The sequence below is a fragment of the Drosophila montana genome, unplaced genomic scaffold, assembly GCF_035044405.1.
Source record: "Drosophila montana isolate Dmon_TW-CO22-7 unplaced genomic scaffold, ASM3504440v1 contig_2106_1, whole genome shotgun sequence".
In the NCBI taxonomy this organism is placed as follows: domain Eukaryota; kingdom Metazoa; phylum Arthropoda; class Insecta; order Diptera; family Drosophilidae; genus Drosophila; species Drosophila montana.
In genome coordinates this window covers 82,899-224,659 of record NW_026997017.1, presented here as the reverse complement: position 1 = coordinate 224,659, position 141,761 = coordinate 82,899, and the positions used below count along the sequence as shown (strand labels likewise).

The following is a 141,761-nucleotide window of genomic DNA, read 5'->3' as shown; positions in this document are numbered from 1 at the left end:
AATACAGTCAGACAGGCAGACATATTGCGTATGCAATAATTAAATCTTTAAGCTAAAAATTAGGCGTTATTTAACTAAATGATAAAGATAATAACTTTGCATGGATTACTTCAACAATAAAAGCGAGCTTAAGGGCAAGTCGCTGGTTCAAACTGCAAGCCGAACTACCGCAAATTGTTCTTGTGTTATCAATTTAAGCTCGAGCTCTACAAATTACAAGATTATTCGAACCAAAAGTTATGAATATGTGTAGGCACGTTCACGAATCAGGCTTAAGGGCGAGTCGCTGGTTCAAATCGTAAGCCGAACTACCGCAAATTGTTCTTGTGTTATCAATTTAAGCTCGAGCTCTACAAATTACAAGATTATTCGAACCAAAAGTTATGAATATGTGTAGGCACGTTCACGAATCAGGCTTAAGGGAGAGTCGCTGGTTCAAACTGCAAGCCGAACTACCGTAAATTTAAGCTCGAGCTCTACAAATTACAAGATTATTCGAACCAAAAGTTATGAATATGTGTAGGCACGTTCACGAATCAGGCTTAAGGGAGAGTCGCTGGTTCAAACTGCAAGCCGAACTACCGCAAATTGTTCGTGTGTTATCAATTTAAGCTCGAGCTCTACAAATCACAAGATTATTCGAACCAAAAGTTATGAATATGTGTAGGCACGTTCACGAATCAGGCTTAAGGGCGAGTCGCTGGTTCAAACTGCAAGCCGAACTACCGCAAATTGTTCTTGTGTTATTAATTTAAGCTCGAGCTCTACAAATTACAAGATTATTCGAACCAAAAGTTATGAATATGTGTAGGCACGTTCACGAATCAGGCTTAAGGGCAAGTCGCTGGTTCAAACTGCAAGCCGAACTACCGCAAATTGTTGTCGGATTGGAAGCCTTGGTATCTAGTAAGAATTCAAATTTGTAAAGCTCGCGTGTGCTTAATGTGTTTCAACTAACGTGTGTTCAGCTAACAATTGAAAGCGCGAATATTAAATGGTTGGGTTCGATGAAATAGTATGAAAAACTTTCTTAAGCCGATTAGAATGCACTTATGAGACTCATTCAATATGCTTATCAAGAATATATACACACATGTATTATTATATTGTCGTTCGTTGCGTTTCGAGCTTTTTAACTAAAAAGTTGGCGAACAAAAGTTTCGATGAAAATTTAGCGAGCACTTAAATGCAGCTTTGCTGCTTTATGAATATTAATTGAACTTTGATGTGAGTGGAGCGCACATTTTGGCCGAATTGCCAAAATGTATATTCTATAATTAACTGCATTTGTTTGCACAATTTTGGCCAGCTGTCACCACATCGCCCATGTGCTAATTATGCTAATTTAATGCAATTCTTGTGGCTGCTATTGATGCGACCGCAATTTTGTCATGCATTGCGTATACGCAACGTGGCCGCAACTAAATCAACTTAACTTTTTAGGCAGACCAAAAAATATCAGGCACATACAGCAAATATGAAACAATAACAATTGGTCATGTTTTAATTTGCATTTGAATGGGCCAGTTGGCCGCTGTTTCCGCTCAGCGAGATACCCTGTAAAGTTCCAAAAATAATTATTTGACTTCAGGCGCATTTCACGAACTCATTTGATTATGTCGGAGTTTTTCATTTTACCTATTCAAGCAGAGAGTCAAACTTTTTACAACCCCTTAGGCAAATTTCGTTGTACATTGTGCGCACTGAGGAAATCGAAAACCGCAGATGCAGGCACAAAAATAATGCAGGACTCGAACTGGCTGCTGCCTGCAGTTGGATTCGGTTCAGCTGGTTTTAACACAGCCACGGGCCGAGGTTTTGTTGCGTATTTCAGCATAATAATGAGCGAGTATTGTTATCATTTATTCAATTATAATTAATCAAAATGCAATTCGGACCAGACAATTTGCACTAGACTTTTTTTTTTGTTTGGAGAGCATTTTGCTGTTTTTGGTTATTTTTGCCTATTTTCAGACAAATTGATGCTATACAAAATATATTTGTATATTTTTGCCTATTCGTTTGCCGTTCACGTCATGTGAGACGACAACAAAGTTAATTTTTTGTTGTACTTTGCTTGTTCGGGGATTAATTAAAATTCATAACAACGTCCAATAGTGTAATTGGAGGCATTCTCTTAGCTTTTGTTCCTATTGCTATGGTTGCTTTTGTTGCCTTTGTTGCTGTTGTTGTGGTTCTTGCTTTTGTTGCTGTTGTTGTTGTTGTTGTTGTTGGTGGTGGTGCTCACACGTGAAAATGTGGTTGGCTCGGTGACTGTTTTTGAAGCGGAGCATTCATTAGGAATGACGCTGTCAGCATCTAGTCAATATGTTGGAAGCGTCAGCCCTTTGTCAAGCGTTTTCTGGCATACTTGGCATATTTAGTTATACCCAGCATAGAGGTGCAAAGCGGGCATATTCGCTCGCCAGCAGCTAGCGCATATAGAGGCACAATGGGCATCTGTAGGCTGGCAACATTTTGCCCAAACAATTTTCATTTAAATTCAATGCAAATGCAATAGTGCACTGGTTGCATTCAATTAAAGTGTTGAATATGCATTGAGGCATATTAATTAGTGGCATGAATATTTTTGAATCCGTTCAAATGTTAAAATTCCCCTTTTGTGGCAGTAATTATATTTAGCCTACAACTGATTTTTGCCACATGCTGTGCGAAATATTTAAGTTGATTTCAAAGTTGCAATCGCAATATCCAAGTGCATTTTCGATTTGCATTCATGCAATCAATTTGCGCAACAAATAAAACTTTAAGAAATTGCCCAAAATAGTCAAGCATATACTTCTATTTCTAAATCTCGTAATGCCTGAAGGCGCACATTCAATCGGATATATGTACATAGTTCAGCTCACATAAGCTTATGTGGGCTATATCGAATGCAGAAGATACATTCGAATCAATATAAATATTTATAAATCACAATTTGGCTCAATTTTGTGAGGAAATGGCTTGAACGGAGCTGTGTTTAGCTCGCTTTGTTTAGGCCTTAAGCCGTTTATCGTTTATCGATAGGAAGTATAGGCTAGGCCTTTTCCAACACTGCTCGTAAGTGCATTCTTAGCTTTTATCCAGCACAGCGACTTTCATTTGTGATCAAAACTCTAAAAGGAGACACCATGACGTCATATTGTTAATCTTGCAAGGCATGGAACTGTTTTCGGCAAAGGCATTGAAGCTCTTTCTACAGCTGCTGCCTCTTTCGGCTCTAACAGCGTTCGTGTTCTTCAGTTTAGCTATAACATATGTATATTTATAGAGAGAGAGAGAGAGAGAGAGAGAGCTGAGCTGAGCTGAGCTGACTGCGTACTGTTGCTTAGTTGAAATGGGCATGCCGCCAGAGGAAGCTGCTAACAACCTGGCTGCGACCATCTATGACCCTGTGCATCTGTTCGATATTGACCATGATGAGTTGACTGATGCCCCGGTGCTTAACACTGAGGAACAAGCAACTACTGGCCAGACATTGATGTACAGCACAAACAGCCGACAAGAGCCGACAATAATCTCATGGAAGCTCTAAGGGACCAAGTGCATTTGAAGGAGCTTGGCTATTGATAATTGGAGAACACAAGAAAACAAACCCTCACAATGCAAAAAACAAAAAGTGCAGCAACTAACAAAAACTTAGGTCTAACCTATCAAAGTGAAAAGCCTTAAATGGTATGTTCTTAAAATCTTGTTAGCTTGGCACCTTTTTTTTAAATTCCGAAATATCAGTCAGTAAAAGACATTCACATTATCAATTATACTCATTCATACAGAGTATTCAGATATATATATATATATATAGCTATATCTATGCAGATTCATTAAGTAGCCCACACTTTGTATTTTAACCGAGCCACTTTTCAACTAAATATTTTCAAAGCACTTCGCAACCGCTGCACGCATAAGCCTCCGAATGTAGGCAAGGGATAGTATGTATATATATACTATATACATATATATATGCTTGCTTTTATGATTGCAGCCTCCAGTTGCAGTTGCTTTGTTCAGCTATCGACACGTCTGCCGTGCTGCCTTACCAGGCAGAGTGAAGCCCAAAAACTAACCGCAAATCATTTATATTTGTTTACTATCACAGTTAATGGCCAGCCAAACACCGCAGCAACCACCCAACCACCCAACCAACCACCCGACCAACCACTCAACCACCCAGCCGAGCAGCGCAGAGCAGAGTCTGGTTTGTCTGTGAATTTGTGCCTTGGCGCGTTTGTTTGCTTGCCACAACATCCAAGTCAGCTGCCTGCCCCTTCCGAGCGCTGGACTTTTTGGAGTTTAGTGTAAATTTATTTTGCGGCCAGGTGGTCAGGTTGTTGGCAGGTGGCGCGGGCGCCCAACGGATGCGTTGCCTAATTGATATAAATTAAATACAAAACGATTATTTAAATTATCTGCTGCTGCTGCTGCTGCTGTTCGTTGAGGCGTTGGCCACTCGCGGCCGACGGGGCGTATACGTAATTCGCCAATCTAATGGGCGTGTGCGGGTGGGCAGCAGGCTTCTCTGAGTGCGATCAAAATGCGCGCAATTTAGCAACTAACCCAAATCAAAACAAGTAAGAGTTTCTAGTCGAGAGCTCCCGACTAAGGGATACCCTGAACCCTCTTCTTCCGACAGACGATAGGTATAAAATGAAAAATACCTGATATATATACATACTATTCTAGAAGCTACTTACATGTCAAGTTTGGTGACTCTAGCTCATATTATTTGCCGAAATTGCTCAAAAAACAGGATTTCGATATCGATTTCTATCGACTACTTGGAAAGTTATCGAATATCGGAAACAAACTCGATCTGCGCGGGGACTAGGAGGACCTACATCTAAAATTGCAAGTCTCTAGCTATACATACGGACAGACGGACAGACAGACGGACGGACAGACGAATATGGCTAGATCGACTCGGCTATTGATGCTGATCAAGAATATATATATACTCTATGGGGTCAGAGATGCTTCCTTCTGCCTGTTACATACATTTGCACAAATACATTATACCCCTTTTTGCCCATTTTTAATGGGTTCAGGGTATAATTAACGCCGCTGCCCAAGCAGGAAATCATTTCGAATCCTATTGAGCCGAGTTTTTTTTTGTTTTTTTGTTTTTGTGGGAATGCCCTTAATTCAATTTGCTTTATTTGGTATAGAAATGTTGTCTGTAAAATTTTCAACAGCCTTATTCACCGTAAATCATAATTGCGAACTGTTGCAAGAGCGCCTCGGTCCAATAGCCAGGTCAGCAAGCAGCTGGCTCGGGCTGTCGGAATTTGGAATGGAATCGAGCAGGCGCACCTGCTCGAAACGATTTTGCAAGTGCCTGCAAATTGTGGCAAGACCAGAGATACAAGAGGCTGCGGCATTCGAAAATTGCATACAGCCTGAAACGAACCGCATTTGGCCAAGAATTAATATGATTAGTGCCAGCAAATTAAATTTGCAATAAATTGCATTTGAACTTAAATCAAAGCCTGAATTCACAGCTGCGGTTAATTTAATACACGAACCTAAGCGAAGAGGTGAGCCGACGAACCGAGCTCTGCTAAGTTCTTGGTAAGCCGATTTGGCATTTAAGCCCACTCACATATTTAATTTGCTGCAACTACAAACTGTTGGCCGTTGAGCTAAGCTGCTTCAATGTGCGCTGCCAGCCGTGCGCTGATAATAAGGTCAATATATTTTAATTTCAAAGTCCAGCCGACTTTGACGTTCCTCCTTCACATTGAGCGCGCCTCCTGCATTCCGAACCGTGCTAAAAGCGGCGCAAGATGAGCTTTGCCGTCATGTTTAAATAAGTACTTAGGGCAACTGGCCAAAGGTAAAAATGTATTGCTTGTTAAGGCCATGCCAATGCATTTATTAAAACCCGGCGGAAGAAGAGAAACAAAAAAAAAAAAAAACATTTTACAAAGTCCGCTAACAAACTGAAACCAACTTCAATGCAGGCGCAACAGATTTAATACTTTGTTGACTGTTCAGCCCCCGACGACTCAAGTATCACAGTTTGGCATTTAGCAACCCGGCTCTAACCCTTGGGCGGCACAGTCAGCCGCGTAATTGCAAAGTAATTAACGCTCGTATCAAGGCCGTGGCCGTGGCTATGCATCAAGGATAATGCGGCAAAATCAAAGCGGGCATCGTAATGAGCAAAAGCAAGAGCAGAGCAAGGCAAAGCAAGGCAAAGCAAAGCAAATCGAATGAATGAACGATGACAGTCGTTGGCTGCGGCAGCTAAGCGAGAGTGTCACGATGGGAATGTCAAGGACGCACTTTCTCGCAGAGGATATTCGATTTGCCAGGCGCGAAACATTGCGACCGCTGCGACTGCTCAGCAGGCGGCTATCGGAGCCATGCCGCTGATCAAATACTCTACCTGGCAGTTCCTTAGTCTTAGATCAAGATATCTTCAGGTTGGACCTTTTGCTAGCCATAGAGTAATAATCATATAGCTATCCAATCTTGTTTTGATTTGGTACTAGTATCGACTCGGCTTAACTAGACTATAGATGCTATGTATATGTAGTCGGACAAACAGACAACTGACACAGGCCATGAGAAAACCGATATATCCGAATATCTGTAAGCGTATTAAAGCGAAACGAAACGAAACGAATCGAATCGAAACAAAGAAGTCACGTTGCATGTGGAAGCAACCAGTTGGCAGTTGTCGCTGGCTGCCCGCATGGCATTAATTGCATTGCCGTGGCCGTCGTGGCTGCTGACTTGCTCCTGGCCTTGACTGTGGATGCCGCTAAGCTCTGCTCAATGCAAAGTCTAATTGATTTATCACGTATACGCAGCCAGACTCGCCCAACCAACCAACCAACCAACCAACCAACCAACCAACCACTCAGCCCAGCCCAGCCCAGTCCAGTCCAGGCTGCTTGCAATTAGCGGAAGTTAAAACCTGCACAGTGCTCTACGCACTAAAAATAATAATAACTATATATAGCTTAATGTGATGTCCTGCATTGTCCTATTAGTTGACACCAAATTAGATTTCTAATAGAATTTCAACAGCAAAGGGCCATGCCTGTGGCTTATGTCCGACTTGGTCACTTGATTTACGCAACCGCAGCGCAATCGCAACCTTGGTTTGCTTTTCAAGACAACTTGTTGAACTTAAATAAATATTGATATTTAATTAAAGTGATTTAAAATCTCCTCGTTGGTCGCATTTCTTCCAGCTCGACGAGGGTCTTTGTGTGTTTATGTTCAAATGCAATCAAATTACGAAAACCGCGAAAGTGTTGGCAATGTCCAAATGCAAACAATTTACGAAAACGGCAATCAGCAAAGAAGTGCATTTACCAACACTGGCTTTTCCAAGTCTACAGTTAGTGTAGAGTCTGAGTTGCAGAAAATTAGATTCGAGTGTGCAAATAAATGATTTTAGTTGCAACAATTTCAAATTTGTATATTAAGCCAGTTGCACAGGCTTAAAGCTCTTGTGAATATATATATGTATATATGTATATAAGGTTTGAAACCATTAGCGGCTGATAAGCCCACCCTATCTGGCAACGCCGGCAGCATCGCAGGAAATGCGGTTAAGCCTGAAAAGCGCACTTCAGCTTAAACCAAATGGCAGCAATAACGCGCCTCCTGCAACTGCCGCAGTCGGAAGTCGGCAGTCGGCAGTTGACTCATTATAATTATGTGATAATTACTTTATTTTTTATTTTTTGTTTTGCGACCACGCTTAAGCCGCAAACGCGGCCAGAAATTTGCGTGGAGAGCTGAATGTTCTGTATTCAAATTTCTGGACGCGCTTCGCTGATCTTGCGTCCATTGTTGCGTCCACGTCTTGAGGGATGAGTTCCTCAACTCGATGGTCGTTCGTGTTGCGAGTACTATCAATCTAAAGTGTCCCACCTAAGGTAGCTCCAGCTGCTCGAGGAGCTGCACATTGTTCTGCTTATGAAGCTGCACGCTAATTAGACATATTTTAGCGCGTCGCTGTCCTTGCTCTAAGCCGACTGCCTTTTCACATTTCATACGGATATATGTTGCTAGCTACTTTGTGGTATCGCATCACTTGTCATCAAGAGACTCCGCACTCGACAGAGCACGCTGAAAGGGCCCTTGAATCGTATTGACAACGAGGATTAAAGCTGAGCACAACTTTAGTTTTTGATAATATCTTAAAATGGAAATAATCTGAGCAGAGTTTTAGCTTTAGATACACTTGCTATTCATAGTTATCGATAGCTGCACTTTGAAATATTCATTCATTTATCGAAATTGTTGTTGTGCACAAAAAATCCACAGCTTATAGAGAATTATATCTTAGAGAACACGACAAGTTATAGGACAACTGACCTCGTTGCCCTAAAATCAGCTGTTATCGATAACAGGCACATATGTTATCGGTAACTCTTATATAGCTGGGCTTAGGTATTAAATAGAAGCAGATCTATGGGGTTACGCATAAATGTTTATCAAACAAGCTTAAGTAATAAATACTGTTCCATGTTAACTGTAGGCAACAGTAGACATATTATCGATAATCCGGATACATCGATAAGCATTTTTATAGACAGAATATTTGTTGTTATCGTGTTTGGATGTATAATAATCAATGTAGTGTATTGTCATATGCAGACCGCGAAATAGACCGCCTGAGTGGAAGCTCGAATCACGAGACCATTTTTTTCATTTAGCTTAATGGACAGCTCATCCCCCGTATCATAACGTGGATTCAATCAGATATTTCCATAGTTATATAGTTAATAGCAAGTTGAACGCAAATTCAAAGAAATGCGTTGATGCAAATAAAATTGATATACATAAGGCGATTGATTATTATTTTGCATAAATGCATTAACTGGTTAAATGTTAAATGTGAATGCAAATGCGTATGAATGCATAATCAGGCACTTTGATAAATGGCTTCAACTGGCCACAGCACTGTATCTATAGGTGTGTGTGTGTGCTTATTTATCAATAATTTATGCATATTAAAGACAACAAGTTGAGCACTGAACGTTGTGTTAGCAGGCGCTATGCGAAGCCTGCTTAATGACTCAATAAGTACGCGTATACATCAAGTATACGCCCTGTGGCACTCACACTTAGCCCAACAGAGCGTGCCTGTGTGTGCGTGTGTGTGTGTGTGTGTGTGTGTGTGTGTGAGCATAGCTCTAATGAATGACTACTACCTGTGTCCATTCGGCAGCTCCATTTCGGCCACAACCTGGCCCGTGCCCATGTGCAGCAACAGCTCCTCACTCTGGAAACTGGCCGACCGATAGAGACTCTCGCTGTCAGCATCGGCGGCAGCAGCGGCATCGGCATTCAGCTGAATAGTTGACTGGCTCTGCAGCGATAATGTTGATGGTTGTTGTTGTTGTTGTTGCTGTTGTTGTTGTTGTTGCTGGGGCTGTGTTGCTGCGAGACTTTTCAGGCTGACGGGCAATCGGTCCATAAAATGCGTGAGGCGGCGTAATCTGCAATTGTTGTTGCCATTGCTGTTGCTGCATATAACATTGTTGTATGTTTCGTCCAGTGGTCATAAAAATATCATCATCAATAGCAGCAGCAGCAGCAGGAGCAGCAGCAACGGCAGCGGCAGAGGCGGGTTGGGCAGGTGAATTGTAGCAGGCACACAAATTACACACAATTTCGGCTTGTGTGCGTGAGTTTGGAACAACTAAAATTGCTTTCGTCTTGAATACATATTGCTTAACATACATATGTGTATATGGAGATGCATTCATTATATATGGATATATTTATGTGGGCATGCACGTTGTTCGTATTTGTTGTTGTTGTTGTTGTCGCACGTTCTGCTTATTCGATTTCAGCGCATTTCTTTTGCTCACAACAAAATAAAGTCACTTAGTATTTTTCTTCATTTTGCGTATTTAACTGTCCAAATTTATATGTGTGTGTATATATGTATGTACATATATGAATACATATATATATACATGTTTGTTTATGTACATGAGTGTGCGATATTGCTCGAGCATTTTTATTTCATTTTGCTGAACTCTGTTGGTTTTTTTTTTTATTTTGTTTGCATTTAGTTGACAGGCAATGTAACTGTTTTTATGGTCTTTTTTAATGCGTCGTAAAATGAAAACTTTCGCGCGCTGGCTTTTGGGCTGGCTTTCATCTGGCTTTTGTTGTTGTTCGTTTTGTTTGTTTTTACGCCTCCTCGCTTTAACTACTCCTCTCTCCTCCTCTCCTGTTCACCTCATCTGCGTTGTTCGTGTACACAAATGTTGACAGTTTTTTTTTTTTTTTTTTACATATTTGCGTTGATGTTAAAAGTCGCTTTGACTCTCAGCTTTTGTTTAGATTGGAAATTTCGATATTGCATGCATATTGGGTGGGGGGTGTAGCGGGGTGTAGCGGGGTGTAGCGGGTAGTTAAATAGACTCGGAAGCGTTATATAATCATGCTGCAACATGTCCAGCCCGAAAGTAGGCAACACAAAATATCTTTTTTTGTTGTTCATATACAAGAATTACAAGTTGGGGCCAGTCAAGGCTACAATATCTGTAGTCCAGTTAATTTCAGCAGGGTTTTGTACAAGATGTTCTTTAAAAAAAAAAAACCATATCAAGCTGAGCATACGAAACCATTTCTGTCCAATTTGAGTGTAAAGGTTTGCGTACGCACAGTTGAGCTGTAAAGCTATCGATAGTGGTCCCACAGTGCACTATGGGGAATTAGTAAGTTTTTTCTGGCGAAACCCCAATTTTAAAAGTGCTTAAGATAAACAACTTTTGGCTAAAATAAAACATACAAGGTACGTCAACCTGCTATGCTGCATGCCGCAAATGTTAACATAAGCCAATCATGTTAAGGTGACAGCTGTTAAACAGAGCTGTTGAACAGTACATAGAGTCTGATTTCTTGACATTGCTTGAATATATACTTATAAATATTGCATTTTATATTTTAAATATGATTTTCAAAAATATTGTTTGCTCGAGAATCGGATCCGGAATGGCCGTTGTTCAGATGCCTTAAGGACTAGCTCACATAGACATCAACCAAGGACTTCCCTTCTTGAAAATAAAAAAAACATATGACAAAAGTAACAGAATTGTAACTATGTATTCGGAATAAAGGACTTTTGCCTCATATAAAACTATGCTACACTTTGCATATCGAAGAGAGAGAGATAATAATTCATTGACCTATTAACGCATAGTATACATGGTATGTCCTAGTCGAGCACGCTCAACGCCAGCTTCTGCTCATGTTCTGTTCATTTTTAGCATTGACCAAAGTTCCAAAAAAGTTTGAAAATTTCTCAAGGTAACTGCAAATTTAACTTTCTTCAGTTGCAATTACTTCAAAGTCGATAGTATTTGAAGTATTTCATTGTCATAGTTGTTGTTGTTGTTGCTTTTAAGAAAAATTCATAAGGAATAAAATAAGCACGCGGCGCATTCAAATAAGTGCAGCTGACAGTGGCAGCAATAAAAATGTACACACTTGAAATATATTGTCGCTCGCTTATTTAACTTTTGTTTACACACGTTGTTGTTGTTGTTGTTGCAGTTGTTGTTAAGTTTTGAGCAATATGTCATTTATTTGTGCGACGCTTTTGCATTGTTCATGTACGTTTCCTGCTAACAGAATAATGTGTAATGTCTGCGGCTGTGTGTGTGTGTGTGTGTGTGTATGAGCTGTGTGTGGGCGTGTGTACGCGGTTGTTTTTATTTTATCCTGATGTTATTAGTTTTATAATACCCTTACCATGGGTATTATACATTTCCTACAATAGTTTGTCGCATTGAAGAAAATCATCTCTACATACAGACATCGAAACTATATATACTCTTGATCCTTGTGAAACGCAGAGTCGATATAGAAATGTCCTTACAGTGAGTCAAATCTGTATGACAATGAACTACTAAATCATATAGCTGCTAATTATAACAAGAATCGACAGGTTATTGAGTTGTTGCATAAACATATATGGACATATGTTTATTTATGAATTAATTTACTTAATTATTAACAGTCGACATAACGAGTGTCAAACCGAGTGTCAAACCGAGCATTAGATATAATAAAATAGAAAAAATGAACAGCTCAAATCGAAATCCCTAATCAGAACACAAAAATTTCTAATTGGCAACAGCGACACGTCGGGGGTCATTTCATTTTATGGTTTAGGGTAGGGTATTTAATCTTTGGCAAGTTGCGTTTATTTGTGTTTTCTTGTTTTTATTGTAATTTAATGAGTTTTTTGCCCAGGGGCAGGCCAAACCCCAGCTCGCAGACAAGCAAAACAACAAAAAACTGATTAAAAGACTGATTACGGGCCGGCTACGTGTGTGTGCGTGTGTGTGCGTGTGTGTATGTGGCTGTGTGGTTGTGCGCACACGTGTGTGTGTGTGTGTGGGCGAACTCATCTGGAAGTCGGACTGAAACGGCTAGCAACAACATCCTGGCAGCTGAGCTGTCACAATTGCGCCTTAATCAGAATCCTGTCGACTGACCTGACTGCCATATCCACTCACTCAATGATTTTTATGGACGTGCTCTGGGCCTGGCCCAAAGCAAAACGGCCAACCAAGTGCAAAACTTTATTGCAGCTTGTCGTTTCATATTGAATTCTGCAGGTCTCAACAGCTACAGCAGTCCCGTAGCCCATCCCGTTTAATAATGCCCAGCCAAAGGGGCGTCTCATATGAAACCCAGACGGTGTAAGGCTAGTCGCTTTTAACGGCAGCGCCACCTGTCGGTCAATAGATAAAACTTAGCGAGCTGCGGCCCTAATTATGCGACAAAAGTTTTGTTACCAAACTGCAAATCAATATGATACCAATTACTCGCTTACATATACTACCGATGATATATATATATGTATATATATCTGATATACGTATTTATACAGTTTTATACATGTTTTTTCCTGTGTGTACGTGTGTGTGCGTGTGACACTTTGCTTATTAATAAATCAAATGGCAGCCGCACCAAAATGGAAGTTACTTGTCAGAAACGTGGCTGACATGCCAAAATTGTTAGCAATGGAGTCCCTGGCGACATGTTGCACACACCCGGACACACACACACACACGCACACCCACACACACGACCGTTAGGCCTATGCAATAGCTCATACATTTGCTGACAGTAATGTCAATTTCCAAGCAAAATTAGAAAGAAAAGTTTTACTTAATAAGCTAGAGCTCACTTCAAGCATACCTAAACACACCCACACACACACACACATAGGACCCCATCTGTGTGTAACCCTTATATCGCAAACTAAGTGCGTATGATAAATGAACCCACATATTTTCTGGTATACATATTGGCAACTGGATGAGACATATAGTATGAGTGTACATAGTATGTAAGGCCCACACACATCCAATTTTTAATTAAGTATACCAAAATTGAAGCATAGCAAATACATTTCAATATGCTGAGAACAAAGTTTGAAAGTTATTTAGCCTTTCGGAGTTTCCAACAGCCAAATATTTGTGAAAATCGAAACAATTTCAACTGAGGACAAAAAAAGGTTTCTCTTTTGATTTTGCAGTCGTCGACAATATAATAATAATCTAATAATAATTATAATAATGATAATAATTTAAATAGTATAACAAATAATAATAATTATCATAATAATAATAAAAATAAAATTAATAATAATAATGCAAATAATTATATAAATAGTAATAATTATAACAAAAACTTATTAAAAATAAAAAAAATTAAAATAATTTTAAATTTACAAATATTAAAATATAAATAACAATAATAATAAAAAATAATATTATATTAATATTAAAAATAAAAAATAGAAATTGTAACAGTTATAATTAATAATAAGAACATTAATAAAAATAATATTTAATTTAATTATTACACAATTAATAATAATATTTGGGTATTTAAACAGTTCGTTTCCCACACAAATATTGCCCAAAGAAATGTAGTTAACTATGCTATTTAATTTCTCATCGATATTGGACATTAAAACTTGGCAAAGCAAATTGCAATTTGTGTATTGATTTGCCATTAAATTTGATTGATTTGTGAATAAAACATATTTTGGGAAAGTTTCTTGTGCGGCATTGCCTTGAAATTATTTCGTGGAACTGATTGGAACCGATTTGGCGCGTGGCCTTTGACAAATATATCTGCGTCGAAACTTAGTTGAAGATTAGATGTGACAGCGTTGCGTTGCGGCTGTGTTGAGTTGGCAACATTTATGTGGCAAGTGGCAAGCAGCAAGTTCTCTGCGCTGGTTTATTTTAATTATGTAAGGCAAGCCGGAGGAAGGGCAACACGGCGGCGAAAAGGACAAGAGTGGAACGCAGTACTGAGGCTGGAGACATCTTTGATTTGCCTTTGCTTTGCTCTGCTTGTTGCCAACTTTTATGGCCACGAAAGAGAGGGAGAGGGAGAGCGAGAGGGAGGAGAGAGAGAGAGAGAGACAGCAAGAGAAACACGTACACAGGAAAAGGAAGTTGAGTCAAATTAGCAAACATTTTGGCAAATATTTGCAGGCAAAGTCTGCCACGCCCCCAACGGCAGCAACCGCCTGCCAATTGGCCGAGCGCAGCGATCAAATGAGCCGCAAATGTGTACACAAGTGTATCAAGTTGTGAGCATGTGTGTGTGTGAGCATGTGCGAGTGTGCGTCTCAAGACATTTGGAGACCAAGAGCTTGGCAATAGTTTTCTGCAGACAACATTGCTCTGGTTACATAACCACACACACACACACACACACACACACACACCCTAGCATGCATAGGGGATATGTAGGGAGTAGAGCCAGCCACAAAATGTCACAAAAATATTTAATAGAATTAACAAAGTTAACATTTATTGCCCAACATGCATGCAATTCAGCTAATTCCGTTTGGCTTATTTTGCAATTGCCGCTGATAGATAACCGCCTGTTCCCCTCGCCCACCTTCTAGGCATATGCCGTCCAGCGCCCCTTCCCCTTCCCCTTTTCTGGCCACAATGTTAACAGCTTAGCGTTCGCTTAATCAAAGCTGCAAGGGGGGGCAGGGTGGACTAGCCGGCAGGCGCAGCAGTTGAAAATAACATCAAGTAGCCGCCATGTGTGCTGTATCTCCCTGTGTCTATATGTGTCTATATCTGTGTGTGTGTGTGTGTGTGCGTGTGTGTGTTTGAGCACGTTAAGTGTGTGTGCTTTGAACTTTTCATATTTGCATACAAGTGTGTTAGCTTCGTCTCTCTCTGTTTGTGTGTGTGTGTAGCGGAAGTGTGTTTGTTTTGCGTTGTGTTATGTTTGTTTTTAACCAAAAAGCCTGAATGTCTAAAGCACTCGACTAGCAGATACCCTAAGCGCATAGCTAGTTATCCACTCCCTTCAAGCCTGGTTTTGTCATTAATCAAATCAAATATATCCTGCGCACATGCTTTTATTCTAGCAGCTAGACATTCAGCTATCATGTGCTCTATATAGTATATATCGATATTGTCTATCAAAAATGTTTGATTTGATTGATGATAAACGCGCAGCTGCATGTTCCAGCTCAGTTTTGGCAACGCGAACATTTTAAATCTAGATAACAAATATTTGATAGAATCAGCAAGATGGTCTGAATAAAATAAACAAAAAATTTTCCCTGCTATATGCAATTGTTACGCATTTCATGTTTACAGGGTATACAAATAAAAAGAGCGAGCAAGGCAGAAAGAAAGGCGATGCAAATAAAGAAACACAGTGGGCCTGCCGTTTGGCCAATTCTCTTTGGGCTTTAGACATTATTTGAATGTGTGTGTGTGTGTGTGTGTGTGTGTGTGTGTGTGTGTGTGTGTGTGTGTGTGTGTGTGTGACTGTGTTGATTTCATTTTTGGAAACGCTATGTTTTTTTCGTGTTTTTTTTATACCCTGAACCCATTAAAAATGGGTAAACAGGGTATAATGTATTTGTGCAAATGTATGTAACAGGCAGAAGGAAGCCTCTCCGACCCCATAAACTATATATATTCTTGATCAGCATCAATAGCCGACTCGATCTAGCCATGTCCGTCTGTCAGTCCGTCCGTCTGTCCGTTCGTCTGTCTGTCTATATGTATGAACGCAAGGATCTCACAACCTATAAGAACTAGATTTAGCTGTAGGTCCTTCTAGTCCCCGCACAGATTGAGTTTGTTTCCGATATTCGATAACTTGCCCCGTTTCCAAGTAATCGATAGAAATCGATATCGAAATCCTGTTTTTTGAGCAATTTCGGCAAATAATATGAGCTAGAGTTAGCAAACTTGACATGTAGCTTCTAGAATAGTATATATATATCAAGTATCTTTCATTTTATATTTATCGCCTGTCGGAAGAAGAGGGTTCAGGGTATCCCCTAGTCGGGAGCTCCCGACTAGAACCTCTTGTTTTTTTTGCCTTTGAATCCCAACGCAAACTAAATTAACTTATGCCAATGGAGACTGCGTAAAAGATGTAAATACAACGAGAGATGCCCCAAATCATTTGCTGTGAATGTGCCTGTGCGTAGCTCGGGAACTGTGGCAGAGCCGTTTATAGCTTGGGATAAACCAATTTTTTTCCACCTATTTGGGGCCCAACGGACTACACAAAACTGTCTTAAAATGCTGTAAAACTTTAAGTTCGATAGGTAAATCTTGCATATATAAGTATATGTATATATGTATATACAATACTGACAATATGGCAAAATTTTCCAAAATCGTTTTAGCACGTATTCATTAAGTTCTTGGGGCTTTGAAAAAAAAAAAGTTTGAAGCGTATCGAACGAAACTTGTGAACTTCGCCCATTAAAAAACACGGATCCAAGGATACCCTTGAATATGAGTTTGAGCCCACAAATTCGCCCACCTAATCCTTGACAACCGTTATACACCAGGAAGGCGTGGCTTGTGCATGTGAATTTTCACAACAACAAAAATCTCCGAAACTGTGCTTAACTGTCCAACTGTTTGAATTGTTAACAAAAAAGGGAGAATTATCAGCAATGGATTTAAGTAAAAGTGAAATTATCAATTAACAATTAACTGTCGATAAAAGGCTTGAAGTACATTTGACAACTGATCCGCCCGAATGTCAATCATTTTGATTAAAGCAGACAATTCGAAGACAATTCCAACATCGAATGTGACACATAGTTGCCACGTGTCTCGCAGCTGCCTCAACTTAACTCGAATTAGCGAAGCGTAGCTACCAAAGGACATGTTTTTCTGCATCAGCGGGCGTGCCCACCTGACTGTCCTGCTACCAATTAGCAATGGCCAGGGCCAGGGCCCAGATGCCAGCGATGTGGCAAACGCTGCAGCTGGGCATCTCGTCTTGCTGACCCGTCATTGCGCAATAAGTGTGCAGCTCTTGCTATTGATTTTGTAACTGTGACCCAAATTGAAGACCGACTCACACACACACACACACACACACACACACACACACACACTCGAAAGAAACCGGATTCATGCATAATTGAAGTGCGCCTTGAAGTCTGCTACAGCTCTTCAACCTTGTCTCAAGTTGCCAGCTAATCTGTATTTTATTCTTATAGCTTGGCTCGCATCTTTGATCTGAACATGAATTATTTCATTCACTGATTTGGGGCCACTTTAGTGCAGGCTCTTTGGTTTTTCAAGCGTCACGGCCTAACGAGGGCTCACGGCGCACATTATTATCATATTTATATGCATGACACACACCCGAGCACACACACACACACCCCAACACACACACACACGCACAGCAGCTCGCACACGTTCCAGTGAATACACGCTATTAAGTGTTATTAACATTTTATGTTTGCATTTGCTTGAAACGTTTCATATTGCGCATACGCAACGTGTGTGCGTCAAAAGACTGTGCTGAAATGTGGGCGTGGCAATGCTTATCAAACCATATCGTACCATGTCCAGTTTATGATGCGCTCACGCAATATTATGACACATTTGACAGCCGCTTAGCAACACTCGCCAATATTTTGGCCAACTTGTTGGGCCCAGTCACAAAACAAAAACGGATTGCGGATTGTTGCGTTAGTCGAGAAAAAAGTGAAAAGTCGACAACAATGACCACATGCTCCAATGCTGACAGTTGCCACGATGCGGTCATAAAATTAGCCCACGTAAAGGTCCATTAAATGACCGCATACTAAAACGGCAAGTGCCCTAAAAATTTGCGCAATAAATGAGCATCTAGTGTTAGGTAGCGTGAATATGAGCTTTTGTCTTTGGATTAGGCAAGACTGAGATGAGTTTATAGATAAATAACTAACACATACGTTGAAACTACAAATAACTACTAAAAGAAGTTGAATAATTTCCAAATTATATGTTAAGTACTGCAAGTCATGTTAAGAAATATGTTAAATAATCAACAGCTTAGCTGATAGATAACAGTTCTCTGTTATGTTGTTTAGTGTACTTTAAAAATGCTATAAATCTGCCGTCCCCAATACGAAGCGATGCTACCATCAATTATAAATTTCGTCATATAGAAAAAAGGTTGCCAGTTTGCGTTTGGAGTGGGCCGTCGTTTAAGGCGCTTACTCTAAATTAGCGCTTTTTACATTCGTGTAATTAAGTTAACAGCACGCTTTTTAATGTGAGAAATGTTAATGAATTTAATTAAGTTAACAGCACACACACATACTTTTTGGAAGCCACCCAAAAAATACTCAATGCTAAGCAGACTCTAACGTTAGCCAATATTCTGGTAAATCCAGTTTTCCATCTTGTCAGCTTTCGAGCTTGCCAAATTTTTCATGTAGCAATCGAAAATATATATTTAGTATTACATTCTCTCTTTTTTGGCTGTCAGTACATCAATCATGGTGGCACTCAAGCATTCGGCTTGCGCCCGTTGTGACGTGTTTGCAGCCGTCTAATTGTAAGCAGCTGATATACGAGGCTAATTCAATAAGCCATTTGATATACCAACTGCGCTGAGTAGTTTTGACAGGGATTCCAATGACAAAACATGAAGACGCTCGAGTCATATGTGGTTGACAAGGGGATACCCTGTATACAGGCAGAAGCAGACTGACTGACTGACTAAATGACTGATTGACTGACTAACGAACTGACTGACTGACTGACTGACTGACTGACTGACTGACTGACTGATTGATTGATTGACTGACTGATTGATTAATTGACTGACTGACTGATTAACTAACTAAATGATCGACTGATCGACTGACTGACTGACTGACTGACTGACTGACTGACTGACTGACTGACTGACTGCACGACTGACTGACTGACTGACTGACTGACTGATTGATTGATTGACTGACTGACTGATTGATTGATTGACTGACTGATTGATTAAATGACTGACTGACTGATTAACTAACTAAATGATCGACTGATCGACTGACTGACTGACTGACTGACTGACTGACTGATTGACTGACTAACGAACTGACTGACTGACTGACTGACTGACTGACTGACTGACTGACTGACTGACTGCACGACTGACTGACTGACTGACTGACTGACTGACTGATTGATTGATTGACTGACTGATTGATTAATTGACTGACTGACTGATTAACTAACTAAATGATCGACTGATCGACTGACTGACTGACTGACTGACTGACTGACTGACTGACTGACTGACTGATTGACTAACTAAATGATCGACTGATCGACTGACTGACTGACTGACTAACAGAATAACTGATTGATCAACCGACTGACTGGTTGAGTGACTGGCTGACGAGAGCTCAACTGGAGATGCTGGTTCAATTTAAAATTGGCTAAGAACATATATACTTAATTGGATCAAGACAATCTTATTCAGCACATCACTATAATAGCCTTTGACAATCACTTTTAATGAGGCATAAGAACTTGCACTCCCTCTTTGAGACACTCAGTTTAAGCCTTGGCTTAATGAAAAGCGCATTATTGCCACCAACACCGCCAGCCACGTTCCGCATCCGCAAGCCGCATTCTGGCCACCAAGAATAAAACATGAATGTGCCAAAGCCAATTTAAGCACGCAACTACTCTGAGCTCTGAGGATGCGAGCGTGGCTGCTGGCCGGGCTTCAGCTGGCTGGCTGACTTCACTTGTTGTTGCTGTTGGCTTTAGTGTGAAGCATTTGCGATGCCAAGAAATAAGCAACAACAACAACCGTATGCAAACACACACACACACACACACACTCACACACACACGCACACAATCAAACTGCGCCGCATGCATGCCTGCTTGAAGTGGCACTTGCCAGATGTGTTTATTTACATGCAGGCGCCAGCAGCGAGAGCAGCTACAAGACCCTACAAATACACACAGCACACACAGCCGGATACATTCAAAATGCAGCAGCTGCCATAGGCGACTCGAGCGATGCGAAAGGCAGCCGTCTTTTTGGCATCGTTGGGTGTCACTTAAGCTGTTTGCACTGTTTGGAACACACACCCCCCCCCCCCCCGTGCAGCGCCTACTCCCCCCCTTTGCCGGAACCTTTAAAAACAATTCAAGCAGGCGGCGGCTGTCAGCCTGTCATGGGCCTCGCTCCTTCAGCTGGGCCGCCTTGCTACGGCTTTTATGGGGCGCGTTTGGGCTCTGTGCTGCGTCATTGTTTGGTTTTTATTGATATGTTTAGCATATTTTAGGCTCTAGGCAACGTTTTTATGTGCAGCCATTAAGCACACACACACATACACACACACACACACACACACAAATCGCAGGCATCTGTGAGCTGTCCAGCTGTCCAACATTCCGCCCTGGAAACCCATTTGCTTATTTTTGCCCGTGTCTCGATCTCAGGCTCAGCGTGTGCCCCTTGCATGCCATTGTGGCATCGTGGCTGTAGGGCAGTGGCAGTGGCAGGGGCAAGGGTTGGGTGGGGTGAATGTCATAAATGACATTGCAAAACTTTTTCCTAACTGAATCTGTTACGCAACGTGGCAACATTTAAATATAAATTAAAAAGTTACGCATACGTCGCGTTGTACAGCCAAGTAAACGATACGCGCAAAGCGACCGGAGGTGGAGGGGGAGGGAGACGGGGGGCCGCATTATGCCTGCTGGCTGAGGGGGTTAACGCGCAGTTCACAATAGCATTTTGCCATACTGCCATTGTGACAGGCAGACGTCGAGCGTGTTTCGAGCAAGTCAAGAAAGTCGCACACAAATACAAAAATATACCAGAAAGAAAAGCACACACACACGCACACACACTCACTTATTTGCCGTGTGTGTGTGTGTGTGTGCGCACAATTTAGCGTGACAACAATGGAAAAAACGAACTCAGCCATTTTTATGCCCCCGCATAAGCCGAGTATCTCTCATTGTTTCGAGTAATTAAAATTAAAAGCCACGCACACGAAAGGTGGCTGCCCGGCTGCGCGTTGGCATTTTCATCTTCAGCTTGAGCTGGGATCAAAAAACACACGATCGCGCAAACCAGTGCAACAACAACAAAATAAAAACAAGAAAAATAATGCTACATAAGAATACAAATTAATATGAATATATAAATAAAATGGCAAATAATAAGAGACACAATTGAAAGCAAACGCAAAAAAATAAATTGACTAAAGTGCTGTTAACTACAAAAAAAAAAAAACAAATAAGAGGTTCTAGTCGGGAGCTCCCGAATAGGAGATACCCTGAACCCTCTTCTTCCGACAGGCGATAGGTATATATATATATATATATATATATATATATATAGAAGCTACATGTCAAGTTTGCTAACTCTAGCTCATATTATTTGCCGAAATTGCCCAAAAAACAGGATTTCGATATCGATTTTTATCGATTACTTGGAAACGGGGCAAGTTATCGAATATCGGAAACAAACTCGATCTGCGCGGGAACTAGAAGGACATACAGCTTCAAGACTCTAGCTCTTATAGGTTCTGAGATCCTTGCATTCATACATATAGACAGACAGACAGACGGACGGGCGGACGGACAGACAGACGGCCATGGCTTGATCGACTCGGCTATTGATGCTGATCAAGAATATATATAGTTTATGGGGTCGGAGATGCTTCCTTCTGCCTGTTACATACATTTGCACAAATACATTATACCCCTCTTTACCCATTTTCAATGGATTTAGGGTATAAAAACATGAGAAATACAACAAATTTGAAATTTAAAACAAAAAACGACTTTAAAAATAACAAAGCACGCACGTATGTGCAAAACGGACAATAAAGTCAACAATTAAAATTGAATTGAAAATTCCGGCAAAATGCATGATTTAAGGCTTGTTGTCTTTCTGTAACATTTAGTCAGATTTAATTATTTGAACCGATATGAGTACTAGAGAGTTAAGAGAGGATGAAATTGATAGAGAAATATGTTTTACCCGATTTGAGCCCCACATCACGTGATTTGCCACGCCCCAAGTGGGCGTAGCCATATTATTCGAAATCTTTGACTGCGGTTCGATTTGGGAGCTAATAGCTCACATCTATAAAATCGGGTTCGAGTTTGATTACTTCAACTTTCTCTATATACATAGACTACCAAAGTCACTTGAAAGTCAGAAGCCTGATGTTAAATATATTCACCGACAGGTTCAGCTGTTCTAAAGCCAACTTAAATCAGCTTAAAGCCTGATACACACAGAATGTATAGCGCGTATAGCTCGTCTAGCTCCTATTTGCCAGTTTCTTTGTACACTTTGTGACTCTATCGACTTTCTCTCAGATAAACTCAAAATTAGAGTCGAAAAGAGCAACCACAAGAGGCCAATGCAGAGCACAATTAAAAAGCGGATACGTCGCCAGACCAAGGACTGAACGCTGCTTCTGTGTGCGTGTGTGTGTGCTGGTTACTTATTATTTCCCTGGAGCTCTGTCACGGTGCTCATAATTAAGCGCACTTTGAATTTGATTACGATATGATTATGCGACAACAACACGAACAACAACAAGAAGACTCGACTAGTAGATAGCCCGAACAAACAATAAAGCTCGATTTTTCTTTCCTTTGGAAAATATATGCCTGATTAAGCGAAATACAGTTGAATCTTAATTGTGTGTATATAGCCAAGCGCAGTTCTCTACCTCGACCAAATCAATTTCAATTAAAAGTTTGGGCTTTTAATAAGGGAAATAATATCAATCTGTACACATATAGGACAAGCAACATGCCGAGATATGGAAATGCGAAAAGATATGTTAGAAGAAAATGGTAAACATGCTTTGCGCATAATCTACTAGAGATGTTCTTTTAAATAGAATTTATCTTTCACATTTCCAGTATCGAGATCTTATAGTCTCGAATATCTGATCATCAAGAATATATATACCTTATGCAGTCGCAAATGTCACACTCTGCCTGTTACTTACACTTGTTAGGCAAAACTATCATACCCTTTTTAAGCATTTGCATTGGATTCAGGGTATATTCAGAAAATGAACAGAAAAATCCCAGATGAAATAGCTACGGCAACCAGCCGCAAGTCCTGACCCGCGTCTCCAACTCATATTTTGCTGTTAGTGTCCCACTTGTTAGCCGTTTTCAAACATTTTGCATAATCATTTTTGGTCCTACCATGAAGTCAAAGAGAATGACCCCCCCGCCCCTCCCGCCCCACCTTACCCGAGGGCAATTACAAGCTGTTTTGTCGAGACAGCGACTGGAGATAGATAAGGTAGAGACTCGGAATGACACTGAGCCGAACCTCGACAACAACTAGGGAAATGGCGCAAATGGCTAAAATAGCGACAGGAACGTGGCTAAGAACAATTTGGGACGCTGCAAAGGATGCTACAAAATGTAGCAACTGTTCATTAGCCCAGTTAACACAGTTGACTGTTCCAGCAAGCGCCCTTGCCAAAGAAATAATTAATAGACATTTTAGTGAATTTCCCTTTTGATACCCTGTATGAAGGAAGGCAAGTGAAGAGGGTATGCCATATACATATATACTGCTGTAGAGGTCAACTCCAATAAGTTAAATTTTACCTTTCCATTCTTATTCTTATCTTTTGTTTACAAGCTACAAAGCTGATATGATATGAAATATGAAATGCGTGTAAAGGACACAGGTCGAGGGGCAAGAGATCCATTTCCAACTGGGGCGGGCAACAATTCCCCGAGCGACGCCAACGCGACAAAATTGGCCACAAGCTCAAGAGGGGCAGAAAGGGGTGGTGGAAGAGGGGGGAGGCCAAGTAAATGGAATCTAATAATAAAACAAACTGTAGTCTAAGGCGAAAGCGAAACAAAAACAAAAACAAAACGAAAATGAAAACGAAACGCAGCAAAATAAAATGAAATGAAACGAAAACGAAAACTTTTAAGTATCCTATTAATGTTTAATTCGAGTTATTTAAGTTCGGCACTTAATTTAGCAGCGGCAGCCACTTGAAATTGCCAAACCAGAGCCAAACACCCCGCCGAAACCTTTCGATAGTTGCCAACACTGGCGGAAGGCAGCTGGCATTGCTATGGATAAAGCTCTCGGCGTTCTGTGCGTGACCTTTTCTCATTAAATGTTAATAATAAAAAAACACAAGCAACTGAGCTGTGAAAATAACTAAGTGAGTGAGAAGACAAGCACGCTAGAAAGAGACAGCACGAGTGGGCATTGTGAGAGAGAGCGAGAGAGCGAGAGAGCGAGACACGTTGATGGTGCTGGGACTGTGGCCTGTGGCCTGTGGCCAATGAAGTTGCCTTAATCTGGTAATTAATTTCTGTGGTCTGCAGCAACAAACCAGTGTTGGTCAGCGTTTCGACTCAAATACGTGCCCAAAATACGTGGGGGGGCAAAAGGGCTGCAGCAGTTGTTAAATGAAACGCAATGAAAGCGAAAAGTGACAGGATAACAAATTAATAAACTTACGCGCCGATCAACTTCAGCCTAGAGTCGCTCAACAACTATTTAGGCAACAACAGGAAGCAGCAACTGGCAATAGATTCAGCCGTGGTTTGTGCCCATCATCAATTAGTTGGTAAAAGAGAGAGAGAGAGAGAGAGAGAGAGAGAGAGAGGGAGAGAGAGACGAAATGCCCTTTAACTCATACATTCAAGAAGCCGTAGGCTTAAATTTTCAATTTGTTGACATTTTGCGACTCGGCCCCAAGGTGTAATTGGCTTTAAAACTTTCGATTTATCTAATTGGCGGCGGCTAATTTTGGCATTTGAGATCAAATAAAGACCGCAATTTCTTCGTCTTGCAATTGTTTCATTTACATATTGTGTATGGTTTGAGCCCAAAGCTAAGTTCAAGGCTGTCTGTGGTCGGTTTAAGGTATCACAAATGAAATGCAAGTAAATTTCGGGCAATAATGAGCCTTCTGTGGAATTGGCACACATTTGTGGCAATTTAGGCTCAAGCAGCATTCAACAACTTTTCGAGTGGAGGTTTTTTTTTTTTTTTGGCGGCGGCCTGAGGCATTTTAAGTATTTAAGCTGGATGAAACTTGCTCTACGCAGAAATTGCTCATCAGTGCAAAGTACTTAAAATAAACTCTAAGAAATAACGAACTTCCTTATGCTCAATTGACTGTGTGTGTGTATGTGTGTGTGTGTGTGTGGATGGAAGAGGAAAGCTGCTTTAGTAAAAGTGTATTCTAAACATAATTCGTGTGTTTCGCTAGAGAAAGTTTGGCGGTAAGCCCCACAAAGTTGTCTTAGCAAACAGCTCAAATTTTGTATGGACACAGAAGAGATCGGTTCAAAATTTCAATTCTGGCACAAGCAACATTTCATCATTGTTTATAAATATCTCGATCAAACTTGACAGTGGCTGCTTTGAGCATGTTCTTTATAGATGAGCAAATCGTAATAATATAGTCTATAGATAGGATCTGCCTGTTTTGCAGGAGATTTCAATTGAACTCAGCAATTGAAACCTTCTTAATGCTCCCAAAATATCTGGAAATACATTTCAAATTGGACTACTCTATCATATGACTCAAATTAGGATCGATAGATCAAGGCTACAAAACGTTTTCAAAGTCTCACAAAATACAACTTTTATTATACCCTGAACCCATTAAAAATGGGTAAACTGGGTATAATGTGTTTGTGCAAATGTTTGTAACAGGCAGAAGGAAGCCTCTCCGAACTCATAAACTATATATATTCTTGATCAGCATCAACAGCCGAGTCGATCTAGCCATGTCCGTCTGTCCGTCCGTCCGTCTGTCTGTCTATATGTATGAGCGCAAGGATCTCACAACCTATAAGAGCTAGATTCTTGAAATTTTAGCTGTAGATCCTCCTAGTCCCCGCGCAGATCGAGTTTGTTTCCGATATTCGATAACCTGCCCCGTTTCCAAGTAATCGATAAAAATCGATATCGAAATCCTGTTTCTTGGGCTATTTTGGTATATAATAAGAGCTGGAGTCACCAAACTTGACATGTAGCTTCCAGAATAGTATATATATATATATATAGATCGAGTATCTTTCATTAAATACCTATCGCCTGTTGGAAGAAGAGGGTTCAGGGTATACCGTAGTCGGGAGCTCCCGACTAGAACCTCTTACTTGTTGAAAGTGTAGCCTTGGCATGTCTGTGCTTTTGTTTTAGAACTCGTTTTGCACAATCAATCATAGCTGTTGGATGTCTCTCGCTGTGCTGTCAATCCATATGCACACGAAAATGCATTCGCATTCACATCTTAAGCTCGACTGAGCAGCACTATGGTAATAAAGAGGGACAACAATAGCGATAGCAACATGAAATGTTTTCGACTCTTTAGCCTGAAGTTTGAATAGATTTATGGCTTTGACGAAATATTCTTGCCAGTTCACAGGGCGCATGAATGCCATTTGCCATGAGATGGAAGAGAGGATGGGCGGCAGGCGGCGAAAGAGGTGCGTAATGGAATATGGAACATAATCCGACCAGCTGTGAAATGGGAGAATGCCAGATTGGCTCAAGGAGCGGCTGGTCATCCACTGAGCTGATGGTCACATGCTAGCCAAATTCCAGAATGAAAGGTAACCAAGGGCCACAAAGAAAGCGCCACAGGAAGCTGAAGTTTATTGTGGCCAGGCGAACAATCCCTCAGCCCCATGGCCCATTTGCTTTGGAAATGGGTTAGCTGCCGTTGCTGCTGCACTTGCAACGCATTTCAGTAACAGTTCTTTGCCTCGGGCCAGCAAACAATGGCCGAGCAGCAACAATGGGCGACGGAAACGGAAATCGCTTGCACGACGGATAAGCCAACAGCTGCAGTTGACATTGAGTCAAACGGACGGGGGGGGGGGATGCGGCGAGTGTGTGTGTGGGGTGGGGCGTTCAACGGGAGGCAAATAAAAAAAACATTTGTTGCGCTTTGCTCTTCGACTGCAACTGCTGCTGCGCGTCTTTTGTGAAATGTCACTCGTCAGACATCAATTGTTGTGCGTGTGTGAGTGTGTGTGTTTTACTGGTTGCTTTAGCCATTGTTAAAGCCGTTGTTGTTGTTGTTGTTGTTGTTGTTGTTGTTTTAGCTTCTGCTTTTACGCAGTTGGCGACACGCAGCACGCAGTCCGCCTTCTCAATCGATATCAATCAATACAACTCTTATGTGCGTGTGTGTATATGCCCCTTCTTGAAGGAAAACTGTTGCACACAAAGAAATCGCTGCACATTAAACAAGAAAATTAATGGCCCCCGTTAAGCAGTCAAAAGTATTTCGCAGCTGTTTGCAAGCAGCCAACATTAAATACTGAGGCGATTTATATGAATCGCAATTTGAGACGCTTGCTAAGAAGCTGTTAAGCTGTTAAGTTATCAAATTGTAGTAGCTGTCATTGTGTGTTGCCAGTTTCAGGACTTAAGCTAGTTGTGCACACACACACACACACGCACACAAACAAACCACACATTTCTAAGACAACTGAGATTTGTCTTTGATTTAAAGCATGTACGAAGTGTGTGGCCAACGCAGGTTAGCCTAAAACCAGATACAGCTGATCATATCTTAACATAATGTGAGGCAAAGCTGCTTAACATAGCGCAAATCTTAACATTTTATAGATTGTGTTATCTTAACATAACTTTCTATAAACATCATGACTTTACATAACCTAATCAAATGTTATGTTAGCTAAACATAACCGTTTGCAACTTAACATGGCTATGTTAAGCTAAAGACAATGTTAAAAGTTGCTTTAACATAGCTTGGAATAACATCTGGCGGAGCTAAACATAACATAACGCAAGTGAACATTACATGACTTAGCATGAAAGTCAATTAAAATTTCAACATATTAATCAGAAAACAAGCCGCCAACACAGTAGAACAAAAAAGAAACGAACGATTCCATTGTGTGTGAACTCAATCAAATTCGGAAAGTATTTTGTGCTACCAAAATGGGAAACCAAAGAGGAGCCAAGAGTAAAGCAATTCCATACAAGACAGATTACACATGAGATAACAATTGTCAATTGTTTCACGTTCACGTTCAGGTTCACGTTCAATTGTAAACAATTTGTAACCTGTTAAACGTAACAGCAGCAACAATAGCAACAGCAACAAATGCGAGCTGCTCTATGCACAGATACGAATACTTAACAAAAATGATTGCCTATATTTGGATATTTGTTGTGTTTTTGGATAGTCGCCTTTAGTCCGCCTGTTGGCTCGATACTCGTGTCAATTATGCGCCTGTGTGTGTGTGTGTGTGTGTGTGTGTGTTGTCCAGCAGCAGCAAAATTCAACGTTTCGGGCATTGAGCGTTGAAATTTCAACGGCGATTTATTACCGTTACCAACGTGCGCCATATCTAAGCTGCTGTGTGCGTGTGTGTGTGCGTGTGTGTGTGCGTGTGTGTGTGCGTGTGTGTGTGCTTGACAGTGTGTAGTGGCGTGTGTTACTTTTATTTTCTGTTAGCGACACGCAAAAATCGATGATGAGACGACCAAAATAAAAGCCAACCAGCACCCACAAGTTCATGTGATAGATACTTTTTTTTGGTTTTGTTTTTGTTCTTCGTTTCGTTTACGTGTGGCCACGCTCTGTGGCAGACTCTGTGCAGCTGCCACCTGTGTCAATGTGTGTGTGTGTGTGTGAGTGCCGCCTGTGATTGATTTGTGAGTGGACCAGAGAGACAACGTTGCGCTTTGAAGTGGCCTGCGTCTCGTGCCGGGCAATTAAGCAAAGCAACGGCCAGCCGTACAGGCACTTAAACGAAATATAAAATCAAAAAAAAAAATAAAAAAAAAAACAATTTTGAAGGGAAGCAATTGAAATTGATTGGGTGCTGTGCAGCGTCAGTGCTGCTGCTGCCACGTGCCACGTGCCACAGACAAAGGCAGGAATGCAGCAACCGCTGCGTCCCCAAGCTGCCAGTTGAACGAACGTCAAAGTTGCGCCCCACAGCCAAAACAAGTGAAGGGCAACTGGGCGTGGCAGCAGCACCAGCAGCTGGCAGCTGGCAGCTGGCAGCTGCCAGCTGCTGCGTGCTTATTGTGATTGCCATTACACACAGACGCACACACACACGCGCACACACACAGACGCGCCTACACAGAAGTGTGCCGTGCGTCGAGTTCCCGGCATGCCTGCATGCTCGTATAATTATTTGCTCAAATCGCACAAAAGTATGCAATGGTTTTTTTTTTGGTTGGCGCGCACGCTGCCATTTAAGAATGCCGCAACAACAAAAGCAGCAACAAAAAGAGGAAGAAGAGACAACAACAATATTGGCAACAAAAGTGACTGCCAGCAACCTGAGGCACCGGGGGCTTAAGCTAGAGTTACAAAATAATATGTGAAAAAAATGTTGATTTCAGTTGATTTAATTTGGGCAACGCGGTTTTTGGTCGCCTTGCCACAGGCCCAACGAACAAATGGCTGTCACACACACACACACACACACACACAGACACAGGCACACTGCTGCGAGTCCATGTGTGTCAGTTGGTCGCCTTTGGTCCGTTTCAGTTTTTCGAAACATGTCACGTTCTTGGGTTTTACTTGAAATGCCATTTGGCCAATTGCTTTGGCTGCCAGCGCCTATTCAGCTCACTCTCTCTCTCTCTCTCTCGCTCTTTCTTGACCCCTCTCGCTCCAACTGTAACTTGCCACATTTGCTTAGGCCAGGCACATTTGCCACTGCCACAAAGTGCATTCCGGCTGGCAAACTCACAATTGATTACAAATTTGCCTCGACTGCGCTGGCAGGATACATCAATTCCATCCAATTCCACCCCCCCCCCTCCGCCTCCACCCCATTTACGTGTCCATTCCATGCAGCAGTTTTGGGGCAATGAATAAGCTGCGGTTTCAGCTGCACTTGTCACATGTCAACTAACTAAATTCCGGGCACAGTCGTCGAATTCGACAACTTGCATTGCATTCGCACAGCTTGTCGATTGCAATTTCGAGCATCATTTGAGGCAACTTTGTGCAAGACACGCTTAAGTATGCCACAAAAGCTTCGCATGACAACATGACGTATACGCAATGCAAACACTTCACAGCGCACAGTCCAGTCCAGGCTAAGCTCCCAGCACATAGGCATGCACAAAGCGCATACAAAGTGTTTATAACATAAGCGAGCATGCTCGACTAGCACATACGCTGTTCGCCATTTAAGTGCCTAATTTAGCCTAATGCTTCAAAGTTGGATCGCTTGTTCTTAAGTTTTCAGTAGAGAAACAGTAGAGTACGATATAATTGGTTAATTCCCATTTAGAGGATATATATATAGAGGGTATATATATATATATTTATATATTCTTGTTGAATAACAAAATTATTTTAGTCTAAAATCAAAGATCCTTGAGGGGAAGAGTCTGCCACACATCTAACCATATTTGGCCCAGAGTCTTTTTTTTTTATAGCAATCAAATCTTGCCCGCAAATTTGTATGCAAATATCTACGACCTGCAATATTTCAGCTATAAATTAATTGAATTGAGTTCTTTCATAAAAATTATGATAATATATCATATTAAAAGCCAAAGTCTAAAAACCTGAGTTCAAGGCTGTATAAGACCTGGACCTAAAAGAAAGGTAGCTGGTTCAAACTATCGACTATATCATTTAGATAAAGGCAAACAGCTGGCCACATCGATGCAGTTGCTATTTGGAAATAAAATCAGCATCATATGCCAAGTTTTGGTTGGACCGGGCTCACAAATTGAACTTAAAAGAGAGAAAGCTGGTTCAAACTATCGACTATATCATTTAGATAAAGGCAAACAGCTGGCCACATCGATGCAGTTGCTATTTGGACATAAAATCATCATCATATGCCAAGTTTTGGTTGGATCGGGCTCACAAATCAAACTTAAAAGAGAGAAAGCTGGTTCAAACTATCGACTATATCATTTAGATAAAGGCAAACAGATGGCCATATTGAGGCTGTCGCTATTTCAACCCATCGCGAATCCTCTAACTGTCTGCCAAAACCATTCGCTTGTGGCTAGGGGCAGGGGCAGGGGCAGGGGCATGAAAAAGTTGCTGGCCCAGCAAGCAACATCAGCAACTTTATAATTTGCAGCACAAGCACACACACGCGCACACCCACACATGCACACACATACACACAGAGTAACTTCGACTTTAAGTTGGGCCACTGACAGACGGCGCAAACTTTAAGAAAACATGAGATTTGCATAAATAAATAGGCATCAAAAGGGGAAAAAAAAGCGAAAAAGACACGAAAATCGCGAACAGGCGAGCACACAGCTGTGTGTGAGTGTGTATGTATGTGTGTGTGTGTGTGTGTGAGTGTGTATGTATGTGTGTGTGTGTGTGTGTGTGTGTGGTTTCTGTTTGTGTGATTTTTTTGGCAGCCATAAAGAATGCGTCGACTCACTCGCCAAATACGTGGCACAGGCCGAATCAAAGGGGACGTTAAAGATGTATCGGCTGTCGCTTAAGGCAGCCAAATCCACTGGCTCTGATTTGCAATATGCTCAATACACACATGTATTATATATACATATACATACATATATATTTATTTTATTTATTTTTTTGTGCACACAACACAACACTGGTTGCGTGCTGGCAGCCCGCTTGAAGGCCTTTGAGCAGCTGAGTTTATATCATTTCTTTTATTTCGCAGTAGCCCCGCACGGCTTTTGTTGCAAATGCCTGTTTTAGCTGGCAAAAGTAGCTGATACTTTGAGTGCCACGCCCGCCCCTAACCGACACGCCCACGCCAATTGCAGTTATATTTTGTGGCGACCCCATCTTATCTGAATGTGGTTGCGGCACATTCACAAAGCTAATTTACATGCCATTAATTGCTGCAATTGACATCAAGTTAAATGGAATTCGAATTGCCAGCTCGATTATGCGGTTTGATACACATATCCGATAACATGGCTAATCAGCGCCTGTTAACCGCAAGCCAATCTCATGCATGCACCTGGCGATACGTTTGGTTTTCGCCTCAAAAGAATTTCAACTTCTCACGCCTTACAATGCATGTCAAATTTGCACCTGCTCAAATGTCAGTCGGAATTCGAAATTGGAGCGGAGGCGGGCTGGTAGAAATGTATATATATGTATATATATAAGTATTATGGGCCGATGTGGTGGGAACTTTGACTATGGGCATGCCAAAGGACTGCCAGCATGTCCTTGAAATACAAAATATCGTGCTTTTGGGGTTTTGGGCTAGAAATCAAAAACCTAAGAATCAATGCCGTTCGTGCTCAAGGCCATTCACAATTGAGAATCGATATTGTTATCGATAATTGAGAAATGAGAAAGTCTTGAGCTTAACTCTATCGACTGAGCTGTTATTGCTGATCAATTATATAGTAGGTAAATGCTCTATTGCCAGAAAATGTCGCATGCGTCCGTTTTATATGAGAATTGGTCAGATCGAACGGCTAGCTTTATAGCTATAGGCCAAAATCATATCAACATCGAGCTACTATATCATATAGCTCTCTCTGGGCGGACTCGATGGAAAACTTATCGACCTCAACAATTGCACACTTCATTACACGAATGCCACCAATTAGATAGAGCCAAAGCCTTTGCATGAAAACCATCTTGGCCACATGTCGGCAAGGGCTTTTAATGCTCAATTGTTAACAGGTCGCCTAACTGAATTTGCTTATAATGAAAATTGCAGTTTAATTCGATACCATCTCAAGCTAACAAACTCAAAGCTTGAGATTGATGCATGTGGAGGCTGTCGCTGCACTTTGGCCCGAGTGCCGAGCAGGCTAACAAATGGCTTAACAATGACAAGTTGGCTGGCAAAAGGCGGCAGCCTTGGTCGGGGCATTCGGCTGGTCATATGTCAAATTGTCCATTGTTGACTTTTGCCACATCAATTTCGCAATACAAACAGCTGCCAATGGGAGCAGCCCAGCAGGCAAGGACCAACAATATCAGCATATACCAAATATGTCGATGTTACTCCAAGATTTGACAGCATAATTAACATGTTGCTGGCAACAGCTTTTTAGTTCGCATATATTTATTTGGTTCAGCAAAATGATGAGAAAATCCAAAACATTAACCACATCATTAGCTGGGCGTGGCCCATCGGCCCACAACAACCGTACGTGCTTTGACTGCCCAACGAGCTGCCGCCCTGTCGACCGACATCCCTCTCCCTCTCCCTCTTTCTCTCCCTCTCCCTCTGCCCATCCTCTGCCCTGTGCTGGCTATCAGAATGGATTAGTTATTAGCTTCTTTAGCATAACGCAGGCCCAGCCGCAAGGCAGTCCGCGCACCGAGCCGTGCTCGAATCTTGAAATAAAATACGCCTCATGCGTGCACAGACATATATAAGTTACCTGCACTGATTACGGCCTAATGGGGAATACGGCAGCTACAAATTTTGGCTACAGCTCGGGTGGAAACCGTAGCACGGACTAACATATTGATTTGCTTAAAGGTGAAGAAATTGAAATTCAACAGCTTATATGACACGATGCTGTTTAATTAATCTGCCTGCCAGTCGTGTTGCATTCCACATAATTGGTAAAAACAATTAATTTCGTATGGACAGGCAAAAAAAAAACACATTTACATCGATTTTTTCCTTTGTGGCAGATGCATAAAAAAAATTAATGTCAAAAATTGCCGCTGGCAATACAAATTCCATCTGCACGCGTGGAAAATCAGTGAAAAGCGACTGCATGAAACTTTTTTGTGCACAATTCGAACGCTTTTAAGTTCCTTTGCTGGATCAAAGTGTATGAAGAGTTTGGATTATAAAGAAATGAATGAGTCTATGGAAAACCGTGTCTGGCGACTTTTACTTCGACTTCAAGTTCAAATTCTCATATAAACGCAAACGGATACGCAATTTCAAAACAGAAGGGCAACAATTTACTTTAGAAGTCACTTTTGCGACGCTTTTTGGGTACTTTTTGAACCACAATTTGTATCTAAAGCTGATGACATTAACCAAAACCTTGTGAAATCTTTTCAATTGCCAGATAACATAGATTTAAATCAGTTGAGCTCGACCAGTTCATTTTTTTCCAACTGCAGGAGCAGGATGCAGGCTTCAATAAGATGAATATCTAGCTATGTGCATACATATATATATATATATATATATGTATATATACATCCGGCAGGGTTAGGGCTTAGTCGGCTCCAACGTTGAGCCAGAATGCACTTCTTGGTCCCTGCTCGGGCGCCGCTGCACTCAGGTAAAGCCTTGGCCTTAATGCAGACGACATGCTCGCAGCCGCGTACTTGGGCTTTCAAAATTGGCAAAACAAACGGTGACAAACTGTTTTGCTTGTTTGCTTGTCGCAAGTCAAATGGATAAAATCTCACGAGAGTCTTTGGTTCAGTCCAACTACGACTGAAAGAGGGCGGCGTATTTGTTTTAGAACGAACCGGTTTGAACTATCTTACATTTTTATCATGAATCGAACCGCCAAAGCCGAAGTCAAATAGTGCATGTCTTTTAATTGATTGGTAATTAAAAATTGAATTGAAATTAGCAAGGCCTAAGACAATATCTAGATTCAGAACCTGATTTAAGAACCTAACCCAAAGGCAGGTCGCTGGTTCAAACCGAAAGCCACTGCACTTCCTTTTTGTATTTGCCCTGACAATTCGTATTTGAAAAAGGCATCAGCTAAGCAAGGCCTAAGACAAAATCTATATTCAGAATGCAGTAAACCTGATTTAAGACCTAACCTTAAGGCAGGTCGCTGGTTCAAACCGAAAGCCACTGGACTTCTTTTTGTATTTGCCCTGACAGTTCTCATTTGAAAAAGGTATCAACTAAGCAAGGCCTAAGACAAAATCTAGATTCAGAATGTGGTAAACCTGATTTAGGACCTAATCCAAAGGCAGGGCGCTGGTTCAAACCGAAAGCCACTGGACTTCTTTTTGGATCTGCCCTGACAGTTCTCATTTGAAAAAGGCATCAGCTAAGCAAGGCCTAAGACAAAATCTATATTCAGAATGTGGTAAACCTGATTTAGGACCTAATCCAAAGGCAGGGCGCTGGTTCAAACCGAAAGCCACTGGACTTCTTTTTGGATCTGCCCTGACAGTTCTCATTTGAAAAAGGCATCAGCTAAGCAAGGCCTAAGACAAAATCTATATTCAGAATGCAGTAAACCTGATTTAAGACATAACCTAAAGGCAGGGCGCTGGTTCAAACCGTAAGCCACTCGATTTGCCCTAACAATTCGAATTTGAAAAATTCATTAGCTGGCCAAGTGTGGTGTTTATCAAATTGCGACACAGTCTTTTAACCTGTGTGGGCTACAAAGATTTCAGCGTTAAGCCAAGGCAACTCGCTTTCGCCTTTCGCGGAACAGTGTGTGCGAGAAGGTGCTGCCTTAAACGGCTTAAGCCCTGCGTACGATGTTGCCCCGGCGACTGGCCAAACTTTTTTTTTGTCGCGAAATGTGTAACGCATAGACGGAGACGTATCCGACCCCATATAGTATATATACTTATATATTCATGATCAGTATCAACAGCCGAGTCGATATGGCCGTGCTCGTTTCCATGCGAACTAGTCTCTCAGTTTTTGTTTTTCACGTTATCTCGACCAAATTCGGTATTTATTAGTTTTACTATATACTGCCCAAATGAATGCAAAATCTTATTTACATAGGTATAGCATATCATATAGCTGCCATAGGAACGAGCCACGCCCAACTCGAGTGCAATATAAGCTGGTTCGCTTTGTGGAAAATGTGTCTGCGCTAAAATGCGTAAAGGCAAAGGTTTATCGACAGGTATGCGACTGTGTTTGTGTGTGTGCGTATGTGTGAGTATGTGTGAGTATGTGTGTGTGTGTGTGTGTGTGTGTGTGTGTGTCTAAGCAAGCTATGTGTCGCACAAAGCTGCCTCTTTGAACAGATTTCTGCAGAAACTGGATATTAAATTTTGTTGCTGATTTGTTGAATATTGAAAATTTGTGAAAAATTTTAGTTATTGCATTGAGCTGAAGCTTTATTTGCGGGGCTCATTCGTGTGCGGCACAATACTTGAGCTTTGGGGGCAAGCCCCAAAAGTTTCAAGTTGGCAAACAAATGGAGAAATATGCAACAAATTTGCCCAAGGTTGAATTGGCTGGCATGGGAATTTCCTTTTTCTTTGTTCCTTTTTGTATAGGGTATACTGAACCCATTAAAAATGGGTAAAAAGGGGTATAATGTATTTGTGCAAATGTATGAAACGGGCTGAAGGAAGCATCTCCGACCCCATAAACTATATATATTCTTGATCAGCATCAATAGCCGAGTCGATCTAGCCATGTCCGTCCGTCCGTCCGCAAGGATCTCACAACCTTTAAGAGCTAGAGTCTTGAACTTTTAGCTGTAGGTCCTCCTAGTACCCGCGCAGATCGAGTTTGTTTTCGATATTCGATAACTTGCCCCGTTTCCAAGTAATCGATAATAATCGATATCGAAATCCTGTTTTTTGAGCAATTTCGGCAAATAATATGAGCTAGAGTCACCAAAATTGACATGTAGCTTCTAGAATAGTATATATATTTCAAGTATTTATCATTTTATACCTATAGCCTCTCGGAAGAAGACGGTTCAGGGTATCCCCTAGTCGGGAGCTCCCGACTAGAACCTCTTACTTGTTTTTTGTTAATTCCTAGCCAGCATTGAATTCCGAAAATCAAATGCCACATTCAAAGTGCGGGCGAATTTCATTCGGGGCTCAAGTTTCGAGTGCAATTTGAAATGTTGAGCAAGTAGCAAGGGATGCCCATTAAGTGCAGGATAATATTGCTTGTAAACCAAATAAGCCCCATCGTCCTTAATGCTGTCAACCATAAGTGTAATAGTCTGGGCAAAGCTTTTGCACTTCACCTGCCTGAAGTGTGTGTGTGCGGCGGGGGTCACATTTTTCTGTAGGGCTTAACACAAGCACTTCAACACAATTTCCATCAACTTCCCGAGGGTATTTTAACTTTATCACGGATTGTGTGACCCACAAAGTATATATATATATATATATATATATTCTTGATCAGCATCAACAGCCGAGTCGATGTAGTTGGCTCTATCATTATCTCTAATTAGCACCTCAGCCAAAAAAAAAGGCCATTGACAGACAACTTTGCATATGCTCTTCTATCTGATATTGAAATCGGCCAGATCGAATTGCTATATCATAAAGCTGCCAGAGCGTTGATTCTTGTGATACTGAAGCTCTTGCTTGAAAATGATTTTTTGTTCTTCAAGATAGCAAAATCTTGTCAATATCGGACTTCTATCATCTATCATCTAGCTTTATGTGTGCGAAACCGATCTGTTTCTCGAAATACCTTTCCCAGTATATCGGCCGTATCATACTTATATATTCGTGATTCCCAAAGCCAGAACCGGTCGGAACTAAAGTACTTTTCAGCCTTATATCGACCAGGGTATTTAATTTGCGGCGTGCCGAACATGGTCATTTTTTTTCAAAATTTTAAGTTTATCTGCCAGTTAATCTGGCTGGTAAATATACAAGTAGTTATGGCAGTATTGCCACCTTGCTGTGCATCGCACAACATGTAACCGAATTCACTGAAACGTTGCCACCTGAACGACAAGGCGTTGCCATATTTGAAATTGTTTTCTTTCTGTTAGCCTTGACTCGTAGTGCCCGAGTATTATTGAAAACAAAATTTAATTTTAAATGTTTAGATGTATATGCAGATGTACAGAGAAAGGTGCACAACATTTTTAAAACGTATATATATATAAATATAAATATTATTTTGTTATTATTAAAAAGGTTTTTTTTTTAATCAGTATCTTGTTTAAGTTGAAAATTTTAATACTTTTTGTCAGATAAAAGTAGTTTATTGTGTTCTTTTATGAAGGGCAATTAAATAATGAATATTAGTCACATGAAAGTCTTAGTTGTTGTGTCAAGCTATTCTGTGTAACTTTATTTGGGCATTATGTACTTGCAGGTGTAAGGCGCACACATACAGACACACATACAGACATACATTGGTGGGCATATGTTAGTTTAATGTGCCCATATATATATATATTGTATGTACATTGTGAGAAAGTTTCTCATTCGGGCCCTTTGGGCAGATGGCCCAATTAGCTAATGGATATTTAACAGAGGAACAGCAACACGCAGGGAAAGACAGCTAAGAGTATGTATTGTATATGCAGATACATAATATGTATATATATTATTATAGTTATATAGAAATAGAAATATGCATAAGTTGTGTGAATGTGGACTCACCTCTCGGTATGCGGCTCCCGCTCCCTGTCATGCTCCAGATCCGAATCGTGACCCCGGCGAATGGCATCGGGATCGCCATCAACAATGCCAGCGCTGGTGTTGCTGTTGCTGCAGCTGGGCGCATCCTGCTCCTCGGTCACTGGCGGTGCCGGCGACTCCGATTGCGTCGATCGACTCTGGCTCTGGCTCTGACTCTGGCTCTGGCTCTGGCTGCCGCTGTTTGTCTCCTGTAGCTCGGACATTCTCTTGCTTTGGTTAATGAATTTGGTATCTGATTCTGGGCTCAACAGTCGCTTTGGGTTCGATGCCGCACGCTGCTGCACGAAGCAAACTTTGCGTTAGCTCATTAAAGTGGGTGTGGCAGTGTGAGGCAGTGTGAGTCGTGAGTCGTGAGTCGTGAGACGTGAGTGTGCTGTAATTGCTATTTAATAAAGCCCTTGCCCTTGCCCTTGCCGTTGCCCTTGCCCTTGCCCTTGCCCTTGCCCTTGCCGTTGTCCTTGCCCCGGCCACGTTCCGGTCCCAATATTAGTGGAACCCAGGCGCACAAATGAACAGAAAACATAATGAAAACTAATTGGGGATACCTTGGAAATCTACTTAGCATTGTTTTCAGGTTTTTCCAGCTTGTCGTTTCTGCTTTACTTATTAAGCTGCCAATTATAAGTATAAGCCAAAAACAAAGAAAAAAAATATAAAAACAAATGAAAAAACAACGAGAAAACACAAACAAATTTTGCTTTATTTTGTAATTCAAACAGAATCGGAAAGTTGCTCTGTTGCCACGGCAACAACAATAAGTTTTCAGTTGCAAAATCACAATTAAACGACATAAGCTCAAACTGAAACTTAAAAGAACTTTATGCATTTTACAACTAATTAGACTGGGCACGCTTTGGAGACCATATTAATCAGCAGGCCGAGATAGTTTCAGCTGGCACAAAGCTCTCATAAATGTACTTCCCAACATTGGAAGCTATTTGAGTTTAATAACGCCAAGACGAGCTTTTAGCTGGATTTAAAGCACGAACTTTAAAGGGAAATCGATTTCTCCATTTTTATCTACTTTCTAACACTCAAAAGCTCTTTGAGTTTTATCAAACCAGTTCGATTTAAGTCGAGCTTTCAGCTGTGCTTATGTTCGCTTGAGCTATCAGAGAATTTTCTTCATAAGAACAACATCCTGTTCAAGTGAGCGAGAAATAGAAAAACCGTTCATCTACTTTCTAACACTTAAAGCTCTTTCACTTTTATAGCTGGCTAGAGCGAGAACGAAATAGTGTCAAGTCTAGCTTTCAGATGGGTTTAGGCACGCTTAAGCTTTCAGACACTTTCATTTAAAGGAACTACAACCTGTTCGAGTGAGCAGGAACTAAAGAAAAACTTTTATCTACTTTCTAACACTGGAAGCTGCTTAAATTCTTACTATTACAACCTTTTAGAGTGAGCAATAAATCGTTTTAGATCATTTAATCGATTTGCCAGCAGTTCCTTATTGCATTTTGCTCGCTTAAAGCTTAACTATGGTAAAGTCGAGCTGGGCTTATTAGCTGGAACAGAACTATTCAAATGCGAGTCTTGAATGATATCTCTATGCTCAGGCTCAGCAAAAGTTGTCGAATTTTGTGCGCAGCACTGTACAACACTGGTAGCTGTTATTAATTTATATAGAAAAACTGCAAGTCAGTAACAATTTTAATGCACCTTGCAAAATATTTCGCATGTTGCACTTAACAGGCTTGTTGCATAAATTCATAAAACGCTCAACTTCGAGACTCAGTTATATTTTTGTTACAAATTGTTGGGAAATTTTGTGATTTGTGCCACAATATAGCAGCTGGTGTTAAATGCCAACAAGTGCATGCCAAATGGCAAAGAAACCAAGAAGCTGCGGTCGAGCCACAGCAACCAACATTGCGGTGGGCGCAAGCAACGAATGCGAATGGACATGGCAATTGGAATGGAAATGGCAATGGAAACGAAAAAACAAAAAAAAAACAAAAACCAACAAAAGAGAAGCGCAACAATTTGACATGCGCTCAAATGTGGCAACGGCAAACGGCATTAAGCCAAGGACCAACAAGTGGTCGACTGACGGCAGCGGCAGCAAAGTGATGGCAATTTAATTGAAAAGGATACAAATGAAATGAGCAACTGGGACAGAAAGCCTAAAAACCATTCGCTGACTGTGTGAATAAAGTGTGAACGGCAAATGAATGGACGGATGAGCGTGACAAGTGCGAACAGCAGCGATTAGATTAGAAAAGCGTACGCTGTCAAATCTGTCAACAATTGAAGCCAATTGAAAGCGGCCAGCGCCGATAAGTATGCTACACTTTTGGCGCCCCAGCGGACCGAGAAGCAAATACATAAATAAAAACTGACCATGGAACGCGCACGGTCAAGCAGCTGCTTGACGGTCGACGGATTGGCAAATAGCGCATATGCTAAGCGTCAGTTTTGACCACAATTTGCATATGAATGTTTCAGCAACCGAATGCGGCATGGGATAACGAAAAGATAACGTACCAGCAGCTCGGGCTAGCTATCAATTGTGCCGCTGCGCTGCGGTGCGGTGCGGTGCCGCCGCCGGCGTGGCTGGCAGCGGGTCAGCTGCTCTGTTAGACGCTTGCCAGCAGCGACACGAACCTGGACTGTCCTTCACAGGCAGATAAAAGATAAAGGGCGCGGGAGTGGGAGTGGGAGTGGAAGTGACCCACCCACACACACACACACACACACGCTCATCAAATATGTAAAGGCACCAAAATTAACCGAAAGCAGAATATAAAGAAGAAAACGCAAAACGAAGGGAACAAATGTATAAATATATGAGGCAAAGGGCAAAAGCTGCAAATGTTTGCATTTAATGGAAACGCAGCGAGAAACGCCAAGGTAAGCATAAAAAATGGCTTTATAATAGCGGCCACTGCTGTTACCTGAGCCGGTCAGCCACAACAACAGCAGAAGTACCTCTACACACACCAATATACACACACACACTCGCACACTCGCACACTCGCACACTCGCACAGAGCCAAGCGCCAATCACCTTTGTGATTGTTATGATTGTCGCTTGCGCTCTTATAACTGTTCTTCTTCTTGCTGCTGCCGTTATTGTTATTGTTATTATCGTTCTTCTTACAAACACACACACTCGCACACTCGCACACTCACAAACTCACAACTCTTATCGCGCTGCCGCCACATAATATACATATATATACATATATTTTTTAAAAGGTTTTTCAATCACACTGCAAACACTCGAACATAAAAAAAAAAGGTTATTAGTTGTTCTCACTCACTGTTAAAAAAAAATGTGCAAGACCTTTTAGAGTTGACTTTCACTATGCTTGAGTTCCAATTGCTCCGAGTTCCAATTAATTGGCGTACTTAGTCTGATTGGATTGCTAGCTCTGGGGCGCTGCTTGCTGGATTCTGTTCTGGAATGCGATAGCGACTGCTTGGATTGGCTTTTGGCTTTTGGCTTGGAGTTAGATATTTGGCTTTGACTGTTTGGCGGTTGAATTTACTGGCTTCCACAGTTGGCTAGCTTCGGTTCGTTGCTGCTTGGCAAACGTAACCGACAAAGGCTTGACAGGAACTGAAGTCGTTTGCTAGCAGGACACGTTATTTTAAATTGTTTGCCAGCAGCAGCGGCAATAGCAGCAGCAGAGGCAGCAGCAGCAGCAGAGGCAGCAGCAGCAGCAGCAGAGGCAGCAGCAGCAGAGGCAGCAGCAGCAGAGGCAGCAGCAGAGGCAGCAGCAGCCGACACACAGCGCCTCGACTGTTGCTTCCTTAAGCTCTGTTCGCTAGCTGTTGTTTGCTTGTCTCTCTGTTAAGCGTTAACAGCGCTCTGTTAACCAGCTCCGAAAGCTTTTAACGCACTGTGCGCTGTGCTTTTCATTCGGAGTAAGCTTCGCCTGCATGTAGTATAAATTCAACACACACACACACACTCGCACACGCACACCTCCCTTACCACACTCCCCCCCCCCCCCCCCACCCCCCCAACTGACGCACAACCAACTCATAATTAGAAATCAAATATTAAAAAAAAACGTGCAAAAAACGGCTTGTAAGAAAAAAATGTCAATGTTACGTCTGCTATTCTTCATAAAAGGACAGTTTTTTTGTACTTTTTTTATTTTATTTAAAACATTGTGACTTTTATGCTTTTTATCAGATATCTCCTATATTGAGCTAAGTCTTTTCTTGACAAGCACTTTTCCCATTGCCAACCATCAAGGATATGTCTGGCGTTTCAGAAATTAATCAGCTTTGTGAACTATTTGAGTGTTTTTTTTTTTTTTTAATTCTGACTTTTTACAAGTTTTTTGTTGCCTTTGCTTTGGCTTCTTAATCTAATGTGTAAGCTTATAAGCACACGTCCGGTAAACTTTTTTTTAAGTTGCAACTATTTGTTGCATACACTTCTGCTGCAGTCGGATCGAATCACCATATTGTATAACTGTCAGAGGAATGAGTCGAAAATAAAGTTCTTTTTAAGAAATCTTTTGTGCTCTTTAAGCTATCTCAACCTGGAAGAAGAACATGCATATATATATGTGTGCTACATATATGCTAGGGTACTCAAGGGTACTCAAGGGTATTCTAGGGTATTTTAGGGTATTCTAGGGTACTCAAGGGTATTTTAGGGTACTCAAGGGTACTCAAGGGTATTCTAGGGTATTCTAGGGTACTCAAGGGTATTCTAGGGTATTCTAGGGTATTCTAGGGCATTCAGTCTTCAGCGTGCCGCAGTTATACAGCTGTTCGCTCTGGTTCAACTTATAATTATTAAAAGTGCTTTTAGCTTGCTCTCATTTCCTCGGATTGCTGTTGTTTTAATATGTTGTCAACACTTGGATAATATTCTTAAACAATTCCATTTCGGCTCTAACTCTTTATGGCTCCCCCTAACTCTCTCTCTCTCTCTCTCTCTGTCTCTCTCTCTCTCTCTTTGTTTCTTTTACTAATCAGCTTTAATTTGGGTTTATATTCAACTGCAGCTCGTTAGTATTTTCCGCTATTTACTTAAACAGAGCACGGACTAAGTTATTGAAATCTCGTTTTCAGTTTGCCGCGTGTCATGCATTTAATTAAAAAGTTATGTCAAAAGCCCGCCGGGGTGTAATGCGACCTGCTAGGCAACCATAAGAAAAGATGTTCTACATTATAAACATTTTATAATGAATTCAGATGACTTTCAACTGTCGCCATGCAGATATTTTGTTATGATTAACTGTTTAGCTGAATCGCAACTCTGTTTAGTACTCCATATTTACATATAACCGAGGTTTACAGTCTCTAAATTGAGGAGCGTTGCAGATAGTGGTCATGAGAATCGCATAGAAAGGCATTATTTAAATATTAAGATACTTGGTCGAAGCTCTTCTTTTTTGTTGCCCCAACTTTGGCTGCTCAACCTAATGTGTAATACTCGAAATACTTATATTTTTTTAAATTATATCGAATATCAAATTTAATCATATAGCCCGCATCCTGTTTAAGAAATGATGTACGACTTCGAATATTTTCAGAACAACGGACAATTATAAATTAGAAATCAAACTATTTCATTAAATTTTATGTAATCAACTGCAAACCAAAATCTGGACTCAAGGATGTCTAAAAATGCGCTGCATGAAGCGAACCATAAGAGAGGAACTTCTCTTTTTTTTTCTCCCTGATTCTTAGCTTATGTAGCTTAATCGTAATCGATATTGATTACAGTTCCTAAATACCAAGGACCAGCGGTATTCCATGGAAATGAGGGGAGGGCATCCTTAAAGTGAAATTTCCTGAGATATTCTAAGGACATGCTATACGATAGCCGTGTCTAGCTCTTATTAGATCCGAGAAGAACAGATCGTCCTGATCGCGAATAAATATACTTATATACTTATATATATATACACTTTTTATATATATAATATATGCTTTATGGAAAAGCTGAATTCATTTGTTGGTACAACAATTTGAAGGAGCGACAAATTGACTTCTGCTTGAGAGACTAGTGTTGTACAACGCTGCGAGTCTTTACGTTATTACGTCATCTGGCAGAAAAAACTGCTCGATAATTTTTATTATATTTTAATCAATTTAAACTTTTTAAGCACGCCTGAATGCAGAAAACCAACTTTTTTTGTAAATCAACGAAATACAATTTTTAAGCAAAAGTTTTAACTGACAAACTTTTGCGTTAATAACGCTACGTATGCGAGCGGCTACGTTACGTGGCGTTGAACACGAAAAGGCATTTCAGGCAAAGTGGATTGTGAATGAAATTCACAGAATGCAGCCATTTTTTTGCTCGATGCCTGCAACGCTGGATGCTCTTTAATTGTTTTACAGTCACTTTGAAGCTTCTCGCCGCAGCAAAAACAACAACAACAGCAACAAGTAAGAGGTTCTAGTCGGGAGCTCCCGACTAGGGGATACCCTGAACCGTCTTCTTCCAACAGGCGATAAATATAAAATGAAAGATACCTGATATATATATATACTATTCTAGAAGCTACATGTCAAGTTTGGTGACTCTAGCTCATATTATTTGCCGAAATTGCTCAGAAAACAGGATTTCGATATCGATTTTTATCGATTATTTGGAAACGGGACAAGTTATCGACTATCGGAAACAAACTCGAGCTGCGCGGGGACTAGGAGGACCTACAGCTAAAAGTTCAGGACTCTAGCTCTTATAGGTTCTGAGATCCTTGCGTTCATACATACGGACAGACGGACGGACTGACGGACAGACGGACATGGCTTGATCGACTCGGCTATTGATGCTGATCAAGAATATATATAGTTTATGGGGTCGGAGATGCTTCCTTCTGCCTATTACATACATTTCCACAAATACATTACACCCTTTTTACCCATTTTTAATGGGTTCAGGGTATAACAAGGACGAGAAGAGCCACGGCTAGAGCAAGTACAATGGCGATGCCTAAAACAATGGCTCATATTTCAGCTTGCAGCAGCAGCATCAACAACAAGATGAACAAAAGTCAGCCAGCCTGGCCAGGTGGTTTATTTAGTTTATTTATGGTGCACTAATTGAGTCGGCAGTGGGCAAAAGTTTTAGCCAGAGCCTTGTTGCATGCCACACGCCACACGCCGCACGCCACACTCTGCCTCAAAATAAATAAAGCAAAACTCTCTGGCTTTTCCATTCAGCTGCTGACAATTCCTTGAACATATATAATACAAAACAAATAAAAACAAATACATCTGCCTGAATATTGTCATGAGATTGCGTCCAATGTTCCGCAAAAATTTCTCATGGACTCGTTTTTTTTTTTATACCCTAAACCCATTAAAAATGGGTAAACAGGGTATAATGTATTTGTGCAAATGTATGTAACAGGCAGACCCCATAAAGTATATACATTCTTGATCAGCATCAACAGCCGAGTCGATCTAGCCATGTCCGTCTGTCTGTCCGTCTGTCTGTCCGTCCGTCTGTCCGTATGTAAGAAAGAAAGGATCTCAGAACCTATCAGAGCTAGAGACTTGAAATTTTAGCTAGAGGTCCTGCTAGTCCCCGCGCAGAGCCCCGTTCCCAAGTAATCGATAAAAGTCGATATCGAAATCCGGTTTTTTGAGCAATTTTGGCAAATAATATGAGCTAGAGTTAGCAAACTTGACATCTAGCTTCTAGAATAGTATATATATATATATATCAGGTATCTTTCATTTTATATTTATCGCCTGTTGGAAGCAGACGGTTCAGGGTATTTCCTAGTCGGCAGCTCCCGACTAGAACCTCTTGTTGAATTTCTATAGGATAGATCGGTGGAATAGCAGAATCTTCTATGGAAAAATATTCCAATTTTTAATGTTATTTTCAACTAAAACTCAGCATATTCGTGCTTCACTTTTCACTTATCTTTTCCCTTGTCAACCAGAGTATTACTTGTTCTTTTTAAATGTTATTATTATTTTATTATAACGAAAAGTATTGAAATTAAAAATGACAGCAAGATTTGAAACGGCAACCTTACGCTTGCTGGTTCAACCTTAGCTGATTTTTCTACACAAAGACATCGACATCCGTTTGCTAGTGAAATTATTTAAGTTTTGATTCGCTCTTGAAATTGTTAAGGCCAAAGTAAAACCCCTGAAAGTATTTCACTTAAATTCACTTAATAAAAGGTTAAAATCGATTTATGTAACGAAGTTGGCCCAAATTCGGTGCGAAGAAAGCCAGAAAACATGAAAACAGTAATTGGCTGGCACAGTTAACGCCAAGGACAAATTGACAAGTCTCTAGAAAAGTGTTATCGATATATATTTGCCAGGTAAGACGCAAAAGCGTTGCACAACAAACAGCCTGCGTCAATGATACGTAATCAAGAGCCTTGGAAACTGTCAAATCCAAACGGAGCCCCAATCAGAATGTGCAAGCTAATTCATTGCGATACGCAATCTAAGTGCATCGAGCGTAAGGAAAGGCGCTGACAGATATATAATATACATATATATGTATATATATATACAGTGGCGGTCAAAAATAAAGTGAACAACCACATTTGGGTTGCAGAAGACAGGGCAAGATCGTTATAGCCTAATATGGCGAACTTAAATGTACCTGAACTTAAAGTGAAAGCGAGCAAAAGTTAGTTAGTCTGCGACCATTGAGTATCAAAACCGGCTTTGAAAAGTCGACCGTTAATTGGCAAATCATTGAAAAGGAAGATCACAAATCAAAACTAGTACAATTTGTCTATGCATTTGCGCGGAAAGAAGGGCATTTTTCCATGCTGACCACGCTTTTTTGACCGCCACTATTTATGGATATGCATATATATAATGCGTCTATAGATGCCAAATGCAGCTTGTCTAGAACAGTAGCTCTATCTGCGACAGCAGTCAAAAAGGTTCAATCACGGCGCGCAACGTTGCGTATACGTTATATTTGCCAATTGCAAGCTAAACTTATTATGCGCTTCTTCGCAAAGTGGAAACGAGTATATTGGTTTTGTGCAATATCCCCATTCAAAGAGTGTAGCATATATATATAACATATGTAAATGTATATGTCGGACAAATATGATCTCGCCCTCGCAAATTGCGATTATCCATGTTTTCCGCCCAGCTGACATTTAGTGGAAGTCTGCAGCTTAGCTCCGCTAACCACGCCCACTATTCCATTCAAATGTTAAACAAAAATCACGAAGCTCGAAGCTTAGTGTGCAAGCTCCGGCATAGTTTGCATAGATATTTCACAATTTGGATACGTCCTTCCATCGAGTCTTGGGACACATAACATATGAATGCCTATTCAAGTATGCGAAAGGTTGAAGAAGTGTGTGTGTGTGTGTGTGTGCGGGGGTGTGTGCGGGGGTGTCTGTGCATGTATAGAAGAAAGCTCAGAAAGCTCAGAAAGCTCAGGGCATCAACGCGTCGAGTCTACCCGTCCCGAGGGTTCTTTCTTGCTTACGCGGTTATTATTACGGTCGACTGCAACATGCGCCCTTGCTGCCGCTGCCGCTGCCGCTGCCGCTGCTGCTGCCGCTGCTGCTGCTGCTGCCGCTGCTGCTGCTGCGCATCAATCATGATTCGAGCGAGCAACTGCTGCAAGCAGCAACAGAAGATGCTTGGCAACTGCAACACACACACACGCACACACACGCACAGCTGTTGGCTGTAGTCTAGCAACCGCAGAGGCAAGCCCTGATATTTGAGCTTTGCTTTGAAAATGACTTGCAATCTGTTCCCTTTCTGTCAGCCACTTTGAAAGTGCATTCAGCTAATTTGGTTGGTTATTAAAAGAAGCGCAACAAAATAGATAACTCGACGACGGGCAACAAACTAAACAACTAAACAACTAAACAACTCGACGGCTGCAAAACATTCGAATGGCTTGCCAAAGGTAGCCGACAGTTCAGAGTTTATGATTTTCAAACTTTGCTGCAGCACTTTGCGCTGCGTATTGCATAGCTAAATAGCCCTGAACATATGCGCACAGCTACAAAAACTTCCAATTAGCCTCTAATTGGCCACAAAGCAATGTTCACAATAAGCGAGAGTGTGGGGGCTGCGCCCACCCCCCCCCCCCCCCCCCCCCCGCCTCCTCACTGTATATGCGAAAATTTAGCTGGTATTGCCCGGCCTTGCGCGTGGAACGTTTTGTGCCAAAAATTGTAGATATAACCTTTCCACTAAGTACACACCCGTGGATAATTGAAGTCTTTATCATCTTGATCGGCACTTCTATTTCAAAATATGTTTTTAGCTAAAGAATAAACTTTTGTTTGTAAATGATTTTGAAGCCGATAGGATGGTAAGCAAAAAACTTTCATGCAACCATTTTTCACCAATTTACCACTGTTGTGGGTGTAATTTCCCAAATCGCTGAAACACGTATTCATTAAGTTCTTTAAAGAGCTCTGAAAATAAAACAAAAACAAAAAATCGAAGAATCGCAATTTTTAACGAAAATATGAAACACATATCAAATGATTTTTCATTTCAAATCTTTGACATCCATTTCCACCAAGGAGGAATGGATTTTTCGAAAAGTGTGAAAGAACTTTGAAAATGAGTTTGAGGCCAATCGGATGGTAAACAAAGAAGTTTCATACAAACGTTATTTGCGATTTTTCCACACTTGCGGGTGGAATTTCGAGAAACCCCGTCTTAACGTGCACCTACATCACATAAGGTAGCTACAGTGAAAATTTGCAGCTTCCTAGCTCTAACGGTTTGGGCTGTGCGTTGATCACCAATCAGTCGGTCAGTTAGTCGGTCAGTCAGTCAGTCAGGACAAACAGTCAGTCAGTCAGTCAGTCAGTCAGTCAGTCAGTCAGTCAGTCAGTCAGTCAGTCAGTCAGTCAGTCAGTCAGTCAGTCAGTCGGTCAGTCAGTCAGTCAGTCAGTCAGTCAGTCAGTCAGTCAGTCAGTCGGTCAGTCAGTCAGTCAGTCAGTCAGTCAGTCAGTCAGTCAGTCAGTCAGTCAGTCAGTCAGTCAGTCAGTCAGTCAGTCAGTCAGTCAGTCAGTCAGTCAGTCAGTCAGTCAGTCAGTCAGTCAGTCAGCCACTTGTTTAGCGTAGGGTATACGAAAGTATATATATTTGAAGTCTTCAGCTTCTTTGGGGAACGGAAACGGGGCGTTCATTCAGACGGACAGATGGAGACACCGGCAGACAGGCTAGAAAAGGGGTCGGAGGTGCTTCATTCTGCTTGTAACATACATTTGCCCAAAACCAATATACCCTTTTCGCCTTTATTTATAAGAAACATAAAAGCTGTTGAACTTCTCGAAATGGAACCCAACTCTAATTGTGAAATATTAACGGAAACTTACATGATTCAACGCAATATTCAAATTTTAAACAAAATGCGTACAACACATGACACGAACTAATCATAATACTCCGGGCAAGAGTAAGGGTAGCAAAGGCAGCGCGCGCCAGACGCATGTCTATGACTGGTCCGCAGCACTGAAGGAGCGCAGCATCATAACATAGGAAATGGCCGAGCGAACCACCTGTAAAGGAGAGCAAAAAAATACGAGTTGAGTGGAGTTGGCAGCTGGCAGCTGGCAGCTGGCAGCTGGGAGCTGGGAGCTGGCTTGTCTTAACGTACCGCTGAAAAGGTTGCCATGTTGGGCTCAAAGAAATAGCCTTTTAGCTGGCAGGGCCGCTGGGCGCGCATGATGGCCACAATGAGCAGCCGCTTGGTGGCCGGCGCAAAGTCCACCCAGTTGCTATCGTAGAGGGCAATGGCAAAGTCGGCACTGGCCTGCTTCATATTCTCGCCGCAGTGCGAGTAGATGAACAGGGCGATAAGCAGGGAGCCCACAAAGAAAATAAAGTAGATGCATTCCGGGGAGGGGAAAAGGTCCGCCAACTGAAAGCCAACAAAGCACAGCTGCAGGGCCGTTACAAAGAACTGCATAAAGACCAAGGGCCGGAGGCTGTGCCCCAGCTGGGTGCCAATCAACAGACCCGTCTGATGTAGTTGCAACACCTGCACCACTGCCTGAAACTCCTGCCACGGTGCTAGGCTGCTGGGCAACAGATGTTTGATGCGATGCTGGGCAATCTTTAAGACGGCGCACACATTGTACGTAAAGGCAAAGAGCAGCGTATCCATGGCCAACGACATGGTCACAGCACCATAGCTGGCCACCAGGTTCCAGAGATAGGTGGGCGCATACGGCGCAGTTGCCTGATCGCTCCACGGATATACGCCCGAGTGGGGCAACTCCAATTGGGTAAGGCCTGTGCGCAGCCGGGTCGTTAACATGATGACAATCGGCTTAATGCCAGCAAAGATTAAGGCGCCAAAGAAGCAGCGCATATAGGTCAAGCTCAGGGATTGATCGCTGCGGTTCTCCGCCTCCACAATGGCCGCTGCCTCAGGCAAGGCTTTGATCTCTGCAGAAAACGTCGTTATTAGCAGGATTCAATTTGATTTAATAGCCCGTCACTTACCCCGCTCGAGAATATCGCGTATGCGATAAATGAGCTGAACGAACCGCTTGCGATAGTAGACAAAGACCGAATACTTGACCAAGGTTAGAATTATGGCCAATAGGGAGGCCATCGCATCGGACATGATGCTCACGTTGGTCAAGTTATGCAGAATCGCAAAGAAGAGTGGAGCCATAAAGACGCTCATCAGGCCAATTACCAATAGCGTTAGTTGTGGACGATCATGCGAGCTGCTGCTGTTCCACAAATCGTAGCCCATCAGTCGAAAGGCCAGGACCTGCACGCGCAGAAAATATGCTGCATCCATGGTTGCAGTTAATCCGTGCACGCGCCAGCTTGTCAATGCCTTTTATATGCACCCGGAGGCACACATGCATACATATGTGTGTGTGTGTGCGTGTGTGTGTGCGTGCAAGAAGAGCCAAGTGGGTGCGGCATATGACATGGTGACAGACGACCTTCATTGGGCTAGTACCCATAGAATTCTGCTTCTAATTTAATATGCGTATATTATTTGCCATTGTAGAGCTGAAGAGCCAAAAGCCGACGGGTATTCGCAGGTATTCGCGGCTGCTTAAATGACAACGCATGAGGGCTACGCTTTGTAATTAACACCGTACAATTTTCTATTCAGTTGCGCCCGTTCTCAGGCTGCACTCTATAATTTGAATGAGTCTGTTGCAGTGCTCGTGCGGATTCTAAGTACCTAATCCTAGTAATTAAATGAGATTTGCCAAAGCTGCAGTTGACATTTGACGAACAAGCAAATTCCAAAGCTATGCAATTAGTGCGGTGTTATAAGCGCAGAAAGTTTTGTTGCATTTTTAAATTTTTAAGCGCCAGCGATAGCTATTATCGATAGTTGATGGCACCCAGTGTTGCACCATGCAGCGTTGCCCACTCGTTGCATTAGGTGGCAACGTAAGCACAACACCTGCACGTACTGGCAACACGCGCACAGTTGTATAACCCTATTCGCAGAACTTTTTTTTTGGCAATTGAAACAGTTTCAACCCGTCGCAAAACAAACTGAAAGTGAGTAAAGCCAGCTGCAACTGCTACCTATTACTCAATTACTTATTATTAACATTCACCTTACGTTTGCAGTAATGGCTGGCGAAGAAGAGAAACTGACCGGCCTGGCCAAGCACTTCAATGGCTCAACCATGGCCGGCCGTGCCAATGTAAGTAGAGTTGAGCTCATCTCTTAGCCAATATTGTGCTCGAATTTGTAATCGCAATGTTATAACATATTGCAGGTGGCCAAGGCTACGTACGCAGTCGTGGGCCTGCTCATTGCCTACCAGATCATGAAGCCAAAGAAGAAGTAGATGGCATGCTCTGCCACCTGCTTGGGGCCACCACTTCGATGCGCTCGTCGTCCTCGATTGCAGCAATTTGGCTGCGGTTGCAGGGCACAAGCCATGTATATTTATGTGTAGTGCAAGATCTTAAAGGAATAAACAATTTAAATATCTAACACACGGAAAGCATAACGAATTTCATTATGTAATACTTACAGACTGTTGGAATGTATGCAACAGTCGCTTGTAGTCGGATGCATTGCAATGGTCGCTGTTCTAACAATATTATAAAACAATTGCCCTTGGAATGCTGATGGTATTAGCCGGGCCCATTATGCACGCCATGTGGCGGCGGCTCATGAGTTACATGTATCCTTGGCTGTGCGACAGCAAACACCGAGCATGCTATCTCGCTCACATTTGTAGTGGCCAAAAAGTCTCGCTCTAAATCGTTGCCAGATCTTTGCGAAGTTTTGCATAAGAAGGAATTGTTGAATGGTTTTTGCTGTTATTTTGTTTTAAATATTTTATTTATTTAAAGTTTTTATTTCATTTTATCGAACTTGCTTTAAATGTTCCGTTTTGGGTTGTTATTAATTTTTATGTTTTGTTTTTTTTGTTCATTTGTTTTAGCTCAGTTTTTCGAAATTTCAGTATTACTAAAAATTAATTTGAATGAATCGAATGTAAAAATGGTTTACATATATGTACGTATGTGTGTATTATATGCCCATGTATTTTACTTGTTGCTTGGTAGAGATAGAGACAAAAAACCATATATGCAATTTAAAATATATATAAATTAATCATTTATCAATTCTATGTTTATGCTATAGCTATTAAATATATCTTTTACATGTATTGTGTAATAGCAAGCGCTGGCCATTTTGCAACTGCATTTTGCATTTGGATTTCACTTTTGTTTTTGTTATTTACTTTTTTTTTTAATAACTAAACCGTTTGCCCTGGCAAAACATTAACATATATCATATGTATGCATTAAAATTTGATTTGAATTTTGAATTTGTGGCAGCAGCAGCCGAGCGAAGTGCGAAAAATACATACAAATGTACTCCTATATATGTATATATATAGTGTATGTATATAGGTATGTTTTTTTTTTAATTTTGTTATCGGTTTGCCATTTCATTATCTTTATTTGATTTAGTTTTCCTTTTTCTACTACGGTTTCTCAATAATATGTTTTAATCAATATTAATTGTATGTGTGGGGTTTCTTGTCATTTAAAATTGGAGTGTTCTTGCCTTCACTTCGATTTTGCCTCTATAATGTGTGTATGTATATGTATATGCTATATCCTTGTTAAGTTACAGTTACTTTAACATTTTGTTTTGTTACGAGTTTTGCGTCTTTTTTTTTTTGTTTTTGCCTCTTTATTTTTTGAGCATATACAACATAAAGATCCTATATATTCTTGTCCGATTGCAGTTTAATTTGCCAGTCCCCCCCCCCCCCCACCCCCCACCCTGACCGTTCCCAGTTCTCAGCCACGATCTTAAAACGAACCTCCCCCACTCTGGGTAGGGGTAGGGGCTACGGGCGGTTAATACTAATAGATAATTGCAGCAGCGGCAGCAGCATTTCCGGCGACTGCAAATATACTGTCATAGAACTTATTTATTTCTTGCTCTAAACTAACTGTTTACCAAGAAATACATAACACTCAATTTGTAAATTTAGACATTTTGGCAATTACTTAAAGCAAGTAAACAATTTGATTAAACAGAAGAAGAAAATAACATCAATAAGATGTGTGCCAACAAATTGGAATTTGTTATCTGCTTGCCGAGAAAAGAATTGATAGATAGGTGTCATGCCAGTATAAATAATAGCCGATGATCAGCACTGCGACTCCAAGGCGATGGACACCCTAGCGCCATTTTGTGTGAACACTTTGCAAAGCCAAAGCCGAGGTCGAAGTTTTCTTGTGTTTGTGTGCGTGTGTGTGTGTGTGTGTTGTGTGTATGTGGGTGTGGGCGCGTATGTGGGCCTAGTATCGAATGGGCACAGTATATTTGCCGGACTCGACATGTAGCGCAGATTATTGTTTTTTGTCATATAAGACAGAGAGATATACATACATAAGAATAGATTGTGTTTAGTTTACTTTTTCAACTTAACTTTGCGCTTAACGCAAACAAACTTAAAAGCTTGCGTTTCTCAATTCTGTTTCTCTCTCTCTCTCGCTCTCTCTCTCTCTCTCGCTCTCTCTACCGATACAACGATCGGTACGGACGAGCATGTATAAAATAAAATAATGTAGCATAATCATAATTAATAATTATTCGTATTCCATTATCTCTTCACTTGATCTTCTGGTTGCGATTAAAAAAAAAAAATAATAAAAAATTTGAAAAATAAAAAAGAGCAAACGCATTGCCGACAAAAATGCAGCTACAATGAAAATAATAAGTATATATTTATGCTTGTATGTTTGTAAATGTGTGTGTATGCATTGTTTGTATGTGTGTCTAATGTATGTATGTAAATTTGTTTGACAAAAAATACACTCAGCATTCTATTTAATTTTCGTTTTTGTTGTGTTTGTTTCTCTTTTTTTTTTTTTAACATAAACTAAACGCTAAAAGTTAACACAATACATATTAAAAAAAATGATAATTATAATATAAAATATATTTATGTGAATATTAATAAATGAAAAGCATAATATTGTTTGTTACTGTTACTGTTTTTGCTTATTTTTGCTGTGTGTGTATGTGTGTGTGTTTTTTTTGTTTCATTTTTAATTACTTTAACGCAGCTGCAGATTCGATCCATATCTATATATATTTATATATGTATATGTATGCGTGTGAGTACGTATGTAATGTAATTGCGTGTATGTGTGTGTGTGTGTGTGTGTGTATATTTATGTTTGCGTGTAACCCAACTAAACTATAAATTACTTTTTCCATACTCTGTGTGTGTGTGTGTGTTTTTTTTAAACTTTTTTTGCAGTTTTCTTCGCTCGTTTTTGTTGTTGTTTTTTTTTTTTAAATATTTTGTGGGCGTGGCTTTGCATTTTTGCACTGCTTTCAATTTGCCCTCGAATTGAATTTTACATCAAGTATTTGTTGTTCTTGCATTTTATATACTTTTTTGTTTAAATATTTTTTTTTTAAGCTTTTTTGTTACTTTTCATAGTTGAATTGATTTACTTTTTACGATCTTAGCTGACATTTTTGTTGCTTCGTTTTCTGTTTAACATTTTGCGCTTTTGTTAATTCGTTTGCTTCTCGTTTTGACTCTGTTTTGTTTTTTACTTTCGCTAGTAATTTGCTTTTTCTCTTCTTCTTGTTGTTGTTGTTGTTGTTGTTTTTGAGTGTTATATATGTATATATATGTGTGTATTATGCATGTATAAGTAAATATTTCTCTCGCTTTGCCGCTCTCTCCAAACGCACATTGCCTAATTTCAATGCTTCATTTCTGAATCGCGCGAATCGTTTTTGTTTTTGCTCTTTTTTTTTTTTACTTGGTGTGTATGTGTGTGTGTGTGAATGTGTTTATGTGTGGGTGTGTGTATGTGTGCGAGGGGTTTACAGGGCGGTGTCGCCATTGGCTCGATAGTACGCTCAATTGGCATGCCACTCACCGCGGTTGGCGCCGCCGCCGGCGCCCGCCGCATTGTTTGAATAATAGGGCTTGTTGAGCTGTGCCGCCGAAGCTGGCGATGTGCCGCCGCCGGCACCGCCAGGGCCACCAGGGCCGCCGTTGCCGCCATTGTTGGCGCCAGGTGGTATGCCGGGCGCGTTGCTATTGCCGGCGCTGCCGGCGCCGCCGCCACCCGTCACCTGTCGCATGCTCTGGGCGCGCTGCGCCGCCGCCTGATCGCGCTGCTGCTGCTGCTGTTGTTGTTGTTGTTGCTGCTGCTGTTGCTGCTGCTGCTGTGGATGCTGTGGATAGTTATTGGGCCGCTGTATGGGCGCCGGATAACGTCCCTGGCCGCCGCCGCTTTGTCCGACGCTGCCAACACCACCGTTGCCACCACCAACACCGCCGCCGCCCACCACCTGTGAGCCACCGGAGCCGCTGCCCACGGCGCCAGTGCCGCGACCGCCCAGCGTGTTCATGTTGTTGCCGTTGCCAGCCTGTCGCTGCTGAGATTGCTGCTGTTGCTGTTGTTGTTGCTGCTGCTGCTGCTGCTGTTGCTGCTGCTGCAGCACCTGATTCTGCAGGTCCCACTGCGCATGAAAGAATTGAGAGGGGTCAGTGAGTCGGTTGCCCAGCTGCAGGTTGCTGCTGTTGCTGTTGTTGCCGTTGCAGTTAAGGCTACTTACGCCGCCATAGTTCTTGTGGTGCGGCGGACTAGGCTGCGACTGCACCTGCTTGGCCAGGCCCAGGCTCATGTCGGCGCTCAATGGACTCTTCAATTGTCTGCCCATCTGCAAAGAGTACAAAAATTCACATTAGATAACAAATCAAAGGTCCAAGGCCAAGTGCAACCGGGTTTCTATGGGTATGGCAAAGGGTAGGAAGGAACAAGTTCCAAAGTTGCTTTTAAATCAAAAAGTTAAACAAGAAAAATTAATTATCAGAAGAAAAAAACAAAAATTCTGATCCGGTTGCATCCGGTTTTGAACCAGGGACCTCTCGCTTGCCAGGCCGAGCGCCTTGACACTAACCTAAACGTGCTCTAAACTGCGAGAGAGTGAGAGAGAGGAATGCATTGCATTTTAGTGAGAGAGAGAGAGAGAGAGAGAGAGAGAGAGAAAGAGACAGAACGAGAGAGCAAGTTTCGAGTTTAACTGTGAAATTTCAATGAACTGCCAAAAGGGCTTGAATTGAAACAAACTTATTTTTTTAACAGGTTATAGAACACTGTCCATTATTTGCTCAGTGTTGGCATAACACTTGCAGATCTTCTCCATAGCGTTCGGATATCTAAGAGCAAGAAAACCCATTAGGAGTCCAGCAAACGAACTAGCTTTTATTTAAAGGTAAGTGCTCTATGGACAACCATCTGTTAATAACTCACAATTTAAAAATCCAAGTGCAACTTTTGTTCAAGTCTTCAACTTAGCGGCAATTCATCTAACTAGGAATTGTTAAGATCTCTAGTGAAAAATTATAATTCCTCAAAACTCTATTTTTGGTATAAGGAAATGAAATATGTATGAATATAATACGCTATGATTTCTATATAACTATAATTTTTCCTTTTTTTTAAATTTGTATGTGCTCAAAATGGAAATATTATCAAGCAAGAATATTTATTCGTCGACCATCAAATATGATAATTAATCTTTCTAATAATTGTGTCACGAAATATATAGATAAATTCTTGATCAGGACGACGAGCTTGTATGTATCCTTCATCTTGATAAAAAACATGTCGGATATTCGTCTTTTTGCTGTAGGCCAAATCGGACAGATTGGCCGAATATATCCGAATATATCCGAATATATATATAGTATATAGTATAGTCATGATTAATCGGGCCGGAATTTGAGATTTACTTGAATAAATCTGATATATAATTGCAAATTTATTTAATTTTCGTTTTCTTCTATCTTCTGCTTTCTTCTTTTCCTTCTGACATTGCGAGCTCTACGGGTTTAGGAGGCAAACATTTTGTATTTCGTCTTTGATATCGATCTAGTTTTTGGAAACTTTTTACTTGATACTTTTATTGAAATTAATGCACATAATTTGATATTTTGAGCCCAAAGACAGACATCTTGCTGCCTGGGCAAAACACGAGACGGGCTCGCCTCTCTTTTCAAGGTGAGAAGAAACGGGGATATCGGGAGGGTTAAAAAGCGTACAAAACTTAATACAAATTGCTGGGGGATTGGGTCTTCATGTGGTTATACATGGGCAGATTGTGGTAGTTAAAGAGTGTGGTGTGTGTGCTTGATAGTGGGCGTGGTTGTGGTTGTGGTTGTAGTTGTGGTTCACTCCTTACCGAGTCCTGCATGTGTCCCTGGCCCTGGCTGTTCTTTAGGTAACCACCGCCGGGCGTCGGACCGCCACGGAACTGGCTCATCCCCGCCGCGGTCAGCAGCTGCGAGTTCATGAACTGCGTATTAAAGTTACCCATCGTGTGCTGAGACTGCGGACCCGGCGGTCCATTCGATCCAGGCGGTCCACCTTGATGGCCGCCGTACATGCCGGCCGCGGTGGCCAGACCATAATTTTGGCCACCACCGCCGGCACCTTGGGGCGGCGGGCCGCCATAGTATTGGGGACCGCTGGGGCCGCCGGGCGCTGAATTCGAGTAGTAGCTGTTCGACTGCAGCTGATGGGCGCCTGGTGGAGGTCCGCCCTGGCCCGGATGCGGTCCGGCATAAAGATTCATATACTGCTGGGCGGCTGCATAGGGCCCCGGTCCAGGTCCGGGTCCGGGTCCTGGTCCGGGTCCTGGACCGCCGCCGCTGCCTGCCGACTTGGAGCCAATGGCGCCAATCGGCTGCTGACTGGGCGGCGGCGGTTTTGCCGAGCCCGAGGACATCATTGAGCTGCTATTGGAGGATATGATGGCCACGGCGGCGGCATTGGGATTGTTCAGTTGTTGCGAATTGGGCTGCGGCTGGCCAAAGGGACCGCCGCCTAATCGGAACTGTGACGACAAATTGGAGTACATGTCCGTGGGCGCCGTTGGAGGCGGCGGCATATTGCCGCCATGACCATGCGGCGTCTGCATGGCGTACGCATTGAAGGCGCCGCCGGCGGCTGCCGCCGCTGCAGCTGCCGCATAATGACCCGGAAAACTGTGCGCAGCGGCGGCGGCTGCTGCCGCTGAATAGGCGGGCGAGCGGTTCGAATGATCAAGCGAATGGAATGGAGCGTACAGATTGCCCGCCTGCGATGGCGGCGGCGCCAGCTGCGATGAGTTGAACACAACCGCCGGCGGGCTGGGAATCGTTGGAATGCCGCCGACGCCAAACTGCGGCGATGCCTGATAGAACGGCAGCTGTTGCTGCTGCTGTTGCTGCTGCTGCTGTTGTTGTTGTGAGTGTTGCTGCTGTTGCGAGTGTTGCTGCTGTTGCGAGTGTTGCTGCTGTTGCGAGTGTTGCTGGTGGCTGGGCGGCGGCGACATGCCCAGACTGGCGTGCAGCTGCTTGGCCTTCACCTGCTGCTGATGCTGCTGCGAGTGTTGCTGCTGCTGCTGCTGTGGACTTGGGTAGTCCTCCTGTTGCTGCTGCTGCTGTTGCTGGAACTGTTGCTCCAGGGTGCCGGCATCGAAGGGTGAGCCGTGACTGCCATAGACTGGTCCTGGCGAGGACAATGCATGGTGGCCATGATGTGCCTGCTGTTGCTGATGATGCTGCGCTTGTTGTTGCTGCTGCTGCTGCTGTTGCTGCTGCTGGTGATGGCCCTGCATGTGGACCGCCGAGACAGCATAGTGGGGCATCTGTTGCTGATGCTGTTGCTGCTGTGAGGCAGCGACTGCGGCGACAAACGAGGCGGCGATATGGCTGCCGCTGTCATCCACCACAGAGCTCGAGACCTGCTGCTGCCCGTGCTGGCCGTGTTGGCCGTGCTGCGACTGTTGCTGCTGCGCATGTTGCTGCTGTGCAACGGCAGCAACAGCTGCTGCTGCCGCTGCTGCTGCGACTGCCTGATGTTGTTGTTGCTGCTGTTGCGAGTGTTGCTGTTGTGCATGCTGCTGTTGCGAGTGTTGCTGCTGCTGCTGCTGCTGCTGTTGTTGTTGCTGTTGCTGCTGCTGTTGCTGTTGGCTCGACTGTTGCGTTGCCTCCGACATGGGCGTGGCCGATTCCCAAACCTTTTTCACGCTCGCTATCTTCATGTTCAAATCCGCCGTGGAGTTGTTTTGCTGCTGCTGCTGCTGGTGTTCCAGGCTTTCGACCACCTTGAGAGCGGCAGCATCGTCGCTGAAGCTGAAGCCGAGCTTCATGTCCTGCTGCTGCTGCTGTTGGTGCTGCTGGTCATCGTCATTAGCGCCGCCAAAGCTCATCTGGGAGAGCGCAGTCGACAAGCTATCGACGGCTGCGGCTGTTGCTCCTCCCAGCGTTGGCTGCTGCTGCTGCTTGAGCGGCACAGCGGCTGCTGCCTGATGCTGCTGCTGCTGCTTGTACGTCGAGTTCTCAAAGATAATCGTGTTAACTGGCGCATTAGCATCGATCAGAAGACTGCCAGCTCCCACCACACCGACACCGACACCAACGCCGACGCCCAGAGCGCTCTTCTCGCCAATGGCGGACAGCTTGGATTTGTCGCCGATGGGCGCTGTTGCTGCTGCCGTCGGCGGTGCAATTGTTGTGCATTCGCTGCTCTTCTTTTTGCCGGGCACGTCGCTGCCTGGGGCAGCTAATAGGGGCGGCACACCTCCAACAGCAGCAGCCGCAGCTGCAGCCGCAGCAGCAGCGGCAGTTGCGCTCAGTCCTGGCGGCGGCCTGGCTGCTGCTGCTGCAGTTGCGGGCGCATCCTTGTGTGGCTCCTCCTTGGCCACGGCAGTGTTGGGTATATTAATGTTGGTGATGTTGCTGATATTGCTCTTGTCCTTGTCGGGCGACAACTCCTCCTTGTCGTCCTTGCCCTTGTGCAGTCCCGCACTGAGCGCCAGCTGATTCAGCTTGGTCTTGTCCAGGTCCGCAGCAGTTGATGCATTGCCTGTTTCCGATTCCGAGCTGCGCTGCTTGCCATACTCCTCATAGCCCAGCCGGCCGTATGCCCGTCCGCCGCTTGCTGGTTGGCGTCGAAAGCCGGGCGCTGAGCTGCCACTGGAACTGGATAGACCACCGCGACCGCGTCGCGATGGTTCGCCGCGTGGCGAAAAGCCCGCCTTGTTGACAACGGCTCCTCCTCCTGCTGCTGCTGCTGTTGCTGTTGCTGCTGACTGGCCGCCAACTGTGGAGGCACCGCCTGAGCCGCTGCTATTGCTGCTCTGCTCTGAGCGTGACTGCACTTTGGGACTGCGTCTGGACGTTCCGCCACCGCCACCGCCACCGCCACCGCTACTGTAGCAATCCTCGTCAACGTCCTCGGATTGCTCGGACTGTTCACCGCCGCTGCCATAGTAGCGACGCCCCCCGCCGCCTCCTGCAGCGCTGCTGTTGCGGCTGCTCCAGTCGCTGCTGCTGCGCTGTCCACGATAGCTGCCAGCCGCATTACCGCCGGCTCCGCTGGCCGGATAGCTACGGCCGGCACCACGTGTGTGGATTTCGTCACGACCGCGACCACCCCGTGGACTTGGCCGTTTGCCGGCCACTGGCTGCGTTGCGGACATGGCTGTCGAACATATCGTTGAGTTGCGCGACGCATCCTTGTCGTCATCCTTGCTGGCGACGGTTTGGAATGCCATCGACTTGCATAGCTCCGTTTCGGCGCACTTGTCGCTCGTCTCACGCTCCGCTATCTTCTCATCCGACTTGTCAACGGGCTCCACGCTGCGTCTCAGTATCTGTGTTGGCTGTATGGACTGCATGGAGTCGAGGGGCTGCTTCTGGTGCGCGCCTAATCCGCCGGCTGCAAGCGGTTTCTCCTCGCTGAGGCTCGGCTGTCGCGCTGGCCGCTGCAGTATCTTGATCTGCACAGCCGAATCGTGGCTGTGTGTCGATGAAAAGCTTTCCTCGCGATGACGATGATGCTTCTGCTCAGCATCCGTTTGCTCTGCCCAGGAGGAACAGCTGCCGCCGCCGCCACCGCCGCCGCCACCACCGCCGCTGCCCATGCCAACATCGTCACCGGAGGAAACGCTCGTCTTGCGATGCGAGTTCTCCGAGATGCTGCGCGACTGCATCAATTGCTGTTGCTGCTGTTGCTGTTGCTGCTGCTGCTGCTGCTGCTGTTGCTGATGCTGCTGCTGTCCACTGCGATACTCCTGGCCGCGCGCATATCTCGACTGGTCCAGGTCGCGCGCACCGGACGAACCAACTGATGGCGCATCCAGCTCCTCTCGGGCGCTATCATGACGATTGCGCCCGTAGCTGCCGCTGCTGCCGACACGCGCATAGCCGCCAGAGATGCTGCGCACGCCGCTACCGCTGCCACCGTTGGAGCCGCTGCCGCTGCTACCGCCGCCGCCCTTTTGCAGATAGCGTGAGCCGCTGCCCTCGAAGGCGCTGCTCGCGGAGGCGCTCTTCTCCAAACCGCCGCGCGGCAGTTGCTGCTGCTGTTGTTGTTGTTGTTGCTGCTGCTGCTGCTGCTGCTGCTGCTGCTGGCGCTGGAAGCGAGGCGGTAAATTCGATTGGAAATGCGTCATGAAAACTGGCTTCTGTCCGTAATCGCCGGCAGCTGTGCTTGCCGCAAGCGAGGATGAGGCTGCGCCACTTCCACCGCCACCGCCACCTCCACTGGCGCTGCCCATGCTGGAGATGCTGCCACGTGGTCGACGCTGCTGTTGCAATTGCTGCTGTCCGGCACCGGCACCCTCATCCTCACTGACATTGCCAAGTAGCACGGCTGGGAGCTCACCAGATGCCGGACTGGTGGCAATGCCCTCGCTTAGCGCCTTCTTGCAGTTCATTTTCATTTCAAGCTCCTGCAGCTTTTTTGCCGCCGCCTGCTTGCGCTCCATCTGGCGACGTTCCTCCTCCTCCTTGCGCTGCTTTACACGTTCATAGACGCCGGCATCGAGAGCAATGCCGCCGCCGCCGCCGCCGCCGCCGCTGCCAACGACCACATTGCCGGAACTGCCGCGATGGCCGTTCTGTTGTCGCTGCTGCTCCAGACCCTGATCGGAGGGGCCATCCAAGTCCCGTTCGCTGCTGTCCTTGCCACGCTGCCATGAGCTGCTGGTGGACAATTTGCGCTGATCATTATTGCTGCTGCTGCTGCTGCTGCTGGATTGGATTGACTGCTGCATCTGTTGCTGCTGCTGCTGCTGCATCTGTTGTTGATGTTGATGCTGATGCTGGTGCTGTTTGTTGTGGCTGTTGCTGCTGTTGTGGTGCTGATCCTCGGGGCTGGCATGCTCCTCGTCGTCGGAGAATGTTAGTTTCCTGGTGTAGTCAATTTCATCCTGTTTCGTCCAGCTGTCATCCTTGGCGATCGCATTCAGACGCTCCAGATCCTCCTCGCGTATGATTGGACGCTGCATTTGTGCTACCTCCGGCTCTACGACATAATCCTTGTCCTTGTCCTTGCGACCACCTGGTCCATTCGCCTGCTGCTGCTGCTGCTGGTGTTGCTGCTGCTGCGGAGGCGTTGTCGCCCCACTGCCGCCCATCGCCGATGATGGCGGTGGCGTCGTCGTCGCAGCTGAGCCGGCAGCTGGTCGCTTCGGTATTGCGGCCGCAGCACGAAAACTGCCCAGAACGGCCGGTGAGGCGGATCGGTTGCCGGCGATGCCATTCTGATAGGGAGCGGGCGAAGACGATGCCAGATCTGCGGCAATGCAAGAGGCGGCATTCGCAAGGGCGGCCGCCATCGTGGGCGCTCCTCCTCCCAGACCGGAGGCGGGCAGCGGTGCTCCGCTGCGCATAAATGACGGCATAAGTGAGAGTATGGGCAGTGGTACACTGCCGCCCGATCCTGCGCCCACACCGCTGCCGTTGGCCGGTATCTGGTGGCCCAGGCCCTGTTGGTTCAATGCCAACTCCTTGGCGGCCTTTTCCTGTTGCTGCAGCCAAGCGGCTGGATCGGTTTGGGGCCGCAGGCTCATCTCGCTGAGTTCGCCGCCGCCGCCACCGCCGACGTCGTCGCTGCCATCTCTGTAACTGCCGGGATCTGCATTGGCGCCGCCGCCGCGATGCGAATGGTGTCCGTGTCCGCCATATTGACGCCCATGATGGCCATGATGATCGCGATAATCGCGCTGCTGTTGCTGCTGCTGATAATGATGATTCTGGTGATAATGCGCATGTTGCTGTTGCTGCCCCTGGTAATGCGCCTGCTGATCCTTTGATTTGCCACCGGCACCGGCTGCGCCCGCGTGCCCACCAGAGGATGCAGCGCCACCGCCGCCCATTAGTGTGGGGAACTCGTATTGAAATTGCGGACTTTGATAGTGCGGCACCACCTGCTGCTGCTGTTGCTGCTGGTGCGTCTGGCGGTTGCCATAGTGGCCATGGCCACCGTTGCCGCCTGCACGCTCGTGTCCTGTCGTTATTGCTGACCATGTTTTGGGTGAATTATTTGAGTGGCCGCCGCTGCCGCTTGCAGCAACACCACCCGATCCTGCTCCGCCTCCGCCTCCGCCGCCGCCGCCGCCGCTGGCTGAAGCGCCTCCGCTTGTTGCCGAGTTATTAATTAATTTCAAGTTCTTATTGTTGTTGCTGTTGCTGTGGCTGTTATTGTTGCTGGTACTGTTGTTATTATTGCTGTTGTTGCTGTTGCTATTGTATTTATTAGCGCTGTTGTGCTGCTGTCCAAGAGCTAATCCTCCTGCTGCGGTGCCGCCGCTGCTGTGTCCAGTGGCGATGTTGTTGTGGCTGCTGCTGCTGTTTGCACCTGCGCCAGTTGAGCCTGGTGCTCCGTTACCTGTTCCGCCCGCACCTCCTGCGCTAGAACTGCCGCCGCCGCCGCCGCTGCTGCTGCTGCTGGTGCTGTTGTTGCCTAAAATGGCGCGCATAGCACAGAGAGCAAAAATTTTAAATTAAGTTCACAAGAGGTAATTCAAATGTCAAGCCGCACTCACCTTCGACAGATGCAAGGAGATTGTTGTTGGTGCTGTTGTTATTGTTGCTTAAGGGCGTTGCACTGTTGCTGCTACTGCTGCTGCTGCTGTTGGTCTCAGCCTTCAGGGATGGCAGATTGGCTGGTGGTCGCCTAGCGGAAGGCACTTTGCCCAAGATTTGCATTCCATGTTTACGCGGCACTTGATTCTTTTGGGCTGATGGTTCACTCGATTCGCCCTGCAAAATATTGTATATAGAATATAGGCTTGCACATGGATGTTGGCCGAAGGGCCGGTTAAGTAATGCAGGAGGGGCTGCTGGTATTCTTTACTACTTACACGGCTATTCTTGTACATGCGATTTATATCCAACGCTGTGAATTTGGGCTTGGCATTTCGCTCTCCCCTACTTCCCCCCAGTGTACTCATGCTGCCAATAGATCCTCATTAGCGTTAGCTTCCTTTGCCGCCTACTGCCGCCGCGCTCCACGCTAATCGCTCTCTCGATGCGGTTTCTGTTGCAGTTATATGCGGATTTTTGAATTGTTGTGTTGGGATGTGCAAATGTCGAGGAGGTCGAGATCTCTTCTAGGTGCCTCCTTGGCGCCTTGCGTTTTGTTGTTGTTGTTGTTGCTAGTTTTTCTTTACTTGTGTGTGTTTGCTGTGTTTGTTCTCAGTCTTGTGTGAGCTGTAAAACGACTAAGAGCAAGAGCGAATAAGAGAGAGAGTCCATTTTAAAAGAGGGTGTGGGTGTGGGTGGTTCGGGGTGTCATATTGTAAGCTGCTGCTGCTGCTGCATTTGTTTGTTGCAATTTTTGTGTATTGTTTTATTTGTTTTGGTACGTGGGCTGCCGGGTCGCCTTGCACTCGTACCATGTAGTGTATGTGTGGGTGTGTGTGTGTATGTATGCGCACCTCCATGGGGCCTACCCAACCTCCCCATGCCCATGCCTGCGTGTGAGCAGTAACCGAACATAAGGCAAAGAGCGAGCCAAGCATAGGTAGCCGATTATGGTAAAATAACATGCGCACAAGCGAGATGGCTATAAGGACCACTCTCTGTGAATTGTCTGCTTGCGCTCAAATGCTGGGCGCCCCCGCCCCCGCAACTACGCACGACCCACACACAGAAACAGAACACAAGACACAAGAAGTATGCGGTGGCGTCTTCGTGTAATAAATGAAGAAGAACAATGGCTGACACACAGAAGCCTGGCAGCACCATTAAGCAGCAGAAAAAAAAAATCAACAACAACATTGCAAATGCAAACTTTTCAATTGTTGGCAATTTGTGAATTGGCCATTTCTATTGCTAATAGGGGGTTTAGCAGGTACAAAATCGTAAGACAATAATGCTTGGTAACAATTTTTAAAAGTGGTCTTAACAAAAACCATTCACACAAACGCACACACATACACAGTCGCACAGGCATCGGGCGACACACGCGCACTTTGCTTTGTTATTTCCGTGGTTTATTATATGCCACAGACCAGCTTAATTATAAGCTACACACTTTTCGAAGCCTGGCTGAATAAACACGACATTTGGTGCACACTTATTGAGTCTCGAGTCGTCGAAAGGCACAGTAAAATGTTCCGTTTAATAGCGAACACACACACACACACACAGGCATGCTCGCTCACACTCGACACACACACACATGCATGCACCCTTAAACGAATACGCACTCGCAGAACTGTTTGGATGGTTGACTGAATTATTGGCTTGATTGCATTTTTGGTTGCATTTGCATTTATTCACAATGAACTGCGTTGTCTTTCTATTCGAAATTCGATTTTTTCAATAAACATTTACTTTTATTATAAAATTAGCTGCACAATATCCACCGCGCGAGAAGTTTGCCGCTGCTGCTTCTTCTTGCTGGTGCTACTCTTTTCGCAGTATATTTGTATGTGTGTGTGCCTGGCGGTGGAACAGCGTTGCCACATGCGCTCGATATATCGAACCAGACTTTTAACATAATGTTTTCCTCATGCACGTAATGTTATCGCAACGCAAAATAAATACGTACACATAATTATTAAGCTTATGTGTTAATAAGATATTGCAAACATTGGTAATGCGAATGCAAATCAGAAAACAAATGATAAACCTGCAGTGTCGCCGCCGCCGCCACCGCCACCGCCACCGCTAACGACAATGCAACAGCAGCAATCGTGTGCAGTGCGAGTGAGACAATAAGAGCATGTGGTCTATACAACAACAATAACAAAAACATCAAACAAGAAAACGTAAATGTATATAGTGCTTACCCTTTTACACTCAGAGCATACACCGCACACACAGTTCGTTGCTCCTTGGCTCCTTTTTTTCTTTCTTTTGTACGTTTTTTGCACTCTTCTACGCTTACTCAGCCGTTTGCAAAAAAAAATATAACCAAATGTTTTTTGGGTAAGACACGTTTGTGTGTGTCTTTCTTTAATGAAGAGCGCGGTGGCGTATACGATTTATAATTTGTTTGTTTTTTTCGTTTGGGCCAAATCAGATATATTTCCCGTGCCGTCGCTATTCAACGCGTTTGGGCCGCTGTTGTTGGCTGTGTTGCGCTGGCTGCCCGTCTGTCTTTCTGTCTGGCTTCGGCTCTCCTACGTTCTCGCTTGTTAGCGCTCTCTGTCTCACTACCGTCGTTCTCCAATGCTGCGGCTGCTGCTGCTGCTCTGGTCGCTTTTTGCAAGTGTATAGATGAAAAATGTAATCGAAATCCAAGGTGCTAAAACTAGTTTGAATCACTTTTCCTCTTGGATTATTTGAATATAGCACACACACACGCCCAATATGTTGGCGTTTATAACACTATCTTGTTTAGCATTAACTTTATTATTACTTTTGGTGCGTTCTTTTCACGTAATACGTAATTGTTCCATTAGTTTAAATCGTATGTATTTTTTGCACACAGTGCTGCCAGCTTGCGCTTACGGCGTTGCATTCTAGTGATGAGCGATATGTTATTGGGGGAGTACATTCTGTTAAAGTAAGGAGCAAACCCATTAAATGTGAATATATGCCTGTTAAGTGTGGAGTAATACTGTTAAATGGAATAAAATATATGCAATGTTGGGGGTTGCATTTAAATATGTAGTCAATTATAAGCAGTATGGCAACACCGATATTATCTGTGCAATCGATTAGTTTTACACTAAACATTTTTGTCTATCGAATTTTTTAATTTAAGGCGCTTTCTCGAAGTATTGTCAGAACGAAAATTAGCAGTCAGCATTTTATAATTATTTGTCAGAACGTCAAAGGCATATGTGTAAAAGGAGCACAGTCAACTGAAAATAAAAACAACGATACCAAAGATGGGCAAGGATTTTTATAAGACACTTGGTATTAGTCGCAACGCCAGGGACGACGAGATTAAGAAGGCCTATCGCAAACTGGCCCTCAAATACCATCCGGACAAGAACAAGAGCTCCAAGGCGGAGGAGCGTTTCAAGGAGGTGGCCGAGGCCTACGAGGTGCTGTCGGACAAAAAGAAACGCGACATATATGATCAGTACGGCGAAGATGGCCTTAAGCATGGCATACCCGGCAACCACAACGATCAGGGCGGCACGAGCTTTGCCTACCAGTTCCATGGCGATCCGCGCGCCACATTTGCACAGTTTTTCGGTTCGAGTGATCCGTTCAGCATGTTCTTTGGCGAGAATCTGGAGCAAATCTTTATGACAGACGACAGCAGTCCGCGCGGCCTTTGGGGTGGCATCGGCAATTTTCAGTCACGCCCCGAACAGGATCCGCCCATTGAGCACGAGCTGTACGTCTCTCTGGAGGACATCAACAATGGCTGCAATAAGAAAATGCAAATTTCACGGATCAAAATGGCCAGCGGCCAGCCGCGCAAAGAGATCAAATTGCTCGATATTGAGATCAAGCCCGGCTGGAAATCGGGCACCAAGATCACATTCCCAAAGGAGGGCGACGAGGCGCCAAATCGCATACCGGCCGACATTGTGTTCATCATACGCGACAAGCCGCATCCGCAATTCCAGCGCGAGGGCAGCGACATTCACTATACAGCGCACATAACGCTGAAGGAAGCGCTCTGCGGCGCGACCATACAGGTGCCCCAGCTGATGGGCAATCCGTTTCCATACTGCACCAGCGGCGAGATCATAAAGCCGAATACGCTGAAGCGCTTTAATGATCGCGGACTGCCCTATCCGAAGAATCCGTTGCGTCGCGGCGCCCTATGTGTCAACTTTGAGATCAGCTTTCCGGATACATTGCCAACGCGCCTGATCGCAGCGCTGGGCGAGCTGCTGCCCAATTGTTAACACACACACACACACACACACACACACGTAATCACAATTCCAGATAACTCGTTTAATGTAAATTCCTTGTCAAATGGTGCAGTCTGCGGACAACATAAGATGCTAAGCAATATAACATATAGCAAAGGTCCATACTAGGCGTGCGGCTTGAACTGCGGATTGTGGGAGCGGGCCATTTTCGCCTTGAGCCACTCGTCCGCGTGCCGCTGCTTGATGTGGACGTACATATTGGAGCGACTGCGGCACTCTTTGGGGCAATGCGGGCAATTGTATAGCTGCAGGCCGGTGTGTATGGCCATATGCTCCTCCAGATTGCGCTGCTGCTTGAAGCTCTTCTCGCAGTACGTGCACTGTAGATTTGTTGTCAGCTTGTGGGCATATTTAATGTGGGCGCGCAGCGCCGTGCGGGAGCTGCACGTTTTCGAGCAGTGCGGGCAGACGGTATCGGTGCTGTCGTGGGTGAAGCGATGCAGTCGCAGGCTATGCTCATTCTTTAGCCAGACACCGCAAACGGGGCACTCCATGGCCGGCGCAACAACGCCCTGATGCTCCAGCAAATGCCGTTCGAAGGATGGCTTAAACTTGAACTTTTTGCCGCATATATCACAGACATGCGGATGCAGATCCTCGTGTATCGACTGTATATGGCGACGCAGTCGATGCACATTCGCAAAGCTGCACGAGACAGACAGAGAGAGAGAGAGAGAGAGGTGCATGCGTTAGAGCGAGCTGGATTATGTGGCATGAAAGACGGCGCACCTCTTGTGGCATATGTGACACTGGTGCTCCAACTGATCCGTATCGTGCTTAAGCAAATGATTGCCCAGTCGGCGCTCACTGCTGAAGGTGCGCTCGCACTTGGGACAGGGATACTTAAGCACCTTGCCAATCTGGGCCACCTTGTTGTGCACCGTTTCAATGTGGGTAGCCAGATAGTCCTGCGAATTAAGCGACTTGTTGCAAATGGAGCAGCTGCAAGGCGAATAAACTTGTTATTTTCGGTTAGCTAAGCGCTGAACGCTGAATCGGACGTTACGTGAATAGACTGGGATTGATGTGTTTGCGTATGTGATCCATCAGCTTGGAGGCGCGATTGAAGACCTTGTTGCAGCACTTGAGATACGCATCGCGCTGATGCACTTCCAGGAAATGAACCTTAAGCTGGGACAGGTACTTGGTACTAAAGTCGCAGAGATCACAGTCGGCGCTCATATAGCTGGCGATGGCCTCCTCGTAGCGCTTGGTCAGCTGCGCACGGGAACAGCCCTTGGGCTTGCGCTCCAGTGCCGCTTGCAATTCGCTCTTTTGTACATCGGTTGGCGCACTGTTTGTGGGTTTTTTGCGCCGTGATCTGCTGCCCGCGCGCTCGCTGTCATCCAACAGCTGATCAAGCTCTTGGGCTAGCGTCAGCGTTCGCTTGTTTCGCCGTCTAACGGCGCGCGCCTGGCGCTTTGGCTTGAGCTTGTGCTGCAGCCTTACCAGCGGCACTTCGTCTGTAAGCCGGCAAGTTGTTTCAATCTGCTTCGAGATGCTGTTGAGCACTTACCATCATCATCATCATCATCATCATCTGCTGAGGAAGCGTTCTGCGCGCTGTCGCTGCTGTCGTGCAGTATAGGCTTCTCCTCGACATCTTCTTCGTCGTCATCGGTAGGGTCGGGCGCCAGCAGCGGCGGTAAATTTTCAGTCTGAGACTGTTTTGGGGCAGTTGTAAGCTGCGGCACCTCCACACTATCCACGTTCACGTCAAGCACACTGCCGAGCAGGTGGAGATTGTGTATATCTAGCGGCTTCTCGTCCATTTCATCGGCCACCAGTGGCAGCTCATCAATGTTGACATCCACATCGATGCCCGTCCATTTGAGGGCGACACAGTCGACGTCCACATTGAGGAATTCCTTTTTAAGTGTTCCTTGTTTTTGCTCCACCAGCTGCCAAAAGTTGTTAAAGTCCTCCAAGTGCTCACAGCACTCGTGGCAAATGTTGGTCGAGATGTTGTCATCGGGCATTATCTGCAATCCATCAATAAATGCACTCAATTTCTCTGAATAATTGGGGCATAGCGAAAACTTACCTCAAGCTGCAGAAACTTGGCTATCATCTTCAGCAGCGAAGATTCAGCCAGTGTGTCGTTGGTTTCGAACAGGTAGACGGCATTGTTTGCGTTTATGTTTTTTAAACACAAGCGACAGATCATTTTGCGGCGTTTTCAACATAAATTTAAGCAATTCAATTATTATCAATTGTTTGGTTTCGTTTAGCGATGGCCTCTTATTTGATTTACTTATCGATATACTGAAGTAATGTTAAATCGATATACAAAAACGATACACAACAAAGGTTTTTGATTTCAAAAAACTCTTAACTGCTTGATATAAATGAACAAAGCCACATATATGTATGATAATTTTTATGCAATTTTTGTATTAACTTATTTATTTATGTCTATCGATATGCAATGTTTACGAACATAACGAGAAATATCGAATAATATTGCCAGCTAGTTTTTTAGCAATTCTACTTTTAAACTTATTTGGGTTTGTGCTTAAAGACATAAATAAATGCATTTAAAAGTGAGCGATTCCGTTTCCAATACCAATTAAAAAATATCGACGCTAGTTTGACGCACACGGATGCACAATATGCATCGATGTTTGCCATTTAAAAATCGTGCTATCGATATCAAATCATCAGGAGTATCAAAACATCTATCGATATGCAGCAACAATTGTAAGGCTAAAGAAGATTACGCAGCGCCAATGCTCAGCCGGTGACGTCATATGCACAACCTTTTCTTGTTTGAACTGTGCAAAGCATTGTGACGTATGTATTTGCAATATTCTTATATTTGTATAGTTTTAATTATATGATTATTTACCGCTCGCATTATTAAAATTGACAATCTGTGACGTCGTTGTAAAAACTCAGCAAACTAGTGTACAACTGTTTTAAACAAAGTGTGTGTTTCTTATACTCTTGTATATTTTGTTGAAAATATTGCCTTTGCGGCACGCATATGTTCAAATTGTATGTGAGTTTGGAGGGGGCAGCAATAATCGACTTATCGTAATGCATGTCTGTTAAATCGATTAATGTTGCGCGCCCAATTCCCAATTTGTCGTAGCCAATTGTGCGAGTGCGCGCAGTTTGTTTTTGAACATTTCAATTATAACCAAAATAACAAAAAGGAAACAAATTATAATACATATGCATAACTTTTAACTGTAATTTAGTGCACTCTCTGCGTGTTATGTTTGGAAACATGGCGCGCACCGCCTACGACGTACAACGGGACTTTGCATTGAGCAGCGGCTTGCGTTCCGAAATTATCTGGGACTCGTAGGTTATGAAAACATATACATACATAATATGTTTATGTTTTTGTCTGTATATGAAATGAAAGCTTATCGAATAAATTGCCCGCAGGCTGGCGCCCGAGCAGGCGGACGTTCTGCACCAAAAGCTGGCGAATCTGATCTGTGAGAACGAAGGCAGCGGCGTGGGCAGCGGCGGGGGTCAAAGGTCCAAGGCGCTGGCCAAGCAGCGCCAGCTGCTGTTCGAGAACATATGGAAGCAGCGCATCTATACGAATCGCATCCTGCTCTCAGCCATTATCTATGTGCTGGTCACCAAGGAGACGGACCCGGCATTGGCACTGAAGTCGACCAGCTTTAGCTGCCATCCTGTCATACGTACGCGGAAATGCATGCGACCGGATGGTGGCAATAGCGAGGGCTGCTGCATGATCTTCATCGATGAGCAGGGACGTGTCTACGCCAACTGGCACAACTATGTGCGCAACAATGCCCTGCCCGGGGGCACCATGATAGCGCCCAGCCAGGGTGTCTATACGTTTAGCAACGACGAGGTGCAGCTAATGGTGCAGGCGTCGCCCGCCTCATGGTTGAAGCAGAAGCTTCTGAAGGTCAGTGATAAATTGGTCACAATTGGTGGCATTGTCGCCACGGTGCCTGTGGCGGCCACTTTGGCATTGCCCGTCGCTGGACCCATACTGATGGCAGCCACTGTTGTGGGCGTCTCGACGGCTGCGTATAGCACGGTGCGCTCCGCCTCCCGGCTAATAGATCGCCGCTGGCACGGCCAGTCCACATCTTTGGCGGACAGCGAGGCGCGCAGCAGCTGGTTGGGCATAGCGGGCGGTGTTGCCGGCCTGGGCGCCACCGGTGCCAACACAGCGATTAAAACCATTGCACGTGGCAGATCAGGCATAGCCGCTAATCTGGCCGTCAAGGGCATCAATGTGTCCTCTATTGTGCTCTCCGGCACGGGTGTGGTAAACGTCGTCTATGATCTGTACCTAAAGATCAGCGACGATCAGCCGCTGGACAGCTACGATATAATGCAGATCGCCTCCAGTCTGCTCATATTCACGCACTCCATCAACAATCTGCGCATCGCCTCCAAGGCAACCAATGGCTATAGCCTGCGTCGAGCACTGCGCCAACAGAGCCGCAAAGTGTTTGATCGCATCGCACAGGAGACGGCCAAGCTGCACGAGCACAAGACTGGCGCCAAGTACGACATTGTGCGCATCATCAATGATATACCCTATAAGGAGGCGCTGCTCAGCCTGCACAAGATCCACACGCATCTGGCGCAGGGCGCCACCGTTCTGGGCGCTGCGGCTGCTGCTGGCGTGCTGCCCAGCTTTGTCAATTTATCCGCCGGCGGGCAATTGCGTCTGGATATGCAGCAGCTGGCCAGCCAGCTGGGCGTCAAGTTTGTCCAGCAAATTGGCCATTTGGGCAGCTTCACGGACGTACTCGACGGCCTAACCCGCTACTTTAGCGAGCAGGCGGTCCAATTGCTGCTCCAGCTGACGCGCACCTTTGTCGAACATCAAGTGGAGAACATTGATCGCACCCTAAACACGTTTGTCTCCACGGAGCTCGTGCTCTATCGCATGCTCATGCACTGCATCAACAGCTATGAGAACTGCGCTGTCGACTTTCTAGAGCAGCGTCGTTACGAGATTCTCGATGTCATTGGCAAGTACTTTCAATCCCTGCAACCGGAGCCGGCTAGCGCACAGAATTGCCGCCGGCGCAAGTGCCCCAAGTGCCATGGTGTCTACTATATGTGTCCATTGTGATAGCTCCTTTCCTCAGCTGCCAAAAAAAAAAAAAAAGTCATCTGTAATGTGATCTTCAATGTGTATCCTGCCCAAAATATGTGATTCGTTCTCTTTTGTCTTGTAACCTACTTTTTTCATGTGTGAAACTGTTTGATAAACTAACTTATTTAAAACTAAAGCAAAATTATCTTTGGTTTGGCACTAGATAAAGATAAAGAAAGATTATTTTATTTACTTCATTATTTGAAAAAATCGACGCCAAAGAATTCAACATAATTAAATTAATTAAACACTTAATACTATTTAATATATATTCTCTATACACACCGAATTCAACTAGAAATTATACTACAAAAGGAAAGATCACTTAATTGACTGAATATGCAATAAAGCTCATCGTAGTTCAAACGAATCAGGTAGAGACTTTATAAGTACAATCCAGTAAATCCGTTTAGGGCTCATTCGATTGGTTAATCGGTTCCTTTAAATGCCTTCCACATGCGATCGAATTCCGCCTGGAATTCGCTGGCCAACAGGTGATTGGAGGTGATGACCAGATTTTCCCAGTTGGCGCCAAAGCCGCCCTGTGTCCAGTTGACGGAGCCATTGATAAGCACGCTGTAGGTGGGTGGCGGGCCATACGAGCGTCGCTTCCGACCCCAAATGTGATCGACCCGCGTGCGTCCATCGATCACACAGAATTTGTGATGCATAAAACCAACAAATGGCTGGCTGCGGACTCTTAGGCCCCCGCGCATGAGATTAAATATCGCGAGGTTGATCGATGTACCCACAGGTTGGCTAACAATGAGGCGTATGGCCACGTTGCGTTGCAGTGCCCTGCCCAGGGCAAGCAAAATCTCCGGCGAGCTCAATGAATACATGGCCAGGTCAATGCTGTATTTGGCACGTGCCAACTGTTCGGCGACTCGCTCGATGTGGCGCTGGGTGCAGTGCGTGTTCGCGCAAATGAAAAATTTACCCTTTCGGCTGTGCGCCCGATGCTCCAAGAAACACTCAAAGCCCAGCTCGTTGAACATGAGCACTTCGTGGACCTGCGCCAGGCGCCAATTCAGCCGGTCGCGTACATAATTGTAGAAATACCATAGCACCTCGGAGGCGGCAATGGTGCCGGCGCCAATGATAAGCGTTGACCAAATCGGATGGTTCCTGATCCACGGCAGCACTGCAAATGCATTATTATTATATTGTACAATGGTTGAGGCGCACTTTTTACTCACTTTTTGGATAAGAACATATCTTACGCGCCCACGTAAATTGAATTGCTGTAGATGCGAATCGGAACTAGCTCAGCCGAGGACGCTTTTTTGCAGTGAACTGACTCTTCGGCTTAAATTCGTGTGGTCAGTTTATTCTTTTAATTAATATTTGACAATAACTTTCTTGAATAAATGCACATTTTAATGCAAAGAATGCAATTTTTTAATTTTTCCAGAAGTAGTTTAAATAAATTTGCTTATTATACATTGCATTTTTAACATAATTAACCAATATCAGAACTGCTGGTTCCGGAAAGAACATGTAACTTACATGCTGTTATCAAATGAATGAAAATGAGCAAATCGCACGCGATGAGGAGCTAAGGAATGTTACAAATTTACTAGCAGCAGTGTGCACGCAATTCAACTCTGTTAAAAATACCAAATACCGTATATAATACAACATAAAATACCAAAACAACTCACTTTACAGTGCGCGCTCAATTTGATCCTATTTATAGAGTAATTAAAAGTAAATAAGATAAATACGGATGAAATAGGTGGCATTCATAGCCACGTTCTATGCTACGTCTACGTCTTTGTGTCATGAATTTACAGCACATTCATATACAGAATGCGCTTCTAAACGCGCTATGAGCAAACATTTGCACACGGAAAAGTGCAGTTTATTTTTCATTTAATGAAAGATGAATTGGTTTTGATGTCATGGTCAATTTCAAACTTGAACATCCATCCAACAGCGGCAAAATACCAAAAAGTAAAACCAAAAAGTAAAACCAAAAACTAATACCAAAATTAAATACCAGAATCTTATACAAATGATATAGTTTGTTTGATGTGTGTATGTATGACCGACAGCAAGCAGTGTGAGCGAGCGAGGAGACGACCAAGACGGTTCGCCGAGAGTTACGCACTGAGTATGTGCTGGCGGCGGATAACGGCGGACGGACCTAAAACAAAGTGTGCGTGTGCGTGTGTGTGTTTCTCTTTATTTTCTTTTGTAACAACAATATTAGTTAAATTATATTTATACTGTACAAATCAGAAACTGCAGAACTGAGCAGCATTTTGTGTGAGTGCAAATTGATTTCGTTGTGCTTAGGTGTGAAAATGACGAACTTAAATATCAGCTAAGTAAAAGCAACAGCACTCAATTTGCATCCAACTCGTATTCATTTGGGAGGTAGCATTAAATATTTCAACAGAAAGAAAAATCAAAATCAACAATTATAAGTAATTACAACTACTACAAGTACAACTATGTATAACTGCTTCAGCAGCAGCGGTAGCACCAGCAGCAGTAGCAGAGCAGCGACAGAGCAGCCACCACGGTCGTTTAGCAGCCAGAACCAAGAAGACGAAGAGCAAGACGAAAAGTAAAACAACAATAAAGCTGGCCATATTCATACAACAAAAAATTCAAAAAAAAAAAAAAAAAAAAACAGCATGTGAGCTAATCAGAATCAGTGAAGGCAGGCAAAGGTTTTTTTCTTGTACATTTTCGCATCAACCATTGCTGAAGAATTAATGAATTATAATAAATACATGGAAATGGAAACTGCAATCGAAATTACATTCTATATATTTATAAAAATACGCAAAGCTAAAGCGACGCAGTGGTCGCAGTCGCAGTCGCAGTCGACGTCGTCTCGTGGTGTCAACGTCAACTCCAACCGCGCCGCTGGCTCGTGTGTGCGTGTATGTGTATGGGTGCGAGCGTATTGTGTCTGTGTGTGAGTGGCCCCTTGCCTGCGAAGGTGGGCTGGGCTGCTCATAAAAAGGCGCCTCCTTTCGGCAGACAAGTGGGTTGCCCACATTATTGTTTTTGTTGCTGCGGTGCACTGTGCACTGTGCACAGCGCCTGCTGCTTGCCTGGTGCTTCGGTTATTTATTTTTTTTTGTCGTGTCTGCCTCTGCCGCTGCTCTGGCCTTTCATTTCGTTTTCATTATGAAAATGCTGAAAACTAGCGCTGAGTTAAAAAAAAAAAAAAAAATCGCTGCGAGTCCAAATCTTATCGTCAGTAGCTTAGCCCTCCCATAGTGCCCCTTCCCTTCCCATCCACAAACGCCTGTTCCGTTCCGGCATCGATGCCGTGTGTCGTGGTGAATACCAAAGTATTGATTCCATATTTTGTATGCACACACTTTTGCAATAGCAGCGCAGCAGAATTCAAAGCGCAGCTTGAATAAACTGTAAATCAAAACAAAAAAGTATCAAATCAAAAAGCAAAGAAACAAAATCTAAAAACAAAATATTACTAAAAAAAAAAAAAAAAAAGAAAAAGATGACGGACATTGCGGAGCTGTTGAACAGCATGTCGAGCAAATTTAACAGCGACTGCGCCACCAGCACAGCCGAGGGCGGCACGCTGCTGAACCTGGACCTGGCCGAGGATAAGACGCTGAAGTGGCGCAATTTGGCCAATAATCAGTTTGCTTGTAAAGACAAGGATAAAAAGCAATGCCACAAAAGCGACGAAATGCATGAGAAGCAACAGGAGCCGCAGCCGAAGCTCGATGCGGCTGTCAAATGCGAAGCGGAAGCTGCAGAGGGCGCCCAGCAGCTACCTCAAGGCCAGAGCCAAAGCCAAAGTCAGGCTAGCGACGCTGACGTCGACGCCGACGCTAACGTCGCCAGTGCAGAAATCCCCGAACAAACAGCAGCAGCAGCAACACTGACGGGCGAGACGCCAGTAAAAGAAGCCGCAGCAGCAGCAGTGGCGACGACGTCGCCGCCGCCGCCTAACGAAACGACGACAGCGGCAACAGCCGACAATAAAAACGGTAATGACGATGACGTTGACGTTGCCGAGTGCGCAGCCGAAGTAGCAGAGGCAGCAGCAGTAGGCGATGACAATGCTGCTGCCGCAACAGAAGAAGAAGCAACAGCAGCAGTCAAATTGGAGCAGGAAGCGTGCAAAAGCGCAGCAGCTGTGGCAGAACTGGCAACGCCGTCTGCGCACATTTCCACAGCAACTGCAGCAAAAACAACAACAACAACAACAACAACAGACGAAGGCATAAAGACTGAAACTGAGATGGAATCCGCAAATGCAACAGCCAAAGAGGAGCTTCGAGAGGAACAGCAACAGCAGCCGCTGCAGGAGCAAACGCTGACTGCGCAGTGCGCACCAAGCGCAGACGCAGCAGAAGCAGAAGCAACAGACGAGGTCACATCGGTTACAGTCGCAGCATCATCGGCAACGGCATCCCCAGTGCCAGCAGCAGCGCCAGCGCCAGCCGCTCCACTTGTTGTCAACTCTGCTGCCAATAGTAGCAGCAGCAGCAGCAGCGACAATTTTGACGTCGCCGCTGACGCAACAGATTCGACTTCGATGAATGCGGTTGCTGCTAGCGACGACGTCGCAGCTCCAATAGCAACAACAACATCGCAAGCCAGTGCTGATAAAAACGTAAGTGTATTCGTTTGTGTACGCGTGTGCTTTTGTATGCACAAGTATGCGTGCGTGTGTGAGTGTGTATGTATGGGTTAGTGTAAGTCGAATTCTTTTAATTTTTGTAGTTCGTTTAACTTACTTTCCGTTTTACTTTGCGCCAATGCGCCCCAATTAAACAGAATTGGGCAGCACTGGCAACTCGTTTATCGAAAATGGATTGCGAGAGCGAGCAAGAGAGAGGCTAAGCAAAAAAAAAAAAAAACGGGATATCCCGTTCTGTATGTATGTAGTCTAGGCAACAGTTGTTGACGCAAGAAAGAACAGTTAAAATTCCTTTTTCGACCAATCGTTCCGATTGGATGTCTATATAATTTAGTTAGTGCGATTATGTTGTGAGTATAATAGAACTTCATACAACAACTTTTTTTAACCGTTAGGAAGGCAAGTCTTAATAAAGAGCTAAAAGGCAGAAAACAGATATGATTTTCTATATATATGTACATACATATGTATGTATATACATATACAACTTTTTGTCCTGATTGACTGACTAATTGGGGCATAGTCCAAGGCGAAGGAATCTTAAATTTGTACTCTAGTTTCCACCTGCTTCTCATGTGAGGAAAATAGGCGGAAAACGATAATATGAAAGCTTCTTGTTTACAATTCTGTTCCAAGATCTTTGTGAAAAATCATTTGCGACGTGGCTTACACTTTTCGCATATTCACCCTATGACATACATATGTGGGTCAAAGGTCATATGTGGTCAAGTTGAATTTTCACCTTTGCGCAAATTTTCAGAGCTCTACATTATGAATACGTGTATCCCAGATTTTTCAATGCCTGCCCACGGGAATACCTCAATTGCACTTTTTTGTTTCATCTGCTCGACCTCAAATATCTACATACATATGTACATACATATGTAAATTATATTTAATAACTCGCGGGCGGGAAATGTGCGCAAAGGTAAATTGTCCAAAGCCTGGGGAAAACAACTTGGCCCGGGCAAAGCTGTGTAAAACCCGCTGCTAGATATTCTGATTAATATATACCTATGCGTGTATTGCTCGATTTGCATACTTACCTCTGGGAATTGGTGCAAATAGCTTTTTGGCACATATGAAAAATAAATCAATATGAAATGAATTTGATTTTAATAGGCCATTTAATCAATTTCAAATTGATTTAATATGATAGTTTTTTCTAATTACGTATTTATGGAAATGGGGATAATTTATTTGAAGGCAAATGCCATTTACAGTAGTCCTTCCAGAGAAGAACCGAGTTTTCCTTTATATTCATATCAGTATTATTATACGTAATTGTTCCAGAAGTTCTCATTATCGAACTGTTCTCGCATCGGTCTTTTATATGTATATGCATATGTAGTTGATAAAGAGCTACAAATCGTATATAGACAGAATTGTAAAGTGTTTGTATATGTCAATGAAATATGGGAAATTCTATGTAATAAAAATAAAATATCAAAGAGTTAACTTTTGTATATCCAAACAAAACGAGAGGGTCTTGTCGGGAGCTCACGACTAGGCGATACCCTAAACCCTCTAAATTAATATACTTGATATATATGTCAAATTTGGTCATAAAACAGGATTTCGATATCGATCTTTATCGATTGCTTGGAAACGGGGCAAGCTATCGATTATCGGAAATAAACTCGAACTGCCGCAGTCTCTAGCTCTTATTGATTCTGAGATACGGACGAACAGACAGACGGAAATTGCTAGATCAGCTCGGCTATTGATGCTGATCGAGTATATATATACTTTATGGGGTCGCAGATGATTCCTTCTTACCCTTTTAACCCATTTTCAATGTGTTCAGGGTATCCAAATATCCTGGCAGATCATTTTTTGATGAAACAAAAATTATTTATAAATCTTATAGTATTATCATATCTCCTATCATTAATGCTTATAACAAAGATGAAAGAAGTTTCTGTTTTTGCTTACTAAACGATCATGTGGAACTGTTGAATTCCACACGCAATTGTGGAAAATTCGTGGAAGGCACTGTAATCATTGCTTAGTATGGCCACAATGTGCAGTTATAGTGCAAATGTAGATTCATTTGGGTGAACGACCGCCGAAAAACGAAAAACATGCATACACTGTATGTATGTTATCTATGCGAGTGTATTTAATATCTGGCGTTAAAACTACGCTCTTGCCGGGCTTCCAAGAGAAATGTGTCTTCTTTATTTTTATTGAACCAGTTTCGTAGCGAGCTTTTTAAACTGGTATTTTGTCACTTATCAAACAGTTCACATGCCAGAGTCGTCGGGCATATATACTGCACATATTCTTCGATCCTGATTGAAAACGCTTTTGCGATCGCAACCCGAAACATGGCCTATGACAATAAGTTTGATTTCAAATATTTAAGATACAAAACGGATAATATTTCAATTTATGGGCCGAAAGAACTTTCATTTTGGAAAATCTGTGCAATAATAGTCGAATGTTGTTAACATTAAATTGTCTTTAAAGTATGTGTAATATGTTATTATATTTGAATTTAGATTCACATTTTCATTTTTGTAAAAAATGTTCGTATTTCCCAAAAATAGATAACCCAAAAATATGGAAACTTAAATTTATAAATTTGTATTTATTTTTTTATACCCTGAACACCCATTGAAAATGGGTAAAGAGGGTATAATGTATTTGTGCAAATGTATGTAACAGGCAGAAGGAAGCATCTCCGACCCCATAAACTATATATATTCTTGATCAGCATCAATAGCCGAATCGATCTAGCCATGTCCGTCTGTCAGTCCGTCCGTCCGTCTGTCCGTCTGTCTGTATGTATGAACGCAAGGATCTCAGAACCTATAAGAGCTAGAGACTTGAAATTTTAGCTGAGGGTCCCCCTAGTCCCCGCGCAGATCGAGTTTCTTTTCTATATTCGATAACTTGCCCCGTATCCAAGTAATCGATAATAATCGAAATATCGAAATCCTGTTTTTTGGGCAATTTCGGTAAATAATATTAGCTAGAGTCACCAAACTTGACATGTAGCTTCTAGAATAGTATACATAACATATATCAAGTATTTTTCATTTTATACCTATCGCCTGTCGGAAGAAGAGGGTTCAGGGTATCTCCTAGTCGGGAGCTCCCGACTAAAACCTCTTACTTGTTTATTATTATATTTTTGTAATTTAACAAGAATATTTCGACAACAATTTGATTGTTTTTAAACAAAAATTTTTTGTTTTTTGTTTTTTGTTATTCCTAACAGGAAAATGTCGAAGCTTTAAAAGTAAAACATAAACGGGATACGTGGAAAAAACTCTTGTCCTTACACTTTTGTCATTTCCGAGTATTTACTGTATAACTTAAATATTGTATATATAAAGTATATAGTATATATATATAAAGTTTTGTATATTAAAAATATAGTATATATGTATATGTAATATATACCATCTTACTTTATGTACTGTGAGAATTCCCCTAACGGACACTTCTGTTAGACGGACACCCCCTTTAACCGGACAGTTGCTGTCAAATCCCATTATCAATAAAACGTCAAAACCCAATTCATCTATATTAGACTGTTTTACTGTAAATCATAAGCGGACACTCCTCTTGAGCGGACACGAATTAACCCGACGTTTTCACAGAATATAACATACATATTTTTTTTTTCATTTTCTTTCATATTACTTTTAATTTTGTTGTCAATCGAAATGGCAATAGTTCAATTAAATTTTCGTATCACATTAGTGTGCAGCTTAACGAGTGTCTACTGTAAGTTTGGCCAGCAAATGAATGCACTTTTGCTTTGTGCTGGGAGCAAGCATCTTTTATGCATGCCTGCAAGGAGGGAGGGGTGCCCCCTTTCAACTGGCCCCTCCCTTCCAGTGTGCCACACAAGCTATACTCCCGGCTAGGCAAGTGTTTTGTATGACCCGTTGCCAGGGCAACAGGACTTGTCGAGTGGAACGCAAGACTTTACCTAGATTCGCACTCAAAACGTTTGGACAACAGAAGCTCTCTCCCATAGAAGAAAAAGAAGGAATTTGATATGAATATCGAACGAATGCGTGAATGAAACGAAAGGAAAGTTGCAAACGGCTTCTCGTTGCTTTGAATGATTCGATTCGATTCGAGTTGAGTGTGTGTGTGTGTGTGTGTGCCTGGCTTGGCTTGGCTTGGCTAGGCTAATTATCACCTGTTGTCTGGTTATACCAATGCTTATATGCGTCTCTTATGCTTTGCACAGGAACCAAATGCTGCTGCGAGCAGCACGATGCGTCGCCTGCGTCGCACACCGCGGCCCACAGACACGCCTACGCCCACGCCCTCGTCTGCAGATGAGCCAACGTCGCCGATGGCGACGCCAGAAGAGGATCCGCAGGCAACAGGCAGCCAGGAACAAGTGACGCCCGTCGAGAACAACGAACTGGCCAGCGATGTTAAGAAGGAGCCGGAAAAAGCGCCAGGCTGCAGCGACATGGAGGCAAATACAGCCAATGCGCCGCCAGCACCAAAACGTGGACGCGGACGTGCCAAAAAGATAAAGCCCGAAACGGATGCAGCCCCGGAGCCGGCTGGAACGGCTGTGGAGCTGGCCAACGCTGTGTTGCCTGTGTCCCTGCCGGCGCCTGGTCAGGAGGAGGCGGCGTCGCCACAGCCGGCGGCTGCAGTGGAGCGCAAGGTGGGCCGCAAGCGCAAGCCGCCTGAGGAGGAGCTGGCAACGGACTTCACAACGGCGCTGGTCATCAAAACCGAACAGGACGATGAAGTTGCCGCCGCGCCCAGCAGCGATGGCAAAAGAATGCGTCGTAGCGTGCGTCTCGGCAATCGATTGGATCAGGCGAACGCCTGGACGGATGAGGTCAAAACTGAGCCGCTGACGCCGGCAGCCAGTGAGACGCCGCCGCCGTCAGCAGCAGCAGCAGCAGCTGCATCTGTTGAGCAACTGTCGTCGGCTGCGGTCCAGCTGGACGAGAAGACACCGCCCAAGAAGCGCGGACGCAAGGCAAAGATACCAGTGCCGCCGCCGCCGCTGCCGAGTCGAGCGGATTCCGCGGCACAAACTGTGCTCCTTGCATCTAGCAGCGGGAGTGGAGCCATGGCCATTGGCCTGCCCGCAGCCGTGGCGCTCTCCAATGGCAACAAGCGCACCGCTACAACAACAAATCTGGCTATGGCAACGGGTTCGGTTGCGGCTGCGGCGGCATCGGGCAGCGCGCCGGAGCAGCAGCAGCAGCAGCTGCCGAAGCGCTCGAAGCGGCGCATCAAGCCCACAACGAAAATACTGGAGAACGATGAGCTGCGCTGCGAGTTCGAGACGAAGCACATCGAGCGCATGACCCACTGGGAGTCAACGGCCGAGGGTGAGGGCGTGCACTTTGAGACGCCGCTGCAGTCGTGCAGTGCTGGAGGCGGCGGCTCCAACTCATCCACATCGCGGCAGAAGAGCGACAAATCGGATGGCGGCAGCGGGCTGGAACAGCATCCGGCGGGCACGAGCGCGATCAAAAAGCGCCTGTTCTCCAAAGCGCAACGTGACATTGACAATTCGGATGCAGCGCTCTTGGCGAAGAGTCAACTGCGTCCCTGTCCCAATTTTGAGCAGTTTCTGAGCGACGTCAAAGCGGCCAAGCTGAATGCGAATCGTTCGCCCGAGGAGCGCAAACTGAACAAGAAGCAGCTGCGCAAGCTGGCCAAACAAAAGGAGAAGCATCTCAAGCACCTGGGTCTGCGGCGCAACAACAGCGAGGAGGCCAGCGACAACGACAGCTCCAACACGGACAACGAGGAGTTTGTGCCCACCACGCGTGTCCAGGTGGGCAAGCCGAGCGTAACGCTACGCTTGCGCAATGCCAGCAAGGAGCCCAACAGTCAGTCCGCTGCACAGAAGCAGCTGCCGCCGCCGCCGCCGCCGCCGCCTGCTGTGCCGCCCAAGCTGACGCGACGCATGGGCGTGCGTGGCAACAATGCGACAACAGCAGCAGCAGTCGCAGCTTCGGGAGCACCGGGAGCAGCGGGAGCTGCCACAACGCTGGAGCATGGCCAGCTGCATAGGCTGAACAGTGCCATTCTGGCGGCCGCCGATGCCAGCGATGCCATTGCCAGCACCTCTGCTGCGGCTGCGGCTGCTGCTGCTGCCAACGCCTCCGGCTCCGGCTCCGGCTCATCCTCGGCTGGCATCAAGTTTATTTGCCTGTGCCAGCGCGGCTCGCAATACTATGCCCGCAATGCGCCGGACACCTCCTACTGCTGTGGCATCGACAACATCGATGAGCAGAAGATTGGCTGCTGCAACGAGCTGGCCGCCGAGGTGCACAATCTGTTGCGTCCCAGCCAGCGTGTCGGCTACATGATACTCTGCGACGAGCACAAGAAGCGCCTGCAATCGCACAATTGCTGTGCCGGCTGTGGCATATTCTGCACACAGGTGAGCTATCAATCTGTCGACCTATCAGTTCGTCAATCAATCTGTGTTGAATTCTCGTTGCAGGGCAAATTTGTGCTGTGCAAACAGCAGCATTTCTTTCATCCGGACTGCGCGCAACGCTTCATACTCAACAGTCCCTACGATGCACAACAGCAGCCCCCAAATGCCGGCCCTGGCGGCAACTATGCCAGCCCCCTGCTGGTGCTCAAGTGTCCCCACTGCGGCCTGGACACCCCGGAGCGCACCTCAACGGTCACCATGAAATGCCAAACCTTGCCCGTCTTTCTGCCCGCACAGAAGACCAAAATGTAAGTGACCAGGTTATGGCGCGTGCCCCTGCCAGCTGGTTAAATGTTAAATCTTTGCAAATGTTTGCAACAGGCAAAGGGAACTCGATCCAGCCATGTCCGTCTAGAGCTTGACTTTAGAAACTCTTTTTAAAAAGCAACAACATATTGATTTATTGATCCCCATTTACTTAACATTGATTGTTACCCATTTTAAGACAATTAATCAAGTGACCAAATTGTATTTCTGCATCTTCTCAAACGTCGTGTGCACCTTTCTATGTCATAATCAAGTCCTCAACATTTCATAAAGATCGGACACCGCAGTTAAGGGAGCATGCGGATCAAAGGAAAGAAGCGCAGCAGCTGAATAAAATGCCAATCCTAAGGCTCTCGAATGTTTCTCATGAGAATTAGGCGTTAGTCTTAGGGTTTTCCGATTAGAGCACTCGTGTCTGGCTTTTGGGCTATTGCTATGCGTCATTTTGAACATTTCGTTTTCTTGTTTACCCGCAGCAAACCCGCCAAGTTGACCACCTCGTCCCATTTGACGCAGTTCGCCAATGCAGCTAACAGCACAGAGGGCGGTTCAAAGGCAGCCAGCAGCGGCGGTGGTGGCAGTTCGTCTGCCAAGCCGACAGCTGGTGCACGCGGCAAGGCCGCCGGCAGCTACAGCGGCAAGTCGAATGGAACACGCGGCAAGGGTGCGGCTGCGGCAAATGCTACCGCTGGTCAGGCGCTGAACATCATCAACTTTGAGCAGCTGATACCCGAGTCCGTGATGAATGTGGTGCTGCGGGACCGGATCGTCTCGTCCAGCGGTCGGGTGACAACGGAATTCAACTCGCGCGACATGTACTACGCCGTGCAGAACGATGATCTGGAGCGTGTTGCCGAGATTCTGGGTAAACTATTTTTTTGAAATTTTATCAGCTGTCCGATATCGTTATCAATGTTTAATTTGCAACAGCTGCCGACTACAATGTACTGACGCGTATGCGTGAATTCCTTAATGGCACCTGCCTGCATCTGGTGGCACATTCGGGCACCCTGCAAATGGCCTATCTGCTGCTCTGCAAGGGCGCCAGCTCCCAGGACTTTGTCAACATTGTCGACAGCGAATTGCGCACGGCTCTCATGTGCGCCGTCATGAATGAGAAATGCGATATGCTTAATCTGTTCCTACAATGCGGCGCCGATGTGGCCATCAAGGTGCCCCCAGAATATACCACACATTAGGCTCTACATATATGGTAACTGAATGTCCGTTTCGTCTCTAATTGCAGGGTCCCGATGGCATGACCAGTCTTCATATTGCCGCCAAACTGGGCAATCTGGAGGCTGCCCAACTAATTGTGGACAGTTATCGCGGCTCGCGCAACATTGCCAACTTTTTGAGCTTTATCAATGCCCAGGATGAGGGTGGTTGGACGGCCATGGTCTGGGCAGCCGAGCTGGGACACACGGATATCGTGAGGTGAGCCAATTTACGCTCTAAATTTAAAAGTCACCAAATAATTAGGCAAATCATTTATCATGCTTTACATTATGTTATGCTTAACATTATGTTAAAATCAATTAACAGCGTTGAATCGGCTAAACAAATGTTAATATGTTTTTAACAGTACCCCGTTTTAATATATGTTATTAAGAATTATAAAGTGTAACAACAGCTGTAAATTAACAGTAGAATAACGGAACTGTTACAGAGTTGATAAATACATGATAAAGCTTCAAATAGTGTAATATATTTTGTTGAAACTTAAACATGCTTCACTAACAGCAACTGTTAAAAGTCTGTTAACATTAGCATTTCGTGCATTTACTCTATGGTATACCCTATGTTTATTGTTGCATTCTTTGGACAGCCTGCTGATCAATCATGGCGCAGATCCGAATATATGCGACAATGACAACAACACGGTGCTGCATTGGTCCACGCTGCACAACGACGGACTGGAGACGATAACGGTGCTATTGCAGGCGGGCGCCGATTGCAATGTGCAGAACGTGGAGGGCGATACGCCGCTGTAAGTGATTAATTAATATTGCAATTGAATTTCGACAAAAATTTTGCACAATTTTCGCACCTGTAGACACATTGCTTGCCGGCATTCGGTGACGCGCATGTGCATCGCCTTGATAGCGAACGGCGCCGATCTGATGATCAAGAACAAGGCGGAACAGTTGCCCTTTGATTGCATACCCAACGAGGATTCGGAATGCGGACGCACCGTTGGCTTTAACATGCAGATGCGCAGCTTTCGGCCGCAGGGACTGCGCACTCGGGTGGTCTGTGCGGATGCCTCGAATGGACGCGAGGCGCGTCCCATACAGGCGGTACGCAACGAGCTGACCATGTCGGAGCATGAGGACGAGGCCGATGCGCTTATGTGGCCGGATTTCAAGTACATTAACAAGTGCATAATACTGCAGAACTCGGTGCAGATCGATCGGCGCGTCTCACAGATGCGCATCTGCTCCTGCTTGGACAGCTGCAGCAGCGATCAGTGTCAGTGCAATGGCGCCTCATCCCAAAACTGGTATACGGCCGAGAGCCGTTTGAATTGTGACTTCAACTACGAGGATCCGGCAGTGATATTCGAATGCAACGATGTCTGTGGCTGCAATCAGGTGAGCCCGTACCAAAGCAACGTGCGGCAGCATTTGCTGAAACAAAATCTCTTCTCCCTTGGCAGTTATCCTGCAAGAATCGCGTGGTGCAGAACGGCACGCGAACGCCGCTTCAGATTGTTGAGTGTGAGGATCCGGCCAAGGGCTGGGGCGTGCGTGCGCTAGCCAATGTGCCGAAGGGCACATTTGTCGCCAGCTATACGGGCGAGATTCTGACTGCACCCGAAGCGGATCGCCGCACCGATGACAGCTACTATTTTGATCTGGATAATGGACATTGCATTGATGCCAACTATTATGGCAATATCAGTCGCTTCTTCAATCACTCGTGCGACCCGAATATATTGCCCGTGCGCGTTTTTTACGAGCATCAGGATTATCGTTTCCCCAAAATTGCATTCTTTGCCTGCCGCGACATCGATGCCGGGGAGGAGATCTGGTTTGTGTGCTGCTCAATTCGAACTGGCCCATCTTTGATTAACATTTTCGTTTGCCTCTCCAGCTACGATTATGGCGAAAAATTCTGGCGTGCCGATCAACGGGTCAGCGGAGGCGGCTGCAAGTGCCTGACGGCCTCCTGCAAATATTCGCTGCACTCGTCCAGTTCGAGTGCATCGCCAACAGCGGCAACAGTTGGCGAAGAGGCGTCTGGCGGGCAGACAACGGCACAGGAGCATTTCATAGATCCCTTGGTGTAGTATACACGATGTAACATAATGATTCCAAAACCAAATCCAGTCGAGCATTGAGCACATGCAACGTAACACAGAGACAAGGACGGAGACGCAGACGCAGACGGAGACGGAGACGACATTGACTCTCTTGGCCAAGCCATGTTGCCAAGCATCACAGACAAAAGAGCGCCATATTTATATATTCTATATACATATATAGAAAATCAAATCAAAATCGGGGCCAACACCAACAACAAACACGACGGCAACAACAACTTCAGATGTCTTGTTTTTGTTGTTGGCCTTTGACTGCCAAATGTTTCCAAGGTTTTTATTAGTTATTGTTTATACCAATATTCATATGTAGATATTATTTTTTATTTTCTTCTTCTTCTTTTTTTTTTATGTTTTCATTGTGCATTTGTTTTTATACGATAGTTTTGTGTTGTAAAATGCTCTTTATTATTTTTTTTCGTTTTTTCTTTTTTTTTTTCAAAAACTACACGCTAAGCTGCATGTCACATTGTGCAATACACACATATATTTCTATACGTATGTATATGTATGTAGCTAAATATATATAAATATATGTGTACGTAACTCGATTACGTTCTTTTTTTGTGTAATCGTTCGCATGTGTGTGTGTTAATGTTAAGCAAAGGCCATGATATATATGGATATATAGATGTACATATATTCAAAATAGATGTAAAGTTCTGTGTGCGATCAAGATAAAAGCGGAGAATTTGTAACTAGTCATGGCAGACAATTTATACATAAATATATATGTCTATATACCATATGTATACATATATATACATTTATATTATATATTTATATTATATATTGCATATGCATATAGTTTCGCATTATTAATTGAGAATTACGGCAGAGCGTTTGTAATTGCAATTAAACAATAACGGCAACAACAGCACACACACACACACACACACACACACACACACACACACACACACACAATCGTGAATTAAACAATAAATGTAACTTGCTTTTAAACTAAGCTACGTCTAATACGTATTATATACAATATTTTTTTTTTGTATTGCAAGTCTAGTAAAAATTGTTGACATTTGAACGACACAATTCACATGTAAAACAAAAAAATTAATAATCATATGCAATCGAAATGAAAATGTATGTTTGTGCTGGAAAAAGTACTGATAGTAGTTAAAAAACAAATGTTTTAAAAAACATTTATAGATACACAAACACACACATAACCTTTTGTGACCCGTCGCTTATTGTAAAACTTGCCATGTTTTGTTTCTAGTTTTAACAGCAAAGCAGCTGTAACAGTAGCGGTCACTGTTACTGTTACTGTTACTGTTAATGTTAACGTAAATGTAACTGTAATTGGCTGAATTCAGCTTTGCACTCGTTAGCCACAAGTGCCTGAAAAGCTTTCAAAAAAAAAAAAAAAAAAAAAAAACCCCCCCCTCCAAGGGGCCGAGCTATGCTGGGTCCACTATGGCTAGACATGGTACCACAGGAATAAGACACACAATACATATATAAAACATTGACTGCAATGCATTTTTGAGATGTGACGACCACTTCATTTCAGTTCCAATCATATCCTTGCGTCTAACGAATCACATCTACAGATAGTTATTAACCGAATAAGCGTTTTACATATGTATATTTAAATGCATAACGAAAACATATAGTATATATATATATACATATGAATACATGTATGTACTTATGTGTAGGTAGGTCTATGCGAGGCCTCGTAACTTAATGGGTATTGTGTAAATGTTTGTATGTATGTACACTAGCAATAGGAATAAATATATATAAGTTATTAATGCTGAAATGTAACACACACACACACAGACACACACAGTCACACACAGTCAGCTGTTATTGAAGCATAGTTATACGATCTACAAGTTTTATGCATACTTATATACTAAGTATATACATACATATATTTTGTATTTTTGGTGTAACATGAATGTGAAGAGAGAGAACATGAGTAACACGAAATTCATCAGCATCGCAATTAAGATTTGCAGTGTTCCTAGAGTTCACTAAAAAAAATTTAATATATATATATATTGTAGTAAATGTTTAAAGTTCGATTTAGACAAGTAACGGGGCATTTATTGCGCTCCCACTTGGACTTCGGCTTTTTACAGCATTTTCTATACGTAATTTGTGTACCATATAAGCGACATTTACATATATATGCATATATATAGTATAACGGTTTCGAAGCACGACATTTAGAAATTAAGTAGTCACCACTCATTATTATTATTGTTATCGGTCTGCGATTATTTGTTTTGTTTTGCTTATTTTTATTATTTTTTGTTTTATGAACAATCATATACATATATATAAATATATATTCATATATGTTTTAGTAGTTCACCATACAGATTAGTTGAAATTGAAAATCAATAATGTTTAATATAAGTCACTGAGATATTAAATCAAATAAATTGTAATACTACCGAAATGGGAGTGTTTCTCATCTGACTTTTAACGTGCACCTTAAGCAGACAATCAAGTTCTGGCGCCAAAAGTTTCCAATGCAACGCTGTGTTCAATGTTGCTTGTGATTTTATATTTTCAATCAGCTGTTGTATCTTAACTTAAAATCTGGCCACACTGTTTCGGCAATTGTATGTGTTGTAATTTTGAGGTTGGTTCTGATGGAATTTGTTTTACACTACAATCAATTACATTATAATATAATTAATCTTTTTGACACACAGGCATACTAATTAAGTCTGAAGTCAGTGCTCATTGGCTGAAAGCTGGTGGACAAAAAAAAAGGAGTGATTGGCGGAACAGCAAAACAGTCAAAGCCAAGAACCAACATCGACAGCAAAACTAAAACAAATCACTGCCAGAATGAGTTTTCCCGACAAAGCAGAGCGCGCCAAGTGCTGGTCCACACGTGATGAATACTGGAAGTGTCTGGATGAAAATGCGCCCAAGCATAGCTCAACAAGCGGTGAAAAGGTTCCGAATGCCTGCCAGAAAATGCGCAAAATCTTTGAGCAATCCTGTCCCGGCCAGTGGGTGAAACACTTCGACCGTAAGCGCACCTACGAACAATTCAAGGAGAAAATGGCAACCGGCTACGATCCACTAGTGGAACGCACCAAGGCCGAAGGCCCGGCCAAATAAGAGACGGCCGGTAAAAGTTGATTGTTGCGCTATATAGTTTTTTTTGTATTGTTGTAGTGTAGTGTAAATAAAACATAAACATTAGCATTATGACTACGCTCACTAATAAGAGTTCCGGCCGATAATTTAAATATTTAATATGAATATTTCGTTAAAAAATCAAGTGCAAGTTGCTGTTTTCAAATGTCAAAAATAAGTGTGTACACACCCAAGCAATTTGGTGTGTAATGTGAAAAATGTGCTAAAAATGCTCAAAAGCCCTACCCTCAAAACGGTCAAAGCAATCGAAAACATTTTTTTGAGTGCTAAACGTTTTATTAAACAATTTAATTGAAAGTAACAAACGCTGCGTGCCACACAGATTGTATAAATGTTGCCATGGAGTCGATTACGTTCGGAGTATTGACAAGTAAGCGATTCAATTTCCGGCTGCCTATATTAACAGTTCGTTTGCGGTTTTAGTTAGTGACACCTGTTACCAGGAGCCGGCAAAGGATCGCAGCGGACCGCGTTTGATGGGGCTGATACGCCAATCGTTTGACAATGCCCAGGTGGTTGCCAGTGTGCTGCCCGACGAGCGCGATCTGATCCAGCGTGAGTTGCGCAAATGGATCGATCGGAATGATGTGCGTATCATAATAACCACCGGTGGCACGGGCTTTGCTCCGCGAGATGTCACGCCGGAGGCAACAAAGCCCCTGCTGGACAAGGACTGCAATCAACTAACGCTGGCCATTGCATTGGCATCGCTGCAGAAGACCAAATTTGCTGCCTTATCGCGTGGCGTTTGCGGCATTGCCGGCAATACGCTTGTGCTCAATTTTCCGGGTAGCGAGAAGGCCGTTGGGGAGTGCTTCGAGGCGGTACGCGAACTGTTGCCGCACGCTCTCCATCTGATCGGCAACAATGTGGCACTTGTCCAACGCACGCATGCCGAAGTGCAGGGCTCGGCTGCGGCGCTGCCAAAGGTACTGAGACGTGACCACGTATGTCCGCACAAGACGGGCGCTGGCGACGATGTCGATCGCAATTCGCCGTTTCCTATGCTGCCTGTGGACCAGGCGCTCGATAACATTCTTAGCGTGGTACAGCGCAATAACGCCACAAATCAGCAGATGGATGCGCTGCTCTCACCGATCAACATACCGCCCTTTCGGGCGTCCATTAAGGACGGCTATGCAATGAAGTCTACCGGCTTTCCGGGCACCAAGCGTGTCGTGGATTTTATTGCTGCCGGCGACAAGGTTCTAGATGTTTTTTTTTTGTTTTATATTATCCACATATTTGCTTACTCATTGACATTTCGCTGCTGCAGGTTAGCCTACATCCGTTGCAGGAGGACGAGTGCATCAAGATCAATACGGGCGCGCCACTGCCCGAGGATGCGGACTGTGTGGTCCAGGTGGAGGATACCAGGCTGTTGCAGCGCGACAAATATGGCGAGGAAAGCCTAGTCGACATCCTGGTCGAGCCCAAGGCGGGACAGGATGTGCGGTAAGCTAGAAATAGTCCAAGTTAGCCCCTCTAGTTCGTTATATGAATGTCTCCTATTTTGATGCAGTTCAATTGGGCACGATCTGCGCAAGGGCGACAAAGTGTTTCCCTCTCCCGATTACTCGCCCGTTGTCTTCAAATCCTTGCTGGCCTCCGTTGGCTGCCAGCTGCAACGGCGCAAGCCGAAGGTGGCCATTATTTCAACTGGCAGCGAGCTGCTCGCACCCCAGCAGCCAGCCGACGCTGGCAAAATCTATGACTCGAATACAACCATGCTGGAGGAGCTGTTGCTCTACTTCGGTTTCGATTGCATGCAGCAGCATGTGCTCGGCGACGAGTGAGTGCTATATACAGATTATGTGCCCTGCCCGAACCTAGTACACTAATATAATTTTTGTTGTTCCTGTCGCAGCTTGATGTCCATAACACTGACGCTGTCCAATATCTACGATGCTGTGGACTTTGTCATCTGCAGCGGCGGCGTCTCAATGGGCGACAAGGACTTCATTAAGCCGGCGCTGGAACATCTCAAATTTAAAGTGCATTTCGGACGCGTCAACATGAAGCCCGGGTTGGGTCTAACATATGTCCACACTCTGAACTAACTGACCAACTGCTATTTTGTATTTGCAGCAAACCGATGACCTTCGCCAGCAGAGGAACCAAGTACTTCTTCGGCCTGCCCGGCAATCCTGTTTCCGCCTTTGTCACATTCCATCTGTTCGCACTGCCCGCCATCCGCTGGGCCGATGGCTGGGAGCGCGCCAAGTGCCCCCTGCCCATTATCAATGTGGCGGTAAGTCCCAAGCTCATTGTGAAATACCTCCGCACAGGGCGTAGATTAGCGATTGCCCTTCAACTATGAGACGCTTTGGGATCGATCAATTGTGAGCTGCCCATAGCTGAATATATGTAGATCATCATAATGACGCGCTAGCGTTATCTCTGTGGAGCGATAAGAGATTAGGCACTCAACAAGACACTCTTCAAATGGTTCAACATTTTTTTGTTATCGCTCGAATGCTTTTAGAACATAAACAAATATTTGCGTTAAAGTGAACGGCAAGTAAGATTAGGTTGGGCCAGTTAGGCAGCTGTAGATAAATGTTGGCACATTTCGGTGCCAATCAATTTCAATCTATTGAAATCAGATCCGAACTTTAACAAATATATATAGATAATAAATGAGTAGCAAGTTTTAAATTCAAGCAAATAAATATTGTTTATTTGGTTTTTGATCTTGCGCCAACGAATTTTATATGTTAATCATATCTTTATCGAGCGAGCTAGCTGGCTTCTCATAAAGAACTAGTCCAACTGCTCTGCAGGCTGAGCAGGACACTCTGCAGCCATCCTTGAGGTTAGACCTCATACCTTCATGGCAAAATCTTTATCGTAGTTCTTTGCAGATCTAAACATGAAATCGATCAAGTTCGAAGCTTATGAAATCGTAATCTGAAAATTGATGTCATTCCCAGCAGATTTTAAGTTTAACATGAAACATAACATGATCCAGCAAATCCTTTAAAGATAGATCTTTTACCATCGACGCATTTGCTAAGGATGGGCCACCTCTACGCTAACCCGATCCTTAGGCAACTCCATTGACTGACTCATTCAGCCATCATCTTTCGCATTCTAATTGTTTATAAATTCGAAATTTTAGCTGCTCAATGAAGCCATCGATTTGGATGCACGTCCCGAATATGTGCGCGCCTCGGTGAGCAGCATCAATGGCCAGCTGCATGCCAGCGTCAACGGGAATCAGGTAAGAGAGAGAGCAAAAGCAAAGAAGCCAAGGAATTTCCAAGACTAATAGTTGGCCACTTTTAACAGATCAGCAGCCGGCTGCAGAGCATTGTGTGCGCCGATGTGCTCATCCATTTGCCAGGACGCACAGCAACCAAATTGCAGGCGCGTGCCGGTGAAATCTACAGCGCCTCGGTGCTGCGCTATGATTTCATCTCCAGATACGAATAGTTAGCTCATCCTAAAAGCAGTTACCAGCACACTCAAAAATCAAACAATGAAACACACACGAAGCAAGGAACAAAACTGAAATGTAAACCCAACAAGCATGATATATATGTATATATATATTTATATATATATATGTATATGTATATTCTGATATGTTTGTATGTATTGTTGCATATACATATATATATATATAGAGAGAGAATATATATATATATATATATATATACGCAAAAATATGCACAAAATGTCTACAAATCAAATGCAGCAAATTGTCAATTTACAACTTTATAAGAAAAGGGGACACAAAAAACAAATATCAAATATAAACATTTGAAAAAAATGTTAAAACCTTTAGGCGTATATAGATTATAGATAACTGAATACAATGTTAAAGACAACGATTCTGTATGTGTGTGTGTATGTGTGTGTGTTTGTGTGTGTTTGTGTTTGTGTGTTCGTGCGCGTTGCATACGTATGTACAGAAAAGGTATTGTAAGTATTAGCTGCAATCCCAGTCCGGGCAGCCGTTGATATATAGCTCCACCAGATCTTTCGCTTCCTCTTTCTCTCTCTCTCTCTCTCTCACTCTGTCTCTCTCTCTCTCTGTCTCTTTCTGGTCTAGACGGACTGCGTGGCGGACTCGCTGCTGGCTCGATGCAGGCGCAGCGAGGAGCGGCATGGCAACGTGAATTGATACTTGTTGTGGGAGAGCAACGTGTAGCGCTGCTGGGGCACAAAGTCCCACAGCGCCCGCTCGATGACCTGCAGCGCACTGGCGCTCAGCACATCCGCCGTATACTGGGTGGGTGCGCCCGGGCACTGTGACATGGCTGGAAGCAGAAGAGTGTGTTGTTGAAGGCAAGACAGCTTGCGCAAACTAAAAGTAGAATGATGCACTTACTCTGCGCAACGGGCGCCTTGTACAGCGACTCGACGGTCATGCCGCATGTGTCCAGGGCCACAATGCTGACGCCATATGGCTGCAGCTCCTTGCGCAGCTCCTCGGCACACTTCTCCACAGCGACGCGCGAGGCATTGAATGCCACCAGGCCATCGCCGCCCATGCTGGCGCCGGCACTGCTGCCGCCCAAATAGAGTAGACGTCCGCGAGTCGGACGTAGGAAGCCCACGAATGCCTTGGCCACACGCAGCGTGCCCAATATATTGGTCTTGAGCATGTGCTCCCATTGCTGCACATCCTGGGACTCGACACGGCCGCGATACACGCTGCCGCTGGTATTGATGACAGCGGCAATGCCCCGTTCGTTGGCATTGAGATGGGCGCCCATGGCAATGGTCGCATCGCGCAGCACATCCTCCCGTGTCACATCCAGGCGCATGGGTATGATGGTGCCGCTGATGGGCTCCTCGCTATATTCACGTATCTTCATCCAGCCGCAGAGCAGTTTGGCGGGCAGCGAATCGCGTGCCTCCTTCATGCCGGCAAAGACGCGACATCCCTTGTTCGCCAGATATGTGCACAGCTGCAGGCCCAGCGCCGTGTCGGCGCTCGTCACCAGCACGACACGGCTGGGCGGCACCTCCCCATTGCCCGCCTGGCTCTCCTCACGCACCTTGCATATCAGATAGATGAGCAGCGCGCCGGCGATCGAGAAGAGCGCCAGCAGCTGAAAGGCCAATACCAACATGGTCATTGGCTCCATTTTGGCATCTCTGTAAGTGCATGAAAGTAGAAGACTTGCTTTAGAGTGTTATCCAAATATATATAAAACTGTTTGTCCTGATTGAATGACTGACTGACCGACTGACTGATCGACTAACTGACTGACTGTACTGAAGTATATGGAGATGTGCTTTATAGTTTATATACAGCTTATCCCCATCAAAATCGTATTAGTTGCTGTCGTAATATGTATACAAAAATTTGTCCTGATTGATTAACTGATTGACTGACTGATTGACTGCACTGAATTAAAAAAAGTGCTCAATTGTCATGTTAAAGTATATATAATTGTGTCTTGATTGATTGACTGATTGATCAAAGATCAATTGGTATCCAAATATATATGAAAACGTTTGTCCTGATTGATTGATACTGATTGACTGACTGTACTGAAAAAGAAGAAGAAGAAATTGACCTAGTCCTATGGCAGAAATGACATATATATCGCAGATCAAGCTCTTATCAAGTGTTATCTTGATATATTAGTTGTCCTGATTGATTGACTGACTTGTTAAATGATTGCAATCGGTTGGTGATCAATCAAATCGCAAGTGCTAGTAAACACCCATACTTCTTTATATTAAATCTAAATGAGTTCTATAGTTCAATTTAATGAGTTTCTGAAAACTTAAGTAGTTCGTTGAAAATCAGCGAACAATATAACAAATTTAATTGATGTCAAGAAGTTTTGATTGATGCATTCAAATTTACAATTAAATTTTTGACCAAAATTGTTATTTTTTTTTGAAGTTCTCACCCCATCTAAGAATTTCAATCGATAAAAGATAAAAGCCAAGTCAATTTGATTGTTTAAAGCAGTTCAAGCATCAATCATTGAATCAATCATATGTGTGTATATACATATATATATATATATTGCCTGGAGAACTAACTTTGGGCAAATGTAACAGCCTTTAACTGTCTTCCAAGCCGAGTGCATTGCACTGCATTGTGCAATAGCTCGAAGACGAGCACATAACATATCACATAGCATATCATAATATCATAATACCAACAAATTTCCTTGGCAGTGCGTCAAAAGACGGCTCAGCTGCCAGTCGGGTATCTTTAGCTAAATTCAAAACAAACGATACTCTTTATATCCATTTTATAATTATACCCTGTATCCATTTAAATGTATGTATTTAAGGCAAGTGCTTGCAGTGGGCAGAAGAAGACATCTCCCAATCCATAGTTAAAGAATATATTTTTGATCATCATCAATAGTCGAGTTAAACTCGACAATGTCGCTCCGTCTGACTGTCTGTCTCTTTAAACGAGCCGATCTCCCATATCGATAAATATACATATATATTGGTATCTGCAAACATTTGAATGCCACAATTAAGCGCTGTCAATTTCATAAAGATCGGGCCATGGGCAACCAAGTGATACGAGTATACATTTGGCATATTGCTTATTGCAGGGCATCTGCTAGTCGGGCACTCTGATTTGGTTGCTCTTCTATTTTATAGCTTTTGATGCGTTTTTATCGCAGTTTTATTCAGTTGGCTTTTTGCTACACATTTGGCTTGCTTAATTATTGCGCGCTTTTCTTTAAATTTTATAATAAATACATTTACGAGCAGTTGGCCGCGTCGCTCCCTCGGACATGGTCATAGACACCACCTAACGCCCCCTTTCTCCCCTCCTCCCACCCACAAGCCCACAAGACTCTTCACTTTTAACAGAAAGCTACGGACCATATAAGAGCTAGCCATGAACGTGTGCCTGCCTGTGTGCGTGTGCGTGTGTGTGTGTGAGGGGGGGGGGGGGCTATAGACGCCATATGGACGCCATATGGACGCCATGGCAGCCAGCTGGGCTCTGGCACGTGGCCAGCGGTGCGTGACCAGCCCAAAAAGCTTCGTGCATTTGGCAATAAACGATGTCTACGTGTGCTTCTCAGGTTTTCACTGCACGCGCCAGAAGACTTTGTCGCTGTATGCACCTCATTTATCCAGTCCAAAGTAAAAGTTGTTGCCCCAAAAAATCAACACCCCCTTCACCCCCGCCATTCCCCTCTAACCACCCCAATTGGAGTTCCAAGAGCCAGCTAAGCGCCAACAAAGCCAGTCCGCAGCTGAAAGATCTTCGGCTTGAGCTCTATCGCTCGATCTTTGGGGGCGTCCAGTTGCAGTTGCAGTTGCAGTTGCTGCACCTCAGCTTTCTTCTTCTTCTTCTCTGCTTCTTGGCATGTTCCGGTGGCTCTGCGAGCATTTCAATGCATTTTCCCTGCAACGCATCGCAGCATTTGACGACTTTGTTGACATGCGGAAATGGCTTTGCCATATTTGTGTGTGTGTGTGTGCGTGTGTGTGTGCGTGTGTGTGTGACTGCCCGCACAGTGGTACCAGCGCCACATCCGCCTACGTCGCCGTTACGCAATTAAACAACATTCGTTCATAAATATTCCCCCGCCCACCAAGCCATCCAATTGCAGCCAAAAAAAAAATAAAGAAAAGAAACGCACTCTCTTCCGCATAACCATAAAACCAAGACAGACCTCAAGCATTCATCATGTATGTATATATTTCATAATATTATATAAAAATTATTGTTTGCTAATAGTATGTGTATTAAGTCCTCGGCAGAGGACAGATCGTCTTCTTCTTCTTACATTTTAGTTACAGAAGGAAAATCTTGATATTGAGTTTGAAGTCGAAAAACTTTCATACAAGCAAAAAAAAACTTTCCGCCAATTTTCCACAATTGCGAGTGGAATTTCTGAAATCTGTTCTGTTTCTGTTTCTGTTAAACAGATCTTCAAGAAGTTCTTATGATATTAAGCTAAAAGCCAATCGGACGTACTTTTGGAAAAAATTTCTATGCAATGCCAGTTATTCGTTTTTTTTGTTTTAGCCAGGAGTTGGTGGATTTTGCGAAATGTGTTCACAACTCTTTCACTTGATTTTTCATGAAGCTTTTTGCGAGTAGTCAGTTGGCGGCCGAGCTGCAGGCAAATGCTTGCCGTGATGATTTCGAGCACGAGACGATTTATTTGGGGAATATATTTAAATGTTGTCATCTAATTGCTTAAGTTATTTAATCAATTGATCTGCACTGTTAACTGGCTGTCAAGTGGCTGTCAGTCGGCTGACAATTGACCCAGTTCTATGGCCAATTGCAATGGCAGCTTTTAGCTGTTAGCCAAATGGTCATTTAAGATTGCATAAGACGCATGCGTCGTGTTGCATCAACCAGGTTGCAAGCGAGTCGGTTGTCAGCAGCAGGTTGTCAGCAGCTTGTTTGGCTGTCAGTTATGTCAACTTGTGGTTGTTCTAGCAGCTCGCTTGACCATGCTGTTAATTAAGTTGCCATTGCAATTGTTAATTGACAATTCACAGTTGGCAATTGTTAATTGTGAATGCACTTTAATTATCTTCAATTATGTGGATTAGTTTGTCCATTGAACTTGCTGACTGACTCACTAACTGCCAGTTAGCGTGTCTTTGACTGTGTCACTATTGTTGAAACAATTGCAAAAAGCTCCGCATTGCAGCCACATAAATATATAATTGCCGTCGCACAGATCTCACCATGAATGGCATCTCAATTATGGCCAGATAAGAGCCAAGCCAAGCTTATAGATACATGTTAAGTTGACGTAAAACGTGACGTTTAACCCAACTATGTCGCTTCATTCACATTTCATAATTCATAAATCCAGCCATAAATGGTTTAGGTTCGTGTTTAATTATGGCTTATCAATTTAGCCGCCTGATAAGTGCAGATTGTTTGGCTTTCGCCAGCTGTAAACGGCTTAGCTTCAGGTTGAATTTAGCTAATCAATTTAACCTCTTGTTAAACGCCGCAACATCAGAGTCTGAAACATGACAAAGTTCTAGCTTGTTTACCTCAATATTTGAATAGCCTGCGAAAGTTTAACACTCAGCTATCTGTCTGGACCATTTAACTGTCAGCTAACTATTTGCAAGCTAGTTGTAAACTAAATTATTCTTTGACTGAGCAGGCAATTGCTATAATCTCTGGCACCAGGTTATGTGTAGCTAATATATTATAGCTCTGCTTCATAAGTGCTTGTTAAGTCGAGTAATCAGCTATTTAACAGACACTTGTCTGGTGTACGGCTTTTGCATTCCAATAGCGTGCACATTAACGTTCTAGACATGAATTAGTTGATGTTCAACTGAGCCAGTTTACAACCTAATCAAACTTTACAAGCCGCAGCCTGTTAAAGATTTACAAGCTAGTTTTACATGCAGTTTTTCGTAGGAACATTTCAACGCTAAGTAGATGTTTACAAGCAAGTTTAACATGCAGTTATTAACTGTATGCTTATTTTTCTACTCAAAGCTTTTACTTTTCATAATCATTCTGAGTCTAAGCTATGAATGGGCTAGCTAAAGGTTATGTTTAACATAACAATTTGACAGCTAGCTTAACACTAAGTTATTCAATGACTATTCATTGTCATTATACAAAGCTTTTACACATTTAATAAAACAAATATTTCATAAATAATTAAAGAGATATATTCATATAAGCCAAACGGTCTGAACAATTGGTAAACTGTTTCTCTTTTTTGTTTTTTTTTTTAATTTATTTAAATCTCTGGAGGAGCAACAAAAATCAAAGCTAATTGTTGTGTTTTCGAGTAAACAAAGTTCAGATTAGTTTTGAACAGTTCGGGTCATTGTCTGCGATTCCCCTGCGGGCAGCGGACAGTCTGAGGGAAGGGCATGGGGTAGTGGGGAATAGAGAAAGACAGGCTTAAAGTAGTTAGTGCCTGCGGCAAGGGAAGCGAAAGGCATAGATATAATTGGCAGTGACCGCACAGGTTCAGAAATAGATACAGATACCGATGCAGATACAGATACAGATACAGATACAGATACAGATACAGATGCAGATACAGATACAGATACAGATACAGATTCAGATACAGATACAGATACAGATACAGATACAGATACAGATACAGATACAGATACAGATACAGATACAGATACAGATACAGATACAGATACAGATACAGATACAGATACAGATACAGATACAGATACAGATACAGATACAGATACAGATACAGATACAGATACAGATACAGATACAGATACAGATACAGATACAGATACAGATACAGATACAGATACAGATACAGATACAGATACAGATACAGATACAGATACAGATACAGATACAGATACAGATACAGATACAGATACAGATACAGATACAGATACAGATACAGATACAGATACAGATACAGATACAGATACAGATACAGATACAGATACAGATACAGATACAGATACAGATACAGATACAGATACAGATACAGATACAGATACAGATACAGATACAGATACAGATACAGATACAGATACAGATACAGATACAGATACAGATACAGATACAGATACAGATACAGATACAGATACAGATACAGATACAGATACAGATACAGATACAGATACAGATACAGATACAGATACAGATACAGATACAGATACAGATACAGATACAGATACAGATACAGATACAGATACAGATACAGATACAGATACAGATACAGATACAGATACAGATACAGATACAGATACAGATACAGATACAGATACAGATACAGATACAGATACAGATACAGATACAGATACAGATACAGATACAGATACAGATACAGATACAGATACAGATACAGATACAGATACAGATACAGATACAGATACAGATACAGATACAGATACAGATACAGATACAGATACAGATACAGATACAGATACAGATACAGATACAGATACAGATACAGATACAGATACAGATACAGATACAGATACAGATACAGATACAGATACAGATACAGATACAGATACAGATACAGATACAGATACAGATACAGATACAGATACAGATACAGATACAGATACAGATACAGATACAGATACAGATACAGATACAGATACAGATACAGATACAGATACAGATACAGATACAGATACAGATACAGATACAGATACAGATACAGATACAGATACAGATACAGATACAGATACAGATACAGATACAGATACAGATACAGATACAGATACAGATACAGATACAGATACAGATACAGATACAGATACAGATACAGATACAGATACAGATACAGATGCAGATACAGATACAGATACAGATACAGATACAGATACAGATACAGATACAGATACAGATACAGATACAGATACAGATACACAGATACAGATGCACAGCTAATAGAGCTTAACCAGGCCTCGTGCTTTTGTTTGCCAGTCGCAAATTAGTAACTCTTTTGCCCAGAACTCAAGTTGAACTAAAAGATACAGGCACGGATACAGATACAGATACAGCTACAGATACGTATATTGTGAATACATTTGGAGATACCGAGTCAATTGCTCGCTGAGTCTTGACTCTTTGCAAGACCAGTTCAAGTGTAGCTTTCAATCATTCCAAAGCCAAGCTAATTTTCTGCACATGCCGACGCATACGACGGTTGCCTCATCAAAAGATACAAATGTATCTGCGGAGCTTAGGCCAGCTCTAGATTGTCTGTGCTTGTGTGTGCGACTGTTGGGTCGAAGGGGGCTCAGTCAATGTAGCAGATATAAAGTATAGCTATGGATACGTTTTGCCATACTAAGATACTTTTCATAAAAGATACTTTCAACGATAAATACTCGACCTAACTTTGATGGACAGGCATGCATTAGCTTTTAGCTGAGTTACATGTATCTGAAGAGCTTTCTTGAACAAGCAGATGCAACTTTTTACTGCCCGCATCTCATTACCTCGCTATAAGATACAAATGTATCTGGCAGCTTGTCTCTATGGAAAGTGTATCTGTGCAGCAAACAACAGCTTTGCTTAGTTCGGAGTGCAGGCAGATGTTTGTAGCTCGTAATTGTATGTATCTCATATGCATATACACTCTCTCTACCGCACTCTAGCTCTTGGGGTATGCTCGTTTTGTATCTTTAATTAGTTAAAAAATGTTGTTGCTTTTTATTTATGCCCATTGATTATGGCTAAAAGCAGCTGAGGGAAGCTAGAATGTTGAAGAATATCTGCAAGTCGGGCTTACCCGGTTGCAGTACTTTTATTTATTGCCTGTCGCTTTTGCTTGTAGAATATCTGCAAGTCGGGCTTACCCGGTTGCAGTACTTTTATTTAATGTTTGTCGCTTTTGCGTCTCGTCAAAATCGTGTATTACTCACAAAATCTACTTAAGACGTTTTGTATATTATTTGTTTGTTTGTTTGCTTGTGTTTTTTTTTGTTTTATGGCTTCATGTATGGCAGCCATGTTGTGCAGGGTGTGTTACACACACACACACACTGAGACAGGTGCGCGCATACCTATAAAATATGTTAATTGCGACATTTGCTGATTTGTTGTGGCTATTTCAGCAGCAGCAGCAGCACAATTGTTGTTGCTTTTTTAACATTCAACATTCCACATTCAACATTCAACATTCAACCCAAATGTGTCAGCCTTGTCTCGCATCCATAACTATGCACAGTCCATATCCAGCCACATGCATCCGCGCAGCTTATTAATCATAATATTGCGCATACGCCGTGTATTGCATATTGGCGCATACAAATGCTTTCAGACAGGCGTTTAATTAACTTTGTCTTCTTCTTCCTCTTATTTTCAAATCTTCTTTTTTTTCGAATCGAATCGATGATCTGGCGCTGATGATAGCTTAAAGTCTTATTATGCCAGACGACCGAAGTTGGAAAGTTGTTGGACTCAAGGAGATGACTTGACAGCTGGGTAGGTGGGCTGTAGCTCACCAAATGAATACCCTGTAATTCGATAATAGTTTGACTAAGGTTAAAGTACAGCAACGTCTATATAAGTATTTGGTATCTACAATGGCCTCTAGAATGCGAGGAACTTCAATTGATATCGACTATTTGAACTGAGTAAATATTACTTAATAAGCTGGTTCAACTCCGGACTCAAGGAGATGACTTGACAGCTGGGTAAGTGTGGTGTAACTCGTCAAATGAATACCCTGTAATTCGATAATAGTTTTACTAAGGTAAAAGCACAAATCTTCTATATATTTCATTTTTAAAGTGGCCTCTAGATTGCGAGGAACTTCAATTGATATCGACTATCTGAACTGAGTAAATATTACTTTATAAGCGGGTTCAACTCTGTTTTGATCGAACTAAAATTGATTTTTATTCGTTTTCTCAAACCCACTCGGTTTTACCACCTTTCTTTCGCCTGTGCGCGTGGATTGGTCAATGTCGTGCAATTGCTATAAAATTGTTTCTAAAATCAAGAGTATTTTTATTCCTTTTCATTCTATTCTATATTTTGCTTTGCATAAGTTGTAAGGCTTTAATAGAGCAGTATTCCATGCATATTCCACCCTAATGTGTGGAATTCTTGTGGAATGTCGTCAAACGTTTTGCTGCTGTCAGCCAGCCGGTCAATCGATTCGTTTGTCAATCAGTCAATCAATTGGCATAGATGCTATTTGTAATAAAGTTAATCAAATCAGCAAAAGCATGATAATTCCACAGTTAGTCAACATATCTAAATATATATCATTCTATGAACCATTTTGATGCCATTCAATTGCTGGAAACAAAATTAAACGTATATCTAGTTTGATTTGGCTGAGGAAAAGCAAGCGTTAAATTTTGTGATTAATGAAACTTTTGAAGACTTATATAAGAGCTTAGCAAATGCGGCGAGAAGCATCCATGGCAAGTTTCATTAGCCTAGCACACTAACGAAAACGAATCAAAAACATATTTCCACATATATTTTTTGTTGCAACAACATAAAACAATTATCGCAGCTATCCATTGAAATTCCATTGAATAATGGGCCAAATAGCGCAAATTGTTCGTTAAGTGTGCAAAAAACTAAATTAAATATAAGCGAAAACAAAAGCAAAAGCAAAGGAAAAACAAAACTTGTGGAAAGTGAAAAATCAACACACGCCGAAACGAACCGGACCGCAGCGCAAATTGCAATTGCTATAAGCTATATGCTGTATGCTATATGCTGTATGCTATATGCTGTATGCTGTATGCTGTATGCTATATGCTGTATGCTGTATGCTGTATGCTGTATGCTGTATGCTATATGCTGTATGCTGTATGCTGTATGCTGTATGCTGTATGCTGTATGCTGTATGCTGTATGCTGTATGCTGTATGCTGTATGCTGTATGCTGTATGCTGTATGCTGTATGCTGTAAGCTGTATGCTGTAAGCTGTATGCTATATGCTGTATGCTATATGCTATATGCTGTATGCCGTATGCTGTATGGTATATGGTTGTTCTTCTTCTTCTTTGGGGCTCGGATTGCAACTGGGGCTACGCTTGCGTTTTGCAGCGCACGAAATTGGCTAATTGCCATAATTAAAGAATTGATGAAACTGAAGGAAAAACAAAAACAAACAAACTCTGAAGAAAACCAAATGAAATCAAGCAAAAGCGAGAGAGAGTAAAGATTTATTTGGCACGCCGCCGACTTAATACCCTTGCAGACATTTGCCTTTTGCAGATATGTGAGCATAGTTAGGCTCGGCAATGCCGAATATTTTGCCATACAAAATGTCATTTTTCGTCAGATTCTTCCTATAGTGCCACATAATATAGAAGTGAAATGTTGAAAAGATTTGAATAATAGTAGGGTGTAAATGCCGAGTTTGGTCCAGATATCTTGATAAAGCGAGAAGTTTTTCATAAAAGATCTGATTTTTTATATGAGTTTGCATACATATAGGGAGCATAGTTAAGCTTATAAGTGGCGAGTTTGGTCAAGATCTCTTGACAAAGAAAAAAGTTTTCCATACAAGTACCCTTTTTTTTTGGACCGATCGTTCCTCTGCAAGCTATATACGATATAGTGGTCCGATCCGGCTAGTTTCGGCATATACTCTGCCTGACAGCCGGACGGACATGGTTATATCAAGTCGGATAGTTCAGAGATGTTTCCTTCTAGTCGTTACACATTTCATGACAGAATTAAAGTACCCTGTAGAAGGGTACACCGAAAATTAAATAACCTTGATGGACATGAGGCCCTGAAGTGCTTTTCTACGAGAACTCTTCACCCGACGGACAGGTCTATATCGACTTGTTGATTAGGTGTCTATATATTTGCTTAGTATGTTACAAATTGACTGACAAAATTGAAATGCCTTCTTGTAAGCGCATAATTTAATAAATATATATCACGAGCGCGGCAAACGAAACGAAAAGCGGCGAGAAACATGAAATTTGATACTCAAGTAGCCCAATTATTTTGCACCTCAACTTTTTAACAGCAATAGAAAAACATAAAAAAAAAAAAACAACGAAAAAGCAACAAAAATTAATTAAGGCTAGTGTAAGAAGACTCTGGACGAGTGCGCACAGCCGACAGATACCCTGTTCTATTGTGAAATAAATCTGCAATAAGCAAGCCTTTTTCATCGATATTAAAAACATGAATTTAACAAATTGTTTCCATGGTTTACCTGTCAAAAGTTGAAGCACATATTTTGTCGAGTTTGGGTATTAAGTTGACAGTTGAGATCGAGCGAAAGTCAAAAAGTCTTGGACATTCATTTTCCGCCCAAGCGTATGGATTTAGCGACAAATGTGTAATACGTTTTAAATGAGTTAACATAAAGCACTTTGATGAATGAGACAGACAGACAACGGAAAATGAAATGAAATTTAGCCGGTTTCCACCCCTTTTCCACAGTTGCGTGTGAAATTTGCTACAGCAAAAACGCCGGCTTCAATGTTTTGATTCATAATCAAACAGATGTCTAAATGCATGTGTGCAGATATACCCAAATTGGTGCCAGCCAAATGTTACAGGGTATCTTTATAATAATTGTGATAACCAGTAATGGCAACAGGTGCCAATGAGCCGCATTCAAGTGGAGCTCTCGACCAGTTGGCTGGCGTCCAGTCAACTTGGCATCAAAACATTTGCATACGACTATACACACACACACACACACACACACACACACACACATATATATGTGTGCTTATATGTACATGTATCTATAAGTAGTACAAGTATCTTTCGTATTTGGGCAGTCGCATAACTCAGCGTTATTTTTTTTTTGTGGTTTTGTTTTGAGTTTCGGGTTCGTTTGGCGATTTCTTTCTGTTTAACACATTTTAGACACGCATCGCCAGCGAGAGCGCTAATTTTGAGCGGGGCTCAGTTCCCCTCCTCGCCTCCGTTTCGACCCTCTCCGGCCACCCCTCCCCCCTTCCCTTCCCCGACAACAACAACATCAAACAATTTTTGTGGCCCAAATACAAAAAAACAACCTAATTTGGAAGGTGAAAATATGCAGAAATCGTAAATATTTACGTTTCAAGGGATCGCTCGAAAAGTTTCTTCTCTCTCTCTCTCTCTCTCTGTCTCTGTCTCTCTCTCTCTCTCTCTGTCTCCGTCTCTGTCTCTCGCTCGCTGTGTAGGCGTTCGCGGCGTTCATGTTATGCATTTCAATCTACGTTTTAGGTTTCAGTCTTAGCTTTGCTCGTACTTGTTTTTGTTTTTGTTTTTATTTTTGTCTGGGCCTTAATCGTGGACACGTCGTCTCAGGGTTTCGGTTCCTCCGATCGCCAATAAACGTGACCAAGTCGAAGGGCTCAATTGTCAGCGTGTAAATAAGCCAATTTATGGACATTCAGTTCGAGACACAGACTCAAGACAATAATATTTAAGCATAACAAATAAAAATAAAAACATTTTTTCCACTAGGAAAATGAATATAATAAATAGACGCAACTTGGAATTGGTATTTCTCATATAAGTCGGCTGAGTTTTGGCCAGACTAGGCTAGCTGGAATTGTTGCTAGACAAATTGAAGCAATGCCTTCAGCTAGTCTTAAAAAAAACGATAATCTGTCAAACAAACAAATTGTTAACAAGTAAGAGGTTCTAGTCGGGAGCTCCCGACTAGGAGATACCCTGAACCCTCTTCTTCCAACAGGCGATAGGTATAAAATGAAAGATACCTGATATATATATACTATTCTAGTCAAGTTTGCTAACTCTAGCTCATATTATTTGCCGAAATTGCTCTGAAAACAGGATTTCGATATCGATTTTTATCGATTACATGGAAACGAGGGAACTTAACGATTATCGAAAACAAACTCGATCTGCGCGGGGACTAGGAGGACCTCTAGCCAAAATTTCAAGACTCTAGCTCTTATAGGTTCTGAGATCCTTTCTTTCTTACATACGGACGGACGGACAGACAGACGGACGGACGGACGGACGGACGGACGGACATGGCTAGATCGACTCGACTATTGATGCTGATCAAGAATATATGTATATAGTTTATGGGGTCGGAGATGCTTTCTACTGCCTGTTACATACATTTGCACAAATACATTATACCCTTTTTACCCATTTTCAATGGGTGTTCAGGGTATACAAATATTGAAAGTTTTATTGCATTAAACAAGAATCTTCTTCTACCAACATCAAATGCAGCTCGGTGCTCGCGATTGTTTGCTTAAATATTAAAAAAAAAATATTAAAAAATAAGTTAGTTAGTTAGACTCGTTCCGGAGTCGAACTCTCGACTGCATTTGAACTTGCCACCGCCTCATACCTCACAGCCATATCAAGAATCCAAAGAAAACTGAACTAAGCAACCAGCACATAGATATTTGTGTGTGTATGCATGTGTGTGTGTGTGTGTGTGTATGTGTGCACATGTACACACAGAAATTCTGGCATCCACGTGGCTTGCCAACATAATCACACGTTTTCTTTAATAACTTCCATGTTTCTCAACCGATATTGATGAAATTTTTCGCAGTCGATTTTCATTCGTATATTCTCAATAAGAGAACGGCAATAAGATTGTGCCTAAAATTGTTTTGATTTATGGCTATGATTTTAGCATACTACTCTTGAAACTACATCTCTAATTTGGGGAATAAAGCTCTTAAAACCCAAGTGATTTGCTCAAAAAACAAGATTTCGTTGGTCACATTAATATCTGTTGTTGAATAATTATAAAGTATATTTAACGCATTGAATCATATTAATTACTGTAGATCTGCGAGGTTTACTTTCTGTGTCTAAAGAAATTACCCAAATTTGTATTAAACGTAGATTTGCTGTGCCTTGACTGATCAATCCGTCAATCAGTCAGTCAGTCAGTCAGTCAGTGCAGTATTATTTTGGAAATGTATCGTAGCAGCATGGAAATGAGTGTGCCTTGCAAAAAATATATGTATATGTAAATATCTTTATATATATGTATATATCACTTCACTCGCTTGCTTCACTCCAAAACAATATCAAGATCCAATAAACAAACAAAAAAAAAACAACTTTTGTAGAAACTAACTGAGAAACTACTGAGAATGGATCCACTGGAAGACTTCACAATCATATGTCTGCTGGCCTCACTTGTCGCGCCAGCCATACTAATCCTTATCCTGGGGCTATATCGCCTGACTGGCTGCCTGGGCTACTATAAGCTAAAGTGGGACTTCGCTCGCCTGCCCTATAAGACGCTCTGCACGATCTGTTTGGAGAGCAGCAAGGATGGCGGCTTGGCGGCCGCGTATCGCCTGCCCTGTGGCCATTGGTTCCATAAGAACTGTCTCTATGTCTGGCTCAATCGGCACAGCAACTGTCCCAACTGTCGCCGGATCATTTCTGGCTTCTGGAATGGCAGACAGATCGAGCCTGTGCTGGGCTACCACCAGTATATCTATCTCGATGATGGTCGGCGCGATAATCACCAAGCGCGCCTCCTCTGGCCCTATAGGCCGCCCATCTATACCCGACGCCTTGTCTATCCCTAATTAGCAGCACCATCGACAAGTTGGCCAAGCAGAACCATATACTACATTTAAAAATTTGTCCAATTTTTTGATTTTTGATATTAGCTGGGCAATTGGCAGGGAAGACATTCACTGCGCACTCCATATATACATACACATGTATTTATTATACTCTATTTTGTATTTGATCGCTGCACAGCACACAACTCTTTAACACTCTTTTACAACACTGCGCACAGCTGCATGCATTGTTATTAAACACTTAACACATTAAATTTTTATTATTATTCATTTAGTATGCTGACTGCAAGCCAAGCAAAAGTTTTGCCTGCCTCAAGGTACACACGGCCCCCGACAATTAATATGCTTTTTTTCTCTAGCCTGAAGCTGTTGAATATGTATAAAATACGGCTAGATTGTTTTTGTGCAAATGCACGTAGCAGGCAGAAGGAGCATAATTATATATATATTAAGTATATATGTATTTGATCGATCTGAAAGATGTCCGTCTGTCCGTCTGAGTGAACGCCTCGAGCTGGGAGACTGCAATATGGTTTGTATATTCATAAATCGATATTTCGATATCTCCTTCATTTTCATTTGTTTCGATAAATATCGATTTGAGTTTTTTCTCTCGCATCATTTGAAGATTCTCAGAGCTACATACAATTTTGTATGTACACTCGTGTATAGTATATACAGATTGGCAGCATTTCACTCCCAGATAACTTTTCCCATTTCGCCCCAAAATCAATGAAAACTTATTTCGTTTAAGCCCTTGCTTGGGCTCATGACTTGACAGTTTTTCAAGGATCGAACTATAAACTGGCAGAAAGTTGACGTAGTCTGCTTCGAACCGTAAGCTGGGTTCAGGGCAAGGGAAAATCAGGTTCATGAACCGAACCAGCACATTTGTTCGTCCACGCTCAACCGAAACAGATTTTCCAGAAAAAAAAAAAAAAACGATTTATCTATCATTAATCCATTTGTTCAGGTTGTGAATAAAATGTGAATAAAATGAATGATAGGGACATTTTTTGAACATTTTTGGTGAAATGCAATTGCTTAAAAATGCACAAGGTGCTAGTCAATAATGAAGATCACGATAAAGATGATGACGATAATGATGATCTGATGATGATGATGACGAGAAGCTGCTGTTTGTCGTCTACTCTGCTTTCCGTTAACTTGCTTTTAGCTGCACGCCATCAACATCATCATCATCAACAACAACAACAACAGCAGCAACAGCAGCAGCAACAACAGCATCAACATGATCATTATGATGATCATGAACATCAACAGCAATAAACACTCAGCAATTTTCACCAAGTTCGCTGAACTCTTGAATCGTTTACCCACAACAACAACAACAACAACAACAACAACAACAACAACAACAGCTTCTTTTTCGTCGTCGCCTTTGTCGCCTCTTCGTTTTCTTCGCATTGTGTTGCATTCACGAAAAATTGTAATAAAATATGCCCCCCCCCCCTCTCCACCCACATCTTTAATGCGAAAGCCAAGATAATCCTCCCCTGATACACCCCCTTAATCCGCAGCATTTTCAAGTTCAACTGTTGTGAAATATTTAGAGAAGAAAAAAAGTGCTCCAGTGTTTGCCTGACTAAGAGATAACAAAGATTCGAGCTTCATGCTATTTGGTCCCCCCCAAATGCATTCTTGAGTAACTTCGGTGTTTAAAGTCCGATCTTTTTGGTCTGAAATTTTCCGGACTTAAATATGGCATACAAAAGTGTGGATATACTTAACCTTTAAACATGAGTTTGTTTCAAGAATTTTGGATAGAGTGAGGGGAGCTTTCAACAAAAGGGAAATATTCTTAAGCTGTGCTAACAAGAACCCACATACCAAGTTTGTTTTATCTTACCAAAGAAAAAATAAATACATTTCCTTCTGAATATAATTTGGAAGAATAAAGTTCATTTACTTGCCAATTTCAAGCCTCCAGCTTTAGCTATATTTTCCGAGATCGAGCAGTTCACACAGACAAACATGTCTCGATCTTCTCAGTACGTTTGAATTACTTAGTTTAATTTTTTAAGACCTAAAGTCATGACCAATATACTTTTATCCACTTCGCAAACAGAGTATTATAAAAAGCAAAAACATTTTCAGCAATTTCTTTCCCGGGCAGGTCTTGAGATTAGATCATCCGCGAGGTGAGCTAAGCGCGGGCGTTGACGGTGACGGCACAGCCAAGCGAATGACAAATGTGAATAGATTGAAGATGACAGTTGACAGTCAAGTCAGTTGACTTATGGCAGCCACTGTCTGGCATGTGCGCAGTGAGAGTCGAGTCAAGGCATTCGCCTCTGTCTGACATTGGGCTAATCAAATCTCTCGAGATCTATGTGGAGCGGCCAAGAATCTGAGCTCTATTTATTGGCTGTGTTATGCTCAGTTTAGCGCATAAGCAATCTTAAGCTTTCAACGAAAATAACTGGAAAACTCAAGTAGTTGAAAGTTCAGTTAGCTTGTAAAATATTTGAATAAATCAATTGAAGAGAAGTGCTGCAGACAAGGCTGCCGGACTAGAAGTTACCCTGTAGCCCATTCCGATTCTACAGATTTATGTAGATTCATGACGAGGATTTCAGCTACACCTATTACATTTTAGCCACCCATTTTCCAAATTGGTTTTTCCGATAAGTGTGAAATACGTCTCAAATGAATTTCCATAAACATTTGAGTTTGAGTTGCGTTTCCGCGCATTTTCCACGCTTGCGGGTGATATTTGAATAAAAACAAATGGCTTTTTTGCTGCGCTTTAAGCCTAGACTCATATTCCCTGCATTTCCCACCCATGTCAGCTCTTCCAGCTCTGTTTACCAGACATACGGGTATTTGATTGCTCTATATAAGTACTTCTTTGGGCCCAATCAACTTGTGCTGTCTCAAGCGCCTCAATAGGCACTTTTCACATAAATCGCATGTCTCGCATACGTCACAGTGCATCGCATTATCATTATCGCATATGGAATTTGATGAGGTAATGGTTAGCGGCAGCGGGGAATACCACTAATATGCCCAAATAACTCGCAATATTTTCACACGCTTCTCGGAACGCGGCGCATTTCTTTCAAATCAAGTTGTTTTCTTTATGTCCCATTCGAGTCGAGTCGAGGGTCTGGCAATAGCTTTGGGCGCTATTTGATATAGGGCCGTGTTTTATTGGCCAACTTGGCTGATGTTTTTTTATCACTCTCTCTCTCTCTCTCTCTCTCTCTCTCTCTTTCTATCTTTCTTTTTTCTTTCAAATTGTGGTTTGTTTTTGTTTTATCTGAACTCTGGCTGTTTAAATTTGTTAGTTTGAGCATTTAATCGGCTATTACCAGATATTACCGCACCTTGTCTGCCTCTTGGCGCTTTCTGATGTTAATGAAGCTCTTCCAAATGGCATTTGGACCATTATGCAAACTATCGATAAGCTGTCTGTGTGTGCAGCTCACACACACACACACACACACACATGATCAGATTGACAGCTTTTATCGCCTGAGATAAGAATGCGTTTCTTGCGGTCAATGTGTTGCTTATTGCCTTTTTATCGCTTTTTTATCTTCCAGCATAAATAAGTGGCTCACTTTTTGTGCATAGTATTTTTGCCAGTATGTATGCAGTATTTTTGCTAGTATTTTTTCTAATATTTTTGGAGTATTTTTGCTGCAGTTTGTCAGTTGTTAGATGCGAAAGGTCCAGTTAGATAATACAATATAATACAATAGAACGAAGAATGTTCGTTTCTCTCTCTCTCTCTCTCTCTCTCTCTCTCTCTTCTTTCTCTTTGCCTCTCTCTGACTGCCTCTCTTTCTCTCTGTCTGTGTGCCAGTCTGTCTCTCTCTCTTTCTCTTAGACTATCTGTGTGCCTGTCTAAATAAAATATATCTGTTTGTCTCTTTTGCTTTATTTTATTATTATTATATATTTAGTGTGTTAGCCAACACTGGCTTTCCTCCAGGCTCGTTTCAGTGTCGGCTTGAGAAACACTTTCAAAATGTTCGCAGATTATTTATGAGTTTTTGTTTTTGGAACGGAATCGAGTTTCTTAAGTGTCGGATATGTAAGATTCTGTAATTCATTTCGAAATTCGCGCAAGGAAAAAAATAAAAGAGTTCAAACTGAAATGTGTACCCATTATAATTGCAGCTTGGATTGTTTTTTCTATTTTTTTTTTTTTTCATTTTCAATTTGTTATTCTTTTGTTAATTTGTTTCTTTTTCGTTTCTTGCAAATCCATGGCAATTGCAGTTGGAAAACTTAACGCTCCATTCAGCGTTAAAATTGCTTTGTGCCACATTCAAGTTGCATTTTTTTCATTTGTTTTGTTTTATTTTTGTTTACCTACTTCTGCTGCTGCTGCTTCTTCTAGCCAGACTGAGCCATTGTTTCTATTTCTATTTCTATTTCTATTTCTATTTCTATTTGTAAATCGTCAATTGCATTTAACAATCAGTTCAAAGCGAGCTGCCAACCTGCTTTGAGGCAGGTGCCGAGCTCGAGTCTCTTCTTTCTAGGGCTTTACTTGGACGAGTGCCTCGATAAGGCATGATATGGCACACACATATGTACATACATACATACACATATGTATGTTATATGGTATAGGAGCTTTACGAAATGGCATCAAAGTCACGTCTGGTCATCTCTTTTAGCGGCAATCGAATTTGAAAAATGCATTTCTCTTGCAGCTCGATAGAGTTCGAGAATTGGAATATTTACATATATATATATACTATTGCATTTAGCGGAAACTGTGAATATGCATATCTAAAACCCATAGGCAGGCAAAACCTATGATAGACAAAAATTCCAGCAAGTATTCCAATATTATCATCGAAATTATGTTTCCATTTTAACTTCCTTTCTGTTCAGTTTGTGAACAGCGCATATGGGCATATTGTATTTAACAAGAAATTGTTTAAACTTTAGATCTTGTTGAGCCTCAAGAGTTTTGGGAATTGTCGCTGAAATTGTGTTTTGATTATCCGCCCGAACTCCTCAACAGCTCTTCTCTTCTCTTATCATTGGCCGGAATCCATTTAAATCTATCTATAATATATATCTGAAAAAAACAACATTTTGTTTCTTTTTTACGCTTTTGTTTTTTATATTGAAACGCAACACTCTTTTTTTTGGCTAACTGCCAAATCGAAGCATGCCGGGAATTTAAATCACGCTTTTTGTTCAAATGTGTTTTTCTTTAAATATATATTCAATATATTTTGTATATACCCTTGCGAGTGGGTATCGCAAGTGTGTCACGACATTTAAAACACACAGTCTGTCGCCTGCATGCATGCATAAATATCTGCCGAGCGTGGTCATCATAGTCATGTTTTACTGTATGTGTGCACAGCTGGCTAACTGAACTGGTTATGTTGGCAAAGCTATTCCAAAGCAAACGAAAATCATGAGCTTTAAAATGCGTTTATTGCTGTAAAAGAAAAGCTATGAGCATCAGAAGTTCTTGACAGTTCAGTTTTTTTTAGTGGTTCAGGTTCAAGTCAAAAAGAAGGTCACAGGCTCGAATCCCAGTCTAGTGTGTGCTTGTAAAACAAGGGCTATAGCAGATTGTGAGGCTACTCGATCAAAGCTATATATAATACAAGTATTATGTGCGAAGGCATCTAAGTATTATATATGTGTGTTTATGTATGCATGTGTAAGTGTGTGTGTGTGTGTGTGCGTGGGCGTGTGTGTGCTAGTGTATGCATGCATGTATGTATGCATTTATGAATATATATATGTATGCATGCATGTTTGTTTTCTAATACGAAACGCAGACCGAGCTTATTTGTCGCTGTGCTGCATATTTAAATAAAACGAATTTCTACCAAGTGCTCTACTCCTCGATTCTCAAGAATTCAAGTAGGCTCCGCAGTTTTTCATAGTGCTTGTTTGGTGTTTTTTTTTTGGTGTTTTTTTTTGGTGGTTTTTTTTGGTGGTTTTTTGATATGTACATATGTATGTATGTATGTATGCATGTATGCATGCATGTATGTATGTATGTATGCATGTATGTATGCATGTATGTATGTATGTATATATGCATGCATGTATGCATGTGTGCATGTATGCATGTATGTACATATGTACATATGTATGTACATATGTATGTATGTATGTATGTATGCATGTATGTATGCATGTATGAATGCATGTATGTATGCATGTATGTATGCATGTATGTATGCATGTATGTATGCATGTATGTATGCATGTGTGCATGTATGTATGTATATATATATGTATGTATGTATGTATGTATGTATGTATGTATGCATGTATGCATGTGTGCATGTGTGCATGTATGCATGTATGCATGTGTGCATGTGTGCATGTATGCATGTATGCATGTGTGCATGTGTGCATATATGCATGATATTGTATGATAGACTGATTCCAACGTTTAGAACTTTAAACATATTGTCAAATAGACGTGCAGTTCAAGATAGTAAGCGGACATTTAAAATTTTCACCGGCGAGCACTGAATGAAGAGGTTATATCTAAAATGGTAAGCACAAAACTTGCCACGGGCAAGGCCGGGGAATACCCGCTAGTATATTATAATTATAATAAATATATTTCTTATCTATTTTTTAATGTCAAAATGGAAACAAAAATTAGCAATTAGCATTAATTGAAAGAATATTTGGAACATTGAAACATTCTTATTTGTGAGCGATCCAATTTATATTCTATTATTTATATATTTATTATATTTATTGAGGATCAATGAAACCCTGCAAAGGGTATTCAACTTGTGGCAAGCCGCAACTAGTTTTTATTGTTATTTCTCTTCTTTTTTTTTTTGTATAGTGATTAATTATTTGTTTTGCTTTTTCGGTTTGTTGTTCGATTTCCATTTCAATGCGATAGACAATAATAAACGATTTGTTGCCATTTTCTGTTTTGCGTTTATGGATTGCAACTTTATAAAAATAACTTTGGCGAATTCGATGCCAATTCCGATTCCGGGGCCTGTTTGTTTGGAGCTGCTTGGGGGCATCCACTCAAGCGTCCTATTTGGTCGTGTTGTTGTTGTTGTTGTTGTTGTTGCTGTTGCTGTTGTTGTTTCTGTCCGCCAATTATGGACACAGTCGTCGTCGGCGACGCTGTTCGATTTGAAATTTCACTTTTTTCCAATGCACACACCAAGACTATACCTTGTAGAAGGCATGATATATTTCTCAAGCAATATGTAACGTATAGAAGAAGACGTCTGCGACTCTGTTCAGTATATAGCCATGCCCGTTGGTAGCAAAATATATTAAGATTAGGAATACCACACTTCACTCTTTGGATACATTCCCGATTCCCTCACAAAATTGGATAAAAAATATATTGTATGCCATATTTATTCCCTGAATGTTTCATAGAGATCAGACTACAGACACCGAAGTTAATCAAGAATGCATTTCCCATACAAAGAATGGGGCAAATGAAAGAAGAAGAAGCGCAGCCGTTCAGTAGGAAGAAGGGCCCAGTAGAAGAAAGAAGGGTTCAGTGGAAGGAAGATGGATTCAGTAGAAGGAATATGGGCTCAGGGTATCGCCTAGTCGAGCACACCCTACTTCTCTTACACTCTTACTTGTTCATGTGTTTGCTATTTTGTATACCCTTCTTGCGTTTGAACTTTTCAAGAGACACAGTTGGACTTGGCCGCTTGGCATTTGGAGCGCAGTGCAGTTGAGGGCAGGGCGCATGAGCAAGTGCATGGGAATGGGATGATTTGCAATAACTGGCTAATAGCCAGATCTGCAACAACAACAACAACAGCAACAACAACAACGACGGCAGCATGTGAGCCAGCCAAGCAGACACAGGTTATAATTAAAGCTTCGCTTTCACCTCGTTCAATTGTCGAATACTTAGGAGCACTTAGTGCTTACAAACAACAGCGTTTACACAGTCGGAGTGCTCTTTCAAGGATTTGGTATGTGGGTTAACCAACACTGGCAACTTTTTTGTGTCAACGCGCTTACGACTTCTCGCTTTTCGTTGTTGACTCTTTTGCCTAGCCAAAGGTAACTTTTCTTATTACTGATGCAAGTATTTGGGTCAAACAACACTGGTTAATTTATTGTTTTACAGCACTAACTGCCAATTGCGTGCTTGTTCTTGTGTCTCTTTTGCCCTTGCAGCCACATCTTAATATTCGACATGTAATTTGTGTCGCTCAACACTGGTTGAATGAAGAATAGTTTTCAAATACTGACTGCGTTATTTTTGCCTTTGAGCTGCCATACACTTATATAGTTAGATCTGGTATTGGTGTTTGCCAACACTGTTTGATATGCAATTTTACCGTAGATATTTGGGGTTTACAACACTTATTGCGTAGGGCGTGGCAATGACTTGGTCCATGACTGAGCTCTCTTGCTTTCGAAAATGCAAATTGGTTAAATCTAGCAAGTGGACGGATCTAACAGTGTTGGTTAACTGTTTGATTAGTTGACAATTGGCTTTACACCACTAACAGCTTGGCTCGTGCCTTTTTTTTTAGCATCCATATTTGCTCTCTTGCTTAATTAGATCTGATATGTTATGTTAACCAACACTAGTTGCCAAGTTGACAGTATGTTTTACAGCACTAACAGCTTTGTTTTGCAGCTCCGGCTTGGCACAAGACTTTCCTCTCTTGCGCTCGCACCACGCATCTTTAATTGGACCGGCCTTGTATCTCAGTATGGAGCCCCCAACTCCGGGTGGTCTTAGCAGTGTGCTGTGTGTGATCCCCTCGCCCCTAGAGCGATGATACCCCCTCTCCGTAACTAAAACATACAACTACCAGTTACTTTTTAAGACAAAAACCTGTCGATTCGCCAGAATCAAGCCGAGACACGCATGTAGATTTGGTATGTAGCTAAAAGGCACAGCTACAGATACAGATACAGATAGACAGCCGGACAAGCCCATATATATATATATATGTATATGTATATGTATATGTATATGTGTGTCTGCATGTCTGTAAATGCTGTCTTTGAGTTTCCATACTCTCAAGATTGTCTATTTGTTAAGCTATCTCGCATGTTTGAGCAACGACCTCAACTGTTTGTTTATTGTTTTCGTTTTCGTTTTTTTTCTTCTTTTTTTTTTCATTTTTCTTAAAGTTTTTTATTATTTTGCCGTCTCGTTCGTGCGTGGAATTTCTTAGAGATCTTAAGCCACGAATTGTCTTGTAAATGTCAAAATGTCAAAATGTGTCATAAGATCAAAGTTGAACATTTTCCGCCTCGGCTTGCGTCCAGTTCCAGTTCCACATGGCATCCAATAATTATTGAATGTGCCCAAACGTGGACACAATTCCAAGTGTTAAGCTGCCTATTCGAAGAGCAGGAGTCATAAAATGTTGGTCAAGTGTTTTCGCGTTGACCTTTTGAAAACTCATTCGTAAATATACCCTGTAATTTGGGAGACGCACGCACAGAGTTAGGCGAAGTTGAAGTGCGCAGAATACTTGAAATATTTTTAAAAATTTGGAAAGTTTTGAAAAAATTTTAAGTTTTGGTAACTTTCTCTTAAAAAAAAGATTCCTTGAAGCATTTAGCTTTTCATTAAAAATATGTATGTAAATATATATGCTCATATTTTTTTAATAAAACTAGATCTGGGCAAGAACTTTGCCCCTTTATATATTTTCTTGTCAATTAAATGGTTAGGGTATAATATATGAAAATAAGTTCTCATTTTTTGAAGGATATTTTCACCAGAAAGCTGTAAGCTGTCTTCAAGGGTATTCAGTCTTCGGCGTGCCGAAGATGGCAGAACTAATATTTGTTATAATAAGAGCTCAGCTCACTTTGTACAGGGTATCTGGCAGGTGTTTATTATGATATGGAATACTATTAGTCCGCGTTATGGTCAAAGCTTTTAAAAACAACATCTGTTTAAGAACAAGTTAAGATCTCAGCTCACTTTGTGCAGGGTATACGATTGTCTGCTCACCTTGTGCAGGGTATCTAGTAGTCGTTTATTATAATATGGTGTACGATTTGTCTGCTCACTTTGTACAGGGTATCGGACAGGTGTTTATTATGGCATTGTATACTATTTCTTCGCTTTGTTGTCCAAGCTTTTAAAACAAGAACTGTCAAAAAGAATGTGTTTTGCTTTTTTCTTTGTGTTTTTTTTTTTTTAAACCATTAATTTGCATACGCATACAACAGGTATTCTTCTTCTTCTTGTTGTTGTTGTTGTTGTTGTTGTTGTTGTTGTTGTTTAAGTTAAGATTGATGATTTTCAGCGATTTGGCACGAGCGAGACACACGATTTTTTTTATTGAGGCCGCCGCCGCTGCTGGCATTCCGCGTTTAAGCTGCACTCCCCCCACCTCCCCCCCCCCCTCCTCCTCCATCGCCCCTCGACCCCTTGAAACACCAATAAAATAGCTGACGCGATTCTTTTGTATATGAATGCGTATAGAGGGGCTGGGGCTGGGGCTGGGGCTGGGGCTGGGGCGGGGAGAGCTAACGAATTGGAGGCCCCCCGCCTTGGCGACTCTTGCATATATTATCTCATGCGGTTATCTCATCGGCAAAATAAAAAGAAGAAGAAAACTTTGAAAATAAAGATGATTCGCATCGCATTTCGAGATGCAGTTGTGCGTTAAGAGCCCGAGGGGGGGGTTGGGCACACAGCGGGGTTACCTCATGCCAGGAATACGTTTCCAAAGACTATCGATAAGTTTTGCTTGACTGCGCGAGCGTCTATCGCAGCGCTGGCCGCGACTGTACCTTGAGTGTCTTTGAAAGTCGGCGCCCATTGACATTGACTTGAACCGACAGGGCGGCAGGGCGGCAGGGGGAGAGAAGGGGGTGGGGTTTATTTAAATTAAATATGTTTATGTGTTACTTCTTGAAGTATATGGAGTGCTTCGGTCTTACCCTTGATTCGGTTCGCGTGCAGCAAATGAAGCTCAAGCTTGATTCCTTGATATTTGTTTTTGGTCTCGCTCCGTTTAGCGCTTCTCGAAAAATTTAAATCGCATCAATAAATAAACTATTTAAAATAGGCAAAAACAAAAAAATGAAACAAAATATAACGATTTTTATGGCTGCGTCTTCAAATTTGCACAAGAAGAAGAAACTATAAAAAAAAAAACACACGCACACACACATAAAATAATAAATAAATTTGCAATAAATTTAAATTGTTGGACGCCAAAGAAAAAAAAAAAGGAAATCAAAGCGAATTTCTTGTTTGCATTCGAAAACACGCGACGAAAACAAAAATAACAAAAATTAAATAAAAAAACCAAAAAAAAACAAAAAACAAACAAACAAAAAATACAAAGCAGAAAGAAAAAGCAATTAACAATAACAACAAATCACATTAAAATGGTCTTGAGTACGTTCGGTATGTGGAATGCGCCCGCTGCGGTTCGGCTTGCAACGGTTTCTGTTTCTGTTTCAATTTCGATTTCGGTTTCTGTTTCGGTCTTGCTCTTTACCAATTTCACGCACAGTTTCGCACAGACTTCTCGTGTTTTTCGACTTCGAATTCGATTCTTTGCGTTTGTTAAGCGTTTCGCGTTGCGCTGCTTTAAAACCCGTCGACCTGGCGTTTTGAGCTCGTATCGAAGACTGGCCGTGTGTGTAAGCTGGCCGACGGCGACAAACGGAGCTCAGCTGCTGCTCAGTCGCGCGGCGGCGGCGGCGGCTTCGTGACGCAGCCGAGGGCAGCTTCGTGTTGCCGAGCGTCGCTGGCTGCTCCTAAGTTTGCATTTCGCTTTTGCTGCCCGTTCGGCATTTCGCTAAAGGCAACAAAATGTCAAATCAACGCCATGTGATCCTCCAGCTTGAGATTTCGTGTTTCTTTTTATACCCTGTACGCATACCTGCCCGTCGTTCTGTTTGACTATAAAGTGAGCCTAATGCCCGCGCAGCCAGACTTTATTTAAAATTAACGATCAGATAGAAATATCATCGAACTGATTTATAGGTTCTCGTATAGTGTACATAGCTTAACTTTATTTCACAGTTTGAGTGCCTTCCTCCACACATTAAAGAACAAATGCATTTTGGATATACATACATATATCTTGTAGTTAGTATATCATATCGGCACTGGGTACAGGTTACAGAGTATCTCTTAGCGTGCACTCCCAACTTGTGCACTCTTGTTTATTTTTTTTTTCTGCAGCAACTGGTTTTACAGTTGGTTTTTGCAGTACGTATTGCCTGCCTTTCCTGACGATGTTCCAGTTTTGGTCGTACCCAAATTATTTGCCAATTTCTGCGTTGCGTCTTGTGACTGACTCGAATTTTTAGATTTTTAAGTTTTTTTTTTTTTTTGTTGGTATCTTGAAAAGTCTTCAATAACAGTTGATGAAGACGACGAAGAATATTTAACAGTTATTTTTCCCCTTTTGAACGATTCGATAATGACATTCTATAGTGCGTGGCGGTACCAGAAGAAGTCGAATTTAACCTCAACATATTGAGGTGAGTTTATTTAAAGCTACACCAGACTTCCTGTCCAATTACAGATTTCTTCTTTAACCAAGAATGTTGTTAAATTCCGATCGTGCCTTAAATTTATTAGCCTGACTTATTTTTAGAACTTTTATTAAGCTCGAAGTTTCGAATATCAAGACTAATTTACAGTATTTGATCGAAGAAGTTATGTATATTAGGATTTAGGGTTAGACACAACTTAAAAGGGATGTTTGTGAGGTTGAGATCGAGTCTATATATTAAATATATAATTTCAGTTAAGTTTTAAGTTTAAATAATTATAGAAAGTCTACATATAATAATATCTTCCTTTTTATCTAAACCTTTTTTTTCAGACCGTCGACTTGCCACTGCCATGAAAACTGAGTAAGGTTTCGTTCTGGAAATTGCAAAATCAAATAGGAATCAAGGATTATGCATCTATATAGAAGAGGTAAGTTGTCATTTTGGTATATAAGGAAAAGATAAATGATAAATATACAAAGTGCTCTATGGGGAGAAATCAAATATTGTTAATGATAAGATTTCAGGAGCATAAAAGATTATAAATATCCTGCGACAAGGGACGAGATTCTACGAAAAAGACGTAAAGTCCGCTTTCTAATCATCATTTAATTGAGATATATATATAGTATATACATATATATAGTCAGAATTGTAAAAAATTAGCATTTACCCAAAACTTTTTGGATACTCTGATCAGTTTGCAGCTGAGATACATAGTTGATCTCTTGGAGCTTGGATTGGATCTCATTGCTTGTGCCATATCTGAAACGATTTGCTCCAATTGCAGTATCGACTAGTGCCACGCCCATTTAAGCGGATTGCCCCGGCCGCAAGAGGCCATTTGTAAGCCAATGTGGGCCACAGAACCTGGCACTTGGAATGCACCCGATGATGACGGAGCCATTTAAGTGTTGCCACTAACGCAGCTAGGCCGGAACGGACCCATACTTTGACAGAGCTAGGCGCAGAGAGCGAGAGATAGAGAGAGAGAGCGAGAGAGAGAGAGAGAGAGAGAGAGCGAGAGAGAGCGACAACATTTGGCCGCTTGTCATCCGCATATTTCTGACCACAGCTTGGCTGCACTTCAATGAGCCCCAGGCCTGAACAGAGAAGAAAAAAGCCATGTAAGAGTGCTCTAGTCGTAACTGCCCGACTAGAAGATACCCTGTGCCCGGCTGTGGACAGATACAAGCACACATACTTCTGAGTTATCTTCTGTGCTCAAAGTCTCTGCATTATGAATTATTTGGTGTATACATTTCTGGGAGGAAATGGGCAGACAATTTTCAAATGTGAACGTCTCTATTTTCTGAGCGTGCTGTACGAAATTCTGGCATTGCTAATCTCAGAGATTTGCCCTAATTTATCGATTTTGAGCAAACACTGTGCGTATGGCATAAGAGATCTTACATCGATAAATGTCGATTCTTAGTTTTTGTTGATTTAAAACATGACTCGATAAAAATCGATGTTCAGTTTTGATTTACTTAAAACATGTATCGATAAATATCGATTTTCTGCGTATAATGTGCGTTTGGCGTACAAGAGCTTACTTTCCAAATTTTCCAACTAAGGCTGAAGATCGATATTTATCGATTTGATTTAAATAATGTGCGTATGGCTTAAAAGATCTTATATTTTTCATATGGTTTCTTTAGATCTGCTCATCTGAGAGACATTTTTAAATAAAACCAAAACCAACTTAACTATATTTATCGATAAATATCGATTTCAGCGAGTAATGTGCTTGTGGCATATAAGAGCTTTTAATCAAAATGCTGGTGTCTCTAGATCTGCGTAACTCAGAGATTTACTTAAAACCAATCAATACTAAAAATCGATATTTATCGATTTGGAACAAGTAATGTGCGTATGGTATAAGAGATCTTATATTGCCCATAAATTATCTCTAGATCTGACTAATCTAAGATGCTTTCAATTAAACCAAAACTGAAAATCGATATTTATCGACGTGTAATCGAGAAGGTCAGTTGCAGTTCAAGCATAACAGGGTATACAGAAAAAGAAAAAACTAAAACCAACAAAAAAAAAAAAACGGCAAACAGAAACTTTCTGCTGCAGCCATTAAAATTGGCCAGGCCAAGACGGAGCCGGAGCCGGAGTCAGAGTCAGAGAGCTAGAGCCCAAAAACCTGTTATCGATTTGAGGAAAATCTCAAGCGACTGCAGCTGTACAACAACTATATATATATACATATATATATGTGTGTGTGTATATGTATATAGATATATGCAGGGGCATTTTCCTTGTGCGTGTGTGTGCGCTGGAAATTCGAAAAACTTTCAATAATGCCCGTGCCAAGCGATTGGGAAACGTGAGAAGCGGCTCCAATTCGTTTTGCTATTGGCTTTGATCATCAGCAAAGCCAACAACAACAACAACAACAACAACAACTGCAACAACTGCAACAAGGCGAGCAAACATGTTTTTCCAGTGCGAATGTCAATCTGCGAAGTCCGCCAGCGAAGTGGATGTCCAGGATCGCAGATGCACAGCGACAAAAAGATACAAAGATACACAGCTATAAGATACAAGCCGCACTTAAAGATACTCAGACGCATTTGCGGCCCGAGCGGGCCAATGCCAGGGCGCAGTTTCTGTTCAATCGAGCAACAACCTTTGTCATAATTCACGCCAACCAGCGACACGAGAATGCAAATAAGAAGCTGAACAAGCCAGAGTCCAGTGTCCGACTGGAAGATACCCTAGGCCGAGTGCCAAGCAAGTGGCTTTGCCACACACTCCGTATGGTAAATGCATTCTTTGGTTAAGTTCGGAGCTCATGGTCCGATCTTTTCTGAAAATTTATGGACTTAAGTATGGCATACAAAGGCAAGCATATATCAAAGCACAAGGCCATACCCTGTAAAGAGTATTTTTTTTCTTTTCGAAAATTTATAAGAAATTATGGTGAACTGGTCAAAGAATGAAATATTTCCAATCTGTGTTAACTCCACGAGAACCTATCTATTGTGATCTTCGAATTAGACGTAAGAATCGCGATATCGAGATTAATCGATATTTATCGATATTTATCGAGAGTAAAATGAGTAGCTCGCTCTGCATTTGGCAAGGAGATGGATGGATTGTCATTCAGAACTTCAAGTCTCCAGTTTTTATATATTTTCCCAGCTCACACAGACATCTATATATATATAGTATATACTTAATGGTGTCCCTCTGCCTTTTGCGTGATAATACCCCTTCGTAATACACTTTTTTTACACATTTGCAATGGAACTCTGGGTACAAAACAAAACGACCCTCATTAATTACAAAACTGACCTTCCCTCAATGCAAAATGCATTTCGCCTTTTCCGTTTTTCCTTACTCATTTCCATGCAAGCAGATGAAAACTTATCGATTGCGTCTTAAGCCAAATCCGATTCGCTTTATATTGAATTTTTGAAGTAAGGAATTTACAGATTTTGGAATAAGCGCAAGATTCTGGCGAGGATTTGAACTCTTCCTGCCAAGCCTAGTGCCAATTGCTGATGAGCAGAGGGAAGCATCTTCGAACAGATAGGATATATACATATATATATATCTATATATAGGGTATATATATATATATGTATATCTATATAGACATTTTCGATCAGTACAATGTCGATCTGGCCCTTTGTCCCCGTTTGTGGGCCTTTAAAAGTGGTTGAATCTGTTTAACTATAAAAGCTAGACTTAATATCTTTTTTTAGAGAACAAGTTTATCTCCATTCTCCCATATCTGCCCCTACCCCTCCCCCCTTACCTTATATATTAATGAATATCCATTTAAAAACAGGTTCTCTTAATCATAACGTGGCTATTATAAGAATTAGAGGCATGAAATTGTTATAATTACATATTAAGAATGTTTCACTTTTTTGTTTATTCTCCAACTACCCCCCCCCCCCCACCCCCTCCCCCTATTGGACGACGAGATCAAATTGCGCAAGCATTTTTTTAAACATGATCTCAGCAAGATGTCAAATAAAAACAACAACAAAATGAAAACAATAAACAATGAAATTGACAAACTAGTCTGGTTCTGGCATGTTGAAGGTGTGCGTAGCATCTGCTTGGAATTTGTGGGCGACAATGCCAATTGGCGGCTCTTGTTTGGCATTCCCAATTGGAATACGAAACGCCCGCGCGAATATCGTAAATTCTGCTTGGCCAACTGGCAACAACAACAACAACAGCAGCAACAATTTATGAAATCTTTCACTTTGCCAAGTTGTTGGCATTTTGAAACACCTTCACAGGTGCTTCTTCTTCTTCTTCTTCTTCTTGTTGTTGTTTTTGTAATTTGTTGTTGTTACATTTGAGTAATTTATTTTTCGCAGCAAAACGGGTTTCGAAATATGCGATCTTTTTCAGCGAGGCAATTTTATGGCCTGCCCCAACAGCGGGTATTTCGATTTTGTCATTAAATATGTAACGCATAGCAGAAAAACATCTTCCCATTACCATAAGCTCTCTCTCTCTCTCTCTCTCTGTTGCCTCTGTCCGCTTTATCCTCATGCAACTGCCTGCTGCAGGCAGGGTATTTATACGTCGGAGCGTTTGCAAGTCTTTTGCTTTGCCAGATATTTTGCCTAAACTTGCCAAGCTCTGCTCCATGCGCCTGACATATATCTAAGAACTTATTGATATCGGATCGGATCTATATAGATCGCTGGATTGAAGCGATTGCAAAGTCAGTTGGAAAATGTTGCTTTTCTTCAAGTCAACTTGACCAGAAGCCGCACTTAAGAGAGCTTCGCTCTTCTGCGTCCAAGCATATCAAATCGGACATTGTAGTCCGATCAATACACGCATTTCTTTCAGTAATTTTTGCGTGTAGGGTATTTAAACTTCGCCGTGCCGCAAACACTTCTTTTTCTCTCTATACAAAACATGCTGTCATTGAGAACTCTAAAATGCTGCCACGCCCCAGCCCCAGTCACGCCCTCCTTTGTGGCCAATTTGAGTCCTTCCCTCCGAATCTTTTTACGTTTTGCCAACAACAATTTGAACTTTTATTCACAAGCCGCTTAAAAATTATTGAAAAAAAAAAAAAACAAACAGAAATGTTATTCAGTTATGCATTGGTCCTTGCTGGACTTTACCAGCTGCCCGCATGGGCATTGGCTGAAGCCTTGGCATAGGCACCGCTGCCTCCGCCGCCGCCGCCTCCTCCTCCTCCATAGCTGTAGCTGTTGGCGCTGCTGCTGGCATAGGAGCCGGCTCCTCCGCCGCCGCCCTGATGACCACCGCCGCCTTGATAACCGCCGCCTCCCTGATGACCGCCGCCGCCTTGATAACCGCCGCCGCCCTGATGACTGCCGCCGCCCTGGTAGCCGCCGCCGCCCTGATAGCCGCCGCCTCCACCGCCGCCGTGATAGACAGGCACCTGCTTAACCACATACACCTCGATGCTGGGCGCTTGCTTGTGGCCATAGCCACCGCCGCCTTGATAGCCACCGCCGCCTTGATAGCCACCGCCGCCTTGATAGCCGCCGCCGCCTTGATAGCCGCCGCCTCCTCCATAGCCATAGCCGCCGCCGCCGCCGCCTCCACCATAACCGCCGCCGCCTCCGCCATGTCCGAAGAGCAGCTTCTTCTTGAGCTGCAGCAGGGAGGGCGTGGCGAACGCAATGCAGCTGCCCACGAGCAGCCAGCTCAACAGCAGCCTCCAGTGTCGCATCGTAGTCATCGTACTCATCAGTTCCGGCTGCGGCCGATGCGTTTCACTCGCGGATGAATCGAAAAACAAAAAAAACACAAATTAAATAAAGTCTCCCTTAGCTAACAAGTGCTGTTGGCCAACTAAACGAACGGCCGCTCATCCCATGTCCATTTATAAAGACGGGCCGGTGCACAGTTCTCAGCCGGGGCCATTGTTTCTGGCCCGGCTAAGTCGTCATCTGGCTGTTTTTCACAATTAAGCTCGCCGGATGCACCGCGAACTGCATCACTTTAACAACAACAACAACAACACATTGGCAACCTTTTGTTAATCAATGCATCGCAGCTCATCTGCCGGGTCTAAGCCTAGCTGGCAAGCGGCAGCCGCTGCAGCTGGTGTCACGCATTCGCCTGGTAAATTTGCAATGTACTTTAACTGCCAGTCAAATGTTTTTCTCCCAAGTCAAATGCTGGCTTTATTTCATATATCATTCATATTGTATCAGTTAATGTAGATTTTCAAAGAGTTGATACTGATTCCACATGGTAAATTTGCAATGAACCTTAGCTTAAGTCAAATGCTCGTTACTACGGCAAGTGCTGGCTTTATTTCATAGACATATTTTCATTTAAATTGTATTAGCTTAAACAGATTGTCAAGCATATGAACTCAGTACTCCTGGTGAAATTGCAATGAACTTAAACTGCCGGTCAGATGTTCTTTTCTAAGACAAATGCTGGCTTTATTTCATCATCATATTCATCTTTAATTTTATTACATTTGGCAGATTTTCAAATATATACACTCAGTCTAGCGTCGTCCTGGTAAATTTGCAATGAACCTTAACTGACAGTTAAATTTCATTTTGAGGAGATTTAGCTTCAGCTTTAATTTCTTTCAAGCATATGTACTGAGTCCACCTGGTAAATTTGCAATGAAGCTTAACTGCCAGTCAAAAGGTCTTTGCTTTTAACTGAAGAAGGAAAAGGGCTCCATTATTCAAAATATCAAAATTGCCATTAGCTTTAACATCAAGTAAACATTTATATAATGTGTTCAGCTAAAAGAACTGTTTTGTAAATACACGTTCAACAAACTAAGCAACAGTTTGCTGTAGCGCACTTAAATACATTGTTTAGTAAAAATTAAAAACATCATAATCAATTACATGCATATCGCTTGTTGGAAAATCCCCCTTACTCATCATGCTCGTCATGCTATCCAGAGAGTTCCAACAGCGGACCATTCTGTACCTCTCTCCCTCTCTCTCTCTCTCTCTCTCTCTCTTTCTGTCTGTCTCTGCCTTTATCTCTCTTGGTAATTGCTGTCTAGCAGTTAGCCAGAGTTCTATTAGAAGTCTGCTTGTTGTTCCACATCAAGTCTTACATGTTTATGTTTTAACTTTAACTTTTACAGCTTAGTTTGCAGCCAACATGTTTATGTTGCTGTCAAAGCTTGACAAGCACTTTTACATGCCGTCAATCTAAATTGTTGCTCGTTTCCACTTATGTTTTTTTAACCTGCCCGTTAACATTTAGCAGGTACTTTATCTTCATTGTTAAGTGCAAAACCTTGAAACTGTTTCTTAACCGCTCTAAAATCGCATCGTTCCAGCGACTGTCAAGTGCCATTATTTCAGCTGCATTTTTAACCATGTGGCAAAGGCGTTTGCGAGTCGTGTCTACCCGCCTCGCGCTGCAAAAGATGAGCATTAATCACGGGGGTGCACAACTGGAAACAATGGCGTCGCGGCAAATACAGCTCTAGCTCATAAAGTCACAGATAACTCTACCAGACAATATGCTTGTAAATTGCTAATTTTTGGCTTAATATCTAGAAATTCCCCAAAGGCAACCCCCCATTCACCGGATACTGTCTACTGATTGATGTGAACTATGCAAATCAATCGAACAAGAACCAAGCGAATAAGTGAGCTCTAGTCGGGAATACCCGACTACCAGATAAACTGAACCCGGCCAAGCAAACATTCAAGATTTCCTTTGGCAAATATAATGATTCTTTCCATTCGTTGTGCGGGAAATGCATTCTGATCGGACCGATCGGTGCTTATGGTCCGATCTATGTATATGAAATTCTCAGGGACTTTAAGAAGTTTTTTTTTAGTTTAATTTTGGTGGCAAACGGCAAGAGGCATCCAAAAAGAGAGCTATGCGATAAACGAGTATATACCAAGTTTGGTATAGCTAGATAGATTGTGAGGCATTACTCGAGTATTACAATAGCATCTCTATATATAAAACTGTTTGTCCTGACTGACTGACTGACTGACTGACTGACTGACTGACTGACTGATTGGTGATCAACGCACAGCCCAAACCGTGAGAGCTAGGAAGCTGAAATTTTCACTGTAGCTACTTTATGTGTTGTAGGTGCACGTTAAGAAGGGGATTTGGGAAATTCCACCCGCAAGTGTGGAAAAATCGCGAAAAACGTTTGTATGTTACTTTTTTGTTTACCATCCGATCGGCCCCAAACTTATTTTCAAAGATCTTTGTTCAAATTCATTTGAGGGGTGTTTCACTCTTTTAGGAAAATCCATTCCTCCTTGGTGGAAATGGAGGTCAAAGATTTGGTGGGTGACGTTTCGCGCTCAAATTCGTTTCCAAAGATCTATAAGAAAAATCATTTGAGACGTGTTTCACACTTTTCACAGAATCCAAACTTTTTCGGGTGGAATGCGACTCAAAGATTTTTTGTGCGAAGTTTTAAATTGTGTCCGATTTGCTTCAAACTTATTTTCAAAGCTCTATATAAGAATGTAATGAATACGTGTTTCAGCGATTTGGGGAATTCCACTCGCAACAGTGGTAAATTAGCGGAAAACGTTTGTTTGAAAGTTATGTGTTTACCGTCAAATCAGTTTCAAAATCATTTCAAATTTTTTTGAGAACATTGATTTTACATACGTGCCACGGGCAAGGCCGGGTTATACCCGCTAGTAATATATATAATATCTCACTTTCATGTCCCTGACAATTATAGTTTCATATTTCCAGCTTTTAAAGTTTCCGAAATCTACATTTATTGCTATTAGAGAAATTTAAGTGCATCACAAGACACAAGTATACAAGACTTTATTCTCTATATGTTATATAGCCAGCTTTTATTCAGACTATCTCGGCTAGCCCAACTCTTCTGGTTGCCCTGCTCAATATACATGTTCTCTGTTAGTTACATTTGCACAAAAACCTTTGAACATCCTTTAGCCCGTTTCCCAGGGATTGGGGGCATAAGAAAAACAATTTCTCAGTTATTTTCATAAAATATAGGCATGTTTAAACACATATGCACATATATATATATATTTATATATATAAATATTTATACATATATATGTATTTTTATGACATTTTGGAATGATTATTATGTAGTACATCGTTTGGGTGTGTGTGTGTGTGTAGGTGTGTAGGTGTGTGTGTGTGTGTGTTGTGGCACAGTCCACGAATTACAACTAAAATAAAGTCTACTCCATAAACTCGCTGTGTGTGTGCGTGTGCGTGTGTGTGTGTGTGTGTGTAGTTTAATTTCATTTTTACTTGCATAGTTTTTTTTTTTGCTATTTTTAAATTTTATATTTTTTATTTATAATTTTCATCTTTTCAGATTTTGGAGAGGAAAGTTTCAGTTTTTATCGCTACATAGGCACGTCAGTTCTATTTGTTTTGTTTTGTTGTTGTTGTTGTTGTTGTTGTTTTTGTGTGTTTTTTTTTCTTTTTCTTCTCATTATTTATGGTTTTTGCTTATAAATAATTTTAATGATAATTTTTTTTTTTAATGTATATTCAATATTTTTGTATTTTATACAAAAAGCTGGAAGGAAAGAACGTAATAGAAAACAGAAAATACTAACTATATACATCCATAAGTATATATATATATATATATACGATATAGCATGTATATAGCGGGAATACAGCGGGGGTGTGTGTGTGTGTGTGTGTGTGTGTGTCGCTTGTGGGGCGTTACAATTTAAATTACAAAAATACTAAACTATCGATAAATTTATCGATATACACAATCTCGCTAAGATAAGAGAGAACTTCCTCTCCCTCTCTCTCGCTCTCGCTCTCGCGCTTTCATTCGATAGGCCTTAGCTAAGCTGCAAATAGAATCGCGCTTGCGATCCAAAAATAAACTATATATGCATTTAAATCGTACAAATGTGAGTATATATATATATATGTATATATATATATACTGTAAATAAATACAATTCTCAGTATGCTTATGGTAAGTGTCTTCTTTTCGATTTTAATCATTTTTTATTTTCTTCTTTCATTTTCTTTTTTTTTTACTAAATTGGCTAATTAAATATTGTTCGTTTGTCTTAAGTGTGAACCTGGCTGTGTGTGGGGAGTGTTGGGGCAGGGGGGAGATGTGCGGGTCTTAGGCTTTTAGGTATAAAATCTAAATGTATTAACAATTTTGTCTATTGCACCCTGTTGTTTAAGGCCAGGCCAAAAAGAAGCGACGCCTTTCTATGCGCTTCTCAAGAAAAAAAAAAAAAAAAATTTCCATAAAATAATAATAATACAATATTATTGCATAATAATTTGTTGTTGTGTGTTGTTGTTGCTGTCTCTCGTTATTGTTGTAATTGCACTTATGATAACACGAAAAAAATGTCTTAATATGGTATTTTTCTCTTTTAGCTTTTATATCTTATTTTGTTTAGTATTGTTTTGATTTGTTTGTTCTTGTTCTTGTTGTTGTTGTTGTTTGTGTCTCTAGTATCGCTTTCATTTGTTCCATTTATACATATTGATAATAATAATGATAATAATAATAATAATAATGATAATTCGCTAAAATTAAAATTCAGTACTTTAATAAATTGCAAATACAATTTACATGCGTGTGTGTATTTTTATGTAATGTCTTGTTTATAGCCTTTTTGTGTAAGCTAATCAAAAAAAAAAATATATATAATATATATGTATATATATAGAGATTTTTCTATATATATATATATATATTGCAAATGTGGAGCATATATAGAATATAAAAATAAATAAATGTTCAGTTAACAATAACCATTCACATTCACGTACATCAATTTGTTTAGCATGTTTTTGTTTTAGTATATAATAAATACTAGATTATAATGGGTTTTTCTTCTCTCTACTAATTATTAGCGGCGCCAGAGTTTCAAAAGTCCAAAATGTTGCAACTAACGACTAACAATTGAATAAAATACCGACATTTAAATAATAATAATAATAATAATAATAAAAAAAATATGCTTCATATATTTCTATAAAATAATATATATGGAAAAACGACCTAAATGGTATTTTTTTCGCTTTTGTTTTTTGTTTTGGAATGACCGCTTTGCGTATGTGTGTGTGTGTGTGTGTGTGTTGGGGTGTGTGTGTGTAGTCTTACATTCTAGGAATGCGTAGCATATAGGCGCTATATGCGTCCTTGTTATCCATCTAATACAAAAAAAAAAATATTTATATATAGATATACATATATAGGTTGTATATATATATATATATACATATACATATATATAAATATAAATATGAATTATATCTATATATACGTATAAATATATATATATATCATGTAATACATCGTGTACATATATATAGTATAGAATACATTTGATGTAGTTTTATGCAGCGCGCGATTTGCACATTTAAATACTATATAAAAAATACAAATTGTTGTTGTTTCTTTTACTGCTGTGCATGGGTGTGTGTGTGTGTGTGTGTGTGTGTGTGTGTGTGTGTGGGTATTTTAGTGTATGTATATATATGTATGTGTATGCATATGCGTGTAATACTTATATAGTTAGGGAACGTGCGTTGGGCGGGACCGGGAGGCATTGTCTTCGTCGTCATCGTCTGCATTATCATTACTGTAACTGTTACAGTTACTGTTACTGTTACTGTTACTGTTACTGTTACAGTTACTGTTACTGTAGCTGTTACTGTTGTTACTGTGACTGACTGTTACTGTGGCTGTTGCTTTAACTCTTGCTGTTACTGTTACTGTTGCTGTTACTGTTGCTGTTACTGTTACTGTCACAGCTGCTGTTACTGTTACCGTAGTTAAAGTAATCGTTTAGTCATTGTCTTTGTTATCGTTGTTGCTTTAGTCCATTGTGACGTCATCGTTATCGATATTCCTATCGATATTGCAAGCAATATTATAAACGTGATACCAAAAGTTAAAATTGGTCATTGCCAACATAGTTGTCAATCTCTGACGATATATCGGTGCCGATAACACTATCGTAACAGATATTGTTATCGCTATGGACATCGCTCTTCGGTTATTCTGATCGGTATCGTTAACGATATTGTTATTTTTGTTGCAATTGTCAATAAATCGCTTTCGATATCATTTATCATGTTCATGTCATCGTTATCGCCATTATCGATAGCAAAATTGTCATATTTGTTGTTATCGTGTTGCCCATCAAGTTTCAGTTAACATTTAAAATGTCACTGTTGGCATAAGCGTCCAGGTCATCGTCATCGTCATCTTCATCGTCATCGTTATCGTTATCGTTATCGTTATTGCTATCGTTAGACTTATTGTTACCAATACCGATATCAAAGCTATCAAAATAGTTATTATCGTGTTGTCCATTAATTTTAGTTTTAATTGCTGCCATTGTTTTCGTCCTTGTCCTTGTCCTGGTCCTGGTCCTGGTCATTGTTATCGCTATCGTTATCGTCAACGTCACATTTATAGTTATCGGCATCGTTATCGGCGTCTAGCGCGTAAAGGCACTGAGAAAATGTGGACCGCCCATGTCGAACTGCTGCTGCTCGTAGACATCGTCGACCATGGAGCCGACGCCCACATTGACGCCATTCGGCAGACCAAAGCCGGCGCCATTCGCCGCCAATGTGGCCGCCGCGGCGGCGGCGGCAACCGTGGCCGCCTTGAACTGACTGATGGCCAGCATGGGCGGCTTGTCGCCGGGCTTCCAGCGCCGATGGATGCCCATCGACTTGAGCTTCTGGCAGACAGACGACGGCGATATATTGATGCCCTTCTCGGCCAGGCGGGCGGACACCTTCCAGTACTGTATGTTGCTGTCCTCCTTGATCAGCTCGAGTATTTCCCGTGTGATCTCCTTGTCGCGCATCTCGCGCTCGGCGGCCTTCAAGCGGCGACGCGGATGCAACATCTTGCCGCCATTCAAAGGCGGCGTCTGCTGCTGCTGCTGCTGCTGCTGATAATGTGATGTGTCCGCTGGTGTGTGACGCAGTTGCTGCTGCTGCTGCTGTTGCTGCTGCTGTTGCAGCAGCAATTCCTGCTGGCGCTGCTGTTGCTGTTGTTTTTGCTGCTGCTGCTGTTGTTTGAGCAGCTCCATTTGCTGCTGCTGCAACTCTTGCAGCTGCTGCTGACGCTGCAGCTCCTGTTGATGCCGCTGCTGCTGCTCCTGCTGCTGCTGCTGCTGCTGTTGCTGCTGTTGTTGTTGCTGTTGTTGCTGTTGTTGCTGCTGCTGCTCCTTGGCAGCTAGAGCGGCCGCCTCGTCACGCCCCTCGGCGCGCTTGTTACGATAGGAGAGCGGCACGCCCTTCAATATGGCATCACGCACCTTCCAGGCCGTCATCTGGGAGACGTTCAGGGCGCGCGCTATCTCCATGGTGGACGCGTTCTGTGCCACCAACAGCTTGGCCATGGCATATTTCTCATCATCAATAAAGACGTTCGGCTTGCGCGGCTTTTTGCCAGACTGATGGATCTGCGCCAGCGGCTGCTGCTGCTGCTGCTGCTGCTGCGGAGGCGGCGGCGGTGGCTGCGGCTGTTGATGATGATGCGGGTTGGACGCGGTAACATTGCTGCCAGAGCTGCCATTGCTTAAAGAGAGACAACAGCATTAGAGAGAGAGAGAGAAAGAGAGAGGGAAATGGCAAGCACAAACCTCTCATTGCTGTTCATCGGCGGCAGCGAGCGCAGGGACAAGTTGACAGGCAAAGCATGACTGAAAAATGGCAAAAAAATTCATTGAATTAAGTGCATATCTCTTGGAGAGAGAGAGAGAGAGAGAGAGAGAGAGAGAGAGAGAGAGAGAGAGAGAGAGAGAGAGAGAGAAAGAAAGCGAGAAAGATGTAGATAGTCACGAAAAGTCGCAGAACTCAATACAAGTTTTTCAAGATGACTTCGGTGTTTGGAGTCCGATCTTTAAGATCTCAATACGGCATAGAAAAAGTGTGTACACACTTAATCTCAAACTTGAAGAGTGAGATAATCTCATTTTTGGAGCATTGAGCGGAATTATCCGAATGAAAGAAATGCGCTTCATTCGTGTGAAGCACATGAGAGGCCACATTTTAGGTTTGGATATACCAGACTCTTATCATCTTCAAATCGATATTTATCGTTATTGTGACGGAGTTATCGACATGAAACGAACAAAAGATACTTCGTGAGAACCCAAATTTCAGCTTTGCCGTATCTGGTTCTTCTAATTTTTCAAGCCATGCTTAATGAAAAATGTTTAAAATCGATATTTATCGATATTGTGACGGAGTTATCGAAATGGAAAGAATTGAGAATACTCCGTGAGAACCCATATATCAGGTTTGGGTACACCTATTATTATTTTAAAAGCTATGATATATAAAAAGTCTCCAAATCGATATTTATCGATATTGTGACGGAGTTATCGAAATGTTGAGAATAATGGATACTCGGTGAGAACCCATATATCAGGTTTGCCGTATCTGTTTCTTATAAGTTGCAACCTATGCTTAATAAATAATGCCTCCAAATCGATATTTATCGATATTGTGAAGAAGTTATCGACAAGAAAACAGGATCAACTCATGCTGCGTATCAAGCAAAGATGTTTAGTCTCGACTTAGCTCTTTAAGGATTCGGATGAGCTTCCTTTTGCCTGTCTGCGAACCTTTCCAGGCAGGTCGGAAAAAAGCTGTCATCTCCCAAGAGAGAACATGAAGTATTCAACCAGCTTACATCAGCTGATCAGCTGAACGATCTCCACTTACTTGGCCGCAGCAACGGCGGGCGGATAACGCGTCAACATGGGCAGCGTTCCATTGTGGGCGACCTTCTGCTGCTGCTGCTGCTGTTGTTGCTGCTGTTGCTGGAGCTGCAGCTGCTGGGCATTGACAATGTGCGGAAAGCGATGCGTTTCCGCCAGGAGTCGCTGATAGGCTTCGACATCGGCGCGTGCCGGCAACATGGGAGTCGGCGATAGGGAAATGGCGCGCTTTGAGTGCAGCTCGTGCTCCATGTCCTCGCCCTCGGCCAGGGGGCTGTGCTCCTCCATCTGGGCGCGCATATCGTAGCCGTTGTGCAGCAGGCCGCAGACATCATCGTCGCCGGCATAGCCGGCCGTCTCCTCGGCGCCAATATCGCCAATGCCATCGTTCTCGCCCTCGCCCTCGACAACGCCATCGCCATCTCGCTCGCCATGGCCATCTCGCTCGCCATGGCCATGGCCATGGCCATGTCCGTCGTCGGGCTCGAGCTCGTCGACAATGGTGAGCGCCGCGTGCTGCTCGTCGTCGCTGTCCATTTGCTCCTCCTTGATGAGGCCCAGGCCCAGATGGCCATATGGCAACGTGAGCTGCTGGCGTTCGTGCTGCTCCAGCTGCTGCTGGTGCTGCTGCTCCAGCTGCTGCTGCTGCTCCAACTGCTGCTGTTGCTGCTGCAGTTGCTGTTGCAGCTGGAGCTGCTGCTGCTGCTGCTGCTGGTGCTGCTGCTCCTCGAGAGCCTGATCCACGACACGCTCGTGCAGGCTGACACCGTTCACGAGACTCTTGCGCAGACGCCAGGCGAACGTGCGCGAGATGTTCAGCTCGTTGGCAATCACCGTGGTGGTCGCCTCGCGCAGTATCAGCTGCTTGGCCAGGGCGATCTTCTTGGCGTCCAGCTTGATGCGAGTGCGTCCCTTGCGCTTGTTCGTCAGGCCCAGCCTAAAATAAAAACAAATCGCGAATCATTTAAGTTCCTCTTCGGGAGACACACAAGATATTGCCACCTACTTGCGATTGTTCAGATGCAGTGCAGCATTGTCCGGCGGCGGCGGCGGCGGCTTGCGCGGCACCACACGCTTCGGAAAGTTGTTGAACTGCACAATATTCTGCTTGAAGAGCTGCTGCAAGGGCCTGCAAAGGGTTGTGGGTAAGGAGAAAGATATAGTATATGATATATGATATATGTTATAGTAGACCGATTTGATGCGCGGGAAGATTCTGTTCAAGCTGCCCTGCCGATTCTTCCCATAGAGCTATCCATCTATATACATATATACGAATTTGCTCTGACTGACTGGGTTTGAGCGAGAGATCGAAGGTTAGGGTACACGCGAGAGATCGCTGGTTCAAACTCAATAGCAATTGTCACTATTTGTTATATGATCATAATGATCAACGCACAACCCAAAGCGTATCAGCTAAAGCTTCCGTTTGAGTCTAAAGTTAGGGTACAAGCGAAAGATCGCTGGTTCAAACTCAGCATCAATTGTCACTTTTCGTATTTGTCTAACTGACTAACTTAAAGATAATCAACACATAGCCCAGGGCCTAACATACAGGAAACTGAAACTTATAATGAAGCTTCCTTATAGGTCGAAGGGTAGAGTAGAAGCGAGAGAACGCTGGTTCAAACTCAGCAACATATTTCATTTTTGTATTTATTTGTTGAACTGATTAACTGAAAGGTGATTGACGCACCAAAGAAAGCTCACTTTTTAGTAATGCTTCCTTTTGGCTCGATGGGTAGAGTAGAAGCGAGAGAACGCTGGTTCAAACTCAGCAACATTTTTCAATTTTGACATTTGTTTAACTGACTAACTGAAAGGCCCAAAACCTAACATCTAAGAAGCTGAAATTTGTACCTAAGCTTTCTTTTGACTTAAATGTGTAGGAACAAGCAAGAAATCGCTGGTTCGAAGTCACCAAAATTGATCATTTTGTTATATTTAACAAAAGTATAGAATAAGAGTAAACGTTAAATTATTTGTTTTGTGCGTTTGGTCAGCTAAAAGACTATCATAGATATTACCTGAAAGGACTCAATGGAGAAGTCAAGTTGGCAGAGTGCACGGCAAAGAGTAAGGGATTCGAGCTCCAGAGAAGTCGAAAAGGGAAATATTTTTAAGAATTTAAGCCAGAAACAATGCTTTGTTGTTAATTAATTAATATGAACGAGTAACGAGAACAGCAAAGCTCAAGGAGAGCTCAAGGAGAGCCCATCTGAAATCAAGCTGCCTCAAAGAGTGTTCGTCAGTGGCAGCTCATCATTGTCCCATCCCGTCCCGTCTTGTCCCGTTCCGCTGCCATCGCGATGGATACTTACATTTTGGCCGCCTTGGATGGGCAGCCGGTGCGCTTGTGCCATCCCAGATGATGGCCGGTGGGGAAGAGGACATGGCAATCGGAGCACTGCATGGGCCGGCTGTGAATGAGGTAATAAGAGAAAGGATTAGCCAAATGCTGGCGGGGATTATGCATACATATATGTGCTTGTTGGCAGTGACTCACGTCTGGTTGCGTCGCTTCTTGACGCAACGACCACGTCGGATGTGCTTCTCGAGGAAACGCTTGTAGAAGTAGGTCTTGCGGCAATTGGTGCACTCGTAGACGGGTCCGGGTGCGCCATGCACACTCTGCATGTGCGCCTTGAGTATCTGCTTCATCTCGAAGATCAGGTAACAGTGCGGACACTGGAAGCCACCAACGCATGCGCCGCCAATGCCAACGCCAACGCCGACGCCGACGCCGGCTGATCCATGGACAGCGCCGGCGGCAGCTCCATTGGCCAGGCCAGGCGCATCCGTATCGCTGTTGGGCATCATGGGCGGATCCGGATCCGGATCCGAGGGTGTTATCAGCTCAATTTCTGGTATCAATGGCAACGACATATCCTCGTCCTCGTCGTCATCATCATCGTCGTCATGAACATCGCCGCCGGCAACCATCACATGCCCGTTGCCATTGGGAAACTTGTTCATGCGCTGCTGCATATACTCCTGCATCAGGCGGATCGAGTTGAAGGGCATATGCTCCGGCATTTCGCCATCCTCCTGCTGCAACTGTTCCTGCTGCAACTGTTCCTGCTGCAACTGTTGCTGCTGCAACTGTTGCTGCTGCAATTGTTGCTGCTGCAATTGTTGCTGCTGCTCGTCAGCGTCAGCTTGCTGCAGTTCGTCGTCCTCCCGCTTCGGCTCCTGCTCCTCCCGGCGCTGCTCTACGACCTGCTGATGGCCATTGCTCTTGGCCTGTCCATTCTGTGGCCGTGCCTCGACCGCATCGCTCTCATGGCCATCGGCATCCGGATTGCCCGCGCCATTCGCATTGTCCTCCTCCTCCTCCTCCACCTCCTCCTCCTCGTCGTCGTCGTCGTCGTCGTCGTCGGAGCTGCTGCTGCTGCTGCTACTGCTGCCGCCGCCGCCGCTGCTGCTGGCGCTTGCACTGCCGCTGGCGCTGCTGTTGCTGCCGCTCTTCGCCGGCAGCCCGGCAGCTGTTAGGCATTCGGCAGCTGGTGCCGGCTCCGGCTGGTCGAGCACCGTCTCGGCCTTTAGCTCGGCGGTGTGGCCCTCGATCTT

The 141,761-nt window shown here is 42.8% G+C and overlaps 14 protein-coding genes across 18 annotated transcripts in view; 6 read left to right on the top strand and 8 right to left on the bottom strand.

The window, feature by feature from the left end:
* The window catches only part of LOC135426950 (uncharacterized), a 68,415-nt gene extending 26,267 nt beyond the window's left edge, over window positions 1-42,148 (bottom strand). Inside the window, exons 1-2 of one of the 2 annotated variants that reach the window (XM_064680305.1) lie at window positions 41,895-42,148; window positions 38,567-38,880 (exon numbers count right to left, since the gene is read on the bottom strand). In XM_064680305.1, the coding sequence (XP_064536375.1) occupies window positions 38,567-38,808 (242 nt within the window). In that variant the 5' untranslated portion in view covers window positions 38,809-38,880; window positions 41,895-42,148. Of the gene's footprint in view, window positions 1-38,566; window positions 38,884-41,894 lie in introns of those variants that run through there. The other variant, XM_064680304.1, reaches the window with a different exon arrangement.
* A 7,850-nt stretch (window positions 42,149-49,998) lies between these two features.
* Window positions 49,999-51,322, bottom strand: Or9a (Odorant receptor 9a). Its single transcript, XM_064680208.1, has 3 exons — window positions 51,014-51,322; window positions 50,163-50,956; window positions 49,999-50,064 (listed from the first exon to the last, which is right to left on the bottom strand). Exons 1-3 carry the CDS (start codon window positions 51,318-51,320, stop codon window positions 49,999-50,001), a joined length of 1,167 nt encoding a protein of 388 aa, XP_064536278.1. The 5' UTR covers window positions 51,321-51,322.
* A 609-nt stretch (window positions 51,323-51,931) lies between these two features.
* Neb-cGP lies at window positions 51,932-52,503 on the top strand. The gene is made up of 3 exons (XM_064680231.1): window positions 51,932-52,048; window positions 52,121-52,197; window positions 52,273-52,503. The coding sequence occupies exons 2-3, from the start codon at window positions 52,123-52,125 to the stop codon at window positions 52,342-52,344; spliced, it is 147 nt and encodes a 48-aa protein (XP_064536301.1). The 5' UTR covers window positions 51,932-52,048; window positions 52,121-52,122; the 3' UTR covers window positions 52,345-52,503.
* Window positions 52,504-55,823: 3,320 nt separating this feature from the next.
* On the bottom strand, window positions 55,824-67,803 carry nocte (no circadian temperature entrainment). 3 transcript variants are annotated; one of them, XM_064680242.1, is made up of 6 exons: window positions 67,137-67,803; window positions 65,202-65,561; window positions 64,884-65,100; window positions 58,248-64,801; window positions 56,619-56,723; window positions 55,824-56,522 (listed from the first exon to the last, which is right to left on the bottom strand). In XM_064680242.1, exons 2-6 carry the CDS (start codon window positions 65,289-65,291, stop codon window positions 55,914-55,916), a joined length of 7,575 nt encoding a protein of 2,524 aa, XP_064536312.1. In that variant the 5' UTR covers window positions 65,292-65,561; window positions 67,137-67,803; the 3' UTR covers window positions 55,824-55,913. The 3 variants fall into 3 exon arrangements, with proteins under 3 accessions (XP_064536312.1, XP_064536313.1, XP_064536314.1); XM_064680243.1 differs by lacking the exon at window positions 67,137-67,803 and adding an exon at window positions 66,679-66,875; XM_064680244.1 differs by lacking the exon at window positions 67,137-67,803 and adding an exon at window positions 66,552-66,693.
* A 250-nt stretch (window positions 67,804-68,053) lies between these two features.
* LOC135426918 (dnaJ protein homolog 1) lies at window positions 68,054-69,295 on the top strand. Its single transcript, XM_064680252.1, has one exon. The coding sequence runs from the start codon at window positions 68,184-68,186 to the stop codon at window positions 69,159-69,161; it is 978 nt and encodes a 325-aa protein (XP_064536322.1). The 5' UTR covers window positions 68,054-68,183; the 3' UTR covers window positions 69,162-69,295.
* LOC135426915 (transcription factor grauzone) lies at window positions 69,199-71,443 on the bottom strand. The gene is made up of 5 exons (XM_064680249.1): window positions 71,236-71,443; window positions 70,708-71,173; window positions 70,198-70,654; window positions 69,921-70,133; window positions 69,199-69,836 (listed from the first exon to the last, which is right to left on the bottom strand). The coding sequence occupies exons 1-5, from the start codon at window positions 71,356-71,358 to the stop codon at window positions 69,296-69,298; spliced, it is 1,800 nt and encodes a 599-aa protein (XP_064536319.1). The 5' UTR covers window positions 71,359-71,443; the 3' UTR covers window positions 69,199-69,295.
* Window positions 71,444-72,253: 810 nt separating this feature from the next.
* On the top strand, window positions 72,254-74,353 carry LOC135426916 (uncharacterized). Its single transcript, XM_064680250.1, has 2 exons — window positions 72,254-72,500; window positions 72,588-74,353. The coding sequence occupies exons 1-2, from the start codon at window positions 72,412-72,414 to the stop codon at window positions 74,272-74,274; spliced, it is 1,776 nt and encodes a 591-aa protein (XP_064536320.1). The 5' UTR covers window positions 72,254-72,411; the 3' UTR covers window positions 74,275-74,353.
* A 169-nt stretch (window positions 74,354-74,522) lies between these two features.
* On the bottom strand, window positions 74,523-75,649 carry LOC135426920 (mitochondrial cardiolipin hydrolase-like). The gene is made up of 2 exons (XM_064680256.1): window positions 75,498-75,649; window positions 74,523-75,442 (listed from the first exon to the last, which is right to left on the bottom strand). Coding segments are annotated over exons 1-2 (717 nt in total). The 5' UTR covers window positions 75,499-75,649; the 3' UTR covers window positions 74,523-74,726.
* Window positions 75,650-76,363: 714 nt separating this feature from the next.
* G9a lies at window positions 76,364-90,392 on the top strand. Its single transcript, XM_064680245.1, has 11 exons — window positions 76,364-76,465; window positions 77,657-78,910; window positions 83,151-85,331; window positions 85,395-85,639; window positions 86,135-86,523; window positions 86,589-86,830; window positions 86,905-87,095; window positions 87,487-87,648; window positions 87,715-88,252; window positions 88,318-88,691; window positions 88,755-90,392. Exons 2-11 carry the CDS (start codon window positions 77,783-77,785, stop codon window positions 88,948-88,950), a joined length of 5,646 nt encoding a protein of 1,881 aa, XP_064536315.1. The 5' UTR covers window positions 76,364-76,465; window positions 77,657-77,782; the 3' UTR covers window positions 88,951-90,392.
* Window positions 90,393-91,468: 1,076 nt separating this feature from the next.
* On the top strand, window positions 91,469-92,221 carry LOC135426921 (cytochrome c oxidase assembly factor 6 homolog). Its single transcript, XM_064680257.1, has 2 exons — window positions 91,469-91,597; window positions 91,671-92,221. Exon 2 carries the CDS (start codon window positions 91,810-91,812, stop codon window positions 92,086-92,088), a length of 279 nt encoding a protein of 92 aa, XP_064536327.1. The 5' UTR covers window positions 91,469-91,597; window positions 91,671-91,809; the 3' UTR covers window positions 92,089-92,221.
* A 109-nt stretch (window positions 92,222-92,330) lies between these two features.
* Window positions 92,331-95,774, top strand: cin (Molybdenum cofactor synthesis protein cinnamon). The gene is made up of 8 exons (XM_064680248.1): window positions 92,331-92,497; window positions 92,551-93,332; window positions 93,404-93,582; window positions 93,650-93,919; window positions 93,995-94,153; window positions 94,216-94,378; window positions 95,249-95,350; window positions 95,419-95,774. Exons 1-8 carry the CDS (start codon window positions 92,467-92,469, stop codon window positions 95,560-95,562), a joined length of 1,830 nt encoding a protein of 609 aa, XP_064536318.1. The 5' UTR covers window positions 92,331-92,466; the 3' UTR covers window positions 95,563-95,774.
* Window positions 95,775-95,831: 57 nt separating this feature from the next.
* Window positions 95,832-122,643, bottom strand: LOC135426919 (uncharacterized oxidoreductase SAR2567). Of its 2 annotated transcripts, none has more exons than XM_064680253.1 (4): window positions 122,511-122,643; window positions 121,945-122,059; window positions 96,464-97,236; window positions 95,832-96,392 (listed from the first exon to the last, which is right to left on the bottom strand). In XM_064680253.1, exons 3-4 carry the CDS (start codon window positions 97,224-97,226, stop codon window positions 96,181-96,183), a joined length of 975 nt encoding a protein of 324 aa, XP_064536323.1. In that variant the 5' UTR covers window positions 97,227-97,236; window positions 121,945-122,059; window positions 122,511-122,643; the 3' UTR covers window positions 95,832-96,180. The 2 variants fall into 2 exon arrangements, with proteins under 2 accessions (XP_064536323.1, XP_064536324.1); XM_064680254.1 differs by having other exon boundaries at window positions 122,524-122,642.
* A 5,989-nt stretch (window positions 122,644-128,632) lies between these two features.
* Window positions 128,633-129,223, bottom strand: LOC135426880 (uncharacterized). The gene has a single exon (XM_064680207.1). The coding sequence runs from the start codon at window positions 129,221-129,223 to the stop codon at window positions 128,633-128,635; it is 591 nt and encodes a 196-aa protein (XP_064536277.1).
* Window positions 129,224-135,146: 5,923 nt separating this feature from the next.
* LOC135426913 (uncharacterized) overlaps window positions 135,147-141,761 on the bottom strand; it is a 13,361-nt gene continuing 6,746 nt past the window's right edge. The window contains exons 2-7 of the mRNA XM_064680246.1: window positions 140,698-141,761; window positions 140,513-140,611; window positions 139,198-139,320; window positions 138,196-139,128; window positions 137,109-137,168; window positions 135,147-137,043 (exon numbers count right to left, since the gene is read on the bottom strand). The exon at window positions 140,698-141,761 is cut by the window's right edge and continues 129 nt beyond it. Of these exons, the coding sequence (XP_064536316.1) occupies window positions 135,948-137,043; window positions 137,109-137,168; window positions 138,196-139,128; window positions 139,198-139,320; window positions 140,513-140,611; window positions 140,698-141,761 (3,375 nt within the window). The 3' untranslated portion in view covers window positions 135,147-135,947. The remainder of the gene's footprint in view (window positions 137,044-137,108; window positions 137,169-138,195; window positions 139,129-139,197; window positions 139,321-140,512; window positions 140,612-140,697) is intronic.

What these genes read in the sequence shown, in the direction of transcription:
- Or9a (XM_064680208.1), bottom strand. Translation starts at nt 51,320, where the DNA reads ATGGATGCAGCATATTTTCTGCGCGTGCAGGTCCTGGCCTTTCGACTG. An exon ending in ACGCGATATTCTCGAGCGGG is followed by an intron (nt 50,957 to 51,013) that starts GTAAGTGACGGG and finishes CGTTTTCTGCAG; the next exon opens with AGATCAAAGCCTTGCCTGAG. An exon ending in ACATGGCAACCTTTTCAGCG is followed by an intron (nt 50,065 to 50,162) that starts GTACGTTAAGAC and finishes TCTCCTTTACAG; the next exon opens with GTGGTTCGCTCGGCCATTTC.
- Neb-cGP (XM_064680231.1), top strand. Translation starts at nt 52,123, where the DNA reads ATGGCTGGCGAAGAAGAGAAACTGACCGGCCTGGCCAAGCACTTCAAT. An exon ending in CCATGGCCGGCCGTGCCAAT is followed by an intron (nt 52,198 to 52,272) that starts GTAAGTAGAGTT and finishes AACATATTGCAG; the next exon opens with GTGGCCAAGGCTACGTACGC.
- nocte (XM_064680242.1), bottom strand. Translation starts at nt 65,291, where the DNA reads ATGAGTACACTGGGGGGAAGTAGGGGAGAGCGAAATGCCAAGCCCAAA. An exon ending in GCATGTACAAGAATAGCCGT is followed by an intron (nt 65,101 to 65,201) that starts GTAAGTAGTAAA and finishes AATATTTTGCAG; the next exon opens with GGCGAATCGAGTGAACCATC. An exon ending in TCTCCTTGCATCTGTCGAAG is followed by an intron (nt 64,802 to 64,883) that starts GTGAGTGCGGCT and finishes GCGCCATTTTAG; the next exon opens with GCAACAACAGCACCAGCAGC.
- LOC135426918 (XM_064680252.1), top strand. Translation starts at nt 68,184, where the DNA reads ATGGGCAAGGATTTTTATAAGACACTTGGTATTAGTCGCAACGCCAGG.
- LOC135426915 (XM_064680249.1), bottom strand. Translation starts at nt 71,358, where the DNA reads ATGATCTGTCGCTTGTGTTTAAAAAACATAAACGCAAACAATGCCGTC. An exon ending in CCAAGTTTCTGCAGCTTGAG is followed by an intron (nt 71,174 to 71,235) that starts GTAAGTTTTCGC and finishes GATGGATTGCAG; the next exon opens with ATAATGCCCGATGACAACAT. An exon ending in TGTCACATATGCCACAAGAG is followed by an intron (nt 69,837 to 69,920) that starts GTGCGCCGTCTT and finishes TGTCTCGTGCAG; the next exon opens with CTTTGCGAATGTGCATCGAC.
- LOC135426916 (XM_064680250.1), top strand. Translation starts at nt 72,412, where the DNA reads ATGTTTGGAAACATGGCGCGCACCGCCTACGACGTACAACGGGACTTT. An exon ending in TCCGAAATTATCTGGGACTC is followed by an intron (nt 72,501 to 72,587) that starts GTAGGTTATGAA and finishes AATTGCCCGCAG; the next exon opens with GCTGGCGCCCGAGCAGGCGG.
- G9a (XM_064680245.1), top strand. Translation starts at nt 77,783, where the DNA reads ATGACGGACATTGCGGAGCTGTTGAACAGCATGTCGAGCAAATTTAAC. An exon ending in GTGGCATATTCTGCACACAG is followed by an intron (nt 85,332 to 85,394) that starts GTGAGCTATCAA and finishes TTCTCGTTGCAG; the next exon opens with GGCAAATTTGTGCTGTGCAA. An exon ending in GATGCCGGGGAGGAGATCTG is followed by an intron (nt 88,692 to 88,754) that starts GTTTGTGTGCTG and finishes TTGCCTCTCCAG; the next exon opens with CTACGATTATGGCGAAAAAT.
- LOC135426921 (XM_064680257.1), top strand. Translation starts at nt 91,810, where the DNA reads ATGAGTTTTCCCGACAAAGCAGAGCGCGCCAAGTGCTGGTCCACACGT.
- cin (XM_064680248.1), top strand. Translation starts at nt 92,467, where the DNA reads ATGGAGTCGATTACGTTCGGAGTATTGACAA. An exon ending in TACGTTCGGAGTATTGACAA is followed by an intron (nt 92,498 to 92,550) that starts GTAAGCGATTCA and finishes TTGCGGTTTTAG; the next exon opens with TTAGTGACACCTGTTACCAG. An exon ending in TGCCCATTATCAATGTGGCG is followed by an intron (nt 94,379 to 95,248) that starts GTAAGTCCCAAG and finishes TCGAAATTTTAG; the next exon opens with CTGCTCAATGAAGCCATCGA.
- LOC135426919 (XM_064680253.1), bottom strand. Translation starts at nt 97,226, where the DNA reads ATGGAGCCAATGACCATGTTGGTATTGGCCTTTCAGCTGCTGGCGCTC. An exon ending in CAAGGCGCCCGTTGCGCAGA is followed by an intron (nt 96,393 to 96,463) that starts GTAAGTGCATCA and finishes TTCTGCTTCCAG; the next exon opens with CCATGTCACAGTGCCCGGGC.
- LOC135426880 (XM_064680207.1), bottom strand. Translation starts at nt 129,223, where the DNA reads ATGACTACGATGCGACACTGGAGGCTGCTGTTGAGCTGGCTGCTCGTG.